The sequence below is a fragment of the Palaemon carinicauda genome, chromosome 18, assembly GCF_036898095.1.
Source record: "Palaemon carinicauda isolate YSFRI2023 chromosome 18, ASM3689809v2, whole genome shotgun sequence".
In the NCBI taxonomy this organism is placed as follows: domain Eukaryota; kingdom Metazoa; phylum Arthropoda; class Malacostraca; order Decapoda; family Palaemonidae; genus Palaemon; species Palaemon carinicauda.
Genome location: NC_090742.1, coordinates 23,523,832 through 23,647,400, shown reverse-complemented (window position 1 = coordinate 23,647,400; position 123,569 = coordinate 23,523,832). Strand labels below are relative to the sequence as shown.

Sequence of the window (123,569 nt, the reverse complement as noted above, 5' to 3'; positions counted from 1 at the left end):
CGGGAGATCGGGTAGCAAAGGCCAGTCACCGTGAGATCGTGACCGTCACCGATACGATAACATTAACCTCAATGAATGTTTGTGTTATCTCCAGCGAAGCCGGAGATTCGATGAAAAAAGGGGCCGTAAAGGTGTAATTGAGATCAAACATGACAAAGGTTCGTGTGCAAAAGGCCTCAGCCGGAGTCTGAGTGCCGGATTTCACCGTTGCACTCCAAATATCTGACTAGTTCTCACCCAATGAGTATCCATTATAGCAGAGTATAACCCAAGGCGGAGCTAAGCATAACTCAAGGCGGAGCTAAGGGTGTCGGTATAAAACGACCCCAATTAATGACTCATACACCAACGTTCCTACTAATAGTGTTAGCTATATTAACAGTAACCACATCAATAAAACGTGTATAACATTAAACGTACTATCATCAACTCTGATAATAAGAGGCCTGAATAACTCGTGATCGTATAAAAACGGAGAACGGGAAATTCACCTCTCTTACTCGAGCTAATAAACGAGCACCCTATGCTCTCACTCTCAAGGTTACATAATAAAAGCTAACATCACACAATAATATAAGAAAAGTAAAAAATTGATTGCTTTTATTTTATTTTTTCCTTTTCTTTTTTAGTCATTGTAATAACCAAGAACGAAGAATAACGACAACGTAACCAATAAATAAGGATATAGTCTAAATCGAGCCTTCCTGGGGCGAGTACAAACTAACAGACTAAATCGCTAAACGTTTAAATCACTATTCGCCCAATACCATTGTTGGCACTATAGGCTAATATCCAAATGTTTGTATATTTGTAATTTACCTAATGTCTGTTAATGACATAAGGATAAATAACTTAAAGCAATCTGCCGACCTGCGAGGGTCGGGGAAGCAGTGACATGCCCTTAAAATAAATATAAACACCAGCCTTAGCTAAAGGCAAGGCAAATATAAGTGTTAAGTGTATGGGCGACCTCCGGTGAAGCCGGAGCGTAATGAGATGTCCTGAATAATGCCGCCTTAGCCAAAGGCAAGGCAAATATAAGTGTGAAGTGTATGGGCGACCTCCGGTGACGCCGGAGGATAATGAAATACCCTGAATAATTCAATTGTGGCTAATAATTCAATTGTGAAGATATAAAAGCCAAGCCGCAGCTAAAGGCTAAGGCTTAGATCATAGCAAAGCGTATTTACAATCTCCGGTGAGGCCGGAGGGAGAATAAAGGTCCTGAATAATTATTGTGAATAAAAACACAATTGTAATAACAATGGCTATTGTGGATATGGCCGTGGCCTGAGACCGCAGTAAGGGCCACCGGAGGGTCGTATCTAAACAATATGAAGCCCGTCCTATGCAGTAAACAATATATAAATATAACAATAGAACGAAAGTCATTGAGAATCCCTCAAGCCGGAGTGGAAAACGTTCATAAACTACTCCCGAGCCGTAACGGGGAGAGGACGAAACACGGACCAAAATAACGCTAACAATTGAAAAGTCACGAAAAATAAATAACTCGTAAGTTATCATCCACCCAGAGGGGGAGAGGTGAGGGAGGGAGAACCCGTTGAACGCACAAAACGGAAAACGGGAAATCCGCTCAACCACCGGAGCTATGAAAGAAAACGAGAGAAAGGGGTAACTCGTGACTGCGAACAGAAAACGGGGACCCCAATCTCTCGCTCTCTTGGACACAAAAACAGGACTAAAAATCACACAACACTATTATAAACGTATAAAATAAAAATGTACATCCATATAACACTACGATCGAAGAATAGCATCTGCTAAAACTTAAAATAAATAGCACAGTCGAGTGACGAACGCCTCGGTGGGGCGGGTACTAAACAAATACAAAGCTAGATCGCTATCTCGCTCGTAGGCTGGACTTGCTAGCAAAAAGTACCATGAGCATAAATACACAAAAAAAAAAATAATAACGGTTCTAAAGGCATCAGGCCAGGGACTTAACCAAGAACCTAAGTGACAGAGTACTAAACGGGCAGACAAAGATGAATTCCTAAACAAGTGAACAAACAATGGCCGCCATGAAAGGCCAGACGGGAATAATAAAACAGACTATACTGGATATAAAACAAAAGCCCGGTACAATAAAAAACTGTCAAAACAAACTATGGTACTTAACATTGGAATGTGTGAAGATGGAGCTTCGGACATGACAAAATAAATCCACGATTGACAAAAAAAAGACCGAGAGCACCACAAACAAATTCAACACTCAAGATTCCAAAAGAAGGATGAAGTTCAGATGGCGCTCGCGTCGTGGCGTGGTGGTGTGGCGCTGGTGCTTGGCTAGGGTCGTTGTATCGGCCCATCCCTTTGACGAAGGAATTAACTAAATGGAAGACAACCTGTGAATAGTGGTTTTCACGCGCCTTTGCTTTATACACGACACCCAAAAGGTGCTCGCGCGAGGGTAGTAACCTCAGCATTCCATGCTTTTATCTTTCTCTGGTATAATTGGAAGGTTTTATCAGAAAAGATACATAAGAAGGACTCTTTTCACCGGGCGCCACAGGTCTCTCCCCAGAAATAGATTTTTCCTTCGTCAAAATCCCTTTATCATGCTGCTTTTCCCAACTATTGTTGCAGCTTGGATTGACATTACTGTATATTGTTTATCAGTCATTAGTTATGAATGGACTAGTTACTCCCAGAATAGCTGGCAAGCTGGGAATCTGGAATTATTGAATTGTTTTGTTTTATATTTGAATTGTTCATAATTTTTAATATTACTGGTTTGATTACAAAATTTACATTGAGAAGCTAAAGTTTGGTAGAGTTTAGGATGTAGACAGATCTTTACATTATTTATTACTTCTCTTATAGTTAATTTATTTCCTTGTTTCCTTTCCTCAATGGACTATTTTTCCCTGTAGAAGTCCTTGGGCTTATAGCCTCTTGCTTTTCCAACTTGGGTTGTAGCTTAACTTGTAATAATAATAACTTATTCAGGTGGTGCACAGGTTCACAGTCCCATTAGGGAGAACTGACCTATACAAGAGTGCCATTTATGCTCATAAGTGTTCTTTCATGGTTTTAAGTGCTCTCCTGTTTGTACACGCTTATATTTGGAAAGATGTAAGGAGAAAGAAATATTTTAAGCGGACACAAATTAGCGCACACTCGCCTACCATTTAAAGATGTCTCTCCAACACAACAGTGGTTAAGACATGCTCCCCCTTCAGGCTACTCAGAAGAGGATATTCCGCAAGCAAGTCACAGAGAGACACGACTATAGACTGAGATCAAGTCCCCACTGCAATCTTCTCATCAAGCAGCCTGCATACACAAAGGAAAGACACATAGTACACAGGAAAAATAGGGATTGTTCACCACTAGACACTAACCCCTCGAGGCTATCCTCAAAGGAAAGGTCTCCTTAAGATCATCTCGACTGACAAGCAATTCAAGGACTCGATAGTCCGTACGTCGTCCCCGAGTAAATGTTTGAGCCCTTAAATGCACAAACTTATGCTTTGCTACCCAAGGCTAGTACTGGAACAAAAAGAACCTTTAGATCTGCTAAGGAAGACTCAAATAAAGACAAATCATCAGAGTATTGTCCAAGTACAGTTCTGGGATCGGAAAGGAGTACGAGACATCGTCATCCTTCCCCAGACCGCAGAGTCCCCCTTTCTATCAAGAGAAGTAGTCTCTTGAGGCTATCTATACTTCTATACTGGACCCGGGGCCCCTCTCTAGTAGAGGCAGAACCGACAGAATCCGAGTCAGCTTTCCTGAGTCTTGGCCCTCGTGATGAAATTAACAACTTACGGGAGCCAATCAAAGCACCGAAGAAAGACAAGATAGGGATTGAAAATCTATTCAGAACACAATAAGTAGCCAAGACAGATTTAGAACTAATTTGGTCAGATCTGACCAGGGAAACAAATGGTAAAACATCTACAAGTTCTTGGCCAAAGGAACTCGGTTAGGGGCAACCCCTTGAATAAGATCTTGCCTCCGACTCACACCTTCGCCTCTACTGGTATATGCAGCTATTTCAACGCTAACACTCGGAACCTCAATAAAGAACTTGGGGGCACAATCCACCATCTTTTCTGCTTAAGAATTGGCAAATATGGAAGCTACAGCTAGCCTCCAATCTACACCATGGTTGGACCACTTGTCGAGGAAGGTGACTTTCTTTGTGTCTTCTCTTGACTTGTCCTAGAGAAGAAACATGTTACGTACTTAATTCTGGCCGGGGGTGATGGCAGTCACGTTCCTGACCCACCAATCTGCAAACCAATTAACCAACTAGGTCCAGAAACAAGGGTGTCATAACCATAAACTTTGCAAGGCAGAACGGGCAATGAAAGGGTCTAGCTATAAGGAAATTTACAATTTACTGTAATCTGGCCCTTTTGTTTCCAGAGGGAACCATTGAAAGATGGAGAAAGTAGAGTCAAGACTTGCTCTTCCACAGAGCCATCTCAGTTAGGAAAATATCAGGGCCTGTAACAAAACTACCACACTTTTGAAATTGGCTCTCAAGAAAACGGTTGTGAAGGCAAGATCAAGACTAGAAGGTGTACAGATGATGCCCAGCCTTTTCACATCTGTTTTAGCCAACCAAGAAGGGGAAGAGGTAGGGAAGGATCTTCTTTGTCTACATCTCTTCTCACTTCTATGTGAGGTCGATGTTTCTGGTTAGCTTTCTCCATCTACCTCTGTCCCACACCTCATCACCAGTTAATCCCTTTGATCATAGGTCATCCTTGATACAGTCCACCCACCTTCGCTTTGGTCTCCCTCTCCTTCTCGTTCCCTGTACCTCCATTTCCATTACTCTCCTCCCAATATACTGTTCATCTCTCATGACATGACCGTACCACCTCAGTCTACTTTCTTGGATCTTATCTGATAGTTTTCTGGATGGTTAAATTAACTCCAACATGGATTCCTTATCCTATTCTTTGGCTTTCATCATCCCCTCAGTAAAACCTCAACAACATTGCCTTTGTATTTGCAAGGATCTCAAAAAGACTCCATCCTTCAAGTGGAAGTCCAAACAAAGATGCACTTTAAGTAGTCCAGTAATCGACATCAATGCATTAAACGAGTCGGTTCTCCAGACCTCCCTCAAAATGGCGACAGTAAACACTATTAAACGTCATTAGGAAGTACAATTTTATTGTCTCTGGCTCTGTGAAATGAGTATTTCTTGATCCTGGTACATCAATTGTCAAAGAAGTTCCTCCAGTTCTCTCATGGAAGCAATGTCTTTCAGTTCTAAGTCCTGTGCTTTAGTATGTTGACTGCCTCCTTTGTTCTCTCTAATCTCAGCTTGGGTGCATGCCAACAACATCCAGCTCTCAAGGTAGCTGGACAATTGGTTAATCCTATCATCCTCCAAAAGGCAACTCCTAAAAAGTAGACAAAGTACCTAGGGATGAGAGTGGACACAACAGTAGGGAAGTCTTTGCAGCTTCTAGGCCATTTATCATCATTGGAGAGGCTGCTTCACCATGGCCGTCTACATCTAAGATTACAGAACGACCTCCTCATTTCATAGTTTCTGTCCGACAGAAAGTAAGATCCAATTTGGACTGGTGGCTGAGGAACAAAAACCTTTTCAAAGTGTCTCCATTGGAATGTCCTACTCCTGAACTTGTACTTTTCACAGCTGCATCAAAGGAAGTATGGAACATGCATCAGAGAGATCATGTCATCGTAGGCCTCTGATCAAATGTAAAGAAAAATCTTCATATCAACATTCTAGAAATGAAGGCAGCCCTGTTGGCACTCTAGTCACTAAGTAGCATTGTTCAGCAGATCATCCACAGCAATCTACCAGGCCAAATGGGCCATCATGTGATTGTCGTACCCTCTATACATACAGCCGACTTCGTGGTTTTCCTACTTACAGAGAAATGAAAATTTGAAAGTAATTTGTATTTTTCCTAAAAATACAAACCTTGAGATCTTTATTAGGGATATACTTTAGGCGAAGCTGGAAAACTAGCCATAACACTTTTAGCAAGATGTAACAAGCCCACCTCTAGTTAGTGGGGGTAAGGGGGGGTAGCCGGCTACCCCACTCTCACACTTACCAGTGTTGTCTCATCACTTTTGATTGCAGGCAGGACCTACAGGGGGACAGGTGATGGTAGGCCAAATTTGTATAAAGAGCTCAAAGTTTGCATCATTAGGAAAAATGCGAATTACCTTCAAATTTGTCATTTGTTCCGACACTAAATACAAACCCTTTCGCTCTTTATTACGGATGACTCGCCCCTTAGGAGAGTGTTAGTCCAAATCAACTGGCTGTTTTTTTTTTTACCCAAAAATTCCAGTTAGCAGCCTGAGCAATCTGTGTGATTGTTTGATGGTAGCAATGTGACTAGTCTAGGTAAGAATTCTCAGAAACATAGGAATCTTTGAATTAACCATAAGATGTTACCCAATCCAACCTCGCCAGGGAGTATGGGAATGCAACAGGTATTATTTCTATATTAGGTTACATAAGGGAAATGGTTTTAACTACAGACAGATGAGGTCATCTTGCAGAAGACCATAGCTGCTGTCCCCCAAGAGAGGGGAAGATGAAAAAGAGAAAGAGCCAGTCATTCTTAAACATTCATTCCAGACTAATCCCGGGTAACCTCGGCCCTCAACCTGCTGCTACTTGTCCATCAAGGAGCTTAAGGTATTTGAACCACTTATTGTGCAGCCACGACAGGGCCAATGGAGAATGGCTCCATGTTCCTGTGAGTCACGTCTTATAGGTAATGGGCGGTGGTCGTTTGATGCTTCCACATGCCTGCTTGTAAACCTTCGCAGAGCAGTTTCTCTTGAATGCTGGGGATGTGCTTATATCCCTATTGTCATTAACTCTGGGTCGTCTAGTTGAAGGAGGATTGGGATTCAGTGCTATATCTATGACTGCAAATTCAAGCAGAGATGGTGTTTTTGGTGATCCTCCTCTTGACCTTCCCCGTGCTGACACTCAGGCGCAGGCTGCAGCTGTTCTCTTTAGATAGTACCTCAAACTCTTCACTGGGCAAAGTAACAGTTGATCTGGGTCATTGGTTATGTTACAGAAGGGTCCAAATCTAGGGTCCTCTACTCCCGGATTTTGAGTCTTGGCGATAAACTCAGGGACGAATCCAAGTGTTAACTCCCCTCATCCCCTTGAACGGGAGACGACATAGGAAAGACTGAAGTTCGCTGACTCTTGGCCGAACCCAAAGCAAGTACGAAAACCATCCTCAAGAGTGAGGTGGCACAGTCTGGGAACCCCACAAAGTCAGGACTTCGTTGGCTACTAGATGATTCAAAGACCACTTGGAGCCCACTAGCTATATCGTTCTGCTCAGATTGCTCGCGAGCACATTCCACTAGCCCTGAATGAAGCGCGCTGATAGGGACACCAAATTGTCCTGAGCCCCTCTTAGCAAAGCCACTGCTAGATGGCATAGGGGCTGCGAATAGGTACCACCTTGCTTGTTTATTTAAGCCAATACCGTGGTGTTGTCACTCATCAATACCACAGTGACCCACCAGGAACTGTTGGAGGGCTAGAATTGCTGCCCTAATCTCTAAGAGATTCATGTGATGGGACCTTTCGGACTCTGACCAAAGCCCGGAGGACGTGTGGTGCAGCAGGTGGGGCCCCCCACCCTTCTTTTGACGGATCTGAAATAATTCCAGGGGAGGAACATGAAGGTCGACCCCTCGGTGGTGAGTCTTGTCTGCGTTCACCACATCAGGTCCATCCACTGCTCGGGTCCCGTTGGGATCAATATATTGTCATGGCAAACACACCTGGATTTTAACTGCCCCTGAAGAGATTGAATTTGAAGGTGGCCGTTGAATACTAAATAGGCCAGGGATGATAAATGATCTAGGAGATGTAACCACCGCTGGGCTGGGAGAGCATCTCCGTTGGAGGAAGGGCTAGCTATTTTCCTCAGCCTTTGGATTCTGTTGTCCAATGGGAAGAGTTTCTGCAGGTTGGTGTTGATGATCATTCCTAGATACTGTATAAAAGTCTTTGCGAGGGAAGCGGGGATGGCTTCTCGAGATTTACCACAATCCCCAGATCAAGAAATCTGTTTCGTTGCTGAAGAAGGGTTGCCACGGAGTGCTAAGATCAGCCAATCGTCAAGGTATCTTAGGAGGTATTGACCAATACAGGTACCACTTGATATTTAAAAGAGAGGCAATTTCAGGTCTTTACTTGGAATGAGGAAGTACACCATATCAGGGCAATAAAGGCCTCCAGTGCAGGAGTAACTATCACACCAAAAAATAAATGACCTATTTCCCTAAGTATAAGTTCCCTTGGTCTAATATGAATTAACTGTATATATCTAGTATGGAGTGGTGACAATCACACCTGTTTCTCAATACTCGTCTTTTCTTGATAGAATATTTGATAACCTTCATGGGTAAAGCCTAAAAGAATACTAGCTTGTCATGAAAACAGAGAGGTTGGCTTTATGGAAATGTTCATGCTTAGATCCTGTGTCTGAGAACCACATTTTGAAGCTAGTATGCAGCAATAAGGATCATGTAGATGGTAGAAAACCTTTGATTTTTCAGAATCTGGTGAATTATACAGCAGAAAGGAAAACCTTCTTACTTGATAATCTTTTGGACAGGAGTTTGAGACCTGCTCAAGCTTAATAATTCCTAATAGTCTATAAATTCACCATCCCTGAGCAAGGAGGCACCTATAGGTCATAGCAACCACTGGCTGCCCCTCCATGGTTCTAGCTTGACGGAAAGGGGTTTTAGCACTGAACATGTTGATCATGTGTAAATATGGTAAGGCTTTAGGACACTGTCCTGGCCCCTGCCGTTCATGAGTGACCTTTATATAAGGCCATTCCCTTTAAGATGCATACCCTCTCAAAGTTGTGGGCAACTTGTAATTAAAGGATATAGAGAACAGGTCTGTACCATTGGAATCTTCCACTACTGCCAAAGGTCTTGCATTTGATCTTTGCTAATCATCACTCTCTTCTGGAACAGTTTCCATTAGCTTGTGGAATCTACAATTATTTTGTGGGTTCTCAGCAAAAACAGGGAGGACATCTTGTGCACCACAACTCAACAGAAGATTTGCACCTTAACTTGACACAAGTGCTCTATAAGAAGTAATTCCCTAGATTTTGAGGTATCCTATATGGCATTGGTGTTATCTCTCAATGATGTCTCAAATACTTGGGGGCTTAATCACATAGCTCAGAGTACCAATACTTTGATGCGCAAGCAGCTTTCTTCGCCCATTCACAAACCCTTGCAGGTCCGATAAGTGCTCCCCCCAGCCCTGTTTAGAGGAGAGTGAGCAGCAGGATTTATGGGTGGCATTATATTGTACCACACGAACAGAATATGGATGCATGTTTTCTGAAAACTACACATATCATAAGGTATACATGACATTCAGGATTTACAGTCTCTCAAAGATTTCAAAGATTACAACATTTTAAAATGACACTTGAATTAACAAATAGCAATAATTTTGTTTAATTTAATGGTATGGATACACACTATACAATTATAAGCTTCTAATTACAAGTGCATTTTACAATTTTAGCTATAATTTAACATATTTAGGTAGTTATCACATTACAGTTCATAAAACTATTCATTAACTTTATACAATGGTACAATACAATTTTATGAGATGTACAAACCAAAGTACAGTATGCTTGTTTTTAGCCTCATATTTTTAAATAAAATTTCAACTTGTGTAAGAATGAAGGAAGGCAGCTTTCTGTCGTCATTACAACAATTTTTTTTATTAAAAAATTAACATATGATTCAGATGGGATTCCAAAACTTTAAGTCATTAAATAATAACATTGTATATAATTTTTACATTTGCAAATTAACCCTTTTACCCCTAATGGACGTACTGGTACGTTTCACAAAACTCATCCCTTTAACCCCATGGACGTACTGGTACGTCCTTGCAAAAAACTGGTATTTAAATTTTTTTTTGCATATTATAGATAACTTTATAAGAAATTTAAGACATTTTCCAAAAGAATGAGACCAACCTGACCTCTCTATAACGAAAATTAAGGCTTTTAGAGCAATTAAAAAAATATATATTGGAAAATGTGCTTGAAAAAAAAAAAAAACGACTGGGGGTTAAGGGTTGCAAAGTTTCAAATAGCCTGGGGGTAAAAGGGTTAATGGACTTCAATATATATTTTATGATTTATTTAGTTCCTGGTGTCTAGAACTTCAAGATCTATCTACCATGGAACCTTCCCTAATTTAGGGGGGTAGCCGACATCCAAAAAGAAAGAAAGGGAATTTTTCCTCATTACTGACAAGGGACCCCGGCCAGTTTGGTTCTTACTGCTGGGGTGCCACAGCCCACCCTTCCCGTCTTCCACCACAAATGAAACTTCATATGCTGACTCCCCTACCTCAGCGCGAGGTAGTAACAAGACCTATCAGAAATGCGTCATAATCACTCGCCATTCATTTCTATTCTGTTTCCCCTCTCACATCTATCGTCCTGTCACCTAGGGATTTCTTCACTCCATCCATCCACCCAAACCTTGGCCTTACTCACACTTCTCCTATCAACTCTTGCATTCATCACTACTTCAACAGACAGCTATTTTCCATCCTCTCAACACATGCACTAGCTGGTAATTCATTTCTCAAACCTTTTCTCCCACTTACTACTACGTCCACTCGATACACACCAGCCATAGTGACCAGACACTTCATCTCGAATACATTCAATTTTGCTCTCTCCATCATTTTCATTCCCACAACTCTAATCTAAACATCACAGTTGGTACAATCACTTTCTCATACAGAACTCTCTTTACATTCATCCCTAACCCTGTATTATTTACCACTCCCTTCACTGGCCCAAGATTTTACATTCTTCATTCACTCCCCCATTTGCAGCAACAACAGAACCCAAATACCTTAAACCAATCTACTTCCTCAACTAACTCTCCATTCAACGTGACATTCAATCAAGCACAACACTTCCTTCTTGTGTATGTCTTAACCTTACTCTTACCCACATTAACTCACAAATTCCTTCTCTCACACACCCTTCCAAACTGTTCCTAATCAATACAGCTTCCCCTAGTCTGCAACCAATATAGTATCATATACAAACAACTGATTCACCTACCATTCATCTATCAATTTTCAGCACTCGAGCATTCACCTCTCCTACAGCTCCATCACAAACAAATTGAACAACCATGACAACAACACGCATCCCTGTCTCTGCCACACTCAGTGGAAATCACTAGCTCACTTCATTCCCTATCCTAACACACACTTTACTGCCAGTGTATAATAAACACAGCTTGCAACAACCTTCCACCAATTACATAGAACTTTATCACATTCCACATTTTAAAGATAAAATATGTTGATTAAAAACAATGTACAATATTTGTATCTATGAATACACTCCGTTGAAACTGAGGTTACAAGAATAAAATTTGTTTTTGTTTTTTTGCAATGATAGAAACATTACAAAGGTGAAAACTAAACAAATAAATTATACATATTTTGAATGACTGCAAATAATTAAGGGAACATTAATGATAAAGTAAACTGGCAAAAATGTAAACCCTTGACCTCATTGTAATGAAGCTCTGAAGTATTTTCAAACATATTACTGAGAAACCATACATAAATGACAACTTTATGCAAACACTTAGGTCTTCTAATTCTTTTAAAGTATTTTCAGCTTGATTATTTGCACTATTAATGATATTTCCAACTAACAAAATCTTTATGGTCCACTGTCCCTAGATGGTTTCAAGCATTGAGCAATCAATCTTTAAAATCTGTAGGCACATTCAAAGAGTAATTTTCATTTATAAAGGGTACTGTATATACAATATTTACAGGACAAATAAGTTTTGACATTTCGTTCATTGCATGAATAAATGATTTAATCATGGAACATCACAAATTTTAAACGTAATCTGTATTTTCCCTAACTATACAAAGCCGAGTCCTTTAATATGAGAAATGATTCAAGTGCAGCTGGAACCCAGAAGTTAAAACTTATATAATGAGGTGTTGGCAATAGCCGAAAGTTTGCGGCCAGCGTTGGGTAGTCCCCACCCTTCTGCCGGTTCATTAAACAGTCATTCTAATTGCGTCTGGGACTTTAGGGGAAGGTAAAGGCAGAAAGTTAAATTATAGGACTCGGGTTTGTATAGTTAGGAAAGATACAAATTACTTTTAAAATTTGTGATTTGTTCCAACATGGATACAAACTTTAGTCTTTTAATATGAGATTCCTTCTTAGGTGGGTGAAAGTCCATATTACCAAACTGCTTGGCTAAAAAACTGGGATAGCTATGCTTACACCTGTTACAGTCTAGCATCTTAGACACCTCGCAAACCAGGGTTGAAAGTACCATCAGGTTCACAGCCCAGGCAACCAAGGCTGCTGTACAAGAAAATTTCTCTCTTAGAATAGCAAGTCTATTAGAGCAAAACCAAATCAACGGGTTTACCTACACATATTCCTCCTCCCCCTCGTGAGGAGGATGGTGAAATGAACACTTCTATTTTACCAGAAATAGAAATGCTACCAACAATCAGTAGTGTTTTATCTGTATCAACATCCATCAACCACTCTGGGATTCCAACCGTTAAAACCCAAGGGAGGGGAAGAAGCGAGAAAAGGGGCCAGCTATTCTTTCTCTCTCCTCCTAGGCTTATAATGTAACCGTCATCTTGGACGTGATACTTTGGTCTTATAAAGGAGATAGGGTCGGCACAAGACTTGCTGATCAGCAATCACCAGTCCCAGTGAAAATGTATTCAAAGGTTTGTGAGTGCATTCCTACAAATAATGCATAGTAAAGATGGTTTGATGCTTCCATCCTCCAGCACCTAAAATTTGAGCTACAGAGATATTTTTCTTGAAAGGATAGAGTAGCACCAACGCCAGATTTCATTGGCGTACACCTTAACCTTGTCTCATGCGGCAAGAAATGTAGGGCGTAATGCTCAATTGAGTCTCTCTTGCAGCCAAAAGGAGATTGTTCTTTGCAACTTTTTCACCCTACCAATGCTTCAGGATAGGTTTTCCAGTCAGGGTTCTCTTAAGTCAAGTACCCTTACATGACACCAAAGTACCTCATCCTAATCATAAATTACTTCACTAAGCAAAGATACCCTTTTACTACAGAGAAGTAATTCTTCCAAGGCTGCAATAACAGAAGATGGCCCACTTTGCTTGGTACACATCAAAGGGGGGATTTCCTGAGGTATCGAGACGGGATATGAATTGCTCTCTATTGGAAGAGGTGCTGGATAACCTCCAACACATTGAAGTGATAGACTTCACAGAATTGTGGAACCCCTGCAGGTGGGGCTGATGAAGCAGCGTGTGCCAAGGTAGGAGCTCTACTAGTATTACAGTATTATTATTAATATTACTAACCAAGCCAGAACCTGTTGAAAAAGCGGGAGGCTATAAGCCCAAGGGCTCCAACAGGTATAACACAGTGAGGAAAAGAAATAAGGAAACAAAAAGAATAGTGTGCCTGTGCATCACAGGATCATTAATGTTCAGTGCACTAGTGTGAGAATGTGACACAGGATTGCTAATGTTAAGCATGCTGCTGTGAGCACAGACCGTGTATGTGTATCAGGAGTGATGAGCACAGACAAGATATGGCAAGGAGGGTTCCCAATCTACTGTAGTTGGAAAAACTTGTTGTGTTTATCATCAAATGATGATTCCAAGCCCAAAAGAGACATGTTGCTTGCAAGGAAGCACATCAAACAGGATACGGTCTTCGTTAGGGAAAGAGAGATTGTTCCTCCTGATATCATCTTCTTCCAAACTTATAGAGGATTGGTCAATCAGGTAAGTCTGACTCAAAGGTGGAATATTAGCCAGCCAGCCGATAACTTGACCCAAGGATGCTTTAGTTTATTCCCCTTTGAGGGATTAAGTCCAAAGGCATAGCTGTGTCATATAACGGGAACAAGTGACCAAGAGTTAAATAAGAAAATTTTAAAAGTCAAATTTGCAAAGATGCTGAAAGCATATCTGTGCTATTCGGCAGCAAGAACCAAAATGAGTGTTCATTCTACTGGTAGAAGGGGAAGGGCTTCCACTCTGTCATCACCTTGTTATTAGTTAAGAGTTCCAGTTGCCTTGAATCAACCCTCATATTAAAGGGCACAGGTTTGTATTTGTGCGGGAACAAAGAACTTTGCTTTTTATAAGTACTCACTTGCTTTTAAAAACTACGGAAGAAAGTCTAGTACATACAAATGAGGCCTTGCAATCAGTTTCCTTAAAGTCTTCACAAAAAATACATAACATTATCTCTCAAGTATTTATATAGATTTAGCTGCTGAAAACCCCTATGAATATGAAAGTTTAAAAACTGACAAAAGATGAATTACCTTGCCTAGAAACATACGTATGCTAAGAAAGCAAAAATTGTTGTAGCACAAAAAGTAGTCTGGTTATCATTTTTTAAATGAAAAAAAAAATACATATATATATATATATATATATATATATATATATATATATATCAGAGGTTGACATTTTGCTGAAATACAGAAAATATATTACACACTTTCTATTGCTTAGAAATGGGAACACTGTCGAATGGATATTTTCAAGCAAGAAAAGGATTAATAATATGATAGTGTGTAATTTATTTCGGCTTTTAATTTTAACTTACCAAGAACTGAAATAATCAGTGAGAAAATAGTAAATTAACCAAATTAATTATCAGCACGGCATGTACCTAATTCTTTTTTCGTTCAAGAACGTCACTAAAATTAATGGCCGCCTTTATTTTGTAATTATCAAACTCGTCTTATATTAAATCACTGCATACCCAACTTCAATCATTGTACATACTGATTAAGCAGTAAATTACAGTTCTATACCTTTACTAGAAACTATAAAATTACTATTTCAGGATACCCTAAAATAAATTTCATGGATATACTTATCACTTTTAAAATAAAGACTTAAGAGAAAATTAAAATGATGACATACAATGCTGAATGGCCTCACCGGGTCATATGACCCAAATTCCTTAAATCCAATCTAAGTCAAAGATAGAATTTGAAACATACTGCACTTCTACAGTAAAACTGTTTGGTGTAAATATAAAATGTCAACACGAATAATATAAAGTAAAATATGGCTCTGAAAAGTAATTTCTCCAGCTTAACAAGACAGACTGCATCATTGAGCAAATATAGTAACCTGAACAACAAAGACCCTGAACAAGGTCACATGCAAATGAAAAAAATGCATAAAGATTTTTTTAAAACCAAAATCATCTAAAAAGAAAGTGAACTCTCTAAAAATTGTTATAGTGGTGTATTGCACAGTCCTCTAACTGTACCATATAGAAAACAACAATAATCTGTCTCAAATGTTTGTTTCTACATTTCATTAGAATCTCTCAATAATATATGTCAGAAGAGAGGTATTACTTATATGGTAGTGTCATGTTCACATTAAACTAAGAGATTGGAATGAAAGAAAAAATAGTACTAAAATCTATTATTTACATACTTTTGAATCATTAGTTATTAATTCACGACTCACTGGATGAGACAGCAGTAAAAATAAAAAGCTTTTCTCTCTAAGCCTTCCCATTTCAAAGTCAGTTATATAGGATTAATAATTTCAAAAATTGGTTATTCAAAAATTGATTAGCCAGTTTTCTTTAAACACGATGGCAACAAATACAGTTTCTAGTAAGATATCAAGATAAAAAACTTGCGTATGATAATCTACTAAAGAAACTTTTGTGTATAGAATGTCGATTTGTTTTACCGAGCATGTATAAAAGGAATAAAATGACATCCAGTACAGCATAGCTACTGTTGCCATTACAGTGAGTTGCAAATTGCCTTCAATACAGTAATGCATACCAATATGAAATATATAGAAGAAAGCACGTTTCCTATCAAAACAATTAATTAGTGATATGACATGGTTCTAACATGAAATACACTTTGGATACACCCTCATAGTAAATCAAGAAAGCATATTTGATAGATTGTCAAATTAAAATTTAAGAATTCAACATCGTGTAAAAATCCTCAGTACTGACATTATTCGTAAATTGTCAGATGCAATACAAAATGTTACTCCTCTAAAAGTTCCAAATATACAATAACATAAATGTAAAGTGCATGCCTCTAAAGTATCAATTCATGTTTCATTACAAAGATACTCAAAGCTGGATAGTTTTCTCCATAACTATTACACTAGTGCAACATTTTTGGAAATATAATTAAAAGGCACCAATATCCTAATCTAGAAATTTAAAAAAATACACATTACGTACTATGCTTAGTTTACTTTAAATACCACTTCTTCAAAACCATGAGATGTCAGTCTCTTAAATTTATCACCTTTATCTTCATGCTTCTAAGACTTCCTTAAAATCTCCCAAAGTTTGTGCATAACCAGTCGATTTCAAACTAATACAACACATTTTACAAAATTAGCCCTTCTGTCACCATAATATTCATCACATACCTCAATTCAACATTCATCCCTTGGAAAGAAAATTTTAAAATTTCTTTATTTTCCTTCTTAAAATATTAAGAAACTTATATTTTTCAAATAAATTCTTTTCCTGGGATTTGTTCAACAACAGGAAAAATTATAACAAGTGTAAATATGAATAAATAGTTTTTATTTTCTATTCCCATTGTAGGTAGAACAGCAGTAACACAAAATAAAAAATTCATCTTTACTCAATGGGTTAAATATTGGACTGTAATTGTTCAGTGGGTACTTTCCACTTGGTGAGGGGCAGAAGACTTTAGCTATGGTAAGCAGCTCTTCTAGAAGGACACTCCAAAAACCAAACCGTTATTCTCTAATCTAGGGTAGCGCCATAGCCTCTGTACAATGGTCTTCCACTGTCTTGGGTTAGAGTTCTCTTGCTTGAGGGCACACTAATCTGTTTCCTTATTTCATTTCCTCACTGTACAATTTTCCCTGTTGGAGCCCTTGGGATAATAGCATCTTGCTTTTCCAACTAGGGTTGTAGCTTTGCTAGTAATAATAATAATAGTAATAATACTAATAACAAATATACATAAAGGCATGGCTTACCAGAATCCAAACCAAAAATATATCCTAGTTTCCACAAACTTCTCATTATCACTTCTTATTCAAACAGCTAGGTGGGAGAACTGAAGAGAATGGATGAAAAGAAACAGAAAGCAACGCAGCTGGGGCCAAAAAGTGTGCTCCAATGAATATTTTATTAGTACCCAAAACCCAAAAGAAATTATCTAATTTTAGGAGAGGCTAACTTGTGCCAGGAGGGGTTTTGATTTTGTAGCAGTCTTGTACGATCCAAGACATAATGGTATTCTTTATGTTCAATATGTAAAATTAAGTAATGTATTCTACCTTTCTTGATTGTGATAATTTCATAAAAAATCTGATGGCTGTCCATAAATCTGGAAGGTATTGAATAAAGGGGGCTCCGCAAACCCAGCCATATGCCCCTAATTCATAAATTCAACTATACTACAAAAAGCTGCCATTTCATCTTAGAATGTTGAGAAAGATTATACTGTACAGTACAATTTACTTAATTTCCCTTTCATAGTATTTAAACTCATATTTGGAGAAAAACTTTTTTCTCATCCCACAGTAGCTCCAGTCCTCTAGTCAGAATGGACTATGGTAACCTAACAACAGCAACAATACAGTACAGTATAGGAAAAAAAACTTCCAAGATGATAGTATCAGCAGCAACAACACTAAGAGACTTTCTCAGCACATTCAGATCAAAGTTCAGAGGCTGGAATATTACCAAAGATCTCAAAAAATGAGTAAATATATTCACAGATATAATAGTTGTAGGTCATAGACTAGAAGGTTCAATAATGCTTGGAAAAGAGGGACACATGAAGACCCAAACTCAATAGGAATTTAAGCAGAAAGCACACATGCTAGAAGAGGGTGGAGAGACCTCATTCTATTGTAGGCCTATACGCAAAAGAAAAAATATTGTAATAAACCATTAAACACTTATCTCGAGCAACAATGATTAGCCTATTATAGTAAATACCAGTCACACAGAAGAAATTTAATGTTAACAGAGCTAATTGGAATTGGGGAAGAAAAAGTACTGATACTGAGGTATTAAATTACTTAATTTATGTATTAAGAAAAAATTTTAATCAAATTATTTTTATACTTGACTAATACTCAATTTTTTTCTCTTTTGAAGCTGGTTTAATGTCCAAGTCAACCTCATTCATGACTAAAAAATAATTTTCTTTCCTTGTTAATAACCCTGCCCTATAGGCTATAATTCTGTGGGGGTACATCCTATCTCTTTTGTCCTTCAATGTTGAAGTTGATACTTTAGTAGTTCAATAGCCCCTTGGCATTACTGTTCTAGTGTGTGTGGGGGGGGGGGGGGGGGGCATGACTATGAACATCAGGTCAAAACTACAGAAATCATTAATTTTATTGACATTCTGTTTAATTCTATGAACCTCCCCTGATAATATTATTAGTTCTCTCAACTCTTACAAAATTCTCTAAAACACTAAGTGGATAAAAACACATGTTATTTGAAAAATCACTAAATTTTCCTAACCAAAAATCATAACAATAAACAAAAAGACTGAATATGTGAAAAAAGGATGAAATAGCTAAGAACAAAAGAAAACTTGAACATGCAGTGCTATCTTATCACCATCAAATGAAAGTTAAAAGAGAAGGGAATAGCATATATGAAATAAATCTTTAAATGGGGAATAGTATTCCCAAAGATAGAAATAATTACAATTTTACTAGTTTCAGCATTATGGCATATGTAAAACAAACAAGATGCTTATTATATCTTCAATATCATAAAATGTCTTCAAGGGTCATATTCCAATTGCAGCAATTCGTAGTTAAATATTGAAAAACTGAATAACCTCATGGATCCTATTGCCAGGTTTTTCTTAGATTTTATTATATAATCCAATTCATTACAAAAATGGGGAGGCTCATAATGCCCAAATGAAGGCAAATTTGTAAATCTTCACTTACTCATCATTTAGAGAAACTTGTTTAATTGACAATCACACTACCAGGGTTCAACAGATTATATTTCTTCCTCATCAAGCCATTATTTGCCTTTCTCAACATTATTTGATATGTGCAACTTTTTTCTTGTTTCTTGATTTCAGGAGCCAATACTATGGCTGCTGTGAGTATGAATTGAATCTTTTTCCTTTCCATACATTTCCCATTTTTTATTTTCTATGGTTGTCTTGATTTTGCATTTTGTTCTGTCAATTTTATTCATTTTGGGAAAGAAAATTTATTTTACTTAACCTTTATGGAGTCAGTGGGATCCCAGCAACATTGGATCTCCACACGAGTAAGAAGTATGCTCAGGGAGTATTAGCTTTACTGGGATGGGAAGGATAAAGTGAGTATAGGATTTAAGATGTAATTATGCTTTAGTTTATTAATCATGTTAATTTTCCTTCTACACACTAATTTCATAATAACCAGTTACATCTAAGTCATTGTTTGTGCACTTTTAGTTTTGCCCTTAGAATCCATGCAAGTTATTGATTCCGATACTTTGGTAAATACAAATTCACTGGACAGTAGACCAGAGGTTCCTGTTTGTATAGAAAAGACTTCACAAGAGCAAGTTGGTAATGTTTCTTCAGAGTCCTCTGTCTTTTCTAGTGTTTCTGGTCTTCCCTATGTTACCTCTTCAGGTAAGAAACCAATTTCTTTGGATGATGCCTTTGTTTCCATGTCTACATCCCCTCCAAAGTCATGGTACTATCTAACAGATAAAAAACAGGAAAATCAGCAAGCTCTTATGTTTGTGCTGCTGTCTCCTCCTGCTTGAAAATATTCGTTCACAATAGATTTTCATGCCTATTCATTATTTTGATTATCATGTTACTCTAGGTAGGGATATTTAGGCTTATGATGTTTTAATGGCTGCTGACTTTTCTGTCTCTGTTCATGTATCTAGCTGCTGCCTTGTCACCTTGCTCTGAATAGTTGACATCTACAAACAATGTCTTCTTGGATCACTTGAAATATTGAGCTTTTTCTGTCATGCACAATGCCTCCAACTATCAGCTTTGGTCTGTGATTGTATCATTTGTATTTTTGCAGCCTTCTTGGCCATCATAGAATATTACCCCTCCACTATCTGCTGCAGTTGTCATTCCGCCAACTTTCCTAGTGCCTGTGGTGTCATTTACTCCTCCTAAAGTTTAATTTTCTGTTCTTTCCACTTTGGACATTCTAAACAAATTTCTTTATAAGAGAACACCTGACAACAACAGTATTTCACTGGAAGACTGTTTATCCTTTTCCAGGTATTTTGTTATTGTACTGATATTGGAGTAAGTTGGCCCTGTGCCAACGTATGACCTATCAATAGATATAATACAATAAATGTATATTTATTCTTATAAATATTTGTATGATGTTGCTGTTAATCAAATTTAAGATATCATCTGTTAAACAACTTTTATTCAAAATACTCTGAATAATCAGACAGCCTTCTTATGTCTTAGCTGCTACTTCCACAAGGCCACATTACACTTTATTTTTATACATCAAACTGTTCTTTCATATTGAAGGCCTATCACAGATGCTCTATTGGAAACATGCACGATCAATAAACAGAGTTGAAATTTTTGTGATTAAAATTTTACCTGCTTAGGAGCAGCAAATATTTTTACATTTCTTAGTAAATACATGTACATCTGAGAAGTAAGACATTGCAACTATAGATAATAAATGTAAAAAGTGAGGGATCTTCTATCAAACCCTTGTCTAACATGTGAAGCTCTATAAAAAAAAATTACTGACATTTCTCTCAAAATAGTGATAAGAAAACTTACCTACAGTATTTTGACAGTACTGTTGGCGAATGGCTCCTAGACAAATATATTTTCAGGAAGCAATCTAAAAATCATTAAAATATAGCTCATATAATAGATACTATAATAATTGATAGTAAAAACACCAAAGACCATTTCTTTTCCTTGAACTTCCTATGTACATTCATAGATAGCTATAAATAACAAAAAACAGTTATCCAGTGTTGTATTTTTAGTCTACTAGTAATATGTAATGTTAATTTTGGTAGCATAAAGTAATGGTTAGTCCAGCTTTATATATTAATGAAGTTACAGGTTATTCTAAGAAGTCTCAAAGATATACCGAAATAAAAGTTACACCACAATGTTTAAAACCCAACACCTTTACCCAAATAATAAAACTGAAACTTTGAAAATATCAACTCATAACTACAAATTTTAATCATCTTCATCATTGCACTTTGAGTTCACAACTGCAAGATGGTAAAATAATTCCGCCTCACCACAAACTGAGAGGTGACCAACTATATCAACAGAGGACAGTTTCTAAATTTCACCAAAGACAATAGAATATATCCTGTCAATTTATGATAACAGGTGAGATTTAACAGCCAGGTCAAAGTGCATATCAGAAAAAAAAATTCTAGACAAATGTCATCATATGAAAAGAAAAAGACGAAAATAGCTCTTTCACCACTGAGATCAAATGTCTGAAATATACAACAGGGTTGGTAATGACACGATAAGCAGTGGAACACAAAAATTGAAGAAAGTTGTAAGAATGTGTGTGTAAACTTCTTGTAAGAAATAGTGAACCAGACCACAGCATATCTCTAGACTGTGAAAGGATTACCCCCAAAATATTTATCCTTAAGTTATAAGTAACCATTTAAACAAAAAAGTACTTGGGAATTCAAGTGAAGGTAGGGCAAAAGGAAATGGAAGAATGGTAAAGAAATAATACAACAAATGCTACTGATGACTACACATGGCTATGCTAGGTATATTCTAGACCTCTGCAACAACCATAGAAGTTTATTTTTCATAAAATTAGGCAGCACATTAACCTCTATACTGTACTAGAGTATAATAATTCTCCTCAACACTTTACCTTGACCATCATCTTTACAATCGTTTTCTTTTGAAACTACTACTTATAAATTTTAGTACATACTATAAATATGAGCTGCCTCAAAATTAATTATCTAGTAAAACAAAATATAAAAACACTTATTTCTCAGTAACTCAATTTGTTGATAATTTTCCGTGAAAAATAAAAATCGGACAGAAAATATAATCTAGAACTCTCGTTGTCATTGCACAGTGAAATGCACTTAGCTTAGTTTTAAATTTTATTTAATCCTCTGAAATAAAAAATGTAACAAGGGTCTGATAATCAACCACAAAAATTAAAATGTTACCGGATATTAATAAGTATATAGACCAGCAGCAGAGTAAAAAAGTTATTAATATGTTAAAAGTATCTAAAATATACAATTAATGTATATAAAACAGCACATTTGTCACTAATGTTGCCACATTCAAGTTTGGTCATTATCCGAGTTCTAGTATAATAAAATATTAACATCTAAGAAAGAAAGGACCAATATCTGAATCTTTTACTGATGTGTAATTTCATAATAAAACCTTGGCTGATGGAAAAAATGCTTTCCAAAAGTTGCCCTTTTACCTTCTTCACTTACCATAAGATGAGACCTGGCACATTTATTAACAGGATTCCATTCTTATTTTGCCCTTATCATTAACAGTGATGTGCATAGCACTGAAACGATTGAAATATAGAGTTATATATTACCACATATTACTGTGGTATTTACTTTACACAAACTTTATACACCACTGTACTATATATATTTTTTACAGTCGTGAAAAGCATTGCATTAGTAAAAACTTATTTCAACCTTCCAAATATTTCTACATATTATACCAATATGAAAAACGAGTAAAACGATTGATGTACATTTTGCCCAAAATATGTGTAGAATGCAAAATTACCTAGAAATTTAAATGCTAAAAATATTTCCAACTGAACTTTCTTTATCTACTGTACTTTAAGGTCACAACCAGATAACATGCATACTTCTATTGTTCTAAACTAATATTCAATATTTATCTACTGAACTTATCTACTATATATTCTAAATACAAGTGACTTTGCCTTTTGTTAAAAACTACTGTCCTAGACACCTTTCTCAACAGAATCATTTTTGTACACTAAAAATATACTGTATCATTAAATCAATATCTACTTCCGATTAAAATTTCAGTCTACTTGCTAGACAAGTAACAATCTCCTTTATGAGAGATATTCAACAACTTTACAAAAACTATCAACATTTAAAGTATCCATCACCAATTAAGATGTCACAGCGGCGTTTTCTGTCGATGCATTTGCCTCCTCTTTATCTTTAAAGTATTCATATTTAATCAATCGACAACCCTGCAAATGATGGTAACAATATAAAAGTGAACAAAGGGAAAACGTTTCAATTCTCTACAGTACTCATGCATCACTAAAATTTCTGGACATCCATACACATAATATTCTACAAAATTATTAGTACTTGCCATTACACAATGAATCTTATTTAAATATGAACCACCCACTTCTGTAAATAAAAATGTTATTTTTATTAATAAAATAAATTTTTGAATATACTTACCCGATAATCATGTAGCTGTCAACTCCGTTGCCCGACAGAATTCTATGGAGGGATACGCCAGCTATCACAATACTAGAAGGGGGTGTATTTACCAGCGCCACCTGTGGCCAGGTACTCAAGTACTTCTTGTTGACACCTCCTCAATTATTCCTCGGTCCACTGGTTCTCTATGGGGAGGAAGGGAGGGTCGATTAAATCATGATTATCGGGTAAGTATATTCAAAAATTTATTTTATTAATAAAAATAACATTTTTCAATATTAAACTTACCCGATAATCATGTAGCTGATTCACACCCAGGGGGGTGGGTGAAAAACCAGGGTACAAGACTAAAGGATAGCTAAGTATCCCGTATTTCATATAATCAGTTATCCACAATAACAATGAAATAATAAGTACCTGGTAAGGAAGTCGACTTGAACCGTTACTCTGTCTTTAATAAGATCGTCTTCCTTACTGAGCGCAGCGTTCCTGTTGGGAGGCTGAATCAACTCAAAGGTGCTAAAGTATACAGGGCTGCAACCCATACTAAAGGACCTCATCACAACCTTTAACCTCGGCGCTTCTCAAGAAAGAATTGACCACCCGCCAAATCAACAAGGATGTGGAAGGCTTCTTAGCCGACCGTACAACCCATAAAAAGTATTCAAGAGAAAGGTTAAAAAGTTATGGGATTATGGGAATGTAGTGGCTGAGCCCTCGCCTACTACTGCATTCGTTGCTACGAATGGTCCCAGGGTGTAGCAGTACTCGTAAAGAGACTGGACATCTTTGAGATAGAATGATGCGAACACTGACTTGCTTCTCCAATAGGTTGCATCCATAACACTCTGCAGAGAACGGTTCTGTTTGAAGGCCACTGAAGTAGCCACAGCTCTCACTTCATGTGTCCTTACCTTCAGCAAAGCAAGGTCTTCTTCCTTCAGATGAGAATTTGCTTCTCTAATCAGAAGCCTGATGTAGTAAGAAACTGCGTTCTTAGACATTGGTAGAGAAGGCTTCTTGATAGCACACCATAAGGCTTCTGATTGTCCTCGTAATGGTTTTGACCTTCTTAGATAGTACTTAAGAGCTCTAACTGGGCAAAGTACTCTCTCCAGTTCGTTCCCCACCATGTTGGACAGGCTTGGGATCTCAAACGACTTAGGCCAAGGACGGGAAGGAAGCTCGTTTTTAGCCAAAAAACCGAGCTGCAAGGAACATGTAGCCGTTTCAGATGTGAAACCTATGTTCCTGCTGAAGGCGTGGATCTCACTTACTCTTTTACCTGTTGCTAAGCACACGAGGAAAAGAGTTTTTAATGTGAGGTCCTTAAAAGAGGCTGATTGGAGCGGTTCAAATCCTGATGACATTAGGAACCTTAGGACCACGTCTAGATTCCAGCCTGGAGTGGACAACCGACGTTCCTTTGAGGTCTCAAAAGACCTAAGGAGGTCCTGTAGATCTTTGTTGGAGGAAAGATCCAAGCCTCTGTGGCGGAAAACCGCTGCCAACATACTTCTGTAACCCTTGATCGTAGGAGCTGATAGGGATCTTACGTTCCTTAGATGTAACAGGAAGTCAGCAATCTGGGTTACAGTGGTACTGGTTGAGGAAACTGCATTGGCCTTGCACCAGCTTCGGAAGACTTCCCATTTAGACTGATAGACTCTGAGAGTGGATGTCGTCCTTGCTCTGGCAATCGCTCTGGCTGCCTCCTTCGAAAAGCCTCTAGCTCTTGAGAGTCTTTCGATAGTCTGAAGGCAGTCAGACGAAGAGCGTGGAGGTTTGGGTGTACCTTCTTTACGTGAGGTTGACGCAGAAGGTCCACTCTTAGAGGAAGAGTCCTGGGAACGTCGACCAGCCATTGCAGTACCTTGGTGAACCATTCTCTCGCGGGCCAGAGGGGAGCAACCAACGTCAGCCGTGTCCCTTTGTGAGAGGCGAACTTCTGAAGTACCCTGTTGACAATCTTGAACGGCGGGAATGCATACAGGTCGAGATGGGACCAATCCAGCAGAAAGGCATCCACGCGAACTGCTGCTGGGTCTGGAATCGGAGAACAATACAAGAGGAGCCTCTTGGTCATCGAGGTAGCGAATAGATCTAAGGTTGGCTGACCCCACAGGGCCCAAAGTCTGCTGCAAACATTCTTGTGAAGGGTCCACTATGTGGGGAAGACCTGACCCTTCCGGCTGAGGCGATCTGCCATGACATTCATATCGCCCTGAATGAGCCTCGTTACCAGCGTGAGCTTTCGATCTTTTGACCAAATGAGGAGGTCCCTTGCGATCTCGAACAACTTCCTCGAATGAGTCCCTCCCTGCTTGGAGATGTAAGCCAAGGCTGTGGTGTTGTCGGAGTTCACCTCCACCACCTTGTTTAGCTGGAGGGACTTGAAGTTTATCAAGGCCAGATGAACTGCCAACAACTCCTTGCAATAGATGTGAAGTGTCCTTTGCTCCTGATTCCATGTTCCCGAGCATTCCTGTCCGTCCAGTGTCGCACCCCAGCCCGTGTCCGATGCGTCCGAGAAGAGACGGTGGTCGGGGGTCTGAACAGCCAATGGTAGACCTTCCTTGAGAAGAATGCTGTTCTTCCACCACGTTAGAGTAGACCTCATCTCTTCGGAAACAGGAACTGAGACCGTCTCTAGCGTCATGTCCTTTATCCAGTGAGCAGCTAGATGATACTGAAGGGGGCGGAGGTGGAGTCTCCCTAACTCGATGAACAGGGCCAGCGATGAAAGTGTCCCTGTTAGACTCATCCACTGCCTGACTAAGCATCGGTTCCTTCTCAGCATGCTCTGGATGCATTCTAGGGCTTGGAAGATCCTTGGGGCCGACGGACAAGTCCGAAAAGCTCGACTCTGAAGATCCATACCCAAGGAGACAATGGTCTGGGATGGAACGAGCTGAGACTCCTCAAAATTGACCAGGAGGCCCAGTTCCTTGGTCAGATTCATAGTCCATTTGAAAATCTCCAGACAGCGACGACTTGTGGGAGCTCTTAAAAGCCAGTCGTCTGACGGAGCCGGACACAAGATCATGATACTGCTGCACAGTCTGTGAACTGTCAATCATGGGCAAGCGAGGAAGTACAGTGACAACCCGAATCTGTCTAGACTGTCTGGGTCGTACAGACAACTCCTTAACGGGTTGCTGAGGTTGCCGCACTGCGTCACAACAAGTCACTTCTGTTGGTTGTTGAACGTCTTCCCCGTGACACATTGACTCCGTAAACAAAAAATCCTCTAACAAGGACTAAGCTTGGACTGCATGTCATGCAACACAGCTCAAGGTCTATGGGAGCAGGTGTGGTAACAGACGGGATTAGCGACTGAAGTGGAACCATTACCTTCCCTGTAAGCATGTTATGCTTAAATAAAAGTCCATAAGAGGTTATGCAGCTAAAGGCTCCCTCCAAATGACAGAGTCCTCAAGGGAATATCAGAAGGAGGGAGAAAAGAACTTTCTCATCTACAGGGACCTTATCCTAGAAAAGCTAAGTTCTCTGAGTGAGGGTTCACTGGTGCAAAAGCAGCAGACTAGAAGGCAACGTTATGAAACTGCTTGACAGTCTAGTGAGTTGGCAACAACCCAAGATGTGTTGAGAAGCATGCGGTAAGGTATGCAGAGCATGATGTATGCAGAGTATGCTTGTATGCAGAGCATGCTGAATGCAGAGCATGCTGTATGCTGAGCATGTAGTAAGCAGAGCCTGCTGTAAGCAGAGCCTGCTGTAAGCAGAGCCTGCTGTAAGGAAAGCAGAGCGTGTGCATGGCGTTTAACATTTCTCAGAAATTCCATGACCAGTGCTAGAGTGCTTTATGCATGCTTGCATGGGGTTTAAACCATGGTATGAAAATGGAGATAAGGTATGCTGAACAGCAGAGTCAGAACGAGCTGGAACAACAATAGTTGTGGTTTCCTCTTCAAGACTCCGTTGAGGGAACACCTGAGGCTCAGTCTGCAAAGGCTGAATAAAAGACAAGCAGAAGGAAGGCGCATGGGTGGAGGAGGCTGACTCCTAGCATGAGTGGTTGAACCCAAGGGTTGCGCTTGCTGAGCGGTTGGCGGAAGCGGAGTAGCAAGTTCCAGTTCCTGTGGTGTGAGCGGAGCGCGATGAGGAAGAGGCTGCGCAGAACAAGGTAAATGTCTCGCAAGCTGAGGCTCCTGAGGCGCAAGGCTAAGGTGTTGTGGTGCTTGCCTTGTGGAGGGTTGAGCTCGCTGCAGCGAGAGCTGAGGAGACTGACTCATGGACGGGAGAGGTTGTTGTACCTCAACCGAGTGTTGCATCACTGGTGGAGCAGCAAGTGGAGGCGGAGGAAGAGAGGTATAATCCTCCTGATCCCATTGTAAAGGTTGCCTTAAGGAAGGCGGAGGCTGAACACCACAGGGAACAGCAAACTCAGCACGTGGCTCAACATCGTACGCCTGGCAGGTGGTACTGCGATCAGGCGGAGCGAGCGTAGGCGGAGGGAGTGTAGGCGGAGGCGGAGGAGTAACACTCTCAGCCCGACACTCACGCATTAAGTCCGAAAGCTGTGCTTGCATGGACTGTAGTAGAGTCCACAACATCGTACGCCTGGCAGGTGGTACTGCGATCAGGCGGAGCGAGTGTAGGTGGAGGGAGTGTAGGCGGAGGCGGAGGAGCAACACTCTCAGCCCGACACTCACGCATCAAGTCCGAAAGCTGTGCTTGCATGGACTGTAGTAGAGTCCACAACATCGTACGTCTGGCAGATGGTACTGCGATCAGGCGGAGCGAGTGTAGGTGGAGGGAGTGTAGGCGGAGGCGGAGGAGCAACACTCTCAGCCCGACACTCACGCATCAAGTCCGAAAGCTGTGCTTGCATGGACTGTAGTAGAGTTCACAACATCGTACGCCTGGCAGGTGGTACTGCGATCAGGCGGAGCGATCATAGGCGGGGGGGAGTGTAGGTGGAGGCGGAGGCGCAACACTCTCAGCCCGACACTCACGCATCAAGACCGAAAGTTGTGACTGTATGGACTGCAGTAGAGTCAACTTGGGGTCGGCAGACACTAAGGTCTGCTGAGGTAAAGCCTTAACAGCAGAGATCTGTTGCGGCAGAACCTTACTTCTCTTAGGCGGAGTGTAATCAACTGATGACTGAGGAGAGTCAGAGCTAACCCAATGACTGCATTCGGGTTGTGAACTTTAACTTCGTACGTCTGGCATAGGTCTGGACTTAACGTTTAAGAGGTCTTGAGACCTGAGACCAGCGTTACTCTGCCTTTATTTTCTCCCCTAATCTCTTCTGCAGACGAGCAAAATAAGGGCTCAATCGTCTGCGGGTGGGAGTGACGGTCTCGGTAAGACACGCCCACAACCACCGAGGATACTCCTGTGCGCCGATCAAGGCCTGCTGAACCCTTATGCCCTTCGACATTGCTTCTCCCCTGGGCTTGGGAGCTTGCAAGAGGTCCCGGACTGGGAGGACGACTGGCGCGCACAAAAGTACCCTCACGCACTAATCACTTATCACTTTGATTTCTGTTTGCACTTATTTCACTGAACTCGAAACTTTAAGTGGTTTGTACCTGAAATACGCAATTCTATCCTTTCTCAAAGTTAGTAATTGCGAAAACAGAATTACAATGTAACAGAAAAATCTAATGAAAGATAATTCAGTGGCTGGAAAGAGACTAAACACTAGATCACTCTAGAAACGTTTAGTTTCTTCCCCTAAAGAGACTAGGGAGAAGAGCAAAAACGATAACGACGTTACTCGTACGCCTGGCAGGCTTGAATGAAACGTTTATCCTCTTTCTCCCTCCGTCTCTATCTCTCCTCTCTCTCTCTCTCTTGACTTAGAACCTGAGAGAAGAGCCCAATCATATATATCGTTAAAACATATTATTGTTAAAGGAAAAAACTGAAAAGTTCCTTTATTAGGATCAAAACCATTAAGTTAAGAAAGAATGAACAAAACGCTAGACACGGTTACTCTTACTGCAACGTGAAACCGTGAACATTCTTTCTCTATCGTAACGATAGAGTGCAAGTTGAACGTTCTGAACGTCAACAACTGCAGAGACAAAACAAACGTTAGTTCAACTTTGAAAACAGTACGAGACTATCAAAGAAATTCTTTCAAACTCTGTGGCGGAAATAGCATAATATGTTAACAGGTAAAACCGAAATGACGGGCTCAAAGTTTATTAACTTCGGTAAAAGACCGCCTACTATTAGGAAGGTCGAATATAAACAAATATAAAAATTAATTTTAATGAGTTTATAATAAAAGGAAGTTAATCGAAGAGGCCTATAAGAGGCAGAGAGATATAAAATAAATCTATAACTTTTGTTAAGCAAAATTAAAAAAGAGAGTCTATACTCTCTTAGACACCAACACTTCCGTCTAAGGGAAGGGTCGGCCATTGAAAGGTGAACGAGAGTTCATACTCTCTCGTCACCATAATCAATCAAATTAATTCCAAAAGCTAACTAAGCTAATATAGAAGTTTCCAGTAAAGCGACAGCCGAAATCAAAGAGAAATACTTCACCAAAGTCGTGAAAATACTCCCAGAACATAAGCGTATCCCAGAACGTCTTGCCGGAAGCACGACAGAGGAATAATTGAGGAGGTGTCAACAAGAAGTACTTGAGTACCTGGCCACAGGTGGCGCTGGTAAATACACCCCCTTCTAGTATTGTGATAGCTGGCGTATCCCTCCATAGAATTCTGTCGGGCAACGGAGTTGACAGCTACATGATTATCGGGTAAGTTTAATATTGAAAAATCAGTGTTCTGTATTACATATCAGTTTTGTAAAAAAAAAATCAGTTCAGTATTACAAACCAAAGATAAGGTGATACCTACAAAATAGCCTTGCCATTTTTCCCATATGTTAAATGTATTGACATACTGTATTAGCATCAACGGAATTTTAGATAATGAAATTTTATTTCTAGACTAACCTGATGTTCATATTGCTTTTACTCAAAGCTGTGTCAACAGCTACCCAAAAATAAATATCTTCCGTTCTCTATTCTTGCAAAATGCCTCTCCCTCTGAAAACCACCATGCAATCTGGTGGTTGATTGCCAGTGAATAGTCGATGATGCAACCTATGACAGTTCATGTAAATCACTTGTGCCCTTAGTTGAAGCTAAAGCAAGAAGAATGACAAAGTAATTTGTATTTTTCCTAACAATACATACCTATAGCTATTTATAAGGAATATTACTTTTGGCGAAGCTGAAAGATGAGCCATTAGACTTTTAGTCAGTGTTAACCAACACCCCTAGCGGGAGCGCTCAACCCCACTATCCTTGGAGATAGGATACTAGCACTGTGACTGGTCCAGGTATGAGTTCTCCTAGTCATACAACTCTTCCGAAGGTACTATGGACTTGACCAATCCCACCTTGCCAGGGGGTAAGGGGAATGTAACTAGTATATCTAACTATACCATGTTACAAAAAGGAAATGGTTTTACCAGCAGACAGTGGCGGTCAGCTTTGTAGAGTACCTTAGGTGCTGTTATTCCAAAAGGTGGAAGATGAAAGATAGAGCCAGTCATTCTCTGTCATTCATCGCAAACTTAACCATCGTTAAACTCTACCCTCCCTCAACTGCTACTTGTCATCAAGGAGCCTTAGATTTTAAAACCATTTATTGTGTAGCCACCACGAGATCCATGGAGAACGTCTCCATGTTCCTGTAGGTCACGTCTTGCAAGAAGTGGGTGGTGAAGGTCATTTGACGGTTCTACATGCCCGCTGACAAGGCCTACGACACAGAGTAGTCTTATAAATCCTAGGACGTATTCCTGCCGCTAACGTTATGAGCTCTTCTATGAGGAGGAGGATAAGGATTCGATGCTTGGACCATGACCTAGCAAATCTGAGACAAGAATGTGTTCTTGGTGATTCTTCTATTGACTTTTCCCGAGCTAACGAAGAGTGCTGACACTGGTATCTATTAATATGGATCATTGGTCATGCTGCAAAGGACTCTCAGACAGAAGAGTTCCGATTCTGGGATCTGAGCTGCCAGAAACAAGGTTGAGCATTACCTTGCTCATCGTTGTGAATGAGAGACGTAGAGGGCATCCCATGGGGTTCGCCATCTCGCTTGGGAGACCTGTCATCGAGGTCAGTCAGGTAAACGTCTGCTGCTTGGAGTCCTGGATCGAGGTCTCCTTTCCGACTAAGAGTCTGTAGGCTCAAAATTTCGTATGAGGAGGGGAAATGCCGACGTGGAGGAAAGTTCAATTCCTTTCGATCTGAAGGTGAGGCTCAAGGACTATTGGTGGCCTTTCATTGCTGAGACCGAGCGAAGCTTTCCTCCCAAAGGTAACCGAGGAACTCCCTAATGCTGGCAAGAGGCATTGAAGGGAGGGATATCCCTTCCATGATATCAACTTACAGTCTACTTAGCCTGGAGAGCTAAAGTCAAAGATCTACACAGGTATCTAGACAGCCTCTTTGCAACCTGTTACAGCAGAGACTCTAAGAGAAGAAGAGCTGGATTGTCTCCAGGCGTGAAGTCGCAGCAAAGATACTGTTTTGTGAAAATGTTCTTAAGTGGCTGTTAGGAGTTGCTGAGGGGGTTCTCTTGGGATCTCCGTTGGGAGTTGCAGGTGAGTCAACTGGGCTTAACAAGTCTGCTGGGGAAGACGAATTTTGCTGGCAAGACGAGTCTGATGGCCTGTTTCCGAAGATTAAGGGCGGGGAATGGATGAATCCAATTCCAGTTGGATCTCTCAGGTTCTACAGTACATCAGTAGGTGAGACTAGTCTTCTAACAAAACATGACTGCTGATGATGAGGCCTGATCTGAAGGGCAATGGCGGAGAATGGGGGAACCCAATTCCCGTGGGAGGAATCCCCCGGAGGGGGGCCCTACCAGGAAAAGGAAGATTCTCTCGTGCATGTGAAAGGCAACCATCGTTTGCTGCCGCTGTCGGCAATCCTTCCAGCAAGCAAGCAGATTGCTGCACAGTGGCTGGTGGAGGGACTACTCCCTCTGCAGGAGAGTGGATAAATCCCTCTCTTTACAGGAAGAATCCTCCAAAGGGGAGACCAACGGGTGAAGGAAGTCTTTTCCACGGACGGGAAAGACACGATCAACATCTGCTGCAGTGGTTGGCAATCCTTCCCACGGGAAAGTAGATCAGTGACCAGTAGTTGGAGGGATTCTCCCTCGGAAGGGAGAGTTTCAGCACCTAGAGGCGATCCTCTTGGCCACACTCTCTGTTTCCCATCCACGAGTTCTAATTCAAGTTGAAGGTTGACATTGGGTGTTGTCTGAGAAATGAGCCGGAGGTCAAATCTAAGTTCTCCTCGAAGGGGATGGTACTCCTTGTCCGTAGGAAGGTTGCCCTCATCTCTGGGAGGTCTAAGACGGTACCGTTCGGACTCTTACCAGAGCCGGGAGGCTGAGTGGTACAGCATGCCCCCCCTTTCTTTGATGCATCTGGAGGGAGAGTTCAATCAGGGGAAGGTCCAACGAGGTCGACTCCTCGGCGAAGATTCCATTTGTCAACCGTCTTCTCTGATCTGTCTCCTGCCCGGGTCCCACAGAGACCTACGAAATAAGGGGGATACTACTCCTGCTCCTATTCATGCCCCTAAGGGGCTGGATTCCAAGGAATCCAATGCAGGCTTCATGAATCCAAGTGAAACGGTGAATTAAGAGACGTAGCCACAGCTGGCTGAAAGTGTCTCGCTGAGGGAAAACTCCTGTCATCCTCCTCCTAGGATCCCGTCAATCTGTGGAAAAAACTTCTGCATGCCAACGATGGACGTATCCAAGGGTACCTGTCGCTGATAAGGAAGCCAGGTTATCTCTCGAGATTTACTTCAATCCTCCAATCTCGGTAAACTCGGGGTGAAGTCTCGGTGGTAATGAAGGTCAGCCACCGAGTCTGTTAGGATTAGTCTGTCGTACTGAAGTCTTTGGAGAACAAAGCCGATCCTGACAAATTAGGTTGACAATAAGGTAAACCTCCTCGTGAGAAATGCTAGATGGTCAAAGATACTTACTCGATGACGGCACTTCAGAATCTGAATGTAGGCAGGAAGTCCAGTGGACTAACTGCTTGTTTGACCGTTTGCCTTCTGTCCAAAGACGTAACGGCTGAGGCATGCGACCGAGTGGATGTTTGAAACACGTAGGTAAAGAGAGAATCGCCCTCACACTTACTACAAGTGGGAGAAAGGGAGAAAGTGTATTCTCTCATAGCTGAGCTGCAAATTCTCTGTCCTTGTTGGAAAGAGATGCATACTCCAAAAGTAGGAGGGACACATCACAGGACAACCTCCTCGAGGGCGAGAAAAAGGGAGTTATCTCTTGGATAAGAACATCGATGATGTCCACAGCATCCCTTTCCAAGCCACGACCAAAGGTATTTTCTTGGTGACACGAGGTTCACACTAGTACATGGTCCAAGACCGTGTCTTCGCCTTCTTGAGGGGCACCGCCAGGTCAGAAAACTCATTGATGGTCCTTATACAGGCCAAGACCTGCCAGAAGGTATGCTCCGAATCCTTCGGACTAGCATCTCTTGGAAGATGGACGTCGTTGTCATCAAAGTCATCCACCCACGTTACATCATCCCGGGGTAGGTCGAAGTTGTCCCTTGCATGAAGGGTGTCGCTTACTGACGCCCATGAAGGTTTAAGAGATGATCATTTAGGACCATCTTGCGAAGGTCTTGATGACTTGCAGAAGACTTGGGCATAGTCTTGGTATCCTCCAGGAGTGAAGGTCTTGAACGATCTTCCTTTCGTGCCTCACCTGCTGAGGGAGAGACGTCCTCCCATAAGGATCTGGACCACCTCGATAGGAGCAGGGGTGGAAAGACCCTGCCAGAGACTGTTCTCTTAAGAGGGAGAGACTCTTGGCTCGAGAGATGAATGCCGAGGCTCCGCTTCAACGTCTGTAACGGTGTAGGCTTCATCCGGGATGAGTCCTGTGGTTTAGTTACTCCTCGTTTCCTCTTCAGGGGAGAGAATGAAGATGCCAGGGGCTCCTGAGGAGGGGGGACCGTAGACTTATGTCTGGGGTCAACTGTAGGAGAAGATGACTTTTCCAGAGGAATCTTTGGTGACTGTAGAGGTGGGACACCTCCCACAAATGCCTGGTGGGCTGCTTTGACCAAGGCGTTGACCCAAGGTTCTTTGCCCAATGCGACGCTGGTCTAAACGTCCCCTGAGAGGATCGAAGAAGCAGACATAAAGAAGCAGACGGCTGCGGCTTCGATAATTCCACCTTACAGGGGAACGGAACAAGGCGTCTCATCTTTTTAGGCTCCTTGGGCTCCTCAAAGGTAGGTTTTTACTGAAGGAGAGGAGATTATCAGGAATCGTTCTTACAGCAAGATGTCCTGGACATCCTGGCTGGAGAGCGGTGATCGCGGGTCAATCAGTGGGAAACAGAAGACTTACGCTCTAAGGAAGAAAGGCAATCTGCTTATGACGATCGGCACTTACAGGCCAGGGAACAAGAGGAAGAACCATACGAGGAGCTGGCAAACAGCGGGTTGGCAAGTGCCGATACCCCAACGAACGATGAGAAGCTCGAGAAGGAGAGTATTGTCTCCAATCTGAAGGAGTTCGCCTATGGTCAGGCAAACAACGGCTAGCTGGCGAACGCCTAGGAACTAGTGATTGGCGAGTCACAGGAGAACTAAGCACAGCTGGAGCATGACGAATAGCTGGCAAATGATGATCTGCTGGTGATCAGTGAGCAGCTGCCGAAGGTCATGAAGCTGGCAAATGGCAAGTCGCTGGAGAATGATGGGAAACTACCGAATGCCCAGTAGTTCGAGATCGACAAGGCGTTGGTGAAAGACTAGTAGCTGGCGATCAACGTGAAGCCAAAGAACTATGGACAGCCGGCGGCTGACGAGTCACAGGAGAGTGACAAGAAGCTGGAGGGCTGCGAACAGTCGGCGAACCACATAATGCGGGAGCTCGACGAACAGTCAGAGAATCTGGAGATTCTACAGCAACTGGCGAACCACAAACAGCTGTCAGGTAGGGTGGACAAACTAACGCCTCAAGGCTGACGAACAGCAAGTCCGGGAAATCTGATAAAGCAGGCGAGGATCAGGAACCAGAAAGCAGTTGGCAAGTCTGACGAGATTCGTCACGGAGGATCGTCAGACGACCGAAAAAGGAGAGCCAAAGAGACTTCTCTTAGCTGGAGGCGAGGGAGAACGTCTGAAGCATCGTGGAGGATCACGCATTCTGCGAACTCGTCGAGGTCAGCAAAGATCTTACGAATGGGAGGACTGCTCAGCTGGAAAAGGAAGATGTCTAGAATACCTTTAGGTCTCTAGGGGGTAATCTTACTCTATGACGAGAGAGATGCCCGCCCACAGGAGAGGCCTTCCTTGGACTTTGCTCCTCCCCCCACGGAATAGTCGTCTTAGCATGGGGGAGAGTGTAGTCTTGCGAGACGAAACTGCTGTGATGAGATGTCAGCAATTCTCTCCGCAACGGGAAGGTTGCAAGACCAAAGCTGATGAAGGGAAGTTCTCCCTCCAAAGGGAGAGCAGCCCAACACCTGGGTAGGATAACTCTCCCACAGAAGGGAAAGTTGTCCAACCACAGGAGGCGGACCTCCGGACAGCGCTCTCTGCTTCCTGCCAACAAGCATTGTTCAAGTTGAAGGTCTGCATCGAGCGCTACCTAAGAATCGTAGCCGAAGCTAGTTCCTAGGTTCACCCCGAAGGGATCACCAGAGTGGAACACCCGAAGGAGCCCAATATGCCACTGCTCTTGTTCCTAAGCCTCTTGGAAGGGACCTCGTCTTCGTTAAGGAAAGGTCGAAATCAGTGTGCTGATCAGAACAGGGCTGTGACGGTGCAGGGATAGCAGATTCCACAGGAGCGAACGGCTCTGCTCTTCTATGTCGGCTGTCTTCGCCGAACGAAGAAGCATGGCATCACCAGGTGAAGAATATAAAAAATTATGAAAGAAAATACAGTACTTCTTCGGGAGGAGCACCTAATCTATGGACAGGAAAGGTGTCCCCCGAGACAACAGAAACACAAAAGAACTGCGCACTCCCTTCGCCGGCCGACATCGTCGGAAGGAGAGGAACAGCGTAAGAACTGTAAAAAATTGATTACAATTAATTAATTTAGCTAACAAAACAAACTGCTCAGGAGAACTTCTCAACCCTCCGGAGGGATGGGGGTTCCCCAAGGGGAGTGGACAAGCTAAAGGTTATGCACTCCCTCCGCCAGCTAAGAATGGCCGTTGGCCCATCGCCGCATGAAGGAGTGCGGCATTGACAGCTGAAAAGTTAAATTACACAGTTATTATTTCAACTTAATTAATGAAGAAAACCATTCAGGATCACATCCCTAACTCGTGAAAAAGTGTTCCCAGCAGAGGATCTGCTGTCCGCCCACGTAACGAGGGAGAGACGCGTTATCAGCGAGAAAGAGCAAGACCGAAGTCAAACTCTGTGAAGGCTGCCAACAGTTTTCCTCCAAGAACTTAGCAGGTTGGAGAGCAACGTAAACATCCGAGCAGAGGAGGAAGATCCAAACGATCACAACTCCATTGCGGCACAGGCTGACTCACTTAGAAGGCCATCAGCCTATAGGTTGTCTATCGTCCAAGGGGGAAGATCGTAAGAGAAGGTTCTCTGCCCTTGAGAACCTGCTGCACTATGCCGTCACACACACAGCAACCTTCACTGTTAAGAAAAACATAAGATTAGGAAAAAATAAGTCAAATGGCCAGTAAGTTGGAGAGTTGTCTCTTTCCCCGAGCCAAAAGCAAAGTGGGGTTCACAGCCCAAGTGTGTGAGTGAGCAGGGAAGTTACTAAACGACAACTCACCGCTAACTAGCGGGTGGGTGGTTAACTTGCTAAAAGTCTAATGGCTCATCTTTTAGCTTCACCAAAAGTAAGATCTATAAATAGTGTTAGTTTGTATTAGTGACAGAACAAACCATTTTTAGAGTAAAGTCCCTATCTGAGGGTAGTCTTAATGATTCATAAGGAGCTCTCTTTAAGGACCGCAAAACCTTGGTAGGTCAAATTTCACAAGGGGGATAAGTCCGTTTCTTACTTCTAACGAGCATGGATAATTTCCACGAGGAAAGTGTATAAGCAGTTAACCATTATTCAAAGTTGTTTAACCATAAAAAAAACTTTAACAAAACAAGAGGAAGAGAAATGAGATAGAATAGTGTGCCCGAGTGTACACTCAAGCAAGAGAGCTCTAACCCAAGGCAGTGGAAGACCATGGTACAGAGGCTATGGTTCTATCCAAGACTAGAGAACAACGGTTTGACTTTGGAGTGTCCTCCTAGAAGAGCTGTTTATCATAGCTAAAGAGTTCCTTCCACCCTTACAAAGAGGAAAGTGGCCACTGAACAATTATAGTGCAGTAACTCTTTGGGTGAAAGAGAATTGTTTGGTAATCTAAGTGTTGTCAGGTGTGTGAGGACAGAGGATAATATGTAAAGAATAGGCCAGACTATTTGGTGCGTGTGTGTGTAGGCAAAGGGAAAATGAACCGTAACCAGAGAGAAGGATCCAATGCAATAATGTCTGGCCAGTCAAAAGACCCCATAACTCTCAAGTGGCAGTATCTCAACGGGTGGCTGGTGCCCTGGCCAACTTACTACCTGCAGATTCCATCCTCACTACCATTTACTTCCGAGGATATCCACTCCCTTGGCTGATCTACTGAAAGTCATCGATGTAGTCTTCATGATACTGCTTTTGTCTTTCTTAATGTAGTGAACAATCAACTCGCTGTTGTAATGGCATCCTACCACCATGAAACTTCTACCTTCTTTTAACAAGGTGAAAGGTTTCACTTTCTTAACTAAGGTCAACAGCTTCCTTTGCTGCTTATGCTCACTACCAGGGCTTTTGAGTGACATTATAAGGCTTGAAACTACAATTCCACTAAACTTCACGAAGTGCAGAAACACAAGTTACAATAACACAACGTAAACACAACTGATGCACATTTGTAAGAAGCTACAAACGAGATGCTGCAAGGTGATGCTATGCTCCATGGCCAAACAACTCCCAGATACAAATCTCCATGCTCAGTGGTTGACTCCCACCTGTCAAGTCTATAGCATGCCTTGTAAGGTCTCAACCGAGTACTGTACAGACAAGGCAGGAATTCGTGAATTTTTCTAGGAATTTACGAGTTTTCGTATCTCGCAGGTGTTCAAGACTTAGTAGAAAGTCTGCAAGACTAAAAAATATGACAAATTCGGAGATAATTTGTATTTTTCCTAACCATACAAACCTTAGCTATTTAAATTGGGTTTACTTTCGGCGTAGCTGAAATTGACGAGCCAATAGATTTTAACGAGGGTTAACTACCCCCGCGCTAGTTAGCGGGGGTAGGGGAAGGGGTATCTTGCTACCCCTCACCCCCACACACCGATGATTTGTCTCACTTCACTTAGAGGTAGGACTTGACTTGGGGGACAGGGCTGGTGGGCAAATATGTGTAAATAGCTAAGGTTTGTATGGTTAGGAAAAATACAAATTATCTCCGAATTTGTCATTTGTTCCGTAACCGAAATACAAACCACGCTATTTACATTGGGTGACTTACCCCTTAGGAAGGGTGGAAAGTCCCAAGTCTTACTGGCTTTGGCTTTACCCGGGGACTCCGACTCCAAGTGAGTAGCACTCGAGAAAAGGAGTCCCTGCACCTCACAAGTTCCTTGCTCCGCAAGGAACGTGTGGCCTACGTAAGTTGTGTGTGGAGGAAAGAGCGTGACTCGTCCTAGGAAGTTGACGTTGAGTCCTTTAGATAGGAATCTAGGCTAGGACGTTCCCAATACCACCTCGTCAGGGTATGGGGGACGTGACAGTATTAAGCTTAATACTAGGAACACAAGGGAGCATGGTTTACCTGCAGAGGTTGAGGTCAGCTATGCGGAGACCAGGATGCTGCTTTCCCCAAGAGAGGGGAGGATGAAGAAAGTAGTAAGGGCCAGACATACTCTTTCATTCACGCAGACTAAAACCGGGTAACAACGCCCTCAACCTACTGCTACTTGTCCATAAAGGAGCCTGGGGTTAGACCAGCTGTTGTGCAGCCACCACGGGGCCGATAGAAAATGTATCGAGGCTCCTGTGGGTCACGTCCTGCAGGTAGTGGGCTGTGAAGGTCGTTTGACGCTTCCAGACCCCAGCTTGAAGCACCTGCGTCACAGAGAAGTTTCTCTTGAAGGCCAGGGACGTAGCGATGCCCCTGACGTCGTGTGCCCTAGGGTGACGTGACGGAGGAGGGTCCGGATTCAAGGCGTGGTGGATGACCCTTCGAATCCAAGCCGAGATGGTGTTCTTCGTGACCCTCCTCTTCGTCCTGCCTGTGCTAACAAACAATGCTTGCACGCAAGGACGAACTGCAGCTGTCCTCTTCAAGTAACGCCTCAGACTCCTCACTGGGCATAATAGCAGATGGTCTGGGTAGCTTGTTACAGAACGGAGACTCGTGACCCTGAAAGAGTCGAACCGTGGGTCCGGCACTCCAGGGTTCTGAGTCTTGGCAACAAACTCAGGGACGAACCTGAACGTTACCTCCCCCCATCCCCTTGAATGGGCGATGTCGTACGAGAGACCATGAAGTTCACTAACTCGTTTGGCAGAGGCCAACGCGAGTAGGAAAGCCGTCTTCCAAGCCAGGTGGCGATCAGAGGCCTGGCATAATGGTTCGAAGGGAGGTCTCTTAAGAGCCCTGAGAACCCGAACCATGTTCCATGGAGGAGGTCTCACTTCCGACTGAGGGCAGGTAAGCTCATAGCTACGTATTTGTAGAGAAAGTTTCAGCGAGGAAGAAATGTCCACTCCTTTCAGCCTAAAAGCCAGGCTTAAGGCTGAGCGATAGCCTTTCACCGCCGAGACCGAAAGGCGCATTTCCTCCAGCAAATAACGAGAAAGTCCGCTATTGATGGAACAGTGGCATCGAGTGGAGAGATACCCCTCCCATGACACCAACCACAGAAGACTCTCCACTTCGCCTGGTAGACTCCCGCAGAGGACTTTCGCAGGTGCCGAGACATTCTCTCCGCAACCCGTTGCGAAAAGCCTCTCTCCGTGAGGAGACGCTGGATAGTCTCCAGGCGTGAAGCCTAAGCGAGGCTACGGCTTTGTGGAAGATGTTGCAGTGTGGCCGTCTGAGTAGCTCGTGTCGTGGGGGAAGCTCTCTCGGGAGCTCCGTCAGGAGCTGCAGAAGGTCCAGGAACCATTCCGCATGATGCCATAGCGGAGCTATCAGAGTCATAGACAGGTTGACCGATAGTCTGGTCCTGTTGAGCACCCTTCTCATCAGACAGAACGGTGGGAAGGCGTACATGTCGATGTTGTCCCACCGTTGTTGGAAAGCATCTTGCCAGAGAGCATTGGGGTCCAGGACTGGGGAGCAGTACAGGGGCAGCTTGAAATTCAAGGCTGTCGCGAACAGATCCACCGTCAGGGAACCCCACAAAGTCAGGACTTTGTTGGCTATCTGAGGATCCAAAGACTATTCGGTACTCACTATCTGCAAACCCCTGCTCAGACTGTCGGCGAGCACATTCCTCTTGCCAGGAATGAAGCGAGCTGATAGTGTTATCGAGTGGACTTCGGTCCACCTCAGAACCTCTACTGCAAGATGGGATAGCTGATGTGAAAAAGTACCTCCCTGCTTGTTGATATAAGCCACTACCGTGGTGTTGTCACTCATCACCACCACGGAGTGACCCGCCAGGGTCCGTTGGAACTGTCGAAGAGCCAGGAATACGGCCTTCATCTCTAGCAGGTTGATCTGCAGGTACTTTTCTGATTCTGACCAAAGGCCTGAGGTCCTCTGGTTCAGAATGTGAGCCCCCTACCCTTCTTTTGACGCATCCGAAAACAGCGTCAATTCCGGGGGAAGGAGGAGAAGATCCACTCCCTTTCGCAGGTTCTCGTCGACCAGCCACCACTGCAGGTCCGCCTGTTCCGAGGGTCCTATCGGGACCATTAAGTCCGGGGAATCGGATCCTTGACTCCACCGGGACTTGAGCCGCCATTGCAGGGATCTCATCCTGAGACGGCCGTTTGGAACCAGACGGGCCTGGGAGGTTAGGTGACCTATAAGACGCAACCACGATTGGGCTGGAAGCTCTTCCCGCCTGAGGAAGGGTTCTGCCACCCTCCTCAGTCTTGCTATCCTGTCGTCTGATGGAAAGGCTTTGTGGAGATTGGTGTCTAACAACATGCCTAGATAAACCAGTCGCTGGGACGGCTGCAGATCTTGGCAAAGTCCCAGGAGCCTGTCTCGGTGTCGAGGAAGGGTAGACTCCGAGTCTGCCAGGATCAGCCAGTCGTCCAGATAACGGAGGAGACGGATGCCGTTCCTGTGCGCCCAAGACGAAATCAGGGTAAACACTCTGGTGAACACCTGAGGTGCTGTGGAGAGACCGAAGCACAGCACCTTGAACTGGTAGGTCTTGCTGTCTAGGCTGAATCTCAAGTACTTCCTGGAAGACGGATGGATTGGGATCTGGAAGTACGCGTCCTTCAGATCCAGTGTGCACATGAAGTCTTGTGGTCTCACCGCAAGTCTGACCGTGTCCGCTGTCTCCATGCTGGACGGAGTTTGCTTGACAAACTTGTTCAGAGCTGAGAGGTCGATGACAGGTCTCCAGCCTCCAGACGCCTTCTTTACAAGAAAGAGTCGACTGAAGAAGCCTGGGAGCCGTCGACGACCTCCTGGAAAGCATCCTTCTTGAGCATGGTCTCGACTTCTGCCAGAAGGGCTAGCCCCTTTGCCGATCCCATGGCATAGGAGCTCAATGACACTGGATTCACTGTCAGGGGAGGTTGAGATGTCGTGAATGGGACGCAATAACCTTGGCCGATCACGGAGACCGTCCAAGAATCGGCCCCATGTTGCTGCCACCTGTGCACGCAACTTTGAAACCATCCCCCCACAGGTGGACACGCGGGGGGAATGCCACTCCTAGCGTTTACGGCCGCGGCCACTCCCTCTAGGAGTCTTGCCTCCCCTGGAGGACTTACCGCCCCTCTTGTCCTTGGCAGGAAAGGGCTGTGGCTTAGACACCACTTTCTTAGCTGCCGGCGCCTGCTTTGGTGTCCTGCAAGGCTGCTGCGGAGCTGGAGGCTTGTAGGGCCGAGATGCAAGGGCCCTTTGGAGGAGGGAGTCCTGGCTAGACTTCCTCCACCTCTCAGCTGTGCGTTCCATATCTTGGGGCTCAAACAAACTTCCCCCAAGGATGGAGGAGTGTCTGAGCCTGCAGACATCCACGGCGGGGACCTTCGGGTGGATCTTCTCGGTTACCGCATCATGACGCTTCAGCACCGAGTTGGCCCACAGGTTGGTAACCTGGTGTGCCAGGAACTCAATGGAGCGAGTGCCCGAGAGGAGGAAGGTCTCCAGGGCCTTCCTATTGCTCTCCTTAGACAGATCTTCGGAGCGCAATAAGATGCCCAGAGAACCCAGCCAGACATCCAGCCACGAAGTGGCCTGCATGGCACACTTCGGGACCTTCTCCTGGCTCAGGATCTCCGACGCCGAGAATGTCACCTGCCGGGCAGAGAGCTTCTCAAGTGGAACTCCCCTAGTAAGCTCTTCCACCGAATGGTGGAGGGGAAGAGCAAGGCTAGACTCCCCCATGATCTCAAAATACCTCCTCTGCTGTAGACAAGGAGGTGGGAGGAGTCTGTTCCCGGCAGAGGGACGACTGGAGGAGGCGAGGTCTGCGAGCTGAGCGTTGGCCCTGTCTCTGGCACTCTTCACCCCCTGGGACCAGGGCAGGGCCACAATGGCCTTTGGGGGCTTCTGAGTTCCATAGACTTGATCCAGGACCGTGTCCTTGCCCTCACGAGGGGCGATCTCCGGGTCCTTGAACCTGTTGAGCTGCCTCATCAGGCCCAAGACCTGCCAGAAGGCATGCTCAGACTCGTGCTGCTCTCCTCCCTGCGGACTGGCAGCTAAGTCTCCTGTCCCCGGAAGCTCTTCCTGGGGAGACACGTGGATGGTCTCCCGGGGTCTAGCTGGTTCCTGACGAATTCGCGAAGAGGACTTCGGAATTGTCTTGGAGTCCTTGGGTTCCCTCCTGGGCGGGATACAAGACTCCAGCAAAGAGGTCTGGAAGGTACCTTCCACGCGAGACGATTCCCCTCCACGAGGAGGAGACTCGCCCCTTAGTGCCGAGGGAGAGACCGCCGCCTCGCTGGATTCTCCTGAGAACGGAAAGGCCTCGTCCACAGGAGAAGGAGAAAACGACTGTGAAGGGGATGGAACCTTCCTGGCGGACCTCTTAGGAACCAACTTCTCCCTGGGAGAAGTCACTACAAAGTCCACTCCTCTCCTTCTCTTCAGCGGGGGCGAGGACGTCATTGGCTTGGGTCCTAGATCGGCGAGTGCCGGCTTCATAGCCTTAACTATCACCCGCATCAGAGGACCAAACAGGACTGCCGAGATACGGACACAGAGTCCGTAATTCCCGCTGGAGGGAAGGGGATCGCCTGACCCTTCGGAGTGGACGCAACTGGGCCTACCTGCAAAAAAGAAGGGGAAGAAAGTTGCCTAGACCTCTCCGACGATTCTTCCTTGTCCTGCGAGAGAGACCTGCGCTTGCGCGGAGGTGATCCTGACTACGACCTGGAAACACGCGTCCCTGCTGCCGCCACGAGCTGCGGAACCAGACGAGAACGGGGGTTGCGCTGGCACTCGCGCGGGGGAGTTTCCAATGGATCGCGCGCGAGGGGCTGCTGGAGCGCGGGCGCGTAGTTGCGCGGAGATAAACGAGCGCGGGAGCGATCGTGCGCAGGCGAGTGGGCGCGCAGGAGCGATCGTGCGCGGGCGCGTGGGCGAGGGAACGCGCGGGCGCACAGGAGATCACTGAGGGCCAAGAGAAAAGTACAGCGCAGGGGAACGATGGTGTCCTGGAGACCTGTGACACGTGGGCGAGCGATGGCGAGTCGGCGAATGATAGCGCGTTGGTGAACGCTAAAGGGTTGGCGAGCGATGACGCGTGATGGCACGTTGGAGAGCGATGGCGCGTATAACGCACATGCAAACGACCGCGCGTGGGAGAGCTGATCGCAGGAGACCCATGTCTGCCAAGATCCAGGTGGCGCTGACGCGTAGGAGAGTGCTTGCGCGCAGGCGATGGATCGCGCAGGCGGTCAGGAGATCGCCGGGACTTAGGGGAACGCTGACGCGCTGGAGATCGCTGACGCGCAGGAGATTGCTGACGTGCTGGAGATCGCTGACGCTTTGAAGATCACTGACGCGCTGGAGATCGCTGGCGGCCAGGAAGGCGAAGCGTAGATTGCTGCGCAGGAGCAAGAGGCGGGATGCGCAAAGGCGAACACTCACGAACGGGCTCAGGAAGAGAAGGCGCGTGGGCATGCCGGAACTCTGGATGTACGCGCAGGAGACCATGTGCGTTGCTGCGCAGAAGGATGACGAGCAGGAATGCGTGGGCAAGGAGGAGTTAAATCCTTGCCCGCGTCCAGATCCGGAGATCTAGGGCGCGTGGGCGCGTGTCAGGAACTGGATGCGCAGGTGCGTGCTGACGAGCAGGAGATCTTGTGCGCTCAGGTGACCGTTGGCGCGCTGGGCGCGTAACAGGAACAGGAGGTCGTACGTTGTCCGCAGGAGAGCGCTGGCGAGCAGGGGGGCGTTGACAATCAGGAGAGTGCTGGCGATCAGGAGAGCGCTGGCGAGGTGAGTCAGGAGACTGCAAAGATGGAGAGCGCTTATGCGCTACTGCGCGTGAACGCGCAGGGGAACCCTGACGCGCAAGGGAAGCCCCCACACCGTGGGAGACATCCCTTTGCCCCGAAGGGACCGGTGCCCGTTGGCTGACGAGTTCAGGAGTCTGCTGGCCATCTGCGCAGGAAGTGGAAGGTCTGGCAGGCGTAGGAGATCGCAAACGATCCCCGGAGAGGTCTAAGGACGCGGCTGCTACAGTCTGCTCCCGGCGAGGAGGATCCTCATCGGAGGACGGAGGAGGAGACGACTCGAAGAGGCGCCTCTTGACACCCTTATAGGGAGACGGGAGGCCCCTGCGACGAAGAGGACGACGAGGCTTACGGCGAAGGCGGCCACGAGGGAGGACATCAGGATCGTCGGTCCTCCGAAGAGGGGGAGACATAGCCGCAGGAGAGACCGTGGGACCCACCTCCCCCTTCGAAGGATGTTCGGAAGGGGGAGGAGAGCCTTCAGCAACGTCAGCAACATCAGGAGCCGCAGAGGTTTGACCAGACCCGTCGGAAGCCTCTGCCACCACGACGTCGACGATAGACAGAGGATCTACCTCTGCTATCACCGGCGACTGCTTGACAGCGACCCCCAACTGAATAAGGTCAAACAGGGCTACCTTGGAGGGCAGGCCCTTAAGCCCCAAGGAAGCCCAAAGCTGAAAGAGATCATCGTTAGAGACAGAGTTATCAACGTTATCAAAATCCTCCCCCGGGGGAGGAGGGGAAGCCGCCCCGCTATGGGAGGCGACGCCCTCTCCCGCACCCCGAGTTCGGGAAACAGAACAAGGGTCTGCGCTACCACTCGGAGGCCTCTCACGAGAGGCCGGACGAGTGGGAGCTTCGGAGGAGGTTTGGGCGGCGGAAGAAGAGTCCCTAGAGCCTTCCTCCTTCAAGGCAGCCCCTGAAAGAGAACGGTCTCTCTTGGACTTCTTCTTACGCCGGCGGGCAAACCTCTCCCACTGGGAGGCAGACCACTCACTGCACGTATTTTCCCTGTCACACCGTCGGCCTCGACACTGCGGGTAAAGGGTGTGAGGATCGGTATCCACCACCGACATGAAGGTACCGCAAGGGCGGCCGGTGATCCCAGGGCACTTGCGCATGATGAAAACCAAAGGGCGAGGCCAACTTCCAAACACACAGCTGAGGAAAAGCAAAGAAAAAGATTAAGGCTGTCAACAACGAGGACGATAGACAGACACGTCTGCACATCGTCCGAGCCAAAAGTGAAGTGAGACAAATCACCGGTGTGTGTGGGGGGGGAGGGGTAGCAAGCTACCCCTTCCCCTACCCCCACTAACTAGCGCAGGGGTAGTTAACCCTCGTTAAAATCTATTGGCTCGTCAATTTCAGCTAAGCCGAAAGTAAACCCAATGTAAATAGCGTGGTTTGTATTTCGGTTACGGAACAAATGAAACATTAGCCACAAAATAGTGAGGAAATATTGTATTCTATCTTGTGTGAAGACAATTGCCTGTAGGGTGGGCGAGTCATGTGGACATTACTTAGGTGTCCTTTCAGCCACAAGCTAAACCCATATTTTAGCCTTCTACTATACCTTCGTACTGCTTCCCTTCTCCAATTTTACTGTCCAACCTCTTTTAAATTTTACTTTATAATATTTAGATACAGAATGGACTATCCAGCCATAGCGTTAAGCCATGTGGCGGCAATCTGCAAATCCATCCTAAAGATAATGGTTGTCATATATAATTTTTTTTCAAGTTACAGGACCTGTCATACACTAAGCCCTTTCCTTATAAATGGGTCATGGAAGTCATCAATCTCTCCAAACTAATTCTGCATTGTGTGAAATTTGGTATCAGAAATATAGTCACTCACTTGGAATCACCTCTGCTATCAAGAAATCACCAGAATATACAGTCTTATTTGTTGCAAAAGTTAAAGCAACCAAGCTTTATAGAAACTGAAAGATAAATTTGTTGCAAAAGTTAAAGCAACCAAGCTTTATAGAAACTGAAAGACAAATTTGTTGCAAAAGTTGAAGCAACCAAGCTTTATAGAAACTGAAAGTTTGTCTTTATATCCAAATTAGCGTATGTTCACCGTTAAATATGTCCTAACAGCGTATAATGTCTCATACTTGGGAATTATAGAAAAAAAAAGTTATATATTAAATTAAAAACCAACTTGAGAAGAGTTGCAAGTTGGGAAAAATCCACTTTTATAGTCCTGTGTAAGATGAAGAATCACTTCACAACGTGACATTTCAGGCATGAACTAAGATTACAAAGAAAACTGGAATAGCAACCGAGAAGTAATAAACCTCCTGGTGAGAAATATATCACAATGTTGATTGGCATTTTGTTCAAGCTCATAATCAGTACTTGGATGACTATGACTATGCCTGTTGTGTTCAAATTCTATAGCGATGTCTATTGGATTGAACTAGACCCTCTGCGATACATGATCTCTATAGAAGAAAGCTTATATTTACCCATATACCTCCGGAGTTTCAGTTTACGATTCTCAGGTTTTGGCTGACCTTTGTTGACATGAAGAGGAACAATACATAGCTCAAAAGGGCACTTTACCACTTCAGGGAGTGACATATCTTTATAGTCCTTCATGGGAATGACTAAAAACTCTGATGAAGTTGTGAGTTGACATTGTTACTTGTTGTCAATTACAGTACAACTCTCGTAAAGGAGAGAAAGGGACTGGTTGTTCACCCGACAGAGCCATGATTCCTGATTTTCCTCTCAAAGAAAACTTAAGGAGGCGTATCCTCTTAATGTCTCCTCTTCTTAGTGTGGACTATTCACCAAAGAGGTGTGTGTTCTCATGGTCGAATCTGGGCATAAGGGAATGATGCACGCTCCCAAGGGTCCCATTCTTGTGACTCATGGTCGCGTCCGTGCAGTTGGCACGACTCATGGTCATGCTTTGGTCTGTCTCATGATACTTTATGCTCAACACTTACAACCGAAGCCTCAATTCCCTGTTGCTCACTTTTTCTTTGTTGATAGCACTCTTTACTTTACACAATACTGGGAGGTTAGTGATTAGATCTCCCGGGACTAAAGCCCACACATATACAGGAGAGCTCTTCATTGGTTTTGGCAATACAAGGCGTTCTACAGGGCTACAGCCCAAGAAATCTCTTCCCTCACTCCCAGAGGACTATGCAGAGAACTCGGAGACAAAGTCCTTGCCATAGGAAATATTGCTCAAGGACAGTGAGGAGGGAGATGGCACAACAGAGCACTTCTCATCTGACATTTGGAGAGTTTCAGCCGTAGTGGAGCATGCTCAACGGCTGGGATATCCAAAAGTGGATACCAAGGATCCTCTTTTAGTGTAGACCTCCTCTGATTACCGCAGAGAACTAAGGTTGCCAAAGAGTTAACCAAAGAAGATCTGGAGCGGCAAATTTTGGTAGTCGGAAGTTGGGAGAGCGCTGACAAAATTGAAGGAGAACGATCACGCTTGGCTCTTTCCTTCTTTCTATGCTTAAATCTTGCCCACTGGAAGGGCAACCCCTCCCTGCACACATCATAAGTGCAGCAGTGATCTCGGCAGGTCGGACAAAAAAAGCAAGTATCAACCTCAACCATAGTCGTGAAGGTTCCACAATGATAACCTGGTAGGCTGATAGTCCTGGAGTTTTTACCAAGTCGACTCACACTCATACTGCAATGAGAAAAAGGGAGAATACTAGGAAAAACTACAGAAAACTGCACAAAACTTCAGGCCGGTGGGAGTGTTGGGAACACAGTCTGTTTAACACCACGGCCAGAACCTGAAGGAGGAGCAGAGCACTGTCATACCTGGACCACAAGTGATGCTGGGTGGTTGCCATAACCTCGATAATTCCTCATTGGCCGTTACCAGCTGTCGCCAGAATCTACCCTATTAAAGGACAAGGGTTTGTATTCACGTAGGAACAAAAGAGGTTTTCCTGTTGTACTGTAAGTTTACATATGGAGTATTTCATGGACTTTACTACAAAGACAAACTAGCAGCAAGAGACAAAACACACATTCTTACCTGAATTATCTGGGCTGTTTCATTAGTAAAGTGGCAACTAAACAAAAGAAGATTTCTCGGTTGTACTTTAATGGCAAATCTCATAAAAATGGCAGAATAAAGGCACAAGGCTGAAAATATAAAAATCAATTTTACAATTATGGACCATAATCTGGGATCATGACTCCTTACTGAAGACATTTGAAATAACTTGTCAAGGATATTTATAACTCATCATCCCTGGCAAATTAATGGGAAATGTTCACAAAGTATAAGTATGTTTAAAATCATAGGATTAAGTAAACACTTCAAGCTATAAATTTAATTTTAATCAATATCAATAATACTTACCTGGATAATTTAGATACCCCTGAATCTCCAAAAACTGACCAAATTTTAACCACATTGGCAACCCTAATAACTCCCATTCTCTTTCCCCCACTAGCAACACTGCTGGGTGAACCAGCTGTTCATTCACCTTGAAAATCAGTTGTGGTCTACATTTGTGGAGAAGTCTGGAAGGGACTAGCTAAATTATTCAGCTAAGTACACGACTATTAATACAGTACAGTATTAACTAAATTATGAAAATTACATATCAATGTACATTATCCAAAAATAATTTATTTCCCCTGATTATCCCCATTGAAGTGAAAAAACTTTCCCTTTTAGACAGACAGAATAGAAGAAATGAGAAAAATGCGAGAAACCAATAGAACCAAAAAATGGACCTCCACCAGAGCAACTTATTTTAGCAACAAATAAGTCTTTGTGCTAAATGTCTGAAAAACCAACTGAACAAGAAACTTAATCTGTTTGGCCAACAAACAAAGAATAAACACTTGGTCGGACTGTCTGGTCTATGGCAGGAGTCCAAGGGGGAATGACTAATCAAAACCATGACAGAAACAACAATAAAAGTGCTACCAAATGCCACCTGATTTAAAATGTGACCCTGCCACCAAAAAAAAAAAGAGAGAGAGAGAGAGAGAGAGAGAGAGAGAGAGAGAGAGAGAGAGAGAGAGAGAGAGAGAGAGAGAGAGAGAGAGAGAGAGAGAGAGAGAGAGAGAGTGTTTGTCTAACCTATTTCTTAACTCGTTTACTACATCTGCTAGAAGTCTATTCCAAGTACCTGTATTTGCTATTTTGTATGTAAAGAAATTGCCACATTGAGAGGTGTTGTATCTTTTCAATTCCAGTTTGTATCAGTTACCTCTGGACTGATTTGTGCTCAGCGTGAATAGATTGTTGTGTTCTACATTTGTTAGTCCTTTAAGAATTTTGAATGACTCCATCAACTGTCCCCTTAGTCGTCGAGTTTGTAGATCAAATAAGTGCAAACATTCTATTCTTCGTCTATATCCAAATTACCTTAGTATTGGAACTAGTTTGGTAGCCCTAGCTTGTACTGCTTCCAGTCTATCTATATCCTTCTGAATACTTGGAGCCCAGAATTGAACTCTGTATTCTAGATGGGGTCTTACTAGTGATGTGTACAGCTGCAGTACAGTGTCTTTGTTACTGTATTTGAATTGTCTCTTTATGTAACCTATTAGTTTTTGTGCTTTCTTTTCAGCTTTTATGCTCTGTTTGGTGAACTTCAAATCCTTGCTGATAATAATACCGAGATCTTCCTCCTGGTCCACACTTTCTATTTCATTACCTAGCAGTGAGTAATCTGATTGTGGGTTACTATAACTTATGTGCATAACTTTGCATTTCCCACAGTTGAAAGGCCTTTGCCATTTTCTGTACCATTCTCCTAGCTTCATTAGATCCTCTCTTAAGACTTCTACGTCTTCTGAGTTCGCAGCATTTATGCATAGTTTAGTATCGTCGGAAAATTTGGCTATTCTACTTGTTAACCTTAAATCTACATCATTACTGTAGATCAGAAATAGCAATGGGACAAGGACGGATCCTTGGGGCACTCCGCTTGTAAAAGCAGCCCACTCTGAAGCTTCTCCATTCATTACAGCTGTTTTCTGTTTGTTAGCTAATCTTTAATCCATTCAGCTGGCTCGTCAGTAATGCCTAGTGCTCTAATTTTGACCATTAATCTTTTATGAGGAACTTTGTCAAAAGCTTTTTGAAAGTCTAGATAGATGATGTCTATTGCCCTGCTTTTTTCATAAATGCTAAACATTTGGAAAAACTCCAAAAGATTTGTCACACAAGATCTCTTTTGTCTAAATCCATGTTGGCTGTCTATCAGAAGATTATAATTGATTCAAAAATTTTGCAAGGCACTGAAGTTAGACACATGTCTATAGTTGCCAGGGTGTTCTTTTAATCCTTTCTTGTAGATTGGAGGAACATTGCCTAGTTTCCATCCTTGTGGTGCCTGTCTTTCGGAACATTTTGTAAAAGTGTGAGGTTATCTCTTCTCCTAGTTTTATAATCTCTCTTGGATGAATATCATCTGAACCTGGTGCCTTAGACTTAACAATTCTTTTTATTTTATTTTTGACATCGTAAATGTACATACTGTACATAGATATACCAAGGCACTTCCCACAATTTTTGGGGGTAGCAGACATCAAACAAATGAAACAAAAAAGGGGACCTCTCCTCTCTACGTTCCTCCCAGCTGACAATTGACTCACCCGTAAATGTAATTCTATTTAATGGTTGCGACCCTTCATATTTGATAGCTGGTTTGGGGAGGGCCGTTAATTCTTCACTAGTGAATATGGTTGTGAAATATGCATTCATCAGTTCGGCTTTTTCCAAATCAATTGTTATAAGATTTCCCTCTTTATCTCTTAATGGACTACTATTGTTTTTGACTGGCTTTCGACTGTTTACATATGCAAAAAATTCTTTTGGTTTTTTTTTTTTCATTAGTTGATGCCACTCTTTTCTCTTCATTGATCATGGCATTTCTAACTAGTTTATCTACTTTTCGGCTTAACTTCTTGTGCTTGGAAATTTCATGAACTGATGGTTATGGACCCACTGATTTATGTTTCCTGTCTCTGCTTCTTATTACATTGACTATTTCTCTCTTGAACCACTTAGGTTGTGGAGTTCCATTTGGTAAAAGTTTTCTATGCAGTATGCATACAGCCCTTTTTTCTTTATATATTTCTACAAAGAAGTCCCATTGCGTATCTATGTTCCCTGTTCCATCGTATTCTAAATTCTTGGTGTATTTCTTCAGTTTTATCCAGTTACTCCATTTGTAGTCTAGCTTTTATACAATTTTCCCTTCTTTTGGATGAAGAATATCTACCCAAAACCTATCTATTCTGCAGTCACTATTGCCAATATTTTCGCCTACTGAAACACTGGATACTAAATCTTCTGTTGTAAGCACAATATCTAGTATGTTGTTTCCCCTAGTTGGTTTATAGACCCACTGATAGAGGAATTCATTGTTGACAAATTCTAGTAGCCCTAGAGGTATCCTGCCATTCTTTTGTCTCCAGTCTCAAAAGCATTTCTTTCTGAGAGGTTGTTGGATATCCTCCCGGTGTGAAGAAGCAGCGATGGAAGGTCTACACGTGGTTATCTGAGTAGATCAATAAGTGTAGGGAGCCCTCTTGGTGCCTCTTTGAGCAAATACAGAAGGCCCGGGGATCTTTCTGCATGTTGTCACAACTGAGCTATTAGGGTCATTGAGAGATCTTGCGATGCTCTGTTTGGCGAGTTTCAAATCCTTGCTGATAATAATACCGAGACCTTCCTCCTGGTCCACACTTTCTATTTCATTACCTAGCAGCGAGTAATCTGATTGTGGGTTACTATAACTTATGTGCATAACTTTGAATTTCCCACAGTTGAAAGGCCTTTGCCATTTTCTGGACCATTCTCCTAGCTGTGACTTAGTTTAGAAGCTTCCTTGCTATGCCAAAGGAGGGGGACGAGTAGACTTCTGTCCTTTCCCACGGATGTTGAAAGGGTACCTGGTACTGGCGAGCAGTACACTGGAAGATTCTGGTTTATGGAGGACATAAACCGATCGCTTGTCGGCGAGCCTTATAAAAACAAACTCTGTTGGCTAACTGTCTTCTCTGAGACCATTCGAAGCTTGATATCCGAGTACCCTTGCTCAGCTTGTCCACAAGCACTTTTTTTTTGCCTGGGATGAAATGGGCTGAAAGGCTACAGAGTTGTTCTCCTTCCCTACAAGGATTCCACAGCTAATTGGTAGAGGTGCCATAAAAAGTACCTCTTTGCTTGTTTGTGTGTGACATCACTGTAGTGTTGTTGCTTATCAGCACTATGGAGTGCCATGAAATGAGCAGAAGGAATTGCTTGAGGGTTAGAAAGGGTGCCCTCATTCCAGGAGGTTTTCATGATACTGTCACTCTGATTAGGACCAAAGTCCAGATGCTGTGAGGTACGACAGGTAAGCACCCCCTTTTTCTTTGATGTGTCTTTGAAGAGCATCAAAACCATGGAAGGAGACAGGTCTACTCCCCTGAGCAGGTTGGTGTCTGCCACCCACCACTCAGGTCTCTCTTATGCTCTAGACCTACCGGCACAAGGTGTTCAGTGGGTCGAGGGGCTAAGACCCACTGGTGGAACTGTCAGATGATGATTGGTCGATCCTGAGACAGCTTGCTTTACCACCTGGACAGGGTCTAGGAACCAGGGGGGAGTCTCTCAAGAACGAGACTTACCGCCGATTGAACCCCACTAGCCTGTTTCCTTGGCTTAGGTGGAGTGCCAAGGACAAGGGAGGGTAAAATAGGATGTCGACTCGCAACCTTCTTAGTGTTTATCTTCTTTAAAGAAGTGGGCACCATCCACATGAGATCAACCTGTGAAGGAAAAGCTACCTTCCCTTACAAAGGAATAACCTGCCATTCCTCTCGCAAAGTAGACCAACTTCATGTAGAGCATTGGTGAGGAGAGAGCTGATAAGGGGTGCTTATGAGCGTACGCTCCTCAGCTTGCCCAGGTAAGGTGGAATGAGTATCTGCCTTCCTGCGCGTGCTCGCAAGGTAAAACTCGCCTTTATTCCAAACAATGCTTCATGCATGCATGAGTTTTGATGGGAAGACTCGCACAAAGAGCACTTCACGTAGCAGAAGTGAGGCACTCAACTTCGTCAGGCAGACAAGCTCGCTCACCCTCCTCGCGAGTCTTGATGCCCCAAGATAGTACTACATGTAGCAGAAGTAAGACATGCACCATCGTCAGGTAGACAAGCTCACTCTCCCACCTCGTGAGTCTTGATGGGAAGAGTCGTTCAAGAGAGCACTATGTGTAGCAAAAATGAGAAGCGCACCTTCGTCAGGCACACAAGCTCACCCGCCCACCTAGCTAGGTGGTAGGGTGCACCAAGCAGTGCAAAACTCGTCCGCTATATTTCGAATAGCGCGCTACCTCGCGAAGGAATCTGACATTATCAGATGTAGGGTCAGAGGAGGGTGAGAGAGCGTGAACGGAACGATGTATCCCTCTTTGAGTATGGAGACCGACCAAGGTTTGACCTCGTGAAGTACTGTATGCACCTCTACCAATAAAATAATGGCCGACCTAGATCGCATGCAGTCCTCCGTCAGGTGAAGGAACTCGCCCACCCACTTCACTACTGCTTGGTGAATGGGTGCACAAAACTATGCAGGACTTCTTTGCAAGACTCGGGTCTGTGCTCACGAGCAGGTAAAATAACCAGAGTGCTCTCGTATGACCTGCCTCTTGCGCTTCTACAAAAGGAAACATTCACTCATAAAAGGCTATTAAGGCTGCGCAAGATGGGTTGCACCAGCAACTTCTCTGTGAGAAAAAAAATTTTCCCCTCCGATTAATTGGAAAATGGGATGGACTCTGGGTTACCTGGTCAACCAATTACCCAGTAGGGTGGCCAACATTTCCCAGGGATTATGGCTGTTGCTCCTCCAACCCCCCCCCCCCCCCAAGTGTTAGCAATTTCCCCTGAGTGGAACAAGAAACATTGATTCTCAAGAGGAAGGTCAATTCTCATCAGTTACTTCCAAGGGGCTGAGAGATTGTCTAGCAAGGAAACATCTCAAGTTGATTGATGTCAAGACGTGCAACCAATTGCAAGCAACTGATATGCGGAGGGAGGAAATTCTGTCCTCCAACTGCCTTCAATCCAGTGGGAGTTGGCCCTGTAAGTATGCTTACAGATCAGTAATACCAGGGTAGCCAGTGCTCCCTAAAGAAAGATGGGATTACAGCAAATCTCCTTAGCGATCACTGTCGGGCAAGAGACCGGTCGCTAATGCCCAATCGCACACAACTACTTCTGAAAAGTAAGATTGAGACATACAGTATATTCAATCTATTGTTGGACAGGTAATGTATGCCAAAGTCTATCCATGAGCCAGTAACACAGACCGGGAAGGTGGGACGAACATACAGGCACAGCCCGAATGATTAGTTATGTACAGTACAGACCTCGGTTGGAGAACCTTGATCAACGTTCACAATGGAGACCTCTTTCTTTCTATGAACAACGAAAACGTTTGTATTTCTTTGTTTACGATTGCCAAAACTGGCATAATTTTCTAATGTTCCCTCCCCAGAAACAGATTCGCTTAAGTGAAGTTTTGGAGTCTACATATTTTAAATACGAAAGTTAGGAAGGAATTGCCTGGAATGAAGGCAGTCTCTACTTGAGTGTAGACCACTTATGCCTGGTTACAGGACGGTAGGAGGGTAATGTATAACCTGACTTCCCGTAAGGAATATAACCATCAAAACTAATGATTTATTAAAACTGAGTTCTAATTGTATGATGATACATACTCCTTGTCGGTAGAAAAGATACCTCCCATGCATGCGGTTGTCCAAGTGCAACTCCTTTGCCACCGGGATAAGTGTTAGAAAACGAGCCTGACCCCGCTTGCAGGAATAATACTAAATACAGCATATGCGACAAATTGCAACATTACTGCATTGCCCAAAGAAATTGATTGTCGACTAGCTGTAGCATTGTTAACATGTTTGGCACACAGGAAGAATATATGCCACTAGCGTAGCAATCAGACCTACAATACACGGGTATTAAATGTTTGCCTGCCTGCCCGCCCTCTGGGTGGAGCTTGGTATTGTTTGTAAAAATAACCAGAAGCTGACAATGATTGCCTGGCTACCTTGTGGGTGGGGCTTGCAATCGTTTGTAAACGTAAGCAGAAACTGACACTAAATCCTTGGGACTAGAGGCTTGCGAAAAATAACCTTGCAACGGTGTGTCTCTCAAGCTGGTTGTGCGAGTGCTCCAGAGAGCTCTCCATTCCGTAGGGAAAGGGAAACAAGCTCAATAAAACAACCCAGAAGGATTGCAATTCACGAGAACTCATTATGCCCAGGGGCACAATGATGGTATGTGTATTTGCAGCAATAACCTCAAGGTTTTGACTTGGTGAGCACAGATGAACAACCAAAGGAGTTTGTTTCAGCTTTTTATGGAGTGTTAGTGAATGCCTGTAGTTGTGAAAATTTCCTCAGTGGAGGGAGTTTCTCATGAAGCGTAGTCTCGCCTGTAAGTATTTGTTGGCCCAGAACGCAAAGAACACAAACACTAGGCACGTTTGTTCAGGCTCGCCAGCGAAAGCCAACAAGCGCTCACGAACGCTAGCGAGCACTGGCGAGTGTCATCGAATGCTATTTGACACCAGCGAATGCTGGCAAGGAGAGAATTGAGTCTTACCTCTAAAGATAGATACAGGTACAGTAATGTGAGTTAGTGAGTGCTACCGAAGTAGCATGCATTTGAGGCAACAGAAAGCTGAAGCTCTGTGCACTACCGAAGTAGCGCAAATTCGTAATGGGTATTAAGGCGAGCAACTTGGGTGTTCGCAGACCTTTGTCAGGCAGAAGAGCTCAACCACCTACATCGCAAGAGCTCAGTGAATGGGTGCAATACACAGCACATGACTTCTCTGTGAAACTAAGGTCTTTGCGAAGTACTCATGCTCATCCTAACCCCCCCTGGGGGTTGGTGAGTAGCATTAAGTAATCCCCTTAGAAGGAAACTAGAAAGGCTGTGCTGTACTTGAAGACCAACCGTTTCCCCGTTGTAAGAGCTTAAAACATGAGGCACAGGACATGAAGGGGTTGCCTTCTCTGCTGTGCCGAGGAGGTACGACGTAGGAAATAGCCCTGAAGAGTTACTGTATAGCCTACAAGTAGATTCTCCCTTGTAAGAAGTCAAAACCATGAGGCACAGCAGGACCTGGCTTTGCAAAGCTCTAAGAGAATTGTGGTGCAGAAAGGCAAAATGTCGGCAATAACCTCGAAAAGTTAAGGCCTATGAGACTCATCGATAGGAGAGGCGGCGGCCACAACCAATTGGCAGTCGGGGCCATCTGCAGCAAAGGCTCCAAAAGGAAGTTGCAACGAGACTCGTATTGTATCGAGGGTACAGTAGCGATGAGCAGCAAGAACTGCAATCAATTACTTAACTCCTTTGTCGCCAAGCTCAAAAAAGCAAAGGTGGGGCATGGATGAAGCCAATTACCACCAGAGGAATACCCCGAAGACAGTCTCTACCGCAGACGGAAAAGGCAACTACACTGTAACCCCTATTGACGCTGTCGGCAATTCTCCCTGCAAGCAGGAAGATTGCTGGTAAGTGGCTGGTGGAGGGGATCTTTTCCTCATAAAGGATAATCACCAAACACCTGGTGGAGAACGACTCTCCCTGGAAAGGAAAAGTTGTTCAACACCTAGTGGGGGTTGCTTTCCAACACCTGGAGACGGAACTCCTGGCAGCGCTCTCTGCTTACTGTCAACAAGCTTTGTTCAAGTTTAACTTTGGCATCGAATGTTGCTTGTGAAACGTAGCTGAAGCTCGTTTCTAGGTTGACCCCAAAGGGGTTACATGACAAGTCACTCCGAGGAGTCCTTGTCAGCAACTGCTCACGCCCGCCTGCCAGAGAAGAGCAAACATTGGCGCAAGCAGAAGCCAAGGCCAAAACAGTTGAGCGGGCGCAAGAATCTTTAGGTTGAAGACCTTGTGAGCCTTGGGGGGTGGGTGGGGATCAACCCCTAGAGAGGATGTCTGCTCCCTTCGTGTGCCCAACCATAAGACCTATTGGTACCTTGTCTTGCATGGGGAGCGTGTGAGCCCCAAGGAAGGTAACTCTGAAAGGCAAAGTACTTTTTAAAGTTTTGGCCAGTTGTTTTTTTTATCGTAAACCGGTTTAAAGATTTTGATGGGAAAGTAAGACCACGTCTTTACTTTACCGAGCCAAAATAAAAAGTGACGTTTGTTTACTAATGCCGGTGTGAGCGGGGTAGTTGGTCTACCACCGCTACCCCTTCTGCTAACTAGCGGTGGGTAGTTGCACCTAGCAAAATCTTTAACAGCTGGTTTCATCTATTGCTGAAATATGTTATTTGGATAATAAAATAAATTTTTGAATATACTTACCCGGTGATTATATAGCTGCAACTCTGTTGCCCGACAGACAACTCTACGGTAAAAACTCGCCAGCGATCGCTACACAGGTTGCGGGTGTGCCCAACAGCGCCATCTGTCGTCCAGATACCCAGTACTCAATGTAAACAAAGACTCAATTTTCTCCTCGTCCCACTGCGTCTCTATTGGGGAGGAAGGGAGGGTCCTTTAATTTATAATCACCGGGTAAGTATATTCAAAAATTTATTTTATTATCAAAATAACATTTTTCAATATTTAACTTAGCCGGTGATTATATAGCTGATTCACACCCAGGGGGGTGGGTAGAGACCAGCAATATATGTTTACACTTTTATGAGCTAAGAGTTTTTATTTCATTTTAGAAGTTATCAAAATAACAAAAACAAAATAAATAGGTACCTGGTAAGGAAGTCGACTTGAACAATTACTCTGCCTTTTAAGTACGTCTTCCTTACGGAGCCTCGCGATCCTCTTAGGATGCTGATCGACCCCTAGGATCTGAAGTATCAAGGGTTGCAACCCATACAACAGGACCTCATCAAAACCCCTAATCTAGGCGCTCTCAAGAAATGACTTTGACCACCCGCCAAACCAACCAGGATGCGAAAGGCTTCTTAGCCTTCCGGACAACCCAAAAAACAACAATAAAAACATTTCAAGAGAAAGATTAAAAGGGTATGGAATTAGGGAATTGTAGTGGTTGAGCCCTCACCCACTACTGCACTCGCTGCTACGAATGGTCCCAGTGTGTAGCAGTTCTTGTAAAGAGACTGGACATCTTTCAAGTAAAATGACGCGAACACTGACTTGCTTCTCCAATAGGTTGCGTCCATTATACTTTGCAGAGATATATTTTGCTTAAAGGCCACGGAAGTTGTTACAGCTCTAACTTCGTGCGTCTTCACCTTAAGCAAAGTTCGGTCTTCCTCACTCAGATGTGAATGAGCTTCTCGTATTAACAATCTGATAAAGTCTGATCAAGCATTCTTTGACAAAGGCAAGGATGGTTTCTTAACTGAACACCATAAAGCTTCAGATTGGCCTTGTAAAGGTTTAGTACGCTTTAAATAGAACTTAAGAGCTCTAACAGGGCATAAGACTCTTTCTAGTTCATTGCCTACGATCTCCGATAAGCTGGGGATATCAAAAGATTTAGGCCAAGGCCGAGAAGGCAGCTCATTTTTGGCTAGAAAACCAAGTTGTAGCGAACAAGTGGCTTTTTCTGACGAAAATCCTATGTTCTTGCTGAAGGCATGAATCTCACTGACTCTTTTAGCCGAGGCTAAGCATACCAGGAAAAGAGTCTTAAGAGTGAGATCTTTCAGGGAGGCTGATTGTAACGGCTCCAACCTATCTGACATGAAGAATCTTAGTACCACGTCTAAATTCCATCCAGGGGTAGCCAAACGACGCTCCTTGGTGGTCTCAAAAGACTTAAGGAGGTCTTGCAGATCTTTATGTTTGGAAAGATCTAAGCCTCTATGCCGGAAGACCGATGCCAACATGCTTCTGTAGCCCTTGATAGTGGGAGCTGAAAGGGATCGTCCTTTTCTCAGGTATAAGAGAAAAACAGCTATTTGAGCTACAGAGGTACTGGTCGAGGATACAGAAACTGACTTGCACCAGTCTCGGAAGACTTCCCACTTCGATTGGTAGACTCTAATGGAAGAAGCTCTCCTTGCTCTAGCAATCGCACTGGCTGCTTCCTTCGAAAAGCCTCTAGCTCTCGAGAGTCTTTCGATAGTCTGAAGGCAGTCAGACGAAGAGCGTGGAGGCTTTGGAGTACCTTCTTTACGTGTGGCTGACGTAGAAGGTCTACCCTTAGAGGAAGACTACTGGGAACGTCTACTAACCATCGAAGTATCTCGGTGAACCATTCTCTCGCGGGCCAGAGGGAAGCAACTAACGTCAACCTTGTCCCTTCGTGAGAGGCGAACTTCTGCAGTACCTTGTTGACAATCTTGAACGGTGGGAATGCGTAGAGATCCAGATGTGACCAATCTAGGAGGAAAGCATCTATATGTATTGCTGCTGGGTCCGGGACTGGAGAGCAATAGATTGGAAGCCTCTTGGTCAGCGAGGTTGCAAAGAGATCTATGGATGGTTTTCCCCCAAGTGGCCCAAAGTCTCTTGCACACATCCTAGTGGAGGGTCCATTCGGTTGGAATTACTTGCCCTTTCCGACTGAGACAATCTGCTATGACGTTCAAGTCGCCTTGGATGAACCTCGTTACTAGGGAGATGTCTTGACCTTTTGACCAGATGAGCAGGTCCCTTGCGATCTCGTACAACGTCAGTGAGTGGGTACCTCCTTGTTTGGAGATGTACGCCAAGGCCGTGGTGATGTCCGAGTTAACTTCCACCACTTTGCCTCGAAGGAGAGACTTGAAGCTTTTCAAGGCCAGATGTACTGCCAACAGCTCCTTGCAGTTGATATGCATGCTCCTCTGACTCGAGTTCCACAGTCCTAAGCATTCCCGACCGTCTAGTGTCGCGCCCCAGCCCACGTCCGATGCGTCCGAGAAGAGAATGTGGTTGGGAGTCTGAACAGCCAGGGGAAGACCCTCTCTTAGGTTGATATTGTCCTTCCACCAAGTCAGACAAGACTTTATCTTTTCGGAAACCGGGATCGAGACCGCTTCTAGCGTCTTGTCCTTTTTCCAGTGAAAAGCTAGATGGTATTGAAGAGGACGGAGGTGTAGTCTTCCTAGTGACACAAATTGTTCCACGGATGACAGCGTCCCTACCAGACTCATCCACAGCCTGACTGAGCAGCGTTCCTTCTTCAGCATCTTCTGGATGGATAGCAGGGCTTGATCTATTCTGGGGGCTGATCGTCTTGTTGTTCAGCAACGTCCTCATCAGAGGGTTCCTCATCCGAAAACTGATGAGGAAACGGCAACGGAGTGGGCAACGTCTGGCTCGCTGAGTCCGGTCGCACTGGTGGATGCGTGACAGAGCCGGACGCAACATCATGGAACTGCTGCACAGTCTGTGAACTGTCAACAACCATGGGTGCGCGAGGAAGCACAGCGTCAACCCGAGACTGTCTAGACCGTCTGGGTTGTGCAGTCAACACCCTACCGGGTTGCTGAGGTTGACGCACTGCGACAAAACAAGTCACCTCTGCTGGTTGTTGAACGTCCTGAACGTCAACAACCACCTCCGAGCGTCGCTTAACGTCAACGTGCGGCTGGCAACCCACACTGGGTCGCATCGGTGGAGGAACCACCTCAACTGGCAGACGCGAGTAGGTTACCTCAGCGTCAACAGGGCGCACAACCGACCGGTTGGAAGGTTGTTGGCCAGAAGGTTCGGTAGCAACCTTCTCCGCATTAAAGTCCTCTATCAAGGACGCAAGCTTGGACTGCATGTCTTGCAGCAAAGCCTATTTAGGGTCTACGGGAGCAGGTGTGGCAACAGACGGGGTTAGCGACTGAGGCGGTACCGCTTACCATCCCTGAAAGCCTTGTTATGCATGACATAATTGTACAGCAAAACTTCAAAGGCTCGAAAACAGCTGTGAAGTTGACCTGTAAACAACTTGGAGCGTCTCCTGGCCAGGCGCCAGGGAGAGTCTACGAGAATTGAGAAGTCTATCTGGGCAGAGGCATGAACTCCCAAGCCGAGAACTTCTCTCGTGTCATATCAGACTCTCGCTCTATAAACCAGTTTAAAAGAAGGGAAAGCAAAGGCTGTATCCCCCAAACTCCTCCTGGTGAAAAACCAGTCGCCTAGCCAACGTAAAGCTCTCTAGGAGAGCGAGAGAGCACTAGCTTAAAAACAACGGCTTCGAAGTAGCTAGGCCTAGTGTAAGCTCTGACGTTTAGGCGAACGAGGAGCAGCAGTTACAAAAAGATCCGGACAAAGATCCTTAAAAAAAATCATCATGATTTAATTAATGTCCATAGGAGGCTAAGCAGCTTTAGGCTCCTCTCCATCTGACAGAGTCCTCAAGGGAATATCATCAGTAGGAGGGGGAACAGCAACTTCCTCATCTACAGGAACCTTGTCCGATAAAAGCTGAGTCTCAAGCAAGGGAGAGACCTACCGTGGTGGCAATGCTTTACAAGCAGAGTCCACACTCACTGGTGCATTAGTAGCGGACCAGAACGCAACGTCATGTAGGCCTAACTGCTTGACAGTCTGTGAACTGTCAACCACAACAGGTGCGTGAGGACGCACAGCGTCCACTCGAGACTGCTTTGACTGCCTAGACTGAGCAGTCAAAACAACTCTAGAATGCGGAGGTTGACGCACAGCGTCAAAACAAGTCAACTCCGATTGTTAGTGAACGTCTTGAACGTCAACAGGAGCATCAGCAAGTGGCCTAACGTCCAAATGCGGCTGAAAAACCACACGAGACCGCATCGAGTGTGGTTCTAAACAACCTGACAGACGTGACTAAGCTACGCCAACGTCAACAGTAAGCACAAAGGAACGTTAGGTTGGCTGAAAGCCAGGATATCGATGAGATAAACGGCTAGACTCAACGGACTAATCGGCAGAATAGTCTTCCATAAGGGAGGCAAGCATATACTGCATGTCTTGCCATACAACCCATTAAGGATCAACGGAAATGGTTGTGGTAAGAGACGAGGGTAACGTCTGTGACCGCAACACTTTGCCAACAAAAAAAGACTCTCGGAGTCTGTGTTACGCTTTTGTTAGGCGGCGAGCAGTTATCCGATGACTGCATAGGGTCAGAGCTGTCCTAATGGTTGTAACCAGGACGCTGGACCTGTCCTGAAAGGACTGACTTTCGCTTAAGGGCTTCGAAACCTTGTGACAGGTTTCTTATGCGAAAAGCCTTCGGATGACGAGGAGAAACAACGTCTCTCTCGTCTTATGGTAGGGGAGATCTTGGTAAGATACACCCGATACCATAGAGGGAAAACGTCTGTTCGTTGATCAAGGCCTCTCGAACCCATAAGTCGTTTGACATTACTTCTCCCCTGGGCTTGGGAGCATGCAAGAGGTCCCGGACTAGGTGAACGACAGGCACGAACAGACGAACCCTCGAACGCAACACTGTAACACTTTGCGCATATCACTTTATCACTTCGATTTTCTGTTTTGCACTTATTTCACTGAAATCGAAACTTTTACTGATTTCTACCTGAAACACGCAATTCTACCCTTCATTAAAAGGTAGTAATTGCGAAATCAGTCGTATAATGCAAGCTCATTAATACCAGCAAAAAACAGAAAACATATTTTAAGATAAAAAAATCAGTGGCTGGGAAAGAGACTAAACACTAGTTCATATAACTACGTTTTCAATCTCTCACCGCACATAGCCTGGGGACGAGAATAAAAAACTAAAAACGTTTTATCCTTCCTCCCCGTACAGCGACTAGGGACGAGAGTAACTCGAGAACAACGTTACCCGCTTGAACGGAACGTTTTCTCTCCTCTCTCTCCCTCCGTCTCTATCTCTCTCTCTCTTTCTCTCTTGATTTCGCACCGAAGAGAAGAGCCCAATTATATTTCGTCAAAAAAACATGTTATTTGACTAAAGGAAAAAACTGAAAGGTTTTTCAAATAAAAAGTTCCTTTAAAATAGAATTTAAAACATTTAAGCTAAGAAAGAATGAACAAAACGTCAGAATCGATTTACTCTTACTGCAAAGTGAAACCGTGATACACTCTCTCTCTATCGTAACGATAGAGCGCATGTTGAACGTCCTGAACGTCAACAACTGCGTAGCATAAATAAACTAAACGTTAGTTCATCTTTGAAAACAGTACGAAGACTATCAAAGAAATTCTTTCATAAAATATTACATTTAAAAAGTTTTAAATCCTTAGCTCTTTAAAAGCTAATTACGATATAAAGGGCTCAACGTTGATTAACTTCGGTTTCCAAGTTAGGACCGCCTACTCTCAGGAAAGGTCTATATAAACAAAACATTAAAATTTATTTTTATATGTTTATAATAAATGGAAAGTTAATCGAAGAGGCCTAATAAAGGCGGAGAGATATAAAATATATAGAGGAAAATCTATAACGTGATAAGATAATTACTAAAAGCCTAAACACACTTCCGTCTAAGGGAAGGGTCGGCCATTTAAAAGTGAAAGAAAGTCCATACTCTCTTTGTCACCATAATTAAATCTATCCAAAACGAGTTCAAGATTTAAGATGAAGATAAAACACCTGCATAGCGAAAGCTCAAAACTAGAATAAAGTACAGTACTTCACCAATTAGTTGTGAAAAAACTCCAGTTTAGCAACAGCGAGTAAGTACGTCTTGTCGATAGCTCGACAGAGAGAAAATTGAGTCTTTGTTTACATTGAGTACTGGGTATCTAGACGACAGATGGCGCTGTTGGGCACACCCGCAACCTGTGTAGCGATCGCTGGCGAGTTTTTACCGTAGAGTTGTCTGTCGGGCAACAGAGTTGCAGCTATATAATCACCGGCTAAGTTAAATATTGAAAAAATACTCCTATGTAAAGACTGTAAGGTTTGTAACTAGTGCCCGAACAAACAGTAATTCTAAATCTCCCTATCTTTTTTATTACACAAATTATTAAGAGCATGGAAATGTTCTGGGGGGGGGAAACATATATTCAATACCTCTAATTACTGGTAGTTTTCTAAATTGTAAGTATTGAGAACAATGGAAATATTAATTTCTTTAATTAGCATTCTATTCAATAGATTTACTAAGGTGAATATAAATCTAAAAGAATATATATATAATGCATGGTATTCAATTATCCTACATATCGATAATTTGTTTTTATAAATTTGACTTAGGAATAGGCCCAATTTAAAGATTCAAAATTATTACTGATGGTACAGTAATGTATATTTTAGAATATCTAAGTTACCTTTGATACAGTACAGTACATATATAGTATATAAAAGCATGTGCATAGCCATATAGAAACTACAAGTGAAAGAGCAGCAGAGGATAAGAAGAGGTCCCCTTGGCTAATAATTGAAAACAACCAATCACTTCCTGCTCCTTTCATGATTTGGACAATAGCGAACAGTCCCCTGCGACCCTTTGGAAATTTACTAATTCATCAAACTTACCAATTGTCATCTTTCCACTTATGATCTCCGGAGGCTTTTTTGTATCAGCAATCGCAGCAATTGGAATACCCCAGTTTGCAATAGGTCCCCAAAAATGTGTGCTGTAAAAAGTGGAAATAAAATATTTTTTACAATGCTATACTGTATATTTAGTGGACAATGACAATTTTAAGTACAGTAAAGTAAAGTATTGTAATTCAAATGCATTAGTCATAACAAATAGTTTACTAATTCATAAAAATATATATCAGCACTGAACTTATAATTCATGTTAATATTTCTGTGTAAACTAGGTATTGTACTGTAAAATATTAAATTTACTTGTACAGTAACAGAAATCTGCTATGGGAATAATTATAGAATGATAAAAGTAGCTAATAGGTAGTGTATTTGTGAGCTAAAAGTTATAAAATGAATAAAGGGAAAAAAATGGAATTGAGTTTTAAAAAATACAATAACAGAAAAGAATGCATTATTATATACATTATAGAAATAATATCAATAAATTTGAACCAAAAATTTTAAAAATAAAACTTATTATTACTATACTCACTAGGTATTCATACTATTTCCTTCTCAAAGCTAGTGAAATGTCAACATCTAAAAATTTCCCATTTCCTTTCACTGTAATAGCATGACTTCTCCGGTGGAGTATTGAGATTATATGGCGTTTCATTTTCAGGCTCCAAACTGAAACTCTTAACAGCCTCTTGACATCACTAACTAGTAGGGAGGCACGATATGAATACATGGCGAGTATAGAAATATGATATTTTCATTAATAAAATAAATTTTTGAACATACTTTCCCGGTAGTTATATATATAGCTTACGTCCTGACGTCAACGGCAGAAAATTTGAAACTCGCGCCAAACGCCAGTTGGATAGCCAGGTGTACCACCCCTGCACCCTAACAAGGTACCTGGGGACCATTCCAGTGACCCTCATATATTCCATGCCTCTAGTCTCTAGAGGGGAGGAGGGTGGGACTAAAATTATATATAACTACCGGGTAAGTATGTTCAAAAATTTATTTTATTAATGAAAATATCATTTTTAAACACAAGACTTACCCGGTAGTTATATATATAGCTGATTAACACCTTTGGTGGAGGGTTAGAGACAGCTAGCATATCTGGAATTCTACTTAAGAGTTAATTAAAACAAAACTTAAGGGTTCGTACCTGATAAGGAAGCTGACTTCAATGATACTCTGCCTCATTATGTCTGCTAGCCTTATGAGATCCAGCGATCCTCCCAGGGGGCTGAAGATCTCGAAGGGACTGTCAAACCGGTGTCAAAACCTCATCATGACAGAACCTCCTCCAATAACCAAATCCGGGTGCTCTCAGGGCACAAACATGACCACCTGACAAAATCAATGATTGTGGAAGACTGACACAATCTCCACAAACAACCATAAAAACAATTAAAAGTACCAAGAGAAGAAAAGGTTATTGGGATTATGGGAACATAGTGGTGGATCCTTCACCCACTATTGCACTCGCTGCTACGAATGGACCCAGAATGAAACAGTCCTCATAACAAGTCTGAACACCTTTCAAATAATACGACGCGAACACGGATTTGCTCCTCCAGAAGGTCGTGTCCATTATGCTTTGTAGAGATCTGTTCTGCCTGAAAGCAGCCGACGTTGCCACCGCTCTGACCTCATGCGACTTGACCTTTAAAAGCCCAAGGTCTGATTCATTACAATGAATATGAGCTTCCCTAATTAAAAGCCTGACGAAATAAGACAAGGCGTTTTTAGACATCTGTAAAGAGGGCTTCCTGACTGAACACCACAAAGATTCAGACTTGCCTCGTAAAATCTCTTGTCCTCTCCAAGTAGTATCTTAGAGCTCTAACTGGGCACAAGACTCTTTCTACCTCATCTCCAACCAGATCCGTAAGATTTGGAATCTCGAATGCTTTAGGCCAAGGTTGAGAAGGGCGTTCGTTTTTGGCAAGAAAGCCTAACTGCAAGGAACAGACAGCTTTGCCATTACGAAATCCGACATTTTTACTAAACGCATGGATCTCGCTCACTCTTTTGGCCGTCGCAAGACTGACCAAAAATAAAGTCTTCATAGTGAGGTCTTTCAAGGAAGTTGAACCCAGTGGCTCAAACCTGTCGCTCATGAGAAATTTCAAAACAATATCCAGATGCCAGGCTGGAGAATCTTGGATCCGACGTTTTGAAGTCTTGAAAGACTTGAGAAGCTCTCGTAGATCCTTATTGTCAGAGAGGTCAAGGCTTCTATGCCTAAACACAGTAGCTAACATACTCCTATAGCCTTTGATAGTAGAGGAGGAGAAATTGCATTTCCTTCGAAGATAAAGCAGGAAATCTGCAATTTGAGCTACAGAGGTACTGGATGAGGAAAGAGAGTTGACTCTACACCACTCTCTGAAAACCTTCCACTTAGATTGATAGACCTTGATGGTCGAAGTCCTTCTTGCTCTCGCAATAGCTTGAGCTGCCTCCTTCGAAAAGCCTCTAGATCTAGCGAGTCTCTCGATAGTCTGAAGGCAGTCAACTGAAGAGCGTGGAGATATTGATGCAATCTTTCCAAGTGGGGTTGTCTGAGAAGATCTGCTCTTAGAGGAAGAATTCTTGGGGTGTCTATCACCCATTCCAGTACCTCTGTGAACCATTCTCTTGACGGCCAATAGGGAGCCACAAGGGTCATCCTGGTTCCTTTGGATGTCACAAATTTCTGTATTACCCTGTACAGGATCTTGTAAGGAGGGAATGCATAGAGATCTAGATTGGACCAGTCCAAAAGAAACGCGTCTATGTGGACTGCTTCTGGATCTGGAACAGGGGAGCAATAAGCCTCTAGCCTCTTCGTCTTTGAGATTGCGAAGAGGTCTATGCAAGGACGACCCCAAAGACGCCACAGGCTCTTGCACACCTGAAGGTTGAGGGACCACTCTGTTGGAAGGATCTGATTCCGTCTGCTGAGACTGTCTGCCATAACGTTTTTCTCCCCTTGAATGAAACGCGTGAGAAGAATAATATTTCTCTCTCTTGCCCACATCAGGAGATTCCCTGACGTCTCGTACAGAGAAATCGAGTGCGTTCCCCCTTGCTTCGAGATGTACGCCAATGATGTCGTGTTGTCCGAATTGACCTGAACTACTTTGTTGGTGACTAAAGCCTCGAAACCTCTGAGGGCTAAAAGAACTGCCAATAACTCCTTGTGGTTGATATGCAAAGATTTCTGGGGTTCTGTCCAAAGACCCGAGACTTCTAATTTGTCTAGAGTTGCTCCCCATCCCGTGTCCGAGGCGTCGGAGCATAACACAAGATCTGGGCTTTACATTGACAAATCGAGGCCCTCCTGGAACTTGTCTGATTCCTCCCACCACTGAAGGCAGACTTTGATGGGGTTCGTGATAGGAATGGACATCGATTCTAAGTCCCTCTCCTTGTCCCAATGGCTGTTGAGATGGAACTGGAGAGGACGAAGGTTCAGCCTTCCCAGTGGGACGAACTGCTCCAAGGAGGAGAGGGTTCCAATCAGACTCATCCATTTTCTTGCTGAGCAAACTTGCTTGCTTTGAAACGAACTCAGTTTCAACTTGGCTTGGCTTGAGGGAGACGGAAAAGCCCGAAAAATCTGACTCCGTATCGTCATCCCCAAATATAGAATCTCTTGAGATGGAACCAAGAGAGACTTTTCCTTGTTTACCAGGAGACCAAGTTCTTCCGCAAGGTCCAAGGTTGTCTGAAGATCCTTCAGGCAGTGATCGTAAGAGTGCGCTCTGAGAAGCCAGTCGTCGAGATACAGGGAGGCTCTTATGCCCCTTGAATGTAAGATCTTTGCTACATTCAGCATGAGCTTCGTAAAGATCTGAGGTGCTGTGCAAAGACCGAAGCATAGGGCTCTGAATTGGAAGACGTCTCCCATGAAAACGAACCTGAGGTAGGGTCTGAAGCTCGGATGGATGGGGATGTGGAAGTAGGCGTCCCAAAGGTCCAATGAGACCATCCAGTCGTCCCTCCTTACTGCTGCTAACACTGACTTCGAAGTCTCCATGGTGAACTTCGTTTTGATGATGAACCTGTTCAGCGCACTCACGTCCAGAACTGGACGCCATCCCCCCGAGTTCTTGGGTACCAGGAATAGCCGATTGTAGAAACCAGGTGAACGGATATCCTGAACCTTCTCTATGGCCCCTTTCTCTAACATAAGAGACACTTGGTTCGAAAGAGCTTGTCTCTTTGCCTCCTCCCTGTATCTGGGAGAGAGATCCACGGGCACTGAGACCAGGGGAGGGCTCCCTAGAAAGGGGATCTTGTAACCCTCCCTCAAGATCTGAATAGACCATTGGTCTGCCCCTTTCTTCTCCCACGCTTGCCCGAATTTGAGGAGTCTGGCACCCACTGCCTGAAGGGGAAAGCAGTCAGACTCTGCTTCGCCCTGCCCTGAAACCCCTTCTCTTACTCCTTCTAGCATCAGGTCTGGAGCTACCCCTACTAGAAGATCTTCCTCGAAAGGGCTGGGAAAACTTAGGAAAAGTATCTTCCTTAGATTTGCGGCTGACAAAAGAGGAAGGTAAAGCCTTTCTAGCGGACTTGGAGACAAAATCCTGAGTGGCCTTCTGAGCTAAAACTGCAGAGATCTCCCTGATAAGTTCTTGCGGGAACAGTAACGGAGAAAGAGGAGCATATAAGAGTTCGGACTTCTGGAAGGGAGTCACCCCCGGCGAAAGAAAAGAGCAAAGTTGGTCTCTTTTCTTAAGGATGCCTGCGGAAAAAAGAGCTGCAAGCTCATTAGCGCCATCCCTTAAGGCCTTGTCCATGCACGACATCAAATGGACCAGGGCAGAGGTATCCCCCTCTTTAAAAGCCTCAACTTTCTTACCCAAGGCCCCCAGCGTCCAGTCTAGGAAGTTAAAAACTTCAAAGGCCCTAAAAATTCCTTTGAGAAGGTGGTCCATCTCTGAAGTGGACCAAAAAATTTTGGTCTTCCTCATGGCCGACCGACGAGGAGCGTCTACGAGGCTTGAGAAATCTCCCTGGGCAGAGGCAGGAATCCCCAAGCCGAGAACTTCTCCCGTCTCGTACCAGATGCTCGACCTCGAAGCCAGTCTAGCTGGAGGAAAGGAAAAAGACGTCTTTCCTAAGGCCTTCTTAGACTGTAACCAGTCACCCATTAATTTCAGAGCTCTCTTGGACGAACGTGACAGAACCATCTTCGTAAAACGGGCTTTCTTAGAGGCTTTCCCTAAAGTAAACTCAGAAGGAGGAGAGCGCGGAGCTATAGGCACAAAAAAGTCCGAAAACTCTTCCGTAAAAACTTTCATAAGTTTTTTAAGATCAGCCGAATGACGGAAAGAAACAGAGTCCTCGTCTTCTGAAACGTCATCAAACTCCAAAGGAGAAAGCTGTGCTTCTACTTCCTTCTCCAGCGACGTTCCTCCGGGAGCAGAAGGGTTAAGAGCGGTATCAATATCAGAAAAAATATGAGTGCCAACCGCAACAGAAACAGTCTCATTGCGAACAGTAACAGGCGGCAGAGTCGCGTGTCGCTCAACCGAACGCTCGCGATCAGCCCGATCGGAGGCGAGAAGTTCCTGTACATGAACCGCATCAATGTCTTGAAAAGGATAAGGCTCCTCCTCGCAATCCAAACTAACATCCGAAATATGACCAGGGCAAGGACGTTCAGGATCATATTCAGACACACGCTTGCCGCCAACCACTGGCAAGCAATCGGAACTACGAATCGCTCGTTGTTCAGCGACTCGTTCAACTGTAACCATCCCAGAAAAGCGACCTGAAGGACGCTTACTAAAGTAATTGGCAGAGAGGGAAACTTCCTGAAGGATAGGACGTTTGGCAGCCTGTTTAAAAGGGCGTTCGGTAGCCTGTTTGCAAGGACGTTCGGCAGTCTGAACCTGAGGATCGGCAGCCTGTTCACGAGGAAGTTCAGGAACCTGAGTCGAAGGGCGATCAAAAACCTGTTTAACAGGACGTCCGACGTCCTTCTTAGAAGAACGCACAGGCACACAGTCTCGAACACGTTCAATAGAAGAACCGTGGACTGCGGACTTAGGAAAACGATCACGATCGCTTCCTAAAGGCCGTTCGAATCGGCTAGCAGGAAGCTTCGAACCCCGAGAACGAGGCCGCTCGGAAACACGACCTGGCTCACTTCTCCGATCACGATCGCTGATACAAGATTTGTCGCTATGCTGGTATGATTGCATAAAGGAAGAGAGCCTGCTTTGCATGTCTTGAAGAAAAACAAAGTCAGGATCCGAACGTTGTGAAATCGGCGATGAGGTCATAACGTTCTCCTCACCTCTAAACGGAAAAGAGCCAGAAGGATCCTTGGAAACGTCCAGAGTCCTAAAAGGACGTTTGGTCGGGGGGCTTTCAAAAGGTTCTGGAGAATCCCAATGACTGCATCCAGGCTTAGAACTAGCAGGACGTCGATAGGCCGTATCATAAGATCTCTTAAGAGGCCTGGAAGCGAGCTTCCAGCCTCTTTTAGGCAAGGGGTCATCCGAAGACGACGAAAAACACTTAACCTCACCTTTCCGATGGTGAGGGCGAACGTCCTGGGAGGCGCCCACAGGTACGTTCGAGGGGACGTCTGCTCGTTTGTTAAAGCCTCTCGACTCCTTTCGCCTTTCGACATTCCTTCTCCCAGGGGTTGGGGAGCTTGGAAGAGGTCTAGGACTAGGAGGACGACAGACACGAGCAGGCGCACCCTCCACTGCACTTAACGTCACTGCACTTGCACCTTCACCTTTCAAAAGACGCACATCGGACATCAACTGTGTCCTGTCCGCAGCCAAAGATTCAACTTTAGCGCCAAGAGCTTGAATCGCCACAAACATATCCTTAAGGGAAGGTTCATTAGCAATTGCAATAGTGGGATCAGGATCTACCACTACAGGTGAAGGAATAGGAACAATGACATGGGAGGAGGAAATATCTCTAGAAGAGCGAGAAGAACTACGCCTCAATCTATCCCTTTCAAGTTTACGCCTGTATTTATCAAAATAAATCCATTCATGCTCTGACAGCAAAACACATTCGTCACAGCGATCACCTAAATCACACTCTTTACCCCTACAAGCAACACAGAGAGAATGGGGGTCAAGAGAGGCTTTAGCCATACGGGTCTTACACCCACTAGTCACACATAACCTAAAAGTAATAAGGGGGGTGGCCATTTTGAAAATTTAAAGAGAATTCAGACAAGCAAAGGTCAAAAATCATCTAATCCCAACAAAACCAAGAAATATCCAAAGCGAGATCAAAAACAAGCGGGAGTCAATAACCAAAGATTTGTACTTCACCAAAAAAACAATCAGTAATGACGGAGTAGAATTCACGTGTCGCTGCTAGCGACGGCAGGGAATATATGAGGGTCACTGGAATGGTTCCCAGGTACCTCGCTAGGGTGCAGGGGTGGTACACCTGGCTATCCAACTGGCGGTTGGCGCGAGTTTCGAATTTTCTGCCGTTGACGTCAGGACGTAAGCTATATATATAACAACCGGGTAAGTCTTGTGTTTAAAAAATCAATTTTATAATTAAAATTCAAGTTTTTTTACATGAACCTCCCCTGGCATCTATTGCTTAATCCCACACTATGATGAAGGTAGGATAGTGAAGGCACGAGATACGAAATCTAACATGTTAGATCATAAAATTACGCCAATTATCTCTAATTAAAAAATGTTTAATGATTGCAATCATGAACTAAATTGACTTTGTCCCAGCACTCAAGGGATCCTGGAATGGAGAGATGAAAACCTGACACTAAAGGTTCAGGGGGGTGGTAAACAAGTCGATTGTTACTGGCAACATCCCCCTCAGATCAACAAAGACCCGATACAACCTCCATTCTGTTCCCTGAACCTGATTCTGTCTCAACAAGACATATGCCAAGATGTTGCAGTGACACAGGATGAACTGGGAAACAAGACAAGTCCCATCCATCTATGACAAACACAAGATTCCACGTGCTTCCTGATTGAGAAACTCTAAGGACTCCCCTTGGTTTGTCAGGTTAAGAGATGGCAGTCATTTTGTCCACAAAGACCACCAATGCTGATCCTGGAATGCAAGCAGACCTAGGCAAATAGCCCTGAGTTCCCTCCAGTTTATGGAATAGGCCATTTCTCCCTTGGACCATGGGCCCGAAACGGCCTCGGATCCCAGAGGAGCACCCTATCCTTGATCCGAGGTGTCGAACCAGAACATGAGGTCTGGAAGGACCAAGCTGAGACATGTCTCTGCTTCGAGACTATCACTGCTACCATCAAAGAACATCTTCCCAGCACTGACGGGAGGGAGTGACAAGAGTCTCCTTGGAAACAAAATCCCTATCTCAAAAATGGGAAAACTGAAAAGATCTTGTCCTGAGCTGTAGGCACCTCCCCCCAGGAATCAAATGGGTCAGAGATGCCAAATGCCAGAGAAAAGACCTCCACAAGATGGCAGAAAGCCTCTCTGAAGACAGAAATTCTTCTGAAAAACTGACTTACCAATGGTGAGAGAGACAAGCTCCAACAGGATTCTCCAAATGAGATAATGACCCTTACTTCTGAAAAACCCACCACCCTCAAGAGGAAGAGAAGGAAAAACTCCCAGCCTATCCTTTCCCCTTACCTCTGCCCCCGCACCAAAAGCCCCTACCTTGTTTGTTGGAAAAAATGATATTTTAATTATAAAATAAATTTTTGAATATACTTACCCGGTGAATATATAATAGCTGCTACTCAGCGGCTCGACAGAAAACACACTCAAAAAACTCGCGAGCGATCGCTATGAAGGTTGCGGGTGTGCCCACCAGCGCCAACTATCGGCCAGATACCAGTCTTGCATGTAAACAAACCCTTCAATTCTTCTCGTCCCGCTGCGTCTCTATTGGGGAGGAAGGGAGGGCCTTTAATTTATATATTCACCGGGTAAGTATATTCAAAAATTTATCTTATAATTAAAATATAATTTTTAAATATTTAACTTAGCCGGTGAATATATAATAGCTGATTTACACCCAAGGCGGTGGGTAGAGACCAGAGTTAATTAAGTTTACAGCGTATAAGCTAAGAGTTTTTGACAGTTATCAATATAACAAAACCAAAATATATAGGTACCTGGTAAGGAAGTTGACTTAGACGATTACTCTGCCTTGTAAGTCTGTCTTCCTCACGAAGCCCAGCGATCCTCTTAGGATGCTGAAAGACTCCCAGGAGCTGAAGTATAAAGGGTTGCAACCCATACTAACAGGACCTCATCAAACCCCTAATCTGGGCGCTCTCAAGAAATGACTTTGACCACCCGCCAAATCAACAAGGATGCGAAAGGCTTCTTAGCCTTCCGTACAGCCCAAAAAACCATATTAAAAAAAAAAAAACATTTCAAGAGACAGATTAAAAAGGATATTGGAATTAGGGTAATGTAGTGGTAGAACCCTTACCCACTACTGCACTCGCTGCAACGAATGGACCCAGTGTGTAGCAGTCCTCGTAAAGAGTCTGGACATCTTTTAAGTAAAATGACGCGAACACTGACTTGCTTCTCCAAAAAGTCGCGTCCATAATACTTTGCAGAGATTTATTTTGCTTGAAGGCCACGGAGGTTGCTATAGCTCTAACTTCGTGCATCTTAACCTTAAGCAAACATCGGTCTTTCTCATTCAAGTGAGAATGAGCTTCTCGTATTAAAAAATCTGATAAAATATGACAAAGCATTCTTTGACATAGGCAATGATGGTTTCTTAACTGAGCACCGTAATGACTTAGTACGAGCTAAATAGAACTTAAGAGCTCTAACAGGACATAATACTCTTTCCATTTCGTTGCCTACGATCTCTGATAAGCAAGGAATATCAAAAGATTTAGGCCAAGGACTAGAAGGCAGTTCATTTTTGGCCAGGAAACCAAGTTGAAGTGAACAAGTGGCTTTTTCTGTAGAAAAAACCGATGTTCTTACTGAAGGCATGAAGTTCACTGACCCTTTTAGCTGAAGCCAAGCACACTAGGAAAAGTGTCTTGAGGGTGAGATCCTTCAGGGAGGCTGAATGTAATGGCTCAAACCTGTCTGACATGAGGAACCTTATGACCACGTCTAAGTTCCATCCAGGAGTTGCCAAACGACGTTCCTTAGAGGTCTCGAAAGACTTAAGGAGATCTTGGAGATCTTTATTGTTGGAAAGATCTAAGCCTCTATGTCGAAAGACCGAAGCCAACATGCTCCTGTAGCCCTTAATCGTGGGAGCTGAAAGGGAGCAAACCTTTCTCAAATGTAAAAGAAAATCTGCGATTTGGGCTACAGAGGTACTGAACGAGGACACAGATGCTGACTTGCACCAGTCTCAAAAGACTTCCCACTTCGACTGGTATACTCTAATGGAAGAAGCTCTCCTCGCTCTTGCAATCGCACTGGCTGCCTCCTTCGAAAAGCCTCGAGCTCTTGAGAGTCTTTCGATAGTCTGAAGGAAGTCAGACGAAGAGCGGGGAGGCTTTGATGGACATACTTTACGTGGGGCTGACGTAACAGATCTACCCTTAGAGGAAGACTTCTTGGAAAGTCTACCAGCCATTGAAGTACCTCGGTGAACCACTCTCTCGCGGGCCAGAGGGTAGCAACCAACGTCAACCTTGTCCCTTCGTGAGAGGCGAACTTCTGCAGTACCTTGTTGACTATCTTGAATGGTGGGAATGCATATAAGTCCAGAAGAGACCAATCCAGTAGAAACGCGTCTATGTGGATTGCTTCTGTATCTAGGACTGGAGAGCAATAGATTGGTAACCTTTTGGTCAACGAGGAGGCAAAGAGGTCTATGGTGGGTTGACCCCAAGTAGCCCAAAGACTCTTGCCCACGTCCTTGTGGAGGGTCCATTCCGTGGGTATCACCTGACCCCTCCGACTGAGACAGTCAGCCAAGACGTTCAAGTCCCCCTGGATGAATCTCGTCAACAGGGAGATGCCTCGATTTCTTGACCATAAGAGAAGGTCCCTTGCGATCTCGAGCAGCGTGAAGGAGTGTGTGCCTCCTTGCTTGGAGATGTACGCCAAAGTTGTGGTGTTGTCTGAGTTGACCTCTACCACTTAGTTTCGAAGAAGCTTTCGAATATCATCAAGGCTAAGTGGATTGCTAATAGCTCCTTGCCGTTGATGTGCATGCTCTTCTGACTTGAGGTCCACAGACCCGTGCATTCCCGACCGTCCAGGGTCGCACCCCAACCCAAATCCGACGCGTCTGAGAACAACACGTGGTTTGGGTTCTTGACTGCTAGGGATAGTCCCTCTCTCAGACTGATATTGCTGTCCCACCATTTCAGGCATGCCTTTACTGGTTCGGAGACTGGGAATGATACCGTCTCTAACGTCTTGTCCTAGTTCCAGTGAGAGGCTAGATGGAACCGGAGAGGCAGAAGGTGTAGTCTCCCTAGTGAGACAAACTGCTCCAGGGATGAGAGAGTCCCTACGAGACTGTTCCAACTCCTGACTGAACAAACGTTTTCTTTTCAGCATTAGTTGGACTTCGAGCAGGGCTTGTTCTATTCGGTGGCAGACGGAAAAGCCCGAAAAAAAACTGGACTGCGAATCTCCATCCCCAAATATAGAATAATCTGGGATGGGATCAGTTGGGACTTTTAGGTTGACCAAAAGTCCCAACTCCCTGGCCAGACTCAACGTCCAATGTAGATCCTGCAGACAGCGAAGACTGGACGATGCTCTGAGAAGCCAGTCGTCCAAGTACAGGGAGGCTCGGATCCCCGATAGATGGAGGGGTTTTGCCACATTCCTCATGAGCCTCGTAAACACGAGAGGAGCAGGACTGAGGCCAAAGCACAGGGCTCGAAACTGGTACCCCACATTCCTGTAAACAAACCTCAGAAACGGTTGGGAATCCGGGTGTATAGGAATGTGGAAGTATGCCTCCTGAAGGTCGAGAGAGACCATCCAGTCGCCTTCCATAAATGCTGTCAAGACAGCCTGGTAGACTTCATCGTGAAGTTTGTCTTGACAATGAACACATTGAGCGCACTTGCCTCTTACGTACTCCTGCAGTGAACATGGCTGCCAGATCATTGGAGCCATCCCTGAGGGACTTGTTCCTGCAGAGAACGTGGCTGTCAGATCATTGGAGCCATCCCTGAAACCCTTGTTTATGCATGACATAATTGTACAGCAAAACTTCAAACGCTCGAAAATAGCTCTGAAGTCGACCATAAAATCTTGGAGCGTCTCATGGCCAGGCGCCAGGGAGAGTCTATGAGGTTTGAGAAGTCTATCTGGGCAGAGGCAGGAACTCCCAAGCCGAGAACTTCTCTCGTGTCATATCAGACTCTCGCTCTATAAGCCAGCTTAAAAGTAGGGAAAGTAAAGGCTGTCTCCCCCAAACTCCTCCTGGTGATAAACCAGTCGCCTAGCAAACGTAAAGCTCTCTTAGAAGAGCGAGAGAGCACTAGCTTATAAAACAACGGCTTCGAAGTAGCTAGGCCTAGTGTAAACTCTGACGTTTAGGCGAACGAGGAGCAGCAGATACAAAAAGATCCGGACAAAGATCCTTAAAAATCAGCATGATTTATTTAAAGTCCATAGAGGGCTAAGCAGCTTTAGGCTCCTCTCCGTCTGACAGAGTCCTCAAGGGAATATCAGTAGGAGGGGGAACAGCAACTTCCTAATCTGAAGGAACCTTGTTCCACAATAGCCAAGTCTCAAGCAAGGGAGAGACCTACCGTGGTGGCAATGCTTTACAAGCAGAGTCCACACGCACTGGTGCATTAGTAGCGGACCAGGACGCAACGTCATGTAACTGCTTAACAGTCTGTGAACTGTCAACAACAACAGGTGCGGGAGGACGCTCGGCGTCCACTCGAGACTGTTTTGACTGCCTAGTCTGAGCAGTCAAAACAACTCTAGACTGCGGTAGTTGACGCTCAGCGTCAAAACAAGTCAACTCCGCTGGTTGGCGAACGTCCTGAACGTCAACAGGAGCATTAGAAAGCGGCCTAACGTCCAAATGCGGCTGAAAATCAACACGTGACCGCATCGAGTGAGGCTCTACATATCGTGGCTGACGTGACTTAGCTACGCCAACGTCAACAGGACGCACAAAGGTTCGTTTGGGCGGCTGAAGGCCAGGATCTCGATGAGATAAACGGCTAGGATCAACGTGAACCTTATCGGCAGAATAGTCTTCCATAAGAGAGGCAAGCTTATTCTGCATGTCTTGCCGTATAACCCATTTAGGATCAACGGGAATGGTTGCGGTAAGAGACGAGGGTAACGTCTGTGACTGCAAAACCTTGCCTACAAAAAGACTCTCGGAGCCTGTGTTACGCTTTTGTTTAGGCGGCGAGCAGTCTTCCGATGACTGCATAGGGTCAGAGCTGTCCTAATAGTTAAAACCAGGACGCTGGACCTGTCCTGAAAGGACTGACTTTCGCTTAAAGGGCCTCGAAACCTTGTTCCACGATTTCTTATGCGAAAAGCCTTCGGATGACGAGGAGAAAATCGTCTCTCTCGCCTTATGGTAGGGGTAATCTTGGTGAGATACGCCTGATACCATAGAGGGAACGTCTGTTCGCTGATCAAGGCCTCTCGAACCCATAAGTCGTACGACATTACTTCTCCCCTGGGCTTGGGAGCTTGCAAGAGGTCTCGGACTAGGCGAACGACAGGCACGAACAGACGAACCCTCGGTCGCAACACTGATAACACTTTGCGCAATATCACTTTATCACTACGATTTTCTGTTTTGCACTTATTTCACTGAAATCGAATTTTTTAACAATTCACATTAGGTATGAATAAAACTGATTTCTACCTGAAGCACGCAATTCTACCCTCATCAAAAGGTTATAATTGCGAAATCAGTCGTATAATGTAAGCACATTAATACAAGCAAAAAACAGTAAACATATTTTAAGGTAAAAAGATCAGTGGCTGGGAAAGAGACTAAACACTACTGTAGTTCATTCAAAACTACGTTTTCAATCTCTCACCGTACAGTGCCTTGGGACGAGAATAAAAACTAAAAACGTTTTATCCTTTCTCCCCGTACAGAGACTAGGGACGAGAGTAACTCGAGAACAACGTTACTCGCTTGGGAAGAGAATAAAGATCGGAACGTTCTCTCTCCTCTCTCTCTCTCCGTCTCTATCTCTCTCTCTCTCTCTCTCTTGATTTCGCACCGAAGAGAAGAGCCCACTTATGTTTTGTCAATAAACAGGTTATTTGACCAAAGGAAAAAAACAAAGGTTTTTCAATTAAAAAGTTCCTTTAAAATAGAATTTAAAACATTTAAGCTTTGAAAGAAGAATGAACAAAACGTCAGAATCGATTTACTCTTTCTGCAAAGTGAAACCGTGATACTCTCTCTCTCTATCGTAACGATAGAGCGCAAACTGCGTAGCATAAATAAACTAAACGTTAGTTCATCTTTGAAACAGTACGAAGACTATTCAAAGAAAATCTTTCATAAAATATCTACTAAAAAATATTCATTTAATAAGTTTTAAATCATTAGCTCTGTAAAAGTTATTTACGATTGAAAGGGCTCAACGTTGTTTAACTTCGGTTTCCAAGTTAGGACCGCCTACTCTCAGGAAAGGTCGCATATAAACAAATCATTAAAATTTATCTTGATGTTTATTATAAATGGAAAGCTAATCGAAGAGGCCTAATAAAGGCGGTTGAGATATAAAATATATAGAGGAAAATCTATAATTAATTTATAACGTGATAAGATAATTGCTAAAAGCCTAAAACACACTTCCGTACTAAGGGAAGGGTTGGCCATTTAAAAGTCAAAGAAAGTCCAAAAAACAATCCAAAGTCATCAAAAATTAAATCTATCCAAAAACGAGTTCAAGATTTAAGTTGAAGATAAAACACCTGCACTGCGAAAGCTCAAACCAAAATGAAGTACTTCACCAAATATGTTGAGAAAACTCCAGGTTCTACAGCGAGTAATGATACGTCTTGTCGTCAAGGTCGACAGAGAAGAATTGAAGGGTTTGTTTACATGCAAGAGTGGTATCTGGCCGATAGTTGGCGCTGGTGGGCACACCCGCAACCTTCATAGCAATCGCTCGCGAGTTTTTTGAGTGAGTTTTCTGTCGAGCCGCTGAGTAGCAGCTATTATATATTCACCGGCTAAGTTAAATATTTAAAAACAGTAAACAAGGGATACGATACGCCAGAGATCGGTTAAGAAGGACCAGACAAGGAGAAGCCAACGGTACCCGAACTATGCCGCAAGGAAGAGGACAGAGAACCTCCAGCACTAGCCTTCTGTTTCCTCCTCAAGCAAAAAGGAGGAAAACCGGAAAAGGCCCGGGATAAGGCCCTTTTGGCTTCTGAAGTAAGATCATCCTGAATATCTAATAACACATCCACCAGAACTGTCCTGTCAAACAGTGAAGGGAAAAGAGTTCAAGAGGCAAGATCTCTGATACTCAGAAACCGAGGAAGCAAGAAGGCCGACCAACTCTGACGTCTCGAAGAGACAAGGAAGGCCTGCAAACTATTAATAAGGGTGTTCTGACGAACAGACGACCCCAAAATTGAGGAGCAGAACTTCTCAAATAAGCAGCATTGGGAGGGACAAACCCAGAATCCTTAATAGATCTCAAGTGCCGCATGTTAAAAGATTAAGCCTCCTGAAGCAAGATGAGAACGCACTCCATAGCCAAAAGATCGTCCCCAGGAACACAAAACATAGCCCTCAAAACTAAGGGAAGGAAGAACCTAATAATCGTACAAAACAAAGAGGGGAATCTCTTCATCCTCTCTTCAATAATCTTGGGCACCTTGGCTGAAATGTCAGCCCTAACCTGCACAAACCTCTGAGAAAAAGGTAAATGCGACAGAATGCGCAACTGAGAAGAACCTTCCCTGTTGAGTGCGAAAGGGTTAGTATTGAATGTCGGAACAATTTAAAAGTAATTTGTACAATATTTTTCCTAATTAAACAAACCTGAGTCCTTGAATAGGAATCAGGTTTGCATTCTTCAGGAACAAATGTAGTTATATATCAAAGGAAAGGTAATTTATTTAGCTATATGAAAAAAAGTTGTAATGTCCTATTTCAGATAGTTTCTGTGATAATTTGAGTAAAGTAAAATAAAATAAAAAACTGCCCAGTGCTTGAGTGTCAAGTTTTTTAAGAGAGGTGTAATAATACTTGCACAACACGTATTGATTACATATTGTACTTGAAACAACTGAAGAGGTGATTAATGCTAGACAAGATTTCCCAGAAACCTATGGCATTTATCTTCAGAAATGTGATCAAAATGCCTAAGAGGAGGACCATATTCATAAGAAAATATGTGGACTGGCAAAAGTTTTGCGAGTTCATACAACACAAAACTATTTGATTTATTCAACAAAAGTTTTGCGAGTGCATTTAACACAAAACTATTTGATATTTTTCAAAGGTTTGGAACACAATCTGCTTTAATCAGTGGCCCTGACTTTCCGTTCTGAGGATGTAACACCAGTACCCATTATCTGCTTTGCTATCATACAGGAAGACTACTAAATGGCTGTGTAATTCTTGGGTTATGACACAGAGGTGAAAGACATTTTACTTCATAATATGCATATGCATATGTTCCAGGATGTTATTTTACAACAAGCATTTCCCCCGATTTTTCTACTCCTGCATGTCAGTCTTATGAGCAGTAAATCAGTGAGCTTATAACTGTTCAGTGAAGGTTACTAAGAAGGTAGACTTCTAGTAATTTCCCTACTACAGCGAAACCCTAACCTTCAACCTTCAGGACATTAGGGTAAGGAATATAAATGTGTGCAATTGGCCAATGTTTTGTTTAATGTTAGGCAGGCGAGGTTAGGGGAGCGGGGTGAAGCCCCACCGGTAAATAAGAGAGACCGGGCCCCTAGGTTAGATTAAGTTTCAGTCCTATTTTAACCTCTTTTTGTTGGAGGTTTAGCAAGTGAAAAGGCATCATAAGTGAAGTTAGGGGAGGGGGGGGGTGAAGCCCCACCACTAAATGAGAGAGACAGGGCCCCTAGGTTAAGTTAAGTTTGCTTTACCTCTTTTTGTTGGAGATTTAGCAAGTGAAAAGGCATTATAAGTGAGATTAGGGGAGGGAGATTGCAGGGGTGTATGTATGATGGGGGCCACCTTTATGAATCATTATGGCTAACTTAGAATATGGCAGTGTAAGGGGGGTCGCAGGGGGGAATTAGTCTCACACCCCTTGTTAGGTAAGTAGGCAAGGACATAGCTTGTAGGTTAGGGGGGAAAGTTTAGGTTAGTTAATGTCCATTTTTCATCCACGTGTTAGGAACTGACCGCTGATTTACAAAGACCCCGGATTGCCCAAGTGAGCAAGTAAAACTTCCCCAAGCCTTGATTTAAGGCAAAATCCTAGGCATAAGCTGAAGAGGAAGCACAAAAAGTCCTTAGCCTAATCTCCCACATTAATAAGTCCAGCCAAATAATTGCATTGGCACAAAGACTGCCCCCCCGGACCTGAGGACTTCCACCTCTTCTAATGCAATGATGCAGACTCTGACCATTTGAAGGGGCCCTGATCTCAGTGGCCTTTAGACGTCAAACGAAAACTTGTCCCACTCCTACAATCTGCCGGTGTCAGTCAGTGCTAATCTAAGTAATCGAAAATCGGCATGACAGTACGAAAAAAATATTTTTTTAGTAGCCGTCATTGGAGAAGAGTGGTCTGGTGCATTAATCCGGAGATATCTGGCCCGTGCTTGTGCACGCAAGGCTTCCCTGGCTGTAACCCAGTCTAACATGCTATTTACTATTAACAGATCATTAACATGCAACCAGGTAAAGAACACTTTTAAGAAAATCTAAGCACATTACCTCATAAAATAATCGCGGAATTCTTTACTTTTCACCTTGTCGAGTCCTTTCTTAATCAATGCCCCGGCCATGATTACGATATTTGACAGAACGGAGTAATGGCACTTTGAATACTTGATTAGAGTTCCGTGTGCACAATCATGTAACCTTAAAAGCACAATCGTCAGTTCGTCACTGGCAAATTTTTGTATTTACTCTTTTAGCAGCCTCCGATTTACTGAGGAAAACCTTCGTACATACCATCTAGGAGTTATCGTACTCATGACACTCCGAAATTTCAGACCGATGTTCTTTGAAACATATATGTATTTGATTGTAGAGATTACATATCTTTATATTGAGCATCGGGATTATTTTTATTGCGGGTTTTAAAGTTCTTTTTACATATGTTGAGCATCGGGATTAGTTATTTCTATTACGATTTTTAAAAGCTCTTTTACAATTCTAGGGATACATGAATTAATTAAAAGATAAGTAACGAATAGATTCCTGAGTGAAATTATTAATACATTTATAAGAAGGCACATTTTTTTCATGACATCATATGTTTACTTGAGAGTTTGTTACTTATGAATAAACACTACCCAGATTGTAGGCCATTTGACTACAGAGTGCAAAGTATACATGTACAATTTGAATCAATGGAGGATTCAGCAAAGAAAATTATAAGTTTTTGTTTTCTCTTTATAAATAAGGTATACATATTTCGATTATAGTATCGGAAAAAACAATCTACGGTAATCAATGTTCTTATGCGCGACCAGTTCATTCTCAAAACATTAATTGAATGTTCTTATGTTTTTAAGTTATAGGTTAACTTGGGTGACTCCTATGTTAACGGATTAGAATATATAAATAACAGCAAAAAGTAAGATTCAAAAGAACAAAAGATTCAATCCTTTTTATTTGCAGTTGTAAGGATTTTTTTTTTAAGGAAATGTTTTGATTTGATTTATGAAAGTTTCCTTTGACACTGTAACCGTTACGAAGATTGTATGTAGAATATTAGAAAACATACCTTCATTAAAGTCCTAATACATAAAATTCGCGTTTTTATTTGAGAAATTCATTATATGCTTTAGTACAATGAATTTATCTCACCTTTTTTTCATGTTTTACGTAATACAGTATGTTACAACGACTAAAAATAATAGATCATAGCACGAATTTCCTGAATTCTATAATTGTCAAATCTATTAAAAATAAAAGTCAACTGTTATGGATTTCAGCCAGATTATGAGTATTGATATGCAATAATTTTCAAGGCCGAGATTTGGGATGGCTATTATCGTACATTTTTAGCATCTATTCAAATTCTGATACCGCTTTTAGAATGTTAACTATTGTTTCTTTTTGTAATTATCTTAGAAACTTTAGTAAAGAAACTTGATGTAAAATATCTCAGAAATCAAATTGAATTTATGAAAACACATCCATTACCATCAGCTGATTCGTCAAAACAATCATCGAAGAAAACGTATCATTTGAAGCCCTTTGTTTCATGGCATACAAAGACAAACCAACTTCTACTGGCGTAGGCTAGGCCTAGAGGATAGAAAACTATTAAGATGTCTATGCGTCAGTATGAATGGAGGTAGTCTTGTAGAAATATGTTGTAAACTGATTGGTTGTTCAAAATATGTGGTTTTCGAAAGGGAATGTTCTCAAGTTTATGTGATAGAAAAGAGAAAATAGTAAAGAACATATAAGAATTTGTACTACAGTAGGCTACTACAAAGCAGATTAAAACTGTAAAAAATTATAGGAATGACTACAGGAATACCTGTTTATGTGGCCAGTAGCAAAATTTCCAAAATATGTTTTCAAATAGAGAAGAAGGGATCAAATAGCGTTAGAAAATCAATTCAGCGATTAACTAAGTATGGCATTTAAGGAAATGGTGGATGAAAGGTCCATCACGGTGAAGACACTACTGTAAATTTGGAGGAGTATAAGAGGCTCATGTCTCAGTTTCCTCTTTTGTGTGGTGGGTCTATTGTTTTCAATAAAGTCAATCTACATTTCACCGTATTAATTTCTATTTCCTTATTTCGTTTAGATTAGAGGTAAATTTTATTCGATTTTGAAAGTTTGGTCAGAGACACTCACTGGAACCATTTGTTTATCCATTACAGAACCAATTAGTATTAAAAGGAGAAGAGTTACCAGTCCAATGAGTCAAGCTTGAATCTTACAGAGCTGGCATAGTACTACACCATGCCAGTGAAGAGAGGCAGTTAAGAGTACTTAGACAACGCCGTGGGGATTCGGAAAGTAAATGAGTTGGAGTAAAAGGATCTGAAGGCGAAAATGGAGGGAAGATATACAGTAACAGTATAAGGTAAAAGTTAGCGAACCTGATAGCAAAGTAAAAAAAAAAAAAAAAAAAAAAAAAAAAACGTAATTACGAGTAGAGGTTAAGTAAAAGTCTACAGGACTAGCGAAGCCTGCAAATACTTCGCGATATACACTACGGGCATTCCTCACACTCTTTATTTGGAGCTTAGGTATATATAAGAGCATTTGTGTTATCCCCTGTCAACTTTACTCAGGAGGTTTGTACAGTAATACTTTAAATGTGCACCATCAAGATTGTACAATGAACTATCACTTGATACCAGGCAAACTAATACTATAACCATCCAAGAACCTAAAGTGTTTATTTTCATTTTCTAAGATATATGATACTGTGGGTTGACAATTAATACGGAGCACGTCGTTATGATTCTTCAACATTACTTGCATTAAGTATACAGTTAAATGATAAATACATTATGATTCCTCCAGCGAGTCTTTGATTAGGTTGGATTAAAAATTTGAATACACACACACACACACACACACACACACATATATATATATATATATATATATATATATATATATATATATATATATATATATATATATATATATACACACACACACACATATATATATATATATATATATATATATATATATATATATATATATATATCATAATCAACAGCCGTAACTAGTCCACTGCAGGACTAAAGTCTCAGACATGTTCTTCTACTCGCGTATGTTTATGGTCTCTATGTCAGTCTATACACGAAAATTTTCTTACCTCGTCAATCCATCGTCTTCTCTTCATTTCCCTGCTTCTTTTGACATCTCTAGGGACCCATTCTGTTATTCTTCTTATCCAACTATTATCTTTCATTCTCATTACATGCCCTGCTGACGTCTATTATTTCCTTACAAGTTGTTAAAATGTCCTCTACTTTAGCTTGCTCTCGTACCCATGTTGCCCTTATTGTCTCTTATCGTTATTTCCATCATTATCTTGGGCTTATATAATCTTGCTTTTCCAACTAGGGTTATAACTTAGCTTGTAATAATAATAATAATAATAATAATAATAATAATAATAATAATAATAATAAGAAGAAGAAGAAGAAGAAGAAGAAGAAGAAGAAGAAAAGACTTTAGTAAGGATACTAGCTTAGCTTATAAGGTTTTAGTAAAGCTCTAAGTTTCTTATGTATATATATGTATATATATATATATATATATATATATATATATATATATATATATATATATATATATGTATGTATGTATATACGTGTATGATAAGTGGAGACGTGTCAGCTTTTCAAGTCTTAGCAAATATGTGCCATTTCTGCTCTCTTTCACAAGATAGCTACCAAACACTAATTTTGTTTGGCCGGGAATACCAATCAGAGCTGCGATTAGTATTTCCTTCATTTTTTCTGACAACAGCATTTCTTAATTTTCCCCTTCTGCGCTACCCCGAGCACTGTTCTTATTTTAGCAGTTCCCATAATTTTCCGATGGAAAGATTGAATATAGGTTTTATTTGTAAGTCAGCTTTGAACTGTGAACTGCATGGCAAGTACCGTAAAACGAACTTGGGGATGGGGGATCTTTGTTTATCAAAATTACTTAAACACTCACATACACATACACACTCTCCTTGATATATATATATATATATGTATATATATATATATATATATATATATATATATATATATATATATATATATATATATGGCTTAACAATTACTTGTGTATTGATAGTTAAGCATGGCAAAAACCTAATAAAGAGATAATTGGAAATGAGGGTAAAATCCAAGAGATGATGTATAATAGCAGAACTATCTAAAACAATAAATAAAATAAAAACATTAGATATTTTTATAAAGATTTTGTTGATCATATTTTAAAGAAATGTTACGAGGCTTGTTTTGTTTCTTATAGAAGCAATTTCCAGGACGACCAGACGACCAGTATGAACATCTCCAATCAATACTTCCATACTTATAACATTTAAGTCAAGGAGACCAAATCAACAAACTGAAAACTTTAATTGAAATCGTCTCCAGGAAAAGGAATACTTATTTTCTGAACATGCTAACTGGCAACAAGTTATCCTTATTATTCTTTTACATATATTTCTGTCGTTGTACAATTCCTGATACACGAAGATTGAATCTAACATTCAAGAAACAGTTTGACTACATAATGTAAATTACTCTATATGTTCAAGTGTAAATCTTCTATTTTCAATGTTCTTCAGTTTTATTTTATTTTACTAAGATTATATATTATTCATAGGGTTATGAGGTATTAAATGCATTGATGGTCAAGATTGGTGTTTCCTTCATTCTTCCGTCTTCATTATATATATATATATATATATATATATATATATATATATATATATATATATATATATATATATATATATATATATATATATATACCATCTCCTACGCCTACTGACGCAAAGGGCCTCGGTTACATTTCGCCAGTCGTCTCTATCTTGAGCTTTTAAATCAGTACTTCTCCATTCATTATCTTCTACTACACACTTCATAGTCCTCAGCCATGTAGGCCTGGGTCCTCCAACTCTTCTAGTGCCTTGTGGAGCCCAGTTGAAAGTTTGGTGAACCAATCTCTCTTGGGGAGTGCGAAGGGCATGCCCCTCACCATGATCTCATCCACATATACCACTAGAGTAATCTCTCTTATAGTTTCATTTCTAATCCTGTCCTGCCATTTAACTCCCAATATTCTTCTGAGGGCTTTGTTCTCAAATCTACAAAATATGTTAGATAGTGTTTCATTGTCCTACCACGATTCATGTCCATACAGTAACATCGATCTCGCCAAACTTATGTATAGCCAGATTTTTATATGTAAAATAGACGATTTGATTTCCAAATTTTACTTAACCTAGCCATTGTCTGATTTGCCTTTTCAATCTTTCATTAAACTCAAATTCTAAAGATCCTGTTTAGAGATCATAGTTCGTAAATGTTGAAAAAAAAATCCACCTCATTAATCATTTCTCCTTCCAATGATTTTTCACCTTCCTTTGCATATTCCGTTCCCATCATTTCTGTCTTTCTTCTAATTATCATGAGCCCAACCTCATGTGATATTTCATGCATTTTTGTAAGCAAGCTTTGCAAGTCCTATGTGGTTCTGTTAATAAGGGCAGCGTCATCAGCATACTCTAGGTCTGCTAATATCCTGTTACCAATCCAGTCCAATCCTTCTCCACCTTCCCTAACTGTTCTATGCATTACAAAATCCATGAGGAGGATAAACAACATAGATGACAACACATTCCCTTGGAGTACTCCACTGTTCACTGGAAATTCGTTTGATAAGACTCCACTAACATTAACTTTGCACTTGCTATACTCATGAACAGACTTAATCAAATTTACATATTTAAGAGGATCTCCATAATAACGCAAAATTGGCCGGAGCACACTATCAAAGACTTTATCACAGTTCATAAATACCATCAAAAATGGATATCTATATTCTACACATTGCTGTACCACATGTCTCAAGATGAAAATTTAGTCAGTACAACTTCTACCTTTTCTAAATCCTGCTTGTTAATCTCTCAGCTTTTCATCAATCTTTCACTCTAGTCTTTAAAATGAGCATACTATATAATTTCATGATAACTGACGTAAGTGTGATTCCTCTGCAATTGTTGAAATCAGTCAGATCTCCTTTTTTGGAATTTTCACCAACAATTCTAGCTCCCATTCATGAGGTTTTACTTCTTCACGCAACATTCTACAAAATAATCTTGTAAGTATTCTATTAGTCACTTAATTTTCGGCCAATATCATCTCAGCAGTTATTCCATCGTATCCAGGGGCTTTCCGTCTCTTTAGTTTTTGAATGATAGCTTCGATTTCAAACACACTGAATTCATTCATGGGCACACGAAGGTCTCCGTCAGGTTTAGGTATATCAATCAAATTATTCCCATCTTAACTCCTATTCATGACTTCACTAAAGTGTTCCATCCAACGTTGCCTTTGTCCATCTGTTGTTTCACACACACATACTCACATATATATATATACAGTATATATATATATATATATATATATATATATATATATATATATATATATATATATATATATATATATAGATAGATAGATAGATAGATAGATAGATAGATATACACACACACACACACACACACACACATATATATATATATATATATATATATATATATATATATGTATATATATATATATATATATATATATATATATATATATATATTTATATATATATATATATATATATATATATATATATATATATATATATATATATATGGATATGGGTGCTTTTGCATATAAGAGCTCACTTTATTTAAGTTTTCATCAAATTTCACCTGTTCCAGATTGTAATAATAGCACTGCTTAACCTGATTGAAAAAAATAGAAATAAACTGTCAGACTTCTATTTAGACTATGTACCATTTGGATTTGGAACGTAATTTACATTTAGTTTCTAAAACTTAATATTTATGAATTGGCAACATCTGGTCCAAGACTCCAAGCTCCATTTATAACGAATTTTAAAGGCAGAACTTCAGGAGTCAATCTGTCTCTAATTCAGTAGTTTGGAGTTTACCATAGAACGAGTGTCGAGTTGTTTCGTTGTGTCCGGTAAGATTCATTCGTATTTCAAATATGGCCAGTGCGTATCTTGGAAAATCCCAATGCTTTCCCATGAAGAACTGTCCAAAATAATGACAGATCAACACCGAAAGTGAAAAGTTTCCTCGGCATGAAAGTACAATAAAGTAATTAGACGACTTCAAACCGTTTGGTGCAAGAAGTAGGTGGTCGAGTGCTTTAGTATTATTGTAGTTACGGACGGGGAAACTTTTCCTAGTAAAAACCAACTTTTCCTTATAGAAAAAATGCCCGTTTTCTTGGTTTCCATGGGTGTTACATATGACATGACCTACTGAAACTTGGTAGAATCTTTATATTGTGATTCAAATAATTTGTTCAATGTTTTGATTAGACGAGTGAGATCTGTTCTGAACTTGGAAACACAAGTAATTGAAAGCATTTAGGTTTAACAATGAACTTACCCATGGCTCAGCAGAATGAATTTAGCATTGAAATTGATAATGAAAAGGTCAAGAACAGATATCAATTAAGAAGTTAATATGCGCCGTATTAACTTTTCCTTAAAGCAAGAACTTATTTTCGACCTCGCTTAAATTAACTTTCATCAGCCAATTGTTAGCAATGTGAAGTTGATTTCACAGTATTTTAGAGGAGTAAGTATCCATTGGTATCCAAGCATGCGTGACTTGATTACATAAATCATGTATTCTGAAAATATGTACGAGATCGCTTTGCAAGGCTCTTTCGTATCACTCACGCCGTTCGATCCCAAATGTTGCAACCTGCAGACTTCCCTGGGGCAGGTACCGAAGCCTCCAAAATGCTACAACCAAGACCTACAGATAGGTCGTGGCAACAACCTACCCGATCCCCGCCAATGAGCACTGAAATCACAATCCTGAAAGTGGCACGTAGGTCACCTTTATCAGATCAGCTCAATGTGCAGAAGACCTGATTGTGGGGAAAAGGCAAATGGGAGGAAATTACACAGAAAATAAAAATAAAAGACTACAACAGAAAGGTTACTTTACTTAAGGCTGTTTTCCTGGTGCTATCATACTGGAACCATGTGTACTACAGGACCTTCAAGATCGTTTTGTCGCAAACATTCTTTGGTATCGCTGTAGGATACATAAAATAAATCGAGGGAAAAAATTTATTGTGCGTCCATAAAAGTGGTTGAATCTAGTGATGTCATGACGCTGTGATCTACAGACGTAAAATATGTAATGAAATAAAAAACTAAAGAGCGTACATGATTTCACAAATAGAGGACTGAGACCTACTGGCAAATTAAAATAGGCATTACTTGTTTAGTTTATGAGAATAGACCCGTACTGGTAAGATTGAATCATGGTGTTTAGGCTGAAGCTGGAAAAGACACCATCGGCTAAATATTGTTCTATATCGGACAGTTCTAGTACCATTCTATCCGTAACTAGAAAATGAACGGCAATTCTAGATGTAAGAGTACACAAAAATTTTTATCAAAGACATCATCAACGACAAAGTTGCAATTGGAATCCAACTCAAACCACTTTACAATATCATGGTGACCTTTTAAAGACTTGTTATTAGTATTACCAGCTCCTCTTTATTTTGAAGCTCAGCAACTTTAATGAGAAGCAGCTAAGGTGTTTGATCTTTGGACTTTTCATTGAAAATGACACTTAACAATATCTTACGAAACAAAAATATAGACATAAAATAAAGCACTGAAATAATTATATTGTAACTTTACAAAGGGTCTGAGCAAAAAAATTTCAAGAAGTTTGACGAATATTGCAGGGAAGATAAGAGAATGACCGAATTCCCGTGAAAATTGTTCCATTGGAGAGGATAAATCCTCTTCGGTTTGATATTGGATGATATATTGAAACAAGTGGAAACAAAATGTAGCTTCTTGAATAATTACGATAACTTTATTTTAAACGATAATCTTAAAAAAAGTTTTTTTTTTCTTTCAAGTCTTGCTTAGTTTATTAGTCGCCTAAGAAAAGATTTGAAACTACTCTGACTTGAATTTATTCATAAGTGTACTGGATATAATCAAATGAGGGTTTGCTTGCTTTTGTAGGCCTACTTCAAAGCGGTCTGGAACAAGTGCAACTTGATGCTTAGAAACTAATGAAATTAATTTCATCCAGTTTTGCTACTGCAGTTTCTGTTGAAATATTATTTCAGCCTTTAAAAATAATAGAGTTTTACCTGGAATAGAATTGTTTCATATAAGAACTTCGTTAATTTCCACTGAAGAGAAAAGATTGGCTAAAATTGAGAAGACGGATTTTGCTACACTCCAATAAAGAAGTATGGACAAAATGCGGTGAGTAAATTTGTTTTGAAATGTTTTCGATATTTTCTTTTAGTGATAAGGCTCTATTATAATTGACAATTGATTCAGGAAAATAAACCACGAATGTCTACCCTGAATTAATCATGGCACGTAACTGATATATATATATATATATATATATATATATATATATATATATATATATATATATATATATATAGATATAGATATAGATATATATAATCATCATCATCATCTCCTACGCCTATCGACGCAAAGGGCCTCGGTTAGATTTCGTCAGTCTTCTCTATCTTGAGCTTTTAACTCAAAACTGTATTTCTCCACTCATCATGGCCCACTTCACGATTCATCGTTCTCAGCCATGTAGGCCTGGGTTTTCCAACTGTTCTAGTGCCTCGTGGAGCCCAGTTAAAAGTTTATATATATATATATATATATATATATATATATATATATATATATATATATATATACATATATATATGTGTGTGTGCGTGTATGTTTGTGTGTGCGTGTGTGTGTGTGTGTGAATTTTAGGAGTGAAATTTTGCTTTGTTTTCTATTATATGTACCATTTAGGTAAATAGTTCTTTCAGTACCCCTCCAGAAATGCACTGTAGGCCTTATTTAGGGTTCTTGGCATCGTCCCTTCAGCCCGTAACTGCACCTACTTTTTAGTTTTCTACCTTGCGTCAGTTCAATACTGAATGACTTCCCCGGTCCCAACACTGAGAGATATGATCCAGATTCACGAGTCCATAACCCATTATTATTATTATTATTATTATTATTATTATTATTATTATTATTATTATTATTATTATTATTTATTGCTAAAAAGTAGTTAACATCAACTGAATATTATTTTTCTTTCTTATTTTAACATGGGATCAATTTTATATTTTCCCAGCTCATTAGAATTTTCTGAAAATTGAGAATAATTTTTTTTTTAAATTCATTATATAAAAATAAATTCAGAAACCATTGGGCTTATAGCATCTTGCTTTTCCAATTAGGGTTGTACCTTAGCTAATAATAATAATAATAATAATAATAATAATAATAATAATAATAATAATAGTAATAATAATATTAATAATAATAACAATAAAAATAATAATAATAACCGTAAGGAAATATTTTACATAGATACTACGCCAGTTTCGTACCTGTGGTATAGTTTTACCAAATATATTAGTTAGTTATAGGCCTATGTTTATGTCAGTAGCCTTTTTTAATGCCATGAATAACAAGTGAGTTAAACCAGAGAGAATGATTGACATTCTATAACGCGAGACATCAATTTTCATTGTTCCAGTGTGGGTAGTTTTGACATCAATCCAAAACGAAAATGCGAATTTTTACTACCAATTACGTTCCTCCGTTTTTTTAAGAACAGGTTCATTGGGGGCTTTAAAAAAGGGCTGGGAAGGGGGGGTGGGGGGGATGGAGATAAACGATAATTAAGGACTTTCAAAACCCAGAAGAGAACATTCTCTGGTAACTAACCTTTTATGCTTTTCTCGATGCCCCCAACTGACTGCCTCAAAGAAGCTGGAATATACACAAACATTCTTCTTCCTCCAACTTTTTACGATCCCGGCGAACAGTGACGGTGCAGAATCTCGTTTCCGTTCTGTTACTGGCGAGACGGGTTAGCCTTGTTCTTGCGTAACCTCCTGACATTAATGGAATTTGGTTCATATACTAGAGTTCGTTAACGATGAGAGAAGTATGATTTCATTTCAATTAGCCAAGTCTTTGATAATAGAAACATGCAGATTAAATCCTGTGGATACAAATTTAAAACTTATTTTTCAGATAACTAATTGAATTGGTCACATTCTGTGCTTTAAAAGTTATGAGCTAATTGTAAGACATTAAATATATGAATATATATATATATATATATATATATATATATATATATATATATATATATATCTCAGAATTGGTTGCAAGTCAAATTAATCACTAACTATTGAACTACTGAAAAATCGATTGGTATATACAATCATACGCGCCTATGCCTATGAACTCAATGTATGTACTGTATGCACCAGATGTGTATATAATATAAATAATTGATTATGTATGCGTACCTGATTTTTTATATCAATTAGCATAATTTTAACTCGAATTTGTTTGACTCATTGGGATGGTTAATCTCCTCCTTTTAATAATACTATACTAGACCTTGAATCATTAACGAGCATTTTTCAGTTAGACTTTACTACATTGAATCCATCTCTGTCTGGTTACGGCTCATTTTGTCTTTGCCTATACATACACCGGATAGTCTGGCCTAGTCTTTCCATATTCTCCTCTGTCCTCATACACCTGACAACACTAAGATTACCAAACAATTCTTTTTCGCTCCAGAAGTAACTTCTGTACTGTAATTGTTCAGTGGCTACTTTATCCTCGGTAAGGGTAGAAGAGACTTTTTAGCCATGGTAAGCAGCTCTTCTAGGAGGACACGCCAAAAACAAACCATTATTCTCTGGTCTTGGGTAGTGCCATAGTCTCTGTACCATGGCCTTTCAAAGTCTTGGATTAGAGTTTTCTTGCTTGTGAGTAAACTAGGGCACGCTGTTCTGTCTTGTTTCTCTTCCTCTTGCTTTTTGAAGTTTTTATACTTTATATGTGAAGGATCTAATTCAATGTCGTTACTGTTCTTGAAATATTTTATTTTCATTGTTTATTCTTCTCTTGTAGTTTATTCATTATCTTGTTTCCTTTCCTCACTGGGTAATTTATCTCTGTTGGTGTCCTTAAGCTTATAGCATCTTGCTTTTCCCATTAGGATTATAGCATAGCTTGAAATAATAATAATAATAATAATAATAATAATAATAATAATAATAATGATAATAATAATAATCCACAGACAGTGGAACTCTCATACCCAATGCACTCGAAGAGCAAGAACACACTAAGTGAATAGGCTAAACCCGAATTGATTTAACCGTTATTTTTGTAAGCACATTAAAAATGTCTTCCAGGGGTTTATATCAGTAAGGAGAAATGTATGTAAGATAAACATGAAACCCTCACTAAAGTTTTGAAATTAGATTTCAAAGGATACTCAGAAAAAGATCGAAATACATCTGTGATGTTAATTGTTGATTATGTTGCATAAGATTTTTCATAACTCTGACCATCCTTTACATTCAGATCTCCCTCGACAATTCTATCCTGTTCGTAATACTAGGCAGGCAGTTAATTCTAATAGCCAGGCATTCTCAATCATGAGGCTCAATACTACACAGTATTCTAGAAGCTTTATTCCAGCTGTTACCAAGTTGTGGAATGATCTTCCTAATCGGGTAGTTGAATCAGTAGAACTTCAAAACTTCAAAGTTGGAGCAAATGTTTTTATGTTGACCAGGCTGACATGAGTCTTTTTATTGTTTATATATGACATATCTGTTTTTACCGTTGTTAATAGTTTATATAGGACATATCTGTTTTGACGCTGTTACTGTTTTTAGAATGATATATTGTTAATTTATTCTCATCATTTATTTATTTCCATATTTCCTTTCCTCACTGGGCTATTTTCCCTGTTGGAGCCCTTGGGCTTATAGCATCTTGCTTTTCCAACTAGGGTTGTAGCTTGGATAATGATAATAATAATAATAATGATAATAATAATAATAATAATAATGTAAGTGGAGTTTGGATTGGGTACCAATCAGGGTTAATTGACAACGAAAGGAAAATGGTTGAATTTATAGAGTCGAAATTTTTACAATAGACATATGCTGATAAAATCTTATGGTAATAAATATAAAACACATTTTTCAGAAAATTACTTTGATATGTACCTTCGTATATATAACTTTGCATTTAAAATAAACGATCTTTGTACAATAAACTTTAGCAAAGAAATGTAAATATTATGAACTAAGTGTAAAGTTTTACCACTTGAAAAATGATTTACCGGTTATGAGGTAACACATGTGTGTTGTTTTAAAACAAGCTGGCCTCATGCCAGCGATCGTTCATGCCCTCTTAGAAGCCTTTAGGGTACAACGTTATTTAGAGGATTACAGAATTAGTTTCCTTTCCTTCATTGTCAGAAGCTCTGCTACTTTCACGTTGTTAACATTTATTGCCGAAGGGCGATAGCAGCACCCGACGAAGATGGGGAGTTTGTCGCAGTGGGTGGGAGGGGTATCGCCTCCTTAGGGGTTATCTCCTCCCTAGGAGACCCATCATACACGGGTGTGCTTGGGAAACTGAAAAAGCAATAGAAAAAAGAAGTTCGAGAAAGCTTGGTAAAATGGCCTTGGAGGTCATAGATTATGCAAGCAAATGGTCTGAAGTACACACTTCGCTTACGGAGGAGCCACTTGTTACCTAAGAAGGAGCGGTCACTGACTCAGAGAGAGAGAGAGAGAGAGAGAGAGAGAGAGAGAGAGAGAGAGAGAGAGAGAGAGAGAGAGAGAGAGTAAAGCTATTGTTTTATTATTTTAGGAAATTAATTGGATTTACGTACAATATTTTTATTGCGTTATTGATACCTGAAGTAAAGATAGATTAGGCCTATCGGAAATGAGAAAATATTAACCATATAAATATCAGTATTGAAGTTTATTTATATATATATATATATATATATATATATATATATATAGGCTATATATATATATATATATATATATATATATATATATATATATATATATATGCGTAAAAATCACAGGAAAACGTGATGCTCAGATGCAGAAGAACCACAGGGAAAATGAAAATACGAAATATACGATTAAGTCCTGACTATTTCGTGATACTCCTTCAGACTCTGAAGAAGTATCACGAAACTAGTCAGGACTTAATCGTATATTTCGTATTTTAATTTTCCCTGTGGTTCTTCTGCATATATATATATATATATATATATATATATATATATATATATATATATATATATATATATATATATATATACATACATACATGTGTCCTTGAAAAACAATTGCTTTCTGTCCTATGTACGAGTTTTCTTTAATAATTTCTAAGGTTCGTCCATAACCTTTTATTGTTGTCTGCAGTTTTATTGAACCCTATCTTAGTTTTCCTCGTATTCATTTTTAGTCCTACAATTCTGGTTTCTCTATTAAAATCTTCTATCATCTGTTGCAATTCCTCTCATGATTCACTAAACACAACTATGGCATCTGCAAATCTGTGGTTGTTAAGGTACTCCCCATTAATATTAATTCACACATTTTCCCCAACTTAATTCTTAAAAGCTTCATGTAGGCACACTGTGAATAATTTAGGAGACATTGTGTCTCCCTGTCTAACTCATTTCTCAATCGGAATTTTCTTACTATCTTTATGTAGTTTTAGTATTTTTCTACTTCCCATATAGATATTTCCAACTTTTCTAACCTAAGATTCATCTATTTCTTGTCTTTGAAGTGCTTTTATTACTGCTGAAATTTTGACAAAATTAAAAGCTTTTTTATAGTCTATAAATGCCATACATAGTGGTTTGTTATACTCTTGATCTTTTCATTAACTGTTTAATCATATGGATATGGTCAGTTGTTCAATATCCACTTCTAAAGCCTGCCTGCTCTCTTGGTAGATTTAAGTCTAGCTGTTTTTCCGTTTGACATGATATGATCTTTGTAAATATTTTTTTATAATACTGAGAGTAAATTTAATGGGGGTGATATTTCAGGTCTTTTGCTTTTGTGTATCCCTTTTTGTGAATGAGTATAATGATAAAGTTTTTCCAAGCTGTAGGTATACAGCATTTTTGGAGACTTTTTTGTGTAAAGTTCACCGAGATTTACCCGCTATGAAATCTCCCTTTATTATGAAATCAATTATTAGAACATCTTGAGCTGCTTTGACTCTTTTCATGCCTTTTATTGATTTTTTCATTATTTCTCACAGTGTTTCTTTTGGTATTAATTTAGGTGTTTCATTATTTCTATGGGAAAAGTTATTTCTTATATCACTATTGTATAGCATAGTATAGAAATCCTTCGCAATTTCTATCACTCCATCTCTTTTGTTGATAATATTTCTATGTTCATTCTTTAAAGCAAATATATGTTGGCGCTTTGTTATATATATATATATATATATATATATATATATATATATATATATATATATATGTATATATATACATATATGTATATTTATATACATATACATATACATATACATATATATATATATACTATATATATATATATATATATATATATATATATATATATATGTGTGTGTATATATATATATATATGAGAAAGGCAGGTCATAGACGGACATAAAGAATAACAGAATGGGTCCTTAGAGATTGTAAAATTAGGAGGAAAAGAAAGAAAATTTCCTGTTATAGCCTGCCGTAGAAAGATCTTAAACAGACGGGAGGGGAAAGACACATTGGAAGCCTTTGTCCTGCAGTGGACTATCAACGGCTAATGATATGGCATATATATATATATATATATATATATATATATATATATATATATATATACATATATATCATCTCATACGTCTAATGACGCAAAGTGCCTCGGTTAGATTTCGCCAGTCGTCTCTATCTTGAGCTTTTAATTCAACACTTCTCTATTCATCATCTCCTACTTCACTCTTCACAGTCCTCAGCCATGTAGGCTTGGGTCTTTCAACCCTTTTAAAGCTTTTTGGTGCCCAGTTGAATGTTTGGTGAACTAATTAATCTGTCTTGAGGAGTGCGAAGAGCATGCCCAAACCATCTCCATCTACCCCTCACCATGATCTCATCCACATATGGCACTGGAGGAATCTGTCTTATAGCTTCATTTCTAATCCTGTTCTGCCATTTAACTCCCAATATCCTTCTGAGGGCTTTGTTCTCAAATCTACTAAATCTTTTGGAGATTGTTTCATTGTCATAGTATGACTCATATCTATATATTAACACTAATCTTACTGAAGTAATATATAATCTGATTTTATATGTAATTTCAGACGATTTGATTTCCAAATTTTACTTAACCTAGTCATTGTCTGATTTGTTTTTTTTAAGTCTTTCACTAATCTCTAATTCTAAAGACCCTGAATTGGAGAGCATAGTTGCTAAATATTTAAATAATCCCACCTAGTTAATCCTTTCTCCTTCCAATGATATTTCATCTTACATTGCATTCTCTGTTCTCATCATCTGTCTTTCTTCTATTTATCTTGAGCCCAGCCTTTTGTGATATTTCATGTATTCTGGTAAGCAAGCTTTTGTAAATCATGTGGTGTTCTGATAATAAGGACAGCATTATCAGCATATTCTAGGTCTGCTAGTTTCTTATCACCAATCCAGTCCAATCCTTCATCATCTCCGACTGTTCTACTCATTACAAAATCCACGAGGAGGATAAACAACATAGATGATAACACATTCCCTTAGAGTACTCCGCTGTTCACTGGCAATTCGTTTGACAGGACTCCACTAACATTAACTTTGCCCTTTCTATGCTCACTAGCATACTTAATCAAATTCACATATTTAATAGGAATTCCATAATAACGCAGGACTCTCCACAATATATATATATATATATATATATATATATATATATATATATATATATATAAATATATATATATATATGTGTGTGTGTGTATATATGTATACACACACACACACACACACACATATATATATATATATATATATATATATATATATATATATATATATATATATATGTATGTGTGTGTGTATGTGTGTGTTTGTGTGTGTGTGTGTGTGTGTAGAGAGAGAGAGAGAGAGAGAGAGAGAGAGAGAGAGAGAGAGAGAGAGAGAGAGAGAGTGTGTGTGTGTATGTGTGTGTAAACGCGAGTGCCTTTACACGCTTTTGAGCATAGAGAAATGAGCGTAAGCTAAAATGTCTAAATAGATTTTTTTTAATAATTTAATAAAATTGCAGAACTCTACCATACCAACACATGTACGTATTTGAATTGATAGATGACGTCATCAGACCGTTAGAATGAGTCCCATTTTGTTTTGTTTTTCAGCTTTGGAAATAATCTCTTAAGCGCAAGGTCACAATTAAGCCCATAAACGACATTGTTTTTCCTTCGCTTTGCAAGTCGTTCATTTAATTCTTTTATTATAGAAAACTATATTTTATATAAAGATGAAATAATTGTGATTGAAGGAGTGCTTTGCCATCTTTGTAATACAAGAGAAAGTTCATGTGTAGAGATCTTCAAGGTAACAAACAAGTAAACTCTTAGCTAGTCTTCTGTTTCTTGCAGTAGAAAGCAGTGAATATCATTTTTTATAAATCTAAGAATGGCTTTTTTTCTTCTTCTTCTTCTTCTTCTTCTTCTTCTTCTTCTTCTTATTATTATTATTATTATTATTATTATTATTATTATTAGTTCTTCTTCTTCTTCTTCTTCTTCTTCTTCTTCTTCTTCTTATTATTATTATTATTATTATTATTATTATTATTATTACTACTTGTTATATTGCAACCCTAGTTGGAAAAGCAGGATGCTATAAGACCAAGGACTCCAACAGGGAAAATAGCCCAGTGAGGGAAGGAAACAAGGAAATAAGTAAACTACCATAGAATTAACGAACAATTAAAATTAAATGTTTTAAGAGCAGGAACAATATTAGAATAAAACTTTCATCTTAAACTATAGAGACTTAAAAAAAAAAAAACAAGATGAAGAGAAAAGATAGAATAGTGTGTTGGGGTGTACCCTCAAGCAAGAGACTCTAGTCTACTCCATGACAATGGAAGACCATGGTACAGAGGCTATGGCACTACCCAAGACTAGAGAACAGTGGTTTGATTTTGGAATGTCCTTCTCCCTTAATTTTTAATCTCTTATACTTTTTGAAATCTATTTATTTACTTGTAGTAATGTTTAATATTCCTTAAATGGATATGACTTTTTTTCACTTATATTAGTATGAGACACACTAATCAACGTTCGAAAGTTTGAAATTCAAGTCACCGAGATAAAGCGTTATTATTAGGAAGGGTTAAACTACAGGAAGGGGTGTGAGGAGCCTATAAGTCTATCTGCTGAATCATGTGCAGCTATTGTCTGGCCCTCCTTGGTCCCAGCTTGAGTGAACGGCGGGGCGGGGAGAGGCTTGGTTGTTGATCATGCGTATATTTGGACACTTGTCCTGTCAAATTCCTCTGCCGTTCACGAGAGACCTTTAAACCATTTATTAATATATATTACTAACAGCAACAGTATAGGTAACGATATTACATCGATTTGGTTGATAATAGTAAAACAACAGCATTTATTAGTTTTATTTTAGCTTTTTATCCTTCTTATATTACCACATAATAAAATGATAATAATAACCAACTAATTACTAGCATTTCAGACTTTCATAGAGGTAACATTATGATGCAGAATCCACTTGGGATCTTAAAATTCAACTGATGATTTTGACTGGACGTGTTTTGATATATATTACATATTGATACGGAACTCAGAGAGAGAGAGAGAGAGAGAGAGAGAGAGAGAGAGAGAGAGAGAGAGAGAGATCACATCGATTAATATGAAACCAGTAGTTCAAAACAATAGCTTACATAAACAACGGTTACGTTACTAACTAGTTGTAGGTTTCTCATTTATAAATGTGTGTTTCTGTGTTTAATATATAATACATTCTACCTAGAGCTGGTAATTATTCTCGAAGGCAAGACGTTGGAGAACTTGGAGTGGGTAATGACCCACTCTGGTTCTATTTTAAGGGGAAGGTGTAGTTAGAACCGGTGAAAACGCTCTGCCCCGCCCGTGTCCGAGCCAAACAATCGAAAGTGAGAGGCATGACATTGCATCATTCGGTGCATGGGGGTTTTTCCATCCCCCGCCCGTTCTATGTCCTCATAAAAAAGAATCGTTTCATATTCTTTTCTCTCTTCAGCCTGGCAGATTACTTGTAGGAGGTAAGAGGAAGCCTTTAAAAGGAAAAGGCGTTTTATTAGTGTTTAGGATTCTACTAGGCTTTCTCTTCTGTCGTTAATTTTTATATATTTTATCATTATTACTACTAGCTAAGCTACAACCCTAGTTGGAAAAGCAAGATGCTAATAGCCCAAGGGCTCCAACAGGGAAAAATAGCCCAGTGAGGAAAGGAAATAAGGAAATAAATAAACAATATAAGAAGTAATGAAAATTTAAAATAAATTATTTTAAAAACATTAAACAAATTAAAAAAGATATTTGATATATAAACTATAAAATGACTTATGTAAGCCTGATGATATTGAATCATAAATTATTATCATTTCATACTTGCTGTTATTTTTCCATCGAGAGGATGATACTACATTAATATCAAGGTCTTTTTCATTTAATGTCTCTTGAGTGGAGATGTCTTCACGTGGATAACGGGTTTGTGTACTAGGTTGGTTTGCTGTGAGCGATCAAACAAAAATCTCACTTCACCAATCCGCAATTGGCCAACGTGGTACCACGATGACAACTGGCCAAACCCCAGACACGTATCAAGACATGTTTAAGGTCTTTGTCCTGCATTGGACTAAAAATGGCTGCATTTGTTGTTATTGTAGAGTAATATAAAAGTTGGACAAGGAACTGAAATTCATCTCGTTCAACTTCCATTGTATTCTTTTATTAATCCGTCGTGCCACATTTCGTGGGAAAATGTTATGATAAAAACGGTCTCTGAGCAGATCTTGTCAAAAGCCCAGGTAAAAGCTACGTTCGCTCAACGAACCGAGCGGAGAAGCTTGGCGTTAGTCAGATGTTGGTGAAAGTAAAAGTAATGTTAACCTTTTAGTTTTTGTGCTGGTTTTAAAACTGGAGTATGCCCAGTTGGTTGCATCCGGTTTGCTTAGTGACTTGGTGTTTGCTATTAAAGAAAGAAAAAGTTGATGGAGTTAAAAAACTTACCAAAGCGTAAAATTGCCGGTGTTTAGTCTCTAAAACAATTTATCGGGCATGTGGTTCATGAAGAAAAAGACAATGGAAATGTTTTGTCTATTAGTTTATTCAATTGTCACCCTTAAGCGATCTTTGATCAAAGGGAAAGCGTAACCTGGATGGACGAGAGATCTTTATTCAGATGATTACTCTTTTATAACCTTGCTGGTATCCGTGGTCCCAGAAAGACTGCTGCCATCCGTGGTCCCACAAAGACTGCTGCCATCCGTGGTCCCACAAAGACTGCTACCATCCGTGGTCCCACAAAGACTGCTGCCATCCGTGGTCCCACAAAGACTGCTGCTATCCGTGGTCCCACAAAGACTGCTGCTATCAGTGATCCAACAAAGACTGCTGCTATCACTGGTCCCACAAATACTGCTGCTATCAGTGGTCCCACAGACTGCTGCTATCAGTGGTCTCACAAAGTCTGCTGCTATCAGTGGTATCACAAAGACTGCTGCTATCAGTGGTCACACAAAGACTGCTGCTATCAGTGGTCACACAAAGACTGCAAAGACTGCTGCTATCAGTGGTCTCACAAAATCTGCTGCTATCAGTGGTTTCACAAAGACTGCTGCTATCAGTGGTCACACAAAGACCGTTGCTATCAGTGGTATCACAAAGACTGCTGCTATCAGTGGTCACACAAAGACTGCTGCTATCAGTGGTCACACAAAGACTGCAAAGACTGCTGCTATCAGTGGTCTCACAAAATCTGCTGCTATCAGTGGTCACACAAAGACTGCTGCTATCAGTGGTCACACAAAGACTGCAAAGACTGCTGCTATCAGTGGTCCCACAGACTGCTGCTATCAGTGGTCTCACAAAGTCTGCTGCTATCAGTGGTCACACAAAGACTGCTGCTATCAGTGGTCACACAAAGACTGCAAAGACTGCTGCTATCAGTGGTCTCACAAAATCTGCTGCTATCAGTGGTTTCACAAAGACTGCTGCTATCAGTGGTCACACAAAGACCGTTGCTATCAGTGGTATCACAAAGACTGCTGCTATCAGTGGTCACACAAAGACTGCTGCTATCAGTGGTCACACAAAGACTGCTGCTGCCATCAGTGGTCCCACAAAGACTGCTGCTATCAGTGGTCACACAAAGACTGCTGCTGCCATCAGTGGTCCCACAAAGACTGCTGCTATCAGTGGTCACACAAAGACTGCTGCTATCAGTGGTCTCACAAAATCTGCTGCTATCAGTGGTTTCACAAAGACTGCTGCTATCAGTGGTCACACAAAGACCGTTGCTATCAGTGGTATCACAAAGACTGCTGCTATCAGTGGTCACACAAAGACTGCTGCTATCAGTGGTCACACAAAGACTGCTGCTGCCATCAGTGGTCCCACAAAGACTGCTGCTATCAGTGGTCACACAAAGACTGCTGCTATCAGTGGTCTCACAAAATCTGCTGCTATCAGTGGTTTCACAAAGACTGCTGCTATCAGTGGTCACACAAAGACTGCTGCTATCAGTGGTCACACAAAGACTGCTGCTATCAGTGGTCACACAAAGACTGCTGCTGCCATCAGTGGTCCCACAAAGACTGCTGCTATCAGTGGTCACACAAAGACTGCTGCTATCAGTGGTCTCACAAAGTCTGCTGCTATCAGTGGTCTCACAAAGTCTGCTGCTATCAGTGGTCACACAAAGACTGCTGCTATCAGTGGTCACACAAAGACTGCTGCTATCAGTGGTCACACAAAGACTGCAAAGACTGCTGCTATCAGTGGTCTCACAAAATCTGCTGCTATCAGTGGTCACACAAAGACTGCTGCTATCAGTGGTCACACAAAGACTGCAAAGACTGCTGCTATCAGTGGTCCCACAGACTGCTGCTATCAGTGGTCTCACAAAGTCTGCTGCTATCAGTGGTCACACAAAGACTGCTGCTATCAGTGGTCACACAAAGACTGCTGCTATCAGTGGTCACACAAAGACTGCTGCTATCAGTGGTCACACAAAGACTGCTGCTATCAGTGGTCACACAAAGACTGCTGCTATCAGTGGTCACACAAAGACTGCTGCTATCAGTGGTCACACAAAGACTGCTGCTATCAGTGGTCACACAAAGACCGTTGCTATCAGTGGTATCACAAAGACTGCTGCTATCAGTGGTCACACAAAGACTGCTGCTATCAGTGGTCACACAAAGACTGCAAAGACTGCTGCTATCAGTGGTCTCACAAAATCTGCTGCTATCAGTGGTCACACAAAGACTGCTGCTATCAGTGGTCACACAAAGACTGCAAAGACTGCTGCTATCAGTGGTCCCACAGACTGCTGCTATCAGTGGTCTCACAATGTCTGCTGCTATCAGTGGTCACACAAAGACTGCTGCTATCAGTGGTCACACAAAGACTGCAAAGACTGCTGCTATCAGTGGTCTCACAAAATCTGCTGCTATCAGTGGTTTCACAAAGACTGCTGCTATCAGTGGTCACACAAAGACCGTTGCTATCAGTGGTATCACAAAGACTGCTGCTATCAGTGGTCACACAAAGACTGCTGCTATCAGTGGTCACACAAAGACTGCTGCTGCCATCAGTGGTCCCACAAAGACTGCTGCTATCAGTGGTCACACAAAGACTGCTGCTATCAGTGGTCTCACAAAATCTGCTGCTATCAGTGGTTTCACAAAGACTGCTGCTATCAGTGGTCACACAAAGACCGTTGCTATCAGTGGTATCACAAAGACTGCTGCTATCAGTGGTCACACAAAGACTGCTGCTATCAGTGGTCACACAAAGACTGCTGCTGCCATCAGTGGTCCCACAAAGACTGCTGCTATCAGTGGTCACACAAAGACTGCTGCTGCCATCAGTGGTCCCACAAAGACTGCTGCTATCAGTGGTCACACAAAGACTGCTGCTATCAGTGGTCCCACAAAACAGTTGTTACCAGCCAGAGCGCCCTTCTTTATAAGTTCTGTCTTGACCTTTTTTTTTTTGAGGGGCGGGGGGGGGGGGGGGGGGCGGGCTTGGGGGTTTTTAGGCATTGCAAACCAGTAGGTACTTATTAAAAAGGAGAAAGCTATGAAAAGTAAACGAAATATTTCTCAAGAACATTAATTGGTATATGGTACCCACACACACTTATACATATATGTGTGTGAATGTATATATGTGCGTTTGTGTATACATGTGATATATATACATATATATTTTAAAACTATACCATGTATATATGTATGTACAAACAACATATGTATACACATACATATGTATATATACACACATACATACACTCATATATAGGCTTATATACACACACACACACACACATATATATATATATATATATATATATATATATATATGTATATATATATGCCATGTTCATTACCTGTTCTTTAATCCTGCCCATTCTCTATCAGTTCGTCGAGTTTTGAACTAAGTTAATGCATACTACAGGGCATGACGTCACAACATTGGGATTATATTCTTGACAGACAGAGATTGTAATTGAATCACTCCACCATTTTCATGTGCAAATTAAGTCTATACAGTACATTACTTTACCTTAAATTCAATCAGGCTTTGCTGTGTTAAATCATTGCTATCTTTTATGATTTTCATCATGCGTGAAGAGAGAGAGAGAGAGAGAGAGAGAGAGAGAGAGAGAGAGAGAGAGAGAGAGAGAGAGAGAGAGAGAGATAATATCACATGTGAGTCTTTTATCTAATAGAAAATAGCTCTTCTAACCATTTCATTCTCTTCGATTTTACTAAATAACAGAAAACATCTAATATATATATATATATATATATATATATATATATATATATATATATATGTATATGTATATGTATGTATATATATATATATATATATATATAAATATATATATATATATATATATATATATATATATATATATACATATATATATATGTATGTGTGTTCATTTGTGTGTGAAATATACCTCTCTCTCTCTCTCTCTCTCTCTCTCTCTCTCTCTCTCTCTCTCTCTCTCTCTCTCTTTATATATATACAGGTATATATATATATATATATATATATATATATATATATATATATATATATATATATATATATATATATACGTTTTTGGTAGTTTTCTACTTCCTAACAACTTTCTAATACGATGACATAACAGATATCCTCAAAAATAAAAGCCGTAGTTAAATAATGAACATCGTTCAATCATTTTCTCGCTTTATCATTACTTCTTCTGGATGTGGTTTAATCATTCTCTTTTATCACGTTTCAAATGCACGTTATAGGCTCTTATTGTTTTATTTTTTGTTTCTTTTCGTATTGTACCTTTCTGTTTCGTGTAGTTATGAGAACGAAATGTTTCGTTCAGCCACTGAGCGACTGTTACGGTTCGAGTCCGAAGCATGCGACCGTTTAATGATGTTATTTTCGTAGCAATTTAATATGTATTTTGTTCTTATATTGCTCGAAAAGCAAATTGATTAAAGCTTAAATAAATTCATTTCGCCATTGCTCTGTTCTGGCATCATGCATTGAAAGCGAAAGAAGGAAAATTATAATTAAAAGCTAAAGAAAACTTTTGACAACTGCAAGTGCAAGCCTTGAGTTGCCTGGTTGTGAATTTCTGGTAATGAAAGAAACACTGCATTGCAGCGATATATACATCTTTTGGTAACTTTTACAGAGAAAGTAAAGTGATAGATGAATGTTTTTTTTTTTTTGTCAAAGATTTTCTTTTTATCTTTTATGGTACAATGAGAAGCCATTTAATTCACATATTTGCTGCAACTAATTCTCAAGACTGTAGATCCTGGCAATAGGACATAAGGCCTGGCCGGCTCACGTAATCCAGCTTATTTCATATTTGGTCAAATCAAACACTTTTCCAGATCAGTTTATCTTGAATTTTCTGATCTTTCAGTATTTTTTTCTTTTCATAATCTTCCAAGCTTGGCTTTTTTTCCAAACCAGATAAGCTTATAATTCCAAACCAGTCAAGATGATTTTTAAATATATTAAGGTTAATTTTCTGAAATATCCATTTTTCTTTTCAAACAATCCGATATGTTTCGAAGTCATTGCAAATTCAGGCTTCTCTCCTAGAGTGCCCTTCGGCCTCCAAAACAAACAGTGAACTCTTACGAAGAGGAGAATAAAAAGCACACCAGGTTTACTTAAAAATCTTATAATTAACTGATATAATTTTATAATGTCTGAACTTAAAGGTATTACAGTGTTTAGCTGAGCTATGTTTCCTTGCTAAATCTGCCTACATTGCTCCAGCATTTTCGCAAATGCTGCGAATAATACTGGAAAAAAGATAGTCTTCAAATTTGACAATTCAAGATAATGCAAGAATCCCAGATCATAGTTTCATTCTTATTTCCTAACAATAATATATAAGAAACAAATACATGTAATTTAGATTACTACTTCTAATTCATGATTAATAAACAACAATATAGACAGATATTAACAACAAACATGGTGAAGTATGTCAGTGTTTTTTTATTTGGGGAGCAGCTACCTGAGAAATGGCGTACAAGTAGTGGTCTTTTTTTTTTGGGGGGGGGGGGGGGGGACTATAACGAGGACCAGCCCGTACAGATCATGAGTAGCCATTGTAAGAATTGATCCTCAGGAAGGGAGACAAAAAGCTTAACAATAAATATCTTCAAAAAAATCAACATTTCATAAAAAATAACAGACTAAAGAAATGTGTATATGTTAGTGTAAATCTGACATACTGAGGTTGCGTGGCTGTGATATCCAACAGAGTGAAAGTTTGTGAAAACTTAGACAATATTAAAAAACGCAAGTTCAGAGAAAACTTGTTTGACCAGAAAGACTGGATGGTTAAGTGGCAGGTTTAGGAGCTTGAGTTCGTATGCTGAAAAGGTTAACTGGGGGAGGGGGAGGTGGGGTCACTTTCAGAAAAGAAAGCGCCATACTTTTTAGAATCAAAGTTTCATGCGTAACTTGTGAGTTGACTTGATGAATTAACTATGACAAGAAAAAAAAAGCTTTGTGGCTTTCATCTCAGAATTCTCGGTTGAACAAAGGACCTCGTTAGATGTGCAGGGGAAAATGTGCTGAATGATTGAGAATCGTGTTCAGCATTTAAGTTCAAATAGGGGAGTAATTGTGTTTATACCTATTTACAATATACACATTCACATAAACTAATGACAATAAGTTAAGAAGTTGGTTCAGCAATTCACCTCAAAGTAAATTGGGATTTGCATGAACTTGATCACCAGCACCGAACCCACTCCTCTCCTTTTGGGCCTGAGGACCAGCTGCTCCCATCGGCCAAAAGTATAATGTCTTGTGATAAAGAGTACTTTTGATCACTTTACAATGTGGTGGGGGAACTGTGGATAACAAGAAAGAAAGGCAGATATATCTTAAAGAGTAAAAAAGTTGAATATTTATATTATATACAGGATCTGGGAAACAGCTGCACTGCAAGGCAAGAAGTCACAGGAGACTCCTGCCACAGGAAGACTAGAGATGAAAATGAGGATGGGGTGATCAGCTACTTGAAGCCTTCTTTGATCTAGAAGCTGCAGTAGGAGCGGGGGATTTCTTTGTTCTTGCAGCAGGGGCAGCAGCAGCAGCAGCAGCAGAAGATGCAGCAAGACCAACACGGTTATCAAAATCATCATCGACTTCCAATGATGGGAGACCACTATCATCATCATCTACAACCAACTGAAGTCCAGAACCACTTGTTCTGCCAGATGGTCCAAAACCACCTGCTCCACCAAAACCGGGTAAAGGTACACCACCTGCTCCTCCACCAAAGCCTGGTGCAGGAGCACCACCTAATCCTGCTCCCCCAAAGCCTGACGAAGGAGCACCTCCTAGTCCACCTCCACCAAGACCAGGTAAAGGTACACCACCTGCTCCTCCACCAAAGCCTGGTGCAGGAGCACCACCTAATCCTGCTCCCCCAAAACCTGACGAGGGAGCACCTCCTAGCCCAGATCCACCAAGATCTGGTAGAGGAACTCCACCTGCACCGCCACCTGGGCCTCCAAAACCTCCACCAAATCCTGAATCACCTGCTGAACTATCGAAACCACCTCCAAAGCCACCACCTGCTCCTCCCAGACCTGAGTCACCAAATCCTGCACTGCCAGCTCCAAATGAATCACCACCAGCAGACAATGGAATTCCTGATCCTGCTGGCAAGTTGTCACTATATCCAGCACCAGGACCTAATGGTTGCGCATTAAGTGAAAATCCATCCAGGTTACCCGCTGATAGCTGCTGCAACTCTTCAGCCGTTGGAGGATTATCATACTGAACAAAGAAGACCTCAGGGTTGTGTTTGACAGTAGGTACTTCAATAACCTGCTGGTCTGGTAGCTGTGGCCTTTGATGAAGAACATAAATTAGAGTTTTCTGTTCTGTGCGGGGAGGCAAAATTGGTTGTGGAAGAGGTGCCGGTGGAGGGGCACGGATGAAGACAATCTTGTAATGCTTGCGAGGAGGGCCTGCAGCTATTGGTAGTGGAGCAGGTGGGGGTTCGGGATGGGGTACATTTACGTAAATGGTTTTCGTAGGACCTCCATGTCCACCTCCTCCTATTCCATGTCCACCCCCTCCTATGCCATGTCCACCCCCTCCTATGCCATGTCCACCCCCTCCTATTCCATGACCACCTAAACCATGGTCAGCGATAGGAGGTGCACTGTAGCCAGATGAAGGTCCTGCTCCACGGGATCCATGGACTGGCTGGAAGCCACCAAATGTTGGAGATGGGTGGTCAGGTCGAGGACTTGAATAGACCACTGAAACAGTGATTGCCACGATCAGGAACCGCTGAAAAAAAAAGAAATATTCCATTTGAATAATCTGTTTGTTTTACTGTGAAACTAACAAAAAGTTTCCAAATGTGAAATACACACATCTATATGCTACTGAAGTCTAACACCAAGTAGAGAGTATTTCTTTAATGTTAACAGATGTGAATAATGATGACTATGTTTTGATTAACTTTTTGTTAGACGAGCCTTTGAATGCGACGGCAGTTTTATTTACTCGTGAGGATAGAAAATATAGAAAAACTCACTTTATAAGGTTCATACACATTTTCCTATGTTTAATTGAGGTCTCGGCAAGAGTCTATAGAGGTAGTTACGAGTTTTTACCTTTAAGCGTAAACTAAACATCAGTGGGTCTCAAAATTTTGCTTTCAGAAAGAAATGTAGTTTCCTTTAAGGCTTTTTGTAATCGTAAAAGATTTTTTGCGAGAAGAAAAAGAAAACTGTAGAGATTGGTGTTTTATGATTATCATTTGAGATACTAATTAAGATTTTACTCGAATCTAATGACTTATGAATCAATCGGATCGACTGATTGACTGACTACTGTCTAGACTGACTACTGTCTAAACTGACAGAAGTGACGTCATAAATAGAAAAGAATGATAGTTAATGTCAATCAAAGCTATTGAAGGAAATTGTACATAAGTAAAAAGTTATTGATAATCACAACCATATTATATTGAGCTGACCTGTCTTTTGGTCCAATGCCGCTACCCCAACCACTACGTCTCTCTCTCTCTCTCTCTCTCTCTCTCTCTCTCTCTCTCTCTCTCTCTCTCTCTCTCTCCTCACACATGAATGAAAATATAAAATATTTTTTTGTTGTGAAAGTTGCGCGCGCTTTCTCCAATTGCCAGCTCGGAGAAAACCATGATATGATCAATATTGTTTTTATTGTCTTGAAAGTAAGCCCAGAGGTGTGAGCGTGAAGTCTGAAGGCGTGATAAGCATAAAAAAAAGATAAAATTCACTGCAGCCATATCTAAACATGACAGAATTGTCATAAGATTAAGCATTTTATCATGGAAATGTCACTTGGTGATGTTTAAGAGGTATTTTGTCGTGCTAGTTTATTGAAGTGCTTCGCCATACGCACACACACACCCACACACACACACACACACAGAGAAAGATATATATATGTATATATATATATATATATATATATATATATATATATTATACACATACACGCGTGTGTAATACTTGTATTTATAGATACACAACACATGTATATATATATATATATATATATATACATATATTATTTTTATATCTATATTATATATATATATGATTTTTATGTCTATATATATATATATATATATATATATATATATATATATATATAGAAAACATTCATATACACACACACATATATATATATATATATATATATTACATATTTATGTATAAATATGTATATGCCGTATATACATACATATACATAGATATTAAATATATGTATACTATACATACATATATACTTATATATATATATATATATATATATATATATATATATATATATATATATATACATATATATATATATATATATATATATATATATATATATATATATATATATATATGTATGTATATATCGTGCTCACAATTTTCACACTTATTCCATACTCGGACTCCCTCACAAGAAATATTTAAAAACTTCCATGACACATTACCGAAGCTATTTACTTCACTATTCTCAGTAAACTACATTTTTTTTATCTTATGCTCTCTCTTTGTTGTAGAATAAACTTGCAAGCAACTGCGCCATAAAACTTTCACTAGCAGCCGATGAAAACTTAACGATAATAGTTCTGAGTTTATGCAAGAGTACTTCTTCGAAGGTTTCTGGATGTAAACGCCGGCATGTAACACTTATCTCACTGCTTTCTCGGTCACTTCTTCTTCACAGTTTCGAGAGAATGGGACTATGCATCTATCTATTTTATCACTTGACATCGCATTTGCCGACTCGTGCCGATGAAAAATAGCAATGAGTATGAACCGTCTGGCAATTGGAGAAACTGATATCGCAGCGGTCTTACATAAAGAACTGTTCCCCACTTCTTGTTACTAACCATGTTGACGGTTGCTGGTCGTCTGACTGGAGAAGGGAAGTGTGTTTGTGCGATCGAGAGGAGGACGCACTCGAGATCTCTGTTCCTGTCTCCTTTCACTCTCCTTCTTAGGTGATGTTGTTAGAGAGTCCGTCCCTCTTCACCAAGTGTGCCGCCCGCGACCCTGTCACCTCCTCTTATACCCACTCTCACTTGTGGCCAAACCCACTGGAAGGGCCGCCCCTTGGCCACCAGCAAAAGTCCAGCCCCGTTAGCCCAAGTGCTGCTAGCGAGAGCGAGCGGCCGCAGCAGTTGCACAGCAGAACATGACGGCACTCCTGGCCTGTTAATGGCGGTCACTGGGAAGAAACATCGTTCATTCAGTATTCTCTTGGTCTTCTTGGTTTTTCGTGAAGTAGAAAACTGTTGGCAGTTATTGGCATTTGTTTAAAGGTGGCACTACGAAAACTGACAAGGTGCTTCTTTTATCCAAGTAGATCCGGGGTAGCAGCTAGACGAGGCTGAAGTTTTTCCCCTGTCTTCGTTTCAGGTAAAATGATGCACAGTTTTTACTTCAGGAAACACTTGAGCCGAAGAAAATATCTTGAGCATCTCGATAATGCAAAACGGAGTCTTGGAATGAACTCTAAAGATTACTCTTTAAATCTCCTTCCTATGAATATGGAGTGTGCATCTAGATACATAAAAGAGAAGTATTATAACAACAAGCATAAGACTGTCCTTTTCCTCTCAACGAAAGTGGTGAAAGATATTTCAAGTCTCACAACAGCGAGAATCACAGGATTTGTGTCGGCGTCACATTACATTCTATCTCGGTCCACCTGTTGATCAGCTCAGGTCAGGTGTGTCTGGCTTTAACCGCGACTGACAAACGGGGATTAGTCTGCCAATTTTAACAATGTCCATGTTCACAGAAATCTGAAGCCTTCTTTGAAATAATGATTTCGGTGGATTCTAGCAATACCATTAGTGCTGATTCAAAAATGTTACACACATTTTAAAGTTTAAGGGTTACTCATGAAAGGCAAAGACAAGGGACAGAGGCAACGCTCTAGGACTGACCATATATACATATGATCAGCACCCAAGCTAGGAACAGGGAGGGCCAGGCAATGGATGCTAATGATTCATCACGTAGACTTAATAGGCTCCCCTAAATTCCCCCATCCTTAGCTCAAAAGGTTGGGGGAAGTTGCACAAACTACAAGAAATTATCGAGTTTGAGCGGGTCTCGAACCCCTGCCCAGCAGATCGCCGGTCAGGGACTTTTCCAATAGGCCACTACAATCTTGAATATAGTACTGAGACATCCATATATTTGGATCTAAGTTTTCTTGACTTTCCTTTTACATGATTAGTGTCGTAAAACTTTGACTATTGATAAATATTATGACAACAGAGATAGCAGTAAAGGGTTGTGGACTCCTTGAAGTGGGTAGTGAATCCTTCGCCTTAAACTGCTGAAGTAATTCCGTGTGGTATGAAAGTCTCCTAATGGCTAGAGGTGTGGAGCTCGCAGCGCCATCCCCAATAGTCATTGTACTAAAGTAGAGAAAAAGCAAAAAATTTTCTTAGGAGGGAGGATAGCAATAAAATATTATCAAAATGAAGCAAAGAGAATAAATTAGAGGGGCTCCTAGTAATTAGACACATGTAGATATTTTAAGTTATTTATTTTTATTGTACCATATACGCAAATATATTTAGATTTTTTGTATAGATTATAAAAGAATAGTACACAGTGTTTTTCTCAACTCATACTCTTGAACACACACACACACACACACACACACACACATATATATATATATATATATATATATATATATATATATATATATATATATATGTGTATTTACATATGAATATATATATATATGCATATATCTACATACATATATGTATATATATATATATATATATATATATATATATATATATATATATATATATATATATATATATATGGGTAAATACACACACAAACGTAAATATATGAATACAAACGCGCGCACACACACACACACATATATACACACACATATATATATATATATATATATATATATATATATATATATATATATATATATATATATATACACCCACGGTATATATGACACGTTTGAAAACTCACGCATGCATTTTTGACCGAAACCAAGTGAGCATCCGATAAACCAATCAGCTAATGACCCAGCCAGCGAAGCATATAAAAAAATGTCACGTTGCAATTGACCGCCAACATTGATTGACAAAGGCTTTGAAAATTGGAAAAAAAAAATGATATTTTCAACCAAGTGTGAACAGCCTCGAGCTATATTTCGTTTTCACTTGTAACGTCTAAGTTTTTTTTTTTTTTTTTTTGTGTGTGTGAAGAAATAAGTCCATTGGCCGCTTTCCAGTTGTTTGCGATATCGTTCCAGGCAAGTTCCAGGCTCGTCTGTACGATTGCCGTAGGACACTGTGCCCTTGAGGTCGTGCGAACAGACGGAGGAGGAAAGACCTTGCTTCGCTTTCGTCATTCAGGAAATTATTTAGACGATACTTAAGACTAAAAGAAAATTAGAGGTTAGGCGTTTGGAGAGTTCAGAGAACTCTGGTGCTAACTGGTATGTTTTTATTATTATTATTATTATTATTATTATTATTATTATTATTATTATTATTATTCGGAAGGAGACCTTCTTTAATACAATTTTCATTAAAAGTAATGGCTCCCGATGTATTATTATTATTATTATTATTATTATTATTATTATTATTATTATTATTATTATTATTATTATTATTATTATTATTATTATTATCGGAGGGAGGCCTTCTTTAATACAAGTTTTATTGAAAGTAATGGCTCACGAAGTTTTGTTATTATTATTGTTGTTGTTGTTGTTGTTGTTATTATTATTATTATTATTATTATTATTACTATTATTATTATTATTATTATTATTATTAGTGTGTAGTTATGCAGTCTAAATATTATATGTCCATGTAAGTCATTTAGATAATGAATAAACGTATGCATTCTTAATTTGATTTTCAGTGATAAATAGGTAGATAGATAGATAAGTAGATAAACAGGCAGACAGACAGACAGATATACATTCTAAAAATACAATCAAATATATATTTAAACAAAATTAAGGCTGTAATTTTCCCCGACTTTTTTTTTATTCATCCGTCCATAATGTAGCACATGACAATTCGCACATTAATTCCGTCTGCTGAACACATTATAATGATGTGGGAAAATTATGAGGATTGGAAGAACACATTTATTTTGTTTCTTTTATTTTTGAAATGTCCAAAAATAGCTGCATAATGACCAAGTAATTTCGGGAACTCGATGCGCAGTCCTTTTTTTATTGCACTAATTTTTGCACCATTGATTCTATTTTGTTTTTCTTTCTTCGGTGCCAAATTAATTTATTAATTTAGAGGCTTTTTTTACAGCACATTTGATACTTTTATTGACTAGTTTATTTGAGTACTAGTAAAAATAGCTTTGCATTCCATTTCAATATTAATTTATAACTTAATATTTCAGGCCAGGAGTAAGTGTTGGGAATGTATTCCTAAATATAACATGTTTTTTTTTTTTTATTATATAACTTAGCAAAAACCAATGAAACCCTCCAAAGTAGAATTTTATTATTGGGCTGTGATTAGATTTGATATAATATTTTCCAAGAGAAAGAAAAGCTTATAATTTTGTGGGCTCACAGTTAGGAGATGAGAGCCTTATTGACGTTGATGATAAAAAAAAAAAAATACTTGTTAATTACATCAGTTTCACTACCAAATGGTGTACACATCACATACATATAATATATTTGTATCTGAGTGTGGATACCTTAACAAGATTAAATGGTTTGAGTATTGGCATGATCAGTAAGGCTGTACTGATCAAGACCACCCTTACTAGGTTGGTTTGCTGTGAGCGATCAGACTAAAATCTCCCACTATCACCAGTTTGCAGAGGCTAACTGGTCAAACCCCAGGCATAATTAAGAACATGCCTGAGGCCTTTGTCCTGCAGTGGACTAGAAACGGCTGCATCTGTTGTTGTAAATATTGCTGTATATTATGTATATATAGTATCATATACTATGCATTATGTATATACAGTATACGGTATCATATACTGTATATTATGTATATACATTCTACAGTATTTGAGAATTATATGTACTTGTAGACACACTGTATATAATATGAATATATATAAATAAATTACATATATGCATATCTATGTGTGTACGCAGAGAGAGAGAGAGAGAGAGAGAGAGAGAGAGAGAGAGAGAGAGAGAGAGAGAGAGAGAGAGAGAGAGAGGGAAATAATTCGAAAGTAAGATTTGTCGAAGCTGAAGGAAAAATAGCAATAAGCAATAAAGGATTTCTCGTATTAATTTTACCGTTAATTTATAAGGGGGAATTTATTCCAAACAGAATTTTATTATCATATCGTGATAAAATCAGAAAAAGAATAATATCCAATTTATAAATAAAAGAAAGCAGAAGCTATTTTTTTTTTTTTTTTTTTTACATTCATTTGTCTCTGCGTAAGTTCATTGTTGATTGAAATGAACTTGAACATCTTTGGCAGTCATCTCTCTTTAGTTTTATATTAAACAAGTGTTCGCGACCCGTCAAAATGACGACTAAATACTTAGATAGATATGCACATACACATTCAACTCTTTCAAAGCCCCTCCCTTTTCCTAAATACAACTCGGCAGTTTGTGTAATTTGTGGGAGGTTGTGGTTTCCGAGTGAACCTCTCAGGGTAACCATATCTCACTAGGGTATGACTACTCCATCTCCCCCCTACCCTACGGACGGGGAAAGACTGAGTACTCATACGTCTGGCAATGCCACTGAACGTGACCAGAAAGAAATGTTTGTGTGTATATATATATATATATATATATATATATATATATATATATACATATATATATATACATACATATATATATATATATATACATATATATATATATATATATATATATATATATGTGTGTGTGTGTGTGTGTGTGTGTGTGTTTGTGTGTAATATAGCCAGACACGTTGTTCTTTATTATATAGGAAGACGAGGTATCGTATGCATTTTATTTCATTTCCAGGTGGATTTTTTTTTTCATAATTTTCATCGTCCACATTAAGAGGACGTTGGATTAATTGATTATTAATTCATTCGACGCCGTTATTTGAATATGCAAATCACCAGCATGTCTTAATTAAGGACGTTAATGAATTTGAACACCGAAGATAATGAGATATAGAAAAAAATACACTATTTTGAGGTCACATACTATCATTTCACAGTTCGCAATCACTGTAGATGGACTGACAATATTCCTCTATTAAGCTTCAGGGTCAATAGATATTTGAGTTTGAAATCTCTTTAATGATGAAAGAAATAAACGTCTAAGTAAAGGATATAATATAATAAGGGATAATGGGACCTACGATGACGTTCCAGTATCAATGATTTATATTGCAGAGTTTGTTCAAGACTCAGAAGTTGTGGCAGCCTATTGGAAACGTCCCTGCATGGTGATCTGCTAGACTGAGGTTCGAGACTAGCTTAAGTTCGATAGATTCTTGTAGCGTCTGCAGCCTCACCATCCTTGTGAGCTAAGGATATGGGGTTTAGAGGAGCCTTTAGGTCTTCTTGCTGAGTCATCAGCAGCCATTGCTTGGTCCTTTCTGGTCCTAGCTTAGGTGGAGAGGAGGTTTGGTCGCTGATCATATGTATATATGGTCTTACTTTCGAATTATTCTCTCTCTCTCTCTCTCTCTCTCTCTCTCTCTCTCTCTCTCTCTCTCTCTCTCTCTCTCTCTCTCTCTCTCTGGCATTATCCTGCTAGTGCATTGTCACTGTCCCTTGACTCTGCCATTCATGAGTGGTCTTTAAACCTTTAAGACTTTCTGGTTACTGCGGAATGTGAATCCCTTCTAGAGTGAGCATTTAATGAAAAGGTAATAGAATATCCCCCAAAACTGCGATATGAATTAGAATGACGAAACTCGGTAGATTTAACCTCAGGCAAGAAAAATCATAACAATTCGTTTAATGATTTGTAGGTAGATCTGACACCCTCCCATCCACACCTCACCCTCAACCTAATTTCAAGAAGATCGCAAAGACGAAGGGCAAGAATACTTAGTCTGATTTTGCTATAAGTTTGGATTCAACATGGAGAAAGCCAAACCGTGAGACGAATACGACTAATGATAAAAATGCTATTTAATTCAAAGTTATCTACAGCAGATCCATTCTTTCTTATTTCTTTTCCTCTTGTTTTTTCGAAGTTTTTTTTTATAGGTTACATATGGAAGATGTAGTTTAATGTTGTTGCTGTTTTTAAAACATTCATTTTAGTTGTTCATTACTTCTCTTTCAGTTTATTATTTTTGTTTCTATTCCTCACTGAGCTATTTTTCCCCGTTAGAGCCCTTGGGATTATAGCCTCTTGCTTTTCCTACTTAAATTATAGCTTAGCTTGTAATAGTAATAATATTACGGTCACGCACGCGAAGATTACCGTGGCTAAAGTCATCAGAAAGCTTTCATTCTTTCTCTTTTATTTCAACAGCGTTCAACGGCGCTGGTGCTCGAGGGCTGGTAGTTCAAGGTGATGGGTTCACGAGGGAATTCTTTTTTTTTCCTTGCTGGTGTAAGGTTAAAGATAGTTCACACGTAGGTTTTGACTGGCAGCAGATTTTGTAATCGAGTTTCATAACAAACTGGGCGGGAAAGCACTTTGCGTTGTTGTTGTAAGCTGGAATCTTTGTTTGTTTGTCTTCTTCTTACTTTTTTTTTTTTCATTTTCATTCTTTTACATTCAGTTACTATCTTTATTATTATAACATACTGCTTGTATAATTAATGTAGGTGTGATATATATAAATAAAAGCCATTTTGAATTTGGAATGATTATTATGTAGAATAAACTGTAGGCCTACTTGAGATTGAACGGAATATCAGATAGGTGAATTTTAGTCCGGGAATAAACTCAACTACTCGAAATATGTTGCCAGAATAAGAAGCACAAATGAAGACGGCTGTTTAGGAAAGATATTTTTTTGTTTATGAAAAATCTATTTTAATGTTGTAACTGTTCTCAAAATATTTTATTTTGATCGTTCATTACTTCTCTTATATTTTATTTATTTCCTTATTTCCTTTCTTCATTGGGCTATTTTTCTCTGTTGGAGGTCTTGGGCTAATAGAATTCTGCTATTCCAACTAAGGTTATAGCTTAGCTACTACTACTACTACTACTACTACTACTACTACTACTACTAATAATAATAATAATATGAGAATGAGTAGCTATTATGATACGAGAGAAAGAAAAAGCATCACGTTATAGCAAGGAGATATGCAAATTCCTGTACTAGTAAGTCTTCTGCAAAGGATTTTTTGTATAAATAATGCAAGAATAGATCGTAATGTGTGCAAAGTAAAAGAAAATATCGTCAAATATTTTTGCAAGTACGCAAAGAAAGAGGAATACATTGAATGCTTTTGATAACTTAACGTTATTGTTGTTTATGCTTAGATATATTAGCATTTTTTAAAAGTTATTTTCGTATAGGATATTTTATACTTAGTTTCTTTTTCATCATCATCATCATCATCTACGCCCTCTTTTTCATCATCATCATCATCATCATCATCTACGCCTATTAACGCCTTTTTCATACTGGGCTGTTTTTCATGTTGGGACCCTTTGGCTTGTCGAATTCTGATTTTCCAACTACGTTGCAGCTTGGCAAACAACAACAACAACAACAATAATAATAACAATAAAAATAACAATAACAATAACAATAATAATAATAATAATAATAATAATATTTTCAAATACGTGACAAAACGCAATGATTAGATAAACTTCCAAAATCGTTCACAATTTCAGAATATAACCAAGACTTTCTTCCAATTAGCCCATAAATTCAAGGTTAGCACTGTGTGGGAAACAAGTTTCAAATTACGAAGAAATAATGAGACAGTTTCCGTTGCAATCTTGGAAGGAGGTCGCGGATTAATAACTGGTTTAGGGGCTGATCCTTGGCTAAGTGAAGATAAAGAAATAATTCAGGGAATTCTGAAACATTTCTTCTCGAATTTGCTGGGAAATATAAAAATTTTTCTTCTTGGATTTCCTGGGAATTTGAAAATGTTTCTTTTTGGATTTGCTGGGGAATTTATAAACGTTTCTTTTCCTATTTGCTGAGGAATTTAGAAAAAAGTTTCTTCTCGGATTTGCTGGGGAATTTTAAAAAAAGTTTCTTCTCGGATATGCTGGGGAATTTAAAAACGTTTCTTCTTGGATTTGCTGGAAAATTTATAAAAGTTTCCTCTCGTATTTTCTAGGAAATTTAAAAGCGTTTCTTCTTGGATTTTCTGGGAAATTTATAAACGTTTCTTCTCTGATTTGATGGGAAATCTATAAACGTTTCTTCTTGGATTAGCTAGGAAATTTAAAAATGTTTCTTCTCTGATTTGATGGGAAATCTATAAACGTTTCTTCTGGGATTAGCTAGGAAATTTAAAAACGTTTCTTCTCTGATTTGATGGGAAATCTATAAACGTTTCTTCTTGGATTAGCTAGGAAATTTAAAAATATTTCTTCTCTGATTTGATGGGAAATCTATAAACGTTTCTTCTTGGATTAGCTAGGAAATTTAAAAATGTTTCTTCTCTGATTTGATGGGAAATCTATAAACGTTTCTTCTTGGATTAGCTAGGAAATTTAAAAATGTTTCTTCTCTGATTTGATGGGAAATCTATAAACGTTTCTTCTTGGATTAGCTAGGAAATTTAAAAATGTTTCTTCTCGGATTTGCTGAGGAATTTAAAGACGCTTCTTCTTGTATTTGTTGGGAATTTTAAAACGTTTTTTCTCGGATTTACTGGGGAATTTAAAAATGTTTCTTCTCGGATTTGCTGAGGAATTTAAAGACGTTTCTTGTATTTGTCGGGAATTTTAAAACGTTTTTTCTCGGATTTGCTGGGGAATTTAAAAAAAAGTTTCTTCTCGGATTTGCTGGGGAATTTAAAAAAAAGTTTCTTCTCGGATTTGCTGGGGAATTTTTAAAAAAAGTTTCTTCTCGGATTTGCTGGGAAATTTAAAAACGTTTCTTCTTGTATTTGTAGGGAATTCTAAAACGTGTTTTCTCGGATTTGCAGGGGGGGGGGGGGGATTCAGAAACGTTTCTTCTCAGATTTGCTGTCACAATGCGTAGCTAAAGAGGCATTTATAGCGTTCATAATAATGAGAATAAATGCAGCTTTTTTCCTTTACTGTATATTAACGTTTCCTTAGAAATACACCCGGGAAAAGGTTTTATTTTATTCTTAAATTCTTAATCTTAGGCATGACGGTGAATAGTCGTCTTACATGTAAACTGATTAAATAGATATATGAGAAACATTACAGACATTAAGATAAGCCGGCTATCACCATGTAAAAATCTTCCACGATTCTATTGATATATTTGTACTCTTATAATGCATAATATCTCTCTCTCTCTCTCTCTCTCTCTCTCTCTCTCTCTCTCTCTCTCTCTGTTTACTTAGAACACAACTAATGTTATTTTTATTCTTTTGGGGTACTTTCGAAACCAGCAGTATTTCAGTAGTCTAGGAGCACTTGCATGTAAAAACCAAATGAAGCTAACTGAATTATTACATTTTTTATCAAAACATATATTTATTCTATGTTTTAGAACCTACGTTTTGTAATTGCATTAGATATAAGATTAATATTCAAATCGAATGACACTCAGACACTCTGAGCAAACAGCACTGTAATAAGAATTCTAAATCCAGAAAAGTTTCATCTTGATGTACTGAAATAATAATTATATCAAAACCTAATATACATATATATGTATATATATATATATATATATATATA

At 40.9% G+C, this 123,569-nt stretch overlaps 3 protein-coding genes across 3 annotated transcripts; 1 reads left to right on the top strand and 2 right to left on the bottom strand.

Annotated features, from left to right (window-relative positions):
• Window positions 1–20,495: 20,495 nt before the first annotated feature.
• Window positions 20,496–83,683, bottom strand: Mpc1 (mitochondrial pyruvate carrier). The gene is made up of 4 exons (XM_068392146.1): window positions 83,517–83,683; window positions 65,669–65,769; window positions 49,278–49,387; window positions 20,496–23,329 (listed from the first exon to the last, which is right to left on the bottom strand). Exons 1-4 carry the CDS (start codon window positions 83,585–83,587, stop codon window positions 23,246–23,248), a joined length of 366 nt encoding a protein of 121 aa, XP_068248247.1. The 5' UTR covers window positions 83,588–83,683; the 3' UTR covers window positions 20,496–23,245.
• A 9,119-nt stretch (window positions 83,684–92,802) lies between these two features.
• LOC137657223 (putative uncharacterized protein ENSP00000383309) lies at window positions 92,803–110,243 on the top strand. The gene is made up of 5 exons (XM_068391565.1): window positions 92,803–92,807; window positions 103,924–104,167; window positions 104,545–105,606; window positions 106,029–106,642; window positions 110,156–110,243. Exons 1-5 carry the CDS (start codon window positions 92,803–92,805, stop codon window positions 110,241–110,243), a joined length of 2,013 nt encoding a protein of 670 aa, XP_068247666.1.
• On the bottom strand, window positions 109,280–113,798 carry LOC137657715 (uncharacterized). The gene is made up of 2 exons (XM_068392144.1): window positions 113,632–113,798; window positions 109,280–111,539 (listed from the first exon to the last, which is right to left on the bottom strand). Exons 1-2 carry the CDS (start codon window positions 113,632–113,634, stop codon window positions 110,244–110,246), a joined length of 1,299 nt encoding a protein of 432 aa, XP_068248245.1. The 5' UTR covers window positions 113,635–113,798; the 3' UTR covers window positions 109,280–110,243.
• Between the last annotated feature and the right edge of the window lie 9,771 nt (window positions 113,799–123,569).

Excerpts from the sequence above, each read along its gene's own strand:
- Mpc1 (XM_068392146.1), bottom strand. The coding sequence starts at position 83,587 with ATGGCCGGGGCATTGATTAAGAAAGGACTCGACAAGGTGAAAAGTAAA. Across the intron at positions 49,388-65,668 it reads AAGTGGAAAGATGACAATTG|CCTTGTGCCTTTATTCTGCC; the intron begins GTAAGTTTGATG and ends TTATATTTTCAG. Across the intron at positions 23,330-49,277 it reads AAACAGCCCAGATAATTCAG|GGTTGTCGATTGATTAAATA; the intron begins GTAAGAATGTGT and ends CATCATTTGCAG.
- LOC137657223 (XM_068391565.1), top strand. Across the intron at positions 104,168-104,544 it reads GCTATCAGTGGTCTCACAAA|ACTGCTGCTATCAGTGGTCT; the intron begins GTCTGCTGCTAT and ends GTGGTCCCACAG. Across the intron at positions 105,607-106,028 it reads GCTATCAGTGGTCTCACAAA|ACTGCTGCTATCAGTGGTCT; the intron begins GTCTGCTGCTAT and ends GTGGTCCCACAG.